The following is a 108142-nucleotide window of genomic DNA, read 5'->3' on the forward strand; positions in this document are numbered from 1 at the left end:
GAGACTTCACTACCACTCAAGGTTGATAAAAGATCCACCAGACTCACCTAACACACTGATGCATGACTGAAGTGTGCCAACCCAGAGCAACCAGATGGCCCAGAACAATCAGCAACATTTCCCAGCAATAATAAAACATATATAACATAAGCAAAAATCAATGTGACTCAGTTATTTTGTGGAATTTGGCTGTTGAAGACTCCTTACATAAGGTTTTTCTTAAATATAGACTTTCTACTGAACTTGTACTTATTCAATGACAAAGTTGAATCTAATCTAAACACTTGCTTGGCTACAGTGGCAACCACTAATTCATGGAAATGACACACCTATTCAATTGAATTGAGAGGGAGACAGAAGCACTGATTACATAATTATTTTAAGAAACAAAATGACAAATAGCAAGTCGGTGTCACATTGAAGTACAATGGTCACACTAAACATTAAATAAAAATAGAACATGTAAATTCTCAGATCAAACACGACTAAACCCAAGACAACCCAGCCAGTCGCACCAAAATTATTTACGTCAGCAATCTCAAATAAAAATGTTGCACAGCAGTAACAGATCATAAAACAAAACTTATTTAAAATGTTCACTTGCTGAGAATGTTTTGCAGTAGCAGTGTAGGAGGACCAACTGGGAATCCCGTCACCCTTTGATTACCAGTGCAGTAAAACACGGGGGCAACAGTTATTATGGTTACCCAGACAACAGACTGAAATCAATCTCAGATTAGCCCAAACTGACATACCAGCTCTACGAGTTAAGGACATTGTAGAACCAATACCCTCTTAGGGTCACATGACTTCTAACACTGTTTAAGTCAGAGTTCTTATTGCGGCACATTCAGTACATAAGATCCAAATTCCCTTGATGTGGGTGAACTGGCCTGGTCAGGGAAAACATGGGCCAACTCTGTGTAAGATGTCCGCTGTCTTAAAACAAGGCATAGTCCCGGGAGTACGGCATTCGCTGGATACCCAAAAAATTTGTCCAGCCTTTAGACAGGACTTCATTGGTTCACCCCCAGCAAAGCTGGACACGATTGGCAGGCTGTTTCAGAGGGATGGCTCTGGTTGCCGTACAACCTCGTCTAGCATGGAAATATAGTGCTTGAGGTCATCAAGGCAACGCTCCCGGATCTCTCCCAGGTTCTCTCTTAGAGGAGTCTGGAGTTGTTTCTCCAAACCAGGGTCCTTAGCCACCAGCATCTTCACCACCATGCCAAATGTCTCACAGTCCTGCCGGTACACCTGAACAAGAACACAACAGACCAGAACCACCAGTGAGCCAAGACAGGAACAACAAATTAACAAATTTTTCAAATGGTACCTCAAAAAAAAAGGAAAGAAAACAGACACAGCTGTTTATTTTATAGGAGATAACCCTCAGTATTTCAGCATCACGAGAAATTGTGCAGTTATCCTAAAAAAGTGTATTGACAACCACACAGTAGTGACCAGGTTTCTGAAGAGAAAACGTGTAATTTTCTTTTGCACAAGAAAAGTAAATGCAAGTTACAGCCTTTCAATGTAGTCGTTGTACAGCCTAGGTTTCGCAATAATTAATTTAAGATTGCCATAGGAGGTAAAAAAGACGACCTTTTAACTTTCATCCATAGCCAAAAAAAGATATTGAACCAGTGCACATGGATTGGAAGTGTCATCAAAACCTGCACAATTGAAGTCTATATTCAGGAGCTTCAAGTTATCAATGTAAGTGTTGTGGACAAAATAGATTTCACAGAAATGGTTTGGCAAACAGACAGAGCATTGACCTGGACATAAAAAAATTAAACACATTAAGCTCAGTGGACAATTACTTTTTTGCCACAACTACTGCGTCCATGAAAGCAGCCCTATGAAATACATTTACACCTAGAGTAAAACCTCCAGGGAGTGCATTCAAAACCTCCATGGGAGTAAGAGACATCACAAGACAATTACATGACCAAAACACCTTAACAGTACAAGTTAAAAAGAAACCACTAAATTAAGGCAGATATTTCAATAATCAGAAGCAGTGCGTTTAAGAGGTAAATTGGGGTCATTTTCAGGGAAAACACATGAGCCTATTAACTTCTGAAACCAAAGACAACATTTTTATACCTTGCCTTATCAGTAAGGGTGATGGAGGTGAAGGAAGAAAATGACAAGTAGCTTCCTGTTATTCGGTTTTACAGGCTACCTTTATGTAAATAATTAAAGAGCTTGAGCTATTGTGTAGTCTTCATGCTGCAGTGTAAAAGGTCCCTGCGGGAGAAGATTGGCGTTAACAACACTTAACACAGTCAGTACTCCACAATAGCCAAGATAATACCTATTGGTAGAGCTGGCTCAACAGAAACACAGTAATGTACAAGAGGGAAAGATCTAGGGCTTGTAACAGAGGTGAAGGGGTGGAGGATTTCAAACCTGGATGGGAACAGAGGTTTCACACCCAGGTCTTTAATGGCGCTAACATAACAAGAAATCGACTGTTAGTGTCATGTACGGTCGAATCTAAAGCATATTCCAGTGGTTTGATCAGATGATGAATCGTTTAGCTTATCTCAAATTAAAATGCAAGAACACTGGACGAAAACATCCCCAGATCATTTTTTATTACAAGAGGAAACTTGCACTGACAAGGTCAACGACAAAATCCCATTGAACTGTCATTTCAAATGATGAAAAACATTCCACTCCATTGCCTCGGGGTGACACCTGGGACATTTAGATTCTCACGACAAAGAAAGACCGGGAAAACATAACCAGAAAAATAGGGAGAAGTGGCCGCTTATGGTAATGAATAACAGGGCGTGCATGCAGCCGGGATCATTAAGGTCTATACTATTCCATACCCGTTGTTGCCACACCCCAGCAGCAGGTCTCTGATGCATACTTCGGCCCCTCCCGCGTTTTCTTTTTAGGTGTGTAGGTCTGTACCATGTCCTTGTCTATGTGGGAAGTACACTGTACTATCAGTAACAGCTCATTAAGCCCAGCAAAGAGGCACTGTGGGGACGGATAGACAAGGCTTCAGCTGAGGTCAAATATAGATCCAGTCCAATTCGCTTTATATTATTAATGATCTGGATTTCAACGGCTCAGTAAACCAGGCGGACACAGGAAGTTAACACACCCGGGGGAGTCAACGTGTAGGGGCGGGGGGGGGGGGAGATAGGATGTGCCCTCAATGGAGTCATACTCTCCATATAGTGTCCTACTTTAAACTGGAGCTCATAGGGCTTTGTTGGGTATAGGGTTACATTTGGGCTAAGTCACCCACCCAACCCAATTAACAGTTGCCACTGTACTGCAGGGCACTTTAACTTCCAGGCTATTTTTAGCCAGTTACAATGTCACTGGGAGGGAACCAGAGCCAGGTGATGGAACAGAGGAGTCATCCTGTTAAGGCTGTGATAATGAAATGACATGAAACCGCTAATGAATTATACATCTGTGAGTCCTAAGTATTTAAACCAATTATGTCAATTACGTGATGAATAAATCATTGTGTTAGAGGGGCTATTGTTGGTTAGCAACAGAAACGGCCACAAACTAGACAGCATCAACACATTTGGGAAGTTGTTGCATACTATAAAAGGAACCGATTAGACCCACGCAGCAAGTGGCACATTGTGATTTCGAAAAATACTAAGAACGCAGGGGAAGGTATTGCCAAGAACCCACTGTCTTTAAGCCACTTCCTACAGGCTCCCTATCCAGTTACCCAAACAAGCAGGAAGTCGTTCTGGGCCTTTTGACCACTGGAGAGACACATAGTGGCTGTGGGTTTGGCACCCACTGTTGGGCCCGCTGCTTTGAGCACTGAGGCGTTGACTGGTGGGAGAGATGGGCCGGGTCGCTGGGCTAAGGATCACAGAGGAACTGGGCCTGTACACAGGAAGGACAGGGAGGGGAACCCCCAAGACACAGAGCAAGGCCTTGATGAGAGCCTGGGGGGGGGGGCGGCTGCAGAGATCTGACGATAACGTTTGAGGAAATATTTCCCCGCAAGTCACCCTGGATAAGAGTGTCTGCTAACTTACCAAAAACATGACTGAAACAGGGGTACGAACACCAAGGCCGCTTTCCAGGTCGCGCAGAGTAACGCTCAACACCGTGGGCGGCCTGAGATGAAGCCTGGTGCCCCATTCCGTACCGTGATGAACACACCCCACGGAGACTGAATGCCACCCACCCCGGCCTGAAGAAACCCTTGGTGGCAGTGGGCTGAGCTTGGAGCGCCGCCAAAGTCAACTCCATTAGCGTGCCCACCGCCTCTTCCACTCACACAGGGAGAAGGGGTCTTTGAGCTGGAACTTGGTCAAAATTGTACTTAGGTACACAAACACAGAGAGACACGGGAGGCATGTCAGCCCAACAGGACACGGTGGGATTTGGTAAAATGGCAGCCAGCTCCGTGTGCAGTGGAAGAGATGGCTAGACCAGATTGTAGAGGGGAATAGAAAAATCAAACGTGTGCGTTTGTAGTCGACATCTGGTTAACACTTGCTGAGCTGCTAAACATTAGCGAGTGCAACAGAGAGCCTTGGTTCACTTCCCCAACCTTTCCGAAGTGATAAATACGGGGGTTGTTCCTCGAGAAGGTTTTCCCATGCGGTGTCACGTCCAAACGCGGGATCTGAGGAGAACCTAAACACACACTTCAATCACTTAATGTGGAAAATAAGCAGAACTTCGGAACCTCAAAGCATATAAAAACAGATGTGCACAAAGCTCACAGGGGTCATTTCTCTAAAGCAACGTTCCACTACTTAGGCAGAAAGAGGATTTTTGAATTTGGTTTGAGATACCGGTTGAGCATAAGCGTGTTGGGTTTTCCCTGGCCAGCTCGGGGCTACGTAACTGCCGGGCCACAGTATAGCACAGCAATTCATGCCGCATACATAGACAAGTCCGGTCAATGGCTGCAAAGACAAATGCGAGTCAGCCTGGTCGACCACATAAAAGGGTTATTTTCCTTCACATCGTCTGTACGAAATGAGTTAACCGACTCCTGATGACAAGAGGCATTGTGCTTTAATAATCAAGGTCATTTTTTTTTTGTGCGTCCCACATACTGGCATGCCTTTCAACATGAGGCTATATCTTCAGACATTAATCCAGATGTGCTCATCGACTATGCCCACAGGAGTGCTGTTTAACAACACAGTTCTAATGCAGGGCCTCACCCTTATCAAACAGTTTTCTCTGAGGAAAGAAAAGTTTCTGCTAGGAAGCTGCAGTGTCAGCAGTGTTATAAGGGCTGTATGTGTGTGTGTGTGTGTGTGTGTGTGTGTGTGTGTGTGTGTGTGTGTGTGTCCTCAGGCAAAAAGCCATTTTAGGCTTAATGAGCTCAGTAGAATGGTAAAGAACGGCCGTCGTTAGCCCACAGGAAGGGCCGTCGTTAGCCCACAGGAAGGGCCGTCGTTAGCCCACAGGAAGGGCCGTCGTTAGCCCACAGGAAGGGCCGTCGTTAGCCCACAGGAAGGGCCGTCGTTAGCCCACAGGAAGGGCCGTCGTTAGCCCAATGCTGAATGTTTACATTTTATTATCCTATGGCGCGTACCTTCTCTATTTCCTGAGCCTTGGCCGTGATGGCCTGCGCTCGGCGCTCCTGGAAGTCCTCCAGGGTCTTGTGGGTGTCGTTCATTGGAGGCGGGCCATCCTCACGCTCCCCCTCCAGAACATGAGCCTCCTCCTGGGGATAGAGAGAGACATCGTGGCCCGGTGAGTCCTTGCTCCACGTAAAGCCTTCAGAACAGCAACTTAACAAGATTTCATTATTTCAAGTGAATGAGTGTTCCCAACAAACAGGTGAACATCCTCTAAAAGCCCACTCTATAGTACACTGGTCAGCGTTGTGTTACCTAGACAGTGTCTACGGGCAACGAGGGACAAGTTTAAACAAGGCAACCGGTCAATATCCCGACTCAAACATAAACACGGTCTGTACGGCATACAGCAGTAAGATCACACAGCAGAGCCCCAGCAAATCCCTGGCAGGCAGAACGACTCCTCCCTATTGGCTGACCGGGAGTCCGCCCCCCCCCCCATGCTGGCTGCGGCCACGTGACTTACAAGGAAAGAGAGAAACCAGGCCATCCTGGATCACTGAGTTTATACTGCTGGATGTCTGCACCTCTTCATCGCCACCTCCTCTCAGGGTTGTCTAATCCTCATTTCCTATTATCCTTGTAAGGGCTAGCTAGAGGACTGGGGGAGCAGAGCTGGCCACGGCTCATTAAATACACTGAAATGAGAAAGCCAAGCTTAAAACGAAAGAATTCAGAATGAGGCTTCCAATTATTTCTTATTTCATTTCCCAAGTAGCAGTGCTTGGAGAACATCCCGTCAGACAGCGGAGCTTTGTGAAGCTGGGGGGCTCGCGGCTGATATTTGGACCATGACTCACAGAGAACAGCCCATATCCTCTCCATCCAGACCCCCCCCCCCCCAATCCCACCTGTATAGGCCTCAGCAGTTAGTCTCTGGGACCTGGGGACTTTGCAAGTTTCTTTGTTCTCCTAAAGATGCCTCCCAAAAGAGAGTGTTTGTTGAACCTGCACGGTCTCCCATTAATTTGTCTTGACTAATGGCAGGAGCCTTTCATCTTGGCTAAGGTTATGGGTTCTGACCAGGAGAGGAAAAAGGGAGGGAGGGGTTGTAGAGGAGCGCACGCCACACCAACTGCCAGGGCTAACGTGACCAGATCAAACGGCAGGGTTGGGAGGGAGGGAGGGAGGGACGAGAGGCGAAACACAGGACTCTAAAAAACGACTTCCATAACAGCATGTTGACAGGAGGGGGCTTTACGGCGCTCCGTGGGCGAGCAGGTACACATCGGCATTAGACACTTAGCATCTGAACTGACCGAAGATGTTCCGTAACAGTTTGAGGTTTGTTTGTAACAGAGAACGATAAAACGGGCCGGGTTTGACGTGGTACGAGTTACATCCCCGGCAGCTTAAAGTATTCAAGACGTATCATGTTCAGATGCATGGCGAGCGATACGTCTGTGAAGTAAGCATGGATATACACGCCAGCGACACTCGTTTTCAAAGGGATTTCAGTCAGGGCATAACGCCCATTACCATGGCTCTGGCCATGCAGAAACACCTCGGTGTTCAATTTCATCAGACCATACAACCTGGTTCCAACCAAAGAACTTACGTTTGAGGTTTAGCGAAATAATGCTTTTTTTCCGGCAACACATTCAAATAACTTGCTGGCATGGAAGGGGCATCTTCCTGTAGTTTTGGCGACACTATCCAAGATGGGAATCGCAAACAATTATTGGCAAAAAAAGCCACAGCGCCAGTTGTTTTACATTCCATCATTATTGCTCAAATAGTGAAGGGAATTCTCAGAATCTATTTATAGCCATTGGCTTTTTTGTTAGGGTCAACCAACCTTTTCCTCATTTAACCGGTGTTCACCGATCTTTCCCCATTGTTGATGGTTGAAAAACCTCATTTATACCCCAGAGACACAGGATGTCATGGATGATCACTTAATACCTCCCAAAATATAAAATGTACATCAATGATGGAGGCAGTCACATACACACGCACGTGTGGAAACAGTCCTCGCTAGCCTGAGTCTGCTAGCCACAGAAACAGCATTGTCAACACACAGAGGGGCAGAAGGTAACACGCTCAACTCCATTAGCATCAGTCAGCCTTGGAACGTTCCAGAGTTCTTTCCCGACCGAGTGAAACTCTTCGGGACTCAAGTCAAGGCCACTTTACTCTCAGAAAGAAAGGCAGAGGAAACAACAAATGCACGTCATGTATCTGGTGTCGCCCACAGGGATCCAGCTCCACTTGGGTCCACCGAGCTTGGAGCCCCTTCTCTTATCTCAAGATCTTATCCTCAAAGCTAATGGCCTCCCCCTCTCGTTCAGCCAGGCCTCGAACGGCATGGGTGGCCAGACAACAATCCTCCCAGCTACAGCCCAGTCCAGAGTCTCTCCCTGTCTGTGGGACTGATTGAAGACTGCTTACACTATAGATAAACAAGCCACGGCCTCGTGGATCTCTTTCGTGATGTGCGCGCGCGCATACACTTCTATGCAAGTTGCAGGATAAACAACTTAAGGTTTGGGATATAGGATGTGATCGTTTCATTGATGAGAGTTCCAGCCTCATTTATTTTCTTGGAGATTCTGAGGTAAATATTTTCTATCAACCTCCCAAATGGCACCCACTTCAGTTCTTCCACCCATATATCACACTAACAGGGTCCCACTTCTTTCTACCTGTGTCACCAGCAAGACTCACCTTAGTGGACGCTGTGCTCTGAGGTGACCCGTCCTGCGAATGACCAGGAGGCCTGTCTTTGTCTGGAGAGAAACAGAAGAACGGAAACAAGTGAGTCAGGGGTAGGAAGTGAGCGGGATAGGAGGGACGGCAGAGGCAGGCGCAAGCCTGCACAACCAAAACGACCAATCAGCGCACAGTCTTATTGGGCGCGATAAAGGTGTTCTGCGCGTTCTGACACAGCAAGGTAGGTTCCTGTGGGAGGGCACGAATAACACCTGGTCCACGCCACCAGATGGTGTCCCCCCCTGGCCTCGCCCCCTATCCAGGCATCATCCTCTTGTTATTCCTGGACGTGGGCCCTCCATCCAGGCTTGACTGCGCCCCCGCCCAGCATTACCGGTACCCTGTGGGGGTAGCCATAACGAGCACAGTGGGAGGGGCACCAGGCGGCCAGTCAGACCACATTTGTCCACAGGCACCCACTGACTCACTTCTCTCTCATCACGGGCGAACTTGGCGCACAGTGGATTCATGTCCCACTAGCCTCCGTCTGTGACATCAGGAGACGACGCTCGGGGGACACGTCTAAACGAGGAAATTCAATAATCTGCCAGGTTTCACGGTCTTTGACATCAAGGCCCTTTTACATTACATCGGGAAAACGTTCTTCGGAGGAAAGACGTGTTTTGAATTAGTATTGCTAGTCGAGGCTAGTGGGCCTCATCTGACTGGCTCACTTTACGTGGGGTTGAACAAATGTATTGTCCATAAGATAGAAAGCCCTTTCGTAACTGAATGAGAAAGTGGGATCAAGAACGAACAAGCTTAAGTGGGCAGAGGTGGTAATTAGTCCAATCTTTACCATAGAAACCCTTGGGACAGGTTTTGAGCGAGTTGTTCTAAAATAACAAGTGGCCAGGCCCGCCGGTACTACTATGATCCACAACAAAGTGGCAGTGAAGAGAAAAGACGGACATCACTAAGATCATAATCATACATGCCAGCGAGCTGAGAAAGGTACCTGATAAAGACATGTGAACACAGACTAGGAGACGTTCCTCTGGGTGAGACAACTAACCCGAATTAAACAGATGAGGAGCCGATGTCATGAAGCTAAGGCCTACTAGGAACGTATGCTGCACACAGCAGGCTAGGATGGAGTCAGCAGACCAGTACGCCCCATCATGACCCAGCAGACCAGTACGCCCCACCATGGGCTCATTCTCAGACACGGACTAAAACACACTTCAGTAGAAGAGTGGAGAATGGGGACACTACCACAGCACACCACTGACCCATGAGTAGGTGTCCGGGGGCCTGTTTGGCGAAGTGGCCCCCACCCCAGAGCTGGTCCCCCCCAGCCACAGGCATACCAGAGAACGCTTCAGGGAAGTCCCCACCTGCAACACGCCATGACATCATCAGAAGGTGACAGCAAGATTCAACAACTAGTAAAGAGACAGGAAAGATAACTGACAATTTTATTTTGCGGGTCAGAAGGGGGAATGAACAGGGCCATCATCTACCTATTGGGGCAATTTCAGGCGACATGCCCATTTATCGAACGCGACAGAACATTACAGGCGGTGAGATACTTACTCTTCTGCTGGGCGGGGTAGGGGAGGCCCTTGGCCCTGTCTGGAGAGTAGCCCCTACTGCTGACGCTGGAACCCGAGCGGCTGTGCGGGGACGGGGGCACCTCTGCTCTACGCAGGGGGGACCTCTCTCTGAGAGGGGGGAACGGACCCTTCCGCCGGTAAGCCTCCCGGTCCTCTGCAGGCCTGTGGGGGGGGGGGGGGTGGTGGGGGTTGATGCAGCGTTAGTAACCTACAGTAAGTACACTAGAGCCAAACAGCCAGAGGAGACGGGCCAGAAGAGACGAGGAGGGACGGGGGCAAACAGTCGTCGTCGTCCCCCGTTAAGGTCGGACCACCGCGACCGGGCCCGGGCGCTGATCTAGCCGACGTACCCTCGGTCCAGGCTGAGGATGGCCTGCATCAGGGTGTCATCTCCACCCTCCGGCACCACGGCAGACAGGGACCTGGGAGCTGGGTACACCCCCGGGGGCCTGGCGCTGGGCGGCGGGGGCACCGCACGGCTACTGTTCCTGGAGTGGGAGAAGGTGGCAGGTCAGAAGGGGGGCAATGTCTGCGCACCGCGCTGAATCGGGTATTACATACAGGTCGTTCAGTTACAAAGGAACTCCGATTAGTTCTGTGTGAACCTTCGCCCAAATTCAGCCAGTGTCCTTTCCAACCTCCAACAGCCATCTCACACACTCCCAAAGAGCAATGGGATAGACGGCTACATGCTTCCTCCTAATCGCACCAAGCATTTCTTTGCCCAACCACGAGGTAAGCCAGAACATTGCTCATAGGTGCCCGACCTGTCTAAAGGGGTTGCCGTAGCACGAGAAAAGGAAATCCTAACAGACAACACCGCACTAAATGCAAATGGCGATATATGAACCAGCCCATAGTGTTTCCAATCACACGTTGGCAAGGGGCACATCAAAGCTTACATTTCTCAAAAGCTTAAAATAGTCCTATTTCTTTTCCCCGGAAAGGTTTGTTGTTGTGCAGATCTTAAGTTTTCCTGTCAGGGGATCAACAATTATTGACGTGACCTTGGAGTGGTTTAGAAACAAAGAACACAGAACTGCAGAAATGTACATCAGGGGACACAGCAACAGATTTTTTGTTTTAACCAAAGCCCAACAACTTTGGATGCTGGCACATAAAAAAAAAAAAAACACTAGGGGAGACAGTGAGTTTCAAAATGTCTCAAAAGGGTCTGCTGCTTTAAATCTGCACCTCAGAGCAACCAGACCTAGTTTTGGAGGGATTGCACAAGGAACCCACTTACATTTTGCCAGAGGCAGCGAGCACAAAAAGTAACCAGTTCTGCCACTCCTGGTTTCTAGATTCTGTGTTAAGGGGCCAAGAGGCCATCACGTGGCAGAGCGATGGTAGACACTAGTGTTAAGACGTTTAAGTGCTTATTTAGAGAACATCTCCCCTGAACAAGGACGGATCAGCACCGGAGCCTATAAGGCTGACAAGACAGACGCCGATAATGTGTCTGTTCACGGGGGGGGGGGGGGGTGCTTGACTCTTTAGGGGTGATGAGGGTTAGGGGATGAGGGCCCCAGACCAATGACAGATTCATGGACGGGACATTCAGGCAGATAAGGTAACAGAGCATTGGTTCTAGCACAACTTGTCAATGTAGCTTCAGACAAACAAATCATTTATTAAAATAATTTTAATTCACAGTTATTGCCGATAACTGTTTGGTTACACGATCGCTGTGCCAACTCTACTGGAAAACCACACCAGTTACAAAGCGGAAGAATTAGCACATCTCCTTTGATGTCTGACATTGTAAACTGAGGGAAAACCTAATGCTACCCACTAGAACTGAAAATGAAAAAAAAGATCACATGACTCAAAGCTTTTTCTCACAACACAATCCTTCAGAATTGTGACAGAAACCTAACCAACTATACACATTTACGCAAATACCCTTGGGCCAAATGGTATTTCTAACCCATTTTAACAGCCCGGTTAAACATCTCTAGCTTTGGAAAGGCTAAGCCAACTAGTTTCACCGACCTAAACACACATCTGTGTAAGCGCCAATAAAACCATTAACATTAGTCTGCCCTCCAGGCCTCTCAGGCTCCTCTCCGGTCGTGACTTCATGCCCTCTGGTTGGACGTGGAGTCTGATTGTGTACCTCTTATATGACAGGTCGTACAACGGGCCAGTCAGCCAGGGGGGAAGAGGGGGCATAAACCAATTAAAGGCACCTGGTCTTGGTGACCCCAGCCTGAACCGTGGACCTCGTCATCCTCTCGTCCTCCTCCGGTCGACCGGCTTTAATGACCCGCGACAAAACGGCCCCCTTTCCCCCGCGACAGTGCAATGTGGGCTCGGGTCAGAAGTGATTTAACCTAGGGATTAGGGAGACATTTGGGCCACAGGCCGGTCGCCGTTTGATGTGTACGTGACCTCGTCTGACCCCATCCGGGGACAAAGCAAATTACCACATGTCTGTCTTTACTGCTGATATTAGCCCTTAATATTAGGCCGCTACTTTTACTGCTCTTGCATTGCTATGTTGATTAAGTAGGTGACTCCAGCGCTTAAAGCTGTGGCCGCGGCAAAGTATTCAGCATCAGGCCAGGGGGATTAGCATTCCTGTGTAAAGCCAGGAGGTACTTGATAATTACAAACCAAAAAGGTACATTACCACACTGATCATTACTGGAGAACCCGGGTAAGTTCAGTGTTGTTGATTTCAGTTCAGGTCAACAGTCGGTCCCATTAATCAACTTAAGGTTGCATCAGACACAGCCATATCTCAGTCCCATCAGGTCGTAACTGATGCTGTCATTACAGGCGATTATGCAAAGACTAAGACAAGCACGCAACCAGACCCAGCCTAACCTGATTGCGGAAGGCTACAGGGCGTGGACAGCCATCATAACGTCTCCACACAAACGTGTTTCAGCGCTGTAATTACGGTTTTCGCTCCACCTGAAGAACTGAGGAAGGTATAATAGCTTACAGTCAAGAACATGTTCAATTGGCAGGCGAATGCTGTACGCATGTACTCCAGGCCACACACTGCTTCCCAAGCCACCCAGCCTACTATAGCCTGTGCCATCACCCCAGGGCTGCCGTGTAGAGACCAGCCACCAGGCAGTCACCGAACCTACCGCGAACACCAACAGTATCTGGGCAGTGGCTTTTTGCTGACCTGTATTCCTAAAGTTTGGACAAAAGTCAAGACAACAGCAGGGTTTAAAGGGCAGAGTGGGATTCATTCGATTGGATTCATCCATACATGCCAAACCATTGAGAAACAACAGTTCTCCCGACATAGCCCCCCCATTTTAGTTTACCAAATGTATTTGGACAGATTAACATTATGTACAATAAAGCAGTCATGCTAAGTACATGATCTGTTGCAAACAGCGCCTTCCGAGTCTATGATTCACATGTCTTCCCAGGTGATGCTCGGACAGGACTGGACGGCAGCCATCTTCAGTCCCTGCTGGCCATCAGTATTGTACTGATGTAAAAGGCGTGTAGAAATTGGATTCAGATTCCACTCAAATCGGCTTTATAAAGCCCTTTTCGAAACATCAGAAGTTGTGCTTTTACACATACCCTGTCAGAAACCGCAAAGGACGAGCAGCAACAAGATTTGACGCGGTCACTAAGGAAATAAAAAAACCAAGTAACTAAAGAACTTCCTACGTTTTGGCCCAGAAACCACCTTGGTAGCTGTGGCAGTGTGTCTGGGCGCACGTTCCTGCTTCATAGTGAGGGCAGTCCGATGAGTTTGGAGGCACTGGGTTGCCTGTACACGCCATCCTTCTGCTGCCATAAGCAGTCACATCAATGAAGAGACCCTTCTAGCCACAACGCAACTCCGCCGAAAATCAAGAACGACGTGGTATAATTTGGGTCACGGCCTTGGTTTTGTGACTTTCTCCATCACTTTTTCTAAAAAGACCACTGACAAAACCTGACGGTGCGCGCCATCAGCCCTGGCACAGTTTAAACAGACCTCAGAAACACATTATATATGCAAAACACATTACAAACAGGCTGCTCTGGGGCCGTGGGCAGACCTTAGGCAGCCTGGCCTACCTCCCAGCACTGTCCAAATTAAAACACTTTAATCTTGACAAGGAACATTAATCCCACATAGGAGTTTGGGGGAACAAAGCAGCTCCGCTCTGCCTCAGCGTTCGTTGCCTATGTGGCGGAAAGGGGCTGGTGTAACCGAGCACGTCACGTAACCACACATTTTTAATCCATTTATGACAGAGTAAACTGGCGCAGATATACCGTTATTGGCCAATTGTGTTATACGAGCATTGGCCAATTTTTTTTATTTATTTTTACTGCAGTCTCGCTAGTTATAAGTTCTCCAGTGGGGGGTTAAATTTCATGGGAGAGACCTCAATTGTATACTACATGTGTCCTCTATCCTTTCCTACAGAGAGTCCACATGCTTGGACATTGAGATGACAAGGAGGATGAAGAACACGCAGGGTATGTAATTGACATCGCCTCTCAGTTCGGACCACGACTGAATTCAAATGAACTCATAACTCCATGTTCTGACGACAGAATTATTTTTAGACAAACGTTCAAAGTAGGGCTGCTGCAGCCACCAATCAGCAGCGTCGATTAGTTGGCAATGGAAATCGTATGGAATACGTTGATCTGTGGGACGCAGCAAAACTATTTCAAATTAAATATGGAAAGAACCGCAGGCTTATGCACTTCCTTTTGAAGACTTGTGGTAAAAAAGTGACAGAGCCCTGACGACAAAGGTTGAAGAAGGCTTTACAGGAGGGCTTAGATGGACGGCTTTTCAGAGAGTTGGAGCTTGTTTGGCTTCATGGCATGAGTTTTGTTCTGAAGGGACACATCGTTGACATCTTTGACACATGACTAAGATGCACATTAACGGAACATACGCGCCCCTGGAGATGAAGTAGCACCTGATATCTAGAAGCAGGGGCATCAGCAGGAGGATTTTGCAGACCTAGCCCGGGACGATTTTGGGTTAGGCCCAAGTGTTTTGTGTGTGGCTATTTACCCAGCTGGGGTGCTGCTAAGAAAAGCACAGGACAAAAGCCAACAAACACCCCCTTTTTCGCAGGACACCGTTCGTATTAAATTGTTCATGGCTAAGAGACATCAATGAAGCATTCCAGAGCACCCGACGGCTAGAAGACGTTTGTTACTACTTCCCATAATTGATCAATTAGCAAAATAGATTTTATTTGCACCCCTATAGCAAATGTAACCTACTTATGAGAGATTTGACAAATGGACAAATGTATTGCATTTTTAAGGTTAAATGACAGCAATAAAAAGAAATATCACAAACAAATGGGCCACGGTACAGATATCAAACATCTGTCCAACTGACTGGTTCTGGCACCAGACTTACAGACATGACATGGGTTTCGGGGAGGACAAAATCTGGCGGTCATCGTGAACACTAAGCGCAATACTGCCATCTGCTGGTCGGTAATTGACAGAACAGATGCCGTATGTGTGACCTAGTTCACATGGACCAAAGGTCACCACAAACAGTGGGAGACGAGACAAATCAGATTTTTGGCTCAGGGAAAACTTAAATAGAGCAGTCTCAGAATCGGGGTTACATTTAAGTTTAGGTGTTATGGGTTAAGCATAAAGGAAAAGACTTCCAGGTCAGCAAACACGAATATTTGAGATTCCAGTACCCAGTGGGAAAGAAAGGTGTGTGTGTGAGTGATACAAAGACAAGGGCCTACCTGAACTCCATCTGACGTGCTGTGTGGGGGTCCTCTCTAGGAGGTCCTCTGGAAGGGAAGGAGAATGGTTCCTCTGGCTGCAAGAAACAATGACGACTTAACTACTACTACTACATACAGGGCATCAGCAGTCCTAAACACACTAACCACCCATCTCCTGGAGTGAAAGACAAATCACAATACTGTGGAATAGAGAGGATCCCATACCAACTTGTGTTTTACACATGGCATGCAGTTGGGCATTTGAACACCAGATGGCATTAGATTGCTGTGATCCAATCATACAGCAAACATCCTTAGCTTTGATACCAAGTAGACCACTTGGATTCTGGTGTACCCATTCTTTGCCTTTTCAGTGCAATACACTGTTGTAACTCTAAGCTGATTGTATTTTTCCTTGAAATCTCTGCTTTTGGTAGATTTTCTTGATTTCAAGACGAAGCAATGGAAACTAATTGTGGCTATGAAGGAGGCCATCAAAACGTGAGAAGTAATCCAAATTAATGGAAACTATCAATATAAAAAAAATTCTATACAATTTTCAAAGGAAACAGGGTTATATGAATGACTACAATTTAGTTAACGTTTTATCGCAGACAATGAAATGCTAGGCCGATGAATGGACTGGTCATCCCACTGAGCCTGGGTCCTCTCTAGGTTTCTTCCTAAAATTCGGCCTTCTTAGGGAGTTTTTCCTAGCCACTGAAATCCAACACTACTGTGCTCCTTTGGGTTTAAGGCCAGGTGTCTCTGTAAAGCACTTTATGACAACTCCTGTTGTAAAAAGGGCTTTATAAATACATGTAATTGATTGATTGATGAATGCTTGATTAGCCTACCACATGGTAAATGCATTTAATTTGGATCACAGCACAATGTTACAGAAAATGCCAATATAAAATTACCCAGCCAAGCCTTATACATTATTTTCAGTCATCTTATGTTGAGAACTAATACCCCACAACACAATTATTTTCAATTAAGCTTCTTTAATACAAGAAACTCATAAGTTCAGTAAAATGTGCCATTTAGACCCAATTACTTCAGCCCTGTATGAAAGTAGGTTTAATATTGGGAGTTATTTGTCATGTCATTCAATAAGTAAATAATCTCCATTCAAACATTTTAAAAGTATTTCTATACTCACTGCAAAATGAGCCTAACAAAAATGAAGGCCAAGAACAGCCCTATTTTGAACAGGCAAGCAGTCCAAAATCATTAACGGATCACAAATCAAAAGCAAAAAAGAAACACCATTATTTCACAACGTGGATTTGTGATGTAAAGTATTTCGTACAGAATGTGTTTCAAATAGTCAGCTAATATTTCCATTGCAATGCAGGCTTATTTAACTGAGATCTGCTGGATTCACAGTGTATTGCTGGCACACAGTGAGATCAGCCGCTCTTAACTTATTGGCCAATCTTTGGCACATCAGGGCCTTTATGAACTGGATTTATTTATTCATTCATTTTAAATGACACACCCTTTTCTTGTTGCACTACTGGTATTACGGACTACAGCCCAAACCTTGTGGGGGTGTGTGCATGTGTAGGAGGTCATTCTGTCACAACAAGCCACTTACTCTCCGAGAAGGTGGACCACTTCTGCGCTCATTGGGAAAGTGAAGGCTGTCGCCATGGTAGCCTCTTTGATCTTCGCCATGGTAACTCCGAGGGCCACCGTTTGGATAAAAGCGAGGGCTATCATATTCAAACCCTCTGCTGTACTCCTCTGGCCTTCCGAAGCCAGCTGGCCGCCTCTCTACAGGCCCCGCTCCAGCTCCTCTGGGAAATGGGGCCTTCAGTGAATTACAATTTTGATGAGTAAGTTAGGTTTGTCTCTAATTACATTTGGATTACAATATTTTCCAAAAAAAACAGCATGTAATAGTGATAGTCAGTGAATCAAAGAAACAGTTTGAGAAAGGACACTAGGAAAATCAGTGAAATGTTACAAAGCTAGTTAATATAATATTAAATATAGAACAATTTCATCCACTGAAACACTCACCGGTCTGTCCTGGAGAAAGCGTTCCTCATACACATCCCTTATGTTTCGGTCTCTCCTGTAAGCCACTGCAAAAACGACAACAGGGAGTAACTACATGGAAAGGTTCTAACTAGAACCCACACGTTTTCCCCCCCAAACAGTTCCCACACAGACACAGCCAAATAACACTTTTGCGAGTTAAGGTGTTAATGAATCAACCTCCACGCGAAAGGTGATGGTTTAGGATGCATTATAAAATAAAACCATACACAAATACGTAGTTTTTCTTACTCGTCTTGTCTGTCCAACTCTATGCAGCAGTCGGGTGGATACAGTGACACTCAAAACTAAGGAAAATAGAAAATGTGATTTAACGTGACAACACCAGCACTAGCAGCGCAACAGTTACAATAGACATTCTATCAAGCCAAGGACTATCCCATACCCTGTACTGTATAAGTGAAGAAATAATGCTAGCTAGCTTCTCTGGTACATGCCGTTACGCGTGACTTGGTAATCCTAAGGAACGCACAATAACGTTCTGAACTTGATCTGGCAGGTAGCTATCAGTATTTCTCAAGCATCTTCAACTGCTTGATTATATTCAAAACGCGAAGTTGGCTAATAAGCCACACAGCTTAAGCGGTCTTTGACTGTTTATGGTAGCTAGCTAGTATGCTAAAGTTAACGCGTTAGCTAGTTAGCTATGGCTACATGCCGAAGGTAGTCCACAGTCCATAATGCGTTCGCGTTAGTTTGATCAACTCAAAAATGTAATTTGGAGAAAACAAATGATTACTAACCCAAACGTAGATAAGCGAAAATAATTTTCGATTAAAAAACAACAACAACGAAACATTTTAAACGATAAGAACACAACCTCACCATTGCTTATTTTTCACCTTCTTCCGCTTGGCGCATGAAATAGCTAGACAGCTCAAATTGATTGGATGGTTAAGTCAGTCACGTGAAACGTAATCTCTCTGCGACGACAAACAGGGCTATATTCATTCCGCTGAACAGTTTTAGTTATGAGATGATTATAAAACAGTATCTATTGGACAAATGCAAGCAAGTCCCTCCCGAATCCGTCAAACAACGAAGTTTGCGAAGCACCAATCAGAAATCTGTTTCACGAAACGTTTCGCAGTTAGGCCTAGGAAAACTTGTTTGGCTGAATGAATACACCCCAGTTTAGATTCGCTTTTGGTAGCTACGTAGCTAGAAAACATACAGAGGTTGCTAAAATAACTAATGAGAAGCAAAATACCTCTTTTGTGCTCACATTACTTAACTGTCACCAATGTTGTCTCTAGGTAAGTATTTGGTTTCGATTCCTCGCAAGGGTATTCCAAGGAATAACATACATTACACCTTTGAATCGAGCAAAAATTAGCATCATAGCTAGCTAATAAAGCAGGTTGAATACATTACGTACCAGTCTGATGATTAATCCCCATTAATCTTCTTTCCAGTGTAATTCTCTCTCTGAAAGTGAAGGCAACATGAGTGGTGGTTTGGCACCCAGTAGAAGCACAGTCTACGTGTCCAATCTGCCATTCTCTCTTACCAACAGTGATCTACACAAGGTAATGTTAACCTTAGTGCTGCTCAATCATGCTGGAGATCCACCATCCTGTAGAGTTTCTCGACAACCCCAGTTGTGACTAACCTGACTAATATGTTCATCCAGGTCATTATTAGAATCAGGTGTGCAAAATTTGATAACAGGGTTGAGCAGACTTGGTCTACCTGAGTTGTACAGTGATGTGATATAGCTAAGTCGCAGCGCCAGTGAGGGCTTTCACCATTTAAGTAGTCAGCTTGGTCGAATTTCCAAGGATCACATAATTCCATCCGGGTCTTGTCATTTTTTATTTATTTATTTAAATTACGGTTGGCAAGCAACCCTGCCATTCGCACCATAAGTAAAAAGAGTGGCTCTGGATCGAACTAAGGGATCCAGATCTTCCTGATGTTTCTGTGCATGGCAGGCCACACAGCTTTCATGATTATGCCCCCTTTTATTGCGGACATTGAAAACAGTTGTGTTGATCGTACTATTCCTTACATCTGAACCGAATATAATAGCCTAATATAAACTTAATCTAGTCAAAACCCAAAATGTTCTTCTGTGTTCCACTACGCAAATAAGCTATGCTGCAGTTCTGCTCTAAAAATGTATTTACTGTAATTAATTCAGAATAATCAACTTGCAGGCTTTGATCTAACTTTAGTAAACAAACAAAATTCACTGGAGTTGCATTCATGTGTTGAGTAGAGCAGAGACAATGTATAGAGACTATGCATATTGTAAACACATGGGCAGAAAATTCTGCCATGTCCGGATTGCTTGGTCCAATGGACTAAAGATCCAGAGAAAGCCAGATTGATACATTTTGTTAAAATTAATAATCTCAACTAGTCAATGTGTAGAGTTTGAACGTGCATCTCAAAAACACCTCATTATTAGCTGATATCATGATGCATTAAACACCTTCAAGGCCACCAATACCAGAAGTGGCAAAGCAGTCTTAACACCATTATCTAATCAGCGTGCTCATTCAGTAAATGTATATTATCTACAGTGGATATGAAGTCTACACACCCCTCATTCTTTTACATCAGGTTTTTATGATGTAAAAGAATGAGACAAAGATAAATCATGTCAGAACTTTTTCCACCTTTAATGTGACCTATAATGTGAATAATTCAATTGAAAAACAAACATCTTTGAGTGGGAAAAATGAAAAATACAAACCTTACAATAACCTGGTTGCATAAGTGTGCACACCCTCTCATAACAGGGGATGTGGCTGTGTTCAGAATTAACCAGTCACATTCAAACTCATGTTAAATAGAAGTCATTACACATTTAAAGTGACTCCAATTAATCACAAATAAAGTTCAGCTGTTCTTGTAGGATTTTCCTGACATTTTCTTAGTTGCATCTCAGAGCAAAATCCATGTTCTACAAAGAGCTTCCAAAGCATCAGAGGGATCTCACTGTTGAAAGATATCAGTCAGGAGAAGGGTACAAAGCTATAGATATACCATGGAACACATTGAAGACCATCATCATCAAGTGAAGAAAATATGGCACAACAGAGACATTACCAAGAACTGGACATCCCCCAAGAGGCCTACTGGCTGTGTGCTACATGTGACAACAATCTCCCGTATTCTTCATATGAATGGGCTATGAGGTAGGGTGGCAAGACTGAAGCTTTTTCTTACAAAGAAAAACAAGTCACCCAAATGCACGTGGGAAAATGTGTTATGGTCTGATGAAACCAAGGTTGAACTTTTTGGGCATAATTCAAAAGGTATGTTTGGCGCAAAAACAACACTGCACATCACCCAAAGAACACCATACCCACAGTGAAGCATGGTGGTGGCAGCATCATGCTTTGGGGCTATTTTTCTTCAGCTGGAACCAGGGCCTTAGTAAGGGTGGAGGGAATTATAAACAGTTCCAAATACCAGGCAATTCTGGCACAAAACCTTCAGGCGTCCGTTAGAAAGCTGAAGAGGAAGTTCACATTTCAGCACGACAACAACCCAAAGCACACATCCACAAAAGCATGGCTTCACCAGAAGAAGATTAACATTTTGGAATGGCCCAGCCAGAGCCCAGACCTGAATCCAATTGAACATCTGTGGGGTGATCTGAAGAGGGCTGTGCACAGGAGATATCTTTGCAATCTTAGAGCGCTTTTGCAAAAAACTGTGGGCAAATATTGCCACGTCAAGATGTGCCATGCTAATAGACTCCTACCCAAAAAGACAGTGCTGTAATAAAATTAAATGGTGCTTCGAAAAAGTATTAGTTTATGGGTGCACACACTTATGCAACCAGGTTATACCTCAAAGATTTGTTTGTTTTTCAATTGAATTGTTCACGTTAAATGTCACATTAAAGGTGGAAAAAGTTCTGACATGATATATATTTCTCATTATTTTACATCACAAGAACCTGGCATTTTAACAGGGGTGTGTAGACTTTTTATATCCACTGTAGCATTGAGACCTTATGTTTACCAATGAACAAGTAACCAATGAATAATGGAAATGTGGTAGCTTTACAGTCTCTGGTTCTGGGGGCTGTTTATATGAGCAAGACACCATGAAATAGGCAGATTGAATTGTTTTTCAAATGCATTGTGTCTGTTGAAGTTTGTTGATCTTCTGATCCACAACCAAAAGTGAAGTGAAGTGCGTAGATCTGAATCACATCCAAAACATATGATTCAAGCTGAAAACCGCAGTTTGTAGCGGGCAAAATTCTGAAAGATAGTGGACTGAATTGCCAGTGGAAAGGCTCAGCAAACTCAAATTTAATTTGACTTCTGATTTTAATAATCTAGCAGACGGTTGAATCCATATAAGATTAACAGCCAGGCAAGACTGCCACCCTGCACTGATGTCTACAATAACCCTTTCCCGTCAGTTACAGTACTTTGGCCAAAGGCTGTGTTCTGGGGTGTCTACACATTTGTCCATGCAATTTCTTTTTTTTTTCTCTATATGAAAATTGTAAACTTCAGTGTATTGAATCAAATAAGCTGTGAAGAACAAACCTTTTATGTCAATTGATTTTAGTAGAAATGGGAAAATATTTAACAAAAGGGCAAGGGTGTCTGTATATTTGACCACAACTGTTCATCGTCAAACATAATGGAGAACAACACAAAGGACTAATAAAACTTCCCTTGGGGATGCCATTCCACCTCATAGCTTTATGAGCAGCCCACCCTCACTTGTATTGATCTCCCACCAAGAAAGTAATTCATCCAATTAAAAGCCTTCCCTCCAACCCCCATGACACAGTTCACTTCCTTCATGCCCCTGCCTTTCCTGAACCCACTTTGATATGGGGACATTAGGAGTCCAGTTTCCACAAAGTAGGTGAGCCTTCCAGTTGTCATCCTTGCCATTGATTTACAGACATGAGATGTCCATGTTATTGGCCTGTAGTTTGATGGATTAGTAGGATTCCTTCCATGGTTTCTCTTCCTTCCACACCTTATTGTGGAAGGCTAAATACTTTTCCCCCAATGTAGTCTCACTGAGTATTGTCATTATGATGACAAGTCATCATTCTGAGGAGGTGGTATTCCAGCTTGAGCTGTTACCCTCTTCATCTCAGCCAACGTGAAAGGAGCATTCACTGTGTCCTCCACCAACTCTCCCTCATCCTCCATATGTTCTTTGATCTATTCCCCTCACTGATCCACGACCCTTGTATGTTCTTTGATCTATTCCCCTCACTGATCCGTGAGCCCAGTATTTTCTCTAATCCTCTGAATCCCCCTGAAACATTCCCCACTCTGCTTCCCTAATTATCAATTTCATCAAACTAGTACCTCACATCTAAATTAGTACAGTACACATGAAATGGTAATGACAACTAACATCTATAGTGTCCTCCCATACCTTCCAAACTACAATGGTAGTCCTTAAGATCAGAGCAAGATCACGAGCAGATTAATTTCCAAGTACCGGGTCAATCGTGGGTCCACTGCCTTCATTAAGGCACTCAGACATTTTCTCAGAGAGAAGTTCCCCCAGAATGTGTCCATTTATATCAGTTGGAGACCGACCCCAGAACACATTGTCTGCACTTTGACAATGATGCCATAGTTTCTCGTAAGGTTCACTATTACCAGAGTCCGTCTTCCAAAAGAAATGTAATAACAGACTCCTGCTACACTCCCTGTTCCACGGGCCAATATGGGATCCCTGCTAAAAAAAAGGCAGCACGCCCTCCCCTTGCCACCCGGTCTCCATGGACTGGAGCGTGACCTTGTATTAAACCATTTAGAGCAGGTTTAAACCATGTCTTCTGGAGACATAGCTTATCAGGTTCAGCTGGTAAATCCTCTAGAAACTGTTTGATCACTTGCCCATTCCCTATCAAACGTTCCGCGTTCCACTGAAAGTTTAACCCCATAATGAAAATTAATGAATACAGGATACCTGGCATTACTGCACATTTTCCCATGTCAGTTCTATGATCTTTATATCCTTCAATGTTTTAGGCTATTAGTCAGATACACATGGTAGCAGATGTTTTTGGGGTGTAACGAAATGCTTGTCTCTCCTCCTTAAACATTGCAGTTGGTTAAAAAAAGTTACTAAAAATACTATTTTGAAAATACAAAGTCAAGCTAACTGGATATAAAATAAACAAAATGGAAAGTGACCAGTTTTTACAGTGAACAGGGAGAGGGTTGCGTGGTTGAGTCTGTGCGCAGATGATGAGTTTGTGTGTGTGTGTGTGTGTGTGAGACTGGTTCTTATTTACTAGCTACTTGCATGTGCCCCAGGCTTCCTTGTGAATTAGCCAGGCCAGAGATTTAGCAAGTAAACATGACAGTTTGGAGCAGTACGTCCGTTTCAGTTCGTTTACAAACCACAGAAGTAGTAGTAGAATACTTCAAAATGGAGATGGTCACAATGGCGCTGTCTGCAATTCCATGTCACAGATATACTACGTGTACTACTCTGACACTGCCTTACAAAGCATGATAATGCAAGTTTTCCAGTTGTTGCAGGTACGCATCTACCTCACGAACCTCACCGCTGCTATCCCTGCATTTCAGTGGCACATGTACCTTGTACCCTCTTTGCACATTTAGAATAGCTATTGTGCTAGTATTTGATTTGTTTTACTATTGTTATAAACACTACCTCCGGGACCTGAGTGCTGCTATCTCATGCTAACCTATTATATTACTCCTTTATTTGCCTCGTTTGCACATCTAGAATGCCATTTAGAAATTGCCATTTGTACCCGAACAACTGTTATCCCACTTGTAACATTAACTATACCTAATACTTGTAAACTTTCTGCCCTCTTCTATTTGCCTTAATTGCACATTTAGCATTGCCATTTGCACTGCATTTGCCTTCATTGCACATCTGCACATTCCACTTGTAATATACTTAATACTCTATTTGCACTTCTGGTTAGATGCTAACTGCATTTCATTGTACTAGTACTGTTCCAATGACAATAAAGTTGAATCTAATCTAATATTAGTTTTCTATCATTTTAGAACAGGAGTGGGCAAACTAAGGCCCGCAGGCCGAATGCGGCCCGCAAGGTTATTCCACCCGGCCCGCGGTAGGTAATAAAACAGTTTTGCGGGGAAGTAACACGTAACTCACCAGCCCATTCTTATACATCTGAATTGAAATTATTTAGATATTATAATGGACGTAATGTAAAAATGTTTTAATCGCTGCCTTTTTCTGGCTGGCAAATAACATAACAAATGTGGCCCTCCATTTATATTCAAAATCATGACATGGCCCCCGAGCCAAAAGGTTTGCCCTCCCCTGTTCTAGAATAATGTGATAGAACTTGTAAACCTACACCGCACACTCAAGTTAATGTTTCTCCTATCTTGCCATTTCAAAATATTGTGTTCTCTTTCCATCTCAGCTTTTCACCAAATACGGAAAAGTTGTGAAGTAAGTTACTTGTATCAAAGTATTAAACATGAGATGAGAACTAAGCCAAGTCATCAATTGTAACATCTTAAATTAAACATGACGTCATTGTGAGATTACTTCTTTCATTTGGTTTCAGGGTTACAATAGTCAAAGATAAAGAAACACGCAAAAGTAAAGGTGTGGCTTTTGTGCTTTTCCTGGACAAAGAGTCTGCCCAGAACTGTTCAAGAGCTCTCAACAACAAACAGGTAGGCCTGTTATTAATGTGATTTATCTGTTACATTGTGTTATTAAAAAAAAAAGTTACATGTCATGTCTGTTATTATTGTAGCTTCTTCAAAGTCTCTTTTATGGCAGTTATTTGGCAGGACGGTGAAAGCCAGCATTGCCATCGATAATGGGAGAGCAACTGAGTTTATCAGGAGGCGAAACTACACAGACAAGTCGAAATGTTATGAATGTGGGGTAAGCAAATACTCGCCAAGAAACCATCACCACTCCATGTTCTCACAATGTTGTCGACACGTTGTTGATATTCATACAGTCTCCTTTCTTCCCCACCATAGGATACAGGTCACCTAAGCTATGCATGCCCCAAAAACATGCTTGGCGAAAGAGAACCCCCTAAAAAGAAAGAAAAGAAAAAGAAAAAAAAGGTTGAAGAGCCTGAGGAAATGTAAGCATATAATCAAGGAAATGACGGCGCTCGCTTGTGTTTACAAACTGCTTGTAACCACTTGCTTGGTATTCATTTCATTTTTAACCAAGCTATTTGCACTGGACTGCTGTTTATTCTCTCTTCAAATATGACGCTACTTTCTTCATTGTAAAGTTGTAGTGTTTATTTATTTTTTACGTTTCTTTCCCCACTACTGTGTCCAGTGAAGAGGAGGAAAGTGAGGAAGAGGGAGAGGACCCAGCTCTTGATAGCTTAAGTCAAGCCATAGCTTTTCAGGTAAGCGCACATTTGTGGGGAGGGCGTTAATAAGCAACTTTATCGCTAGATATCCTCCATTCACTTGGGGTTTGTATTGAAACCATGCATGATGTATCCTATCGAGCCCTCTTCACTAACACCACCCAACGGGGCCATATATTCACAGCAAGCGCGTATCGAGGAGGAGCAGCGCAGACGACAGCAGACGGCTTTCGTGGCTGAAGAGGCCGGTCGAGCGTCCACGTCGGATGACTCCAAGAAACCCAAGATCAAAAAGAGTGCCTATTTCAGTGACGAGGAAGAGCTGAGCGACTGAGGCCGTTTCGCAGATGTAGTTTGGATTCTTGAGCCGCAGTTAATCGAACCGGGATGTTCGTTTCATGACCGGCTGCAGTAGTGTCATTAACCTGAACGTAGACGTGTTTGATGAAAGGGGTTACATTACACATCCCTTTTGGCTGGAGTCCTCAAAGGTGGCTGTTATAGTAATTTAGGGAGTTTTATACATCATTGATCCTTGGAGTACTTATTATGATGCCATAAGCACTGTACTATGTATAATTGTGAATGGAGATAAATTTTTACTTTTGTGTCTGCACCGTTTTCTTTTGAACTTGTACTATATAGTTGTTTTACAGTATTTTTCACCTATCTTACTATGTAAACAGTGGGGAAATAAAGTTATTCCTTTGAAGGTAAATACATTCCTACATCCCTTTCGGTGACTGCACAATGTAAAGTCAGTATTAAAACATCAGGGAATGACTGGAACCACCCCTAATGTGATTTTCCGCGCTTGAAAGATCAACCACACATTGCTGATAGATAGTTGTGAGGAACATTCCAGTCAGGAACATTATTTCCTGCATTTCAATATAAATCATTAAGCCCCCTATTCTCCAGCTGCTGACCAGAGATGGATGTTCAAGTTAGCATGTACTGTAGTGTGGTCCTGCTGGGCACAGCGTTTTGCTCTCATCATATTTGTGCTCTCTCCTGGAGCTATCAGTAGAGGAGCTCCAGGAGATGGAGTGTACTGACAGGGAGCCAGATGCTCAGACCGGACAGGCTGCAGCTGGCCTCGAACTTTGTGATTTATACCTGCAAGCAAGAACCCCGTCTGTTGGTTAAAGGTCATCTTTAAGAGTGACCCACTATTTTCAGCAATGGAATTGGATGAGAGGGGAAGTGGAGAAGGTCCAGCAAAGATATACATATGAAGTCAGGGATGTAGTGGTGAACCAAAAGGTGTGTGAACTATGAATTTCTCCAGATATATTTTGATACGACAAATAATTCATCAATATAATAGAAAACGTATTACATTTTTAAACAGTATATTAATTTCATTTGATGCAAGTCTTCTAAAAAGGAAGGCCAAGTGTTGGTAATTAATCTGGTTATTAATCTAAATAAAAATCTGGAATGATCAAACATTCCAACCCCCACTTCAGTGGATTAGATAAAAATATGTAGGCCTTCATTATCAGCAAAACATTTATTAACACTAGTGAACAACTAACCTCTCTCTCCACCACTGTGCTCTCTCTCTTCCCCGACTGTCTCTTTACTGTCTGTGAAGCAATGTGGCATGGTAATTATATTAACTGAATAAATACACAAGTATATTAGCTGATCTTGGGGCTTTACAAAAACGGGTAATTTTCAGTCTCTCATACGTAGCTAGCCAGTTTACTACTATTTATTTTATTTACCATTTGATACCACCTTATCCAAGACTCAATAGCCTGTTTTTTTTCGGGGAGGTGAAGACAAAGAAGTCGCAGGAGTTAATGCACGTTCTAAAAAATATATATATATCGGATGTCAGACCGATTGTTGCAACCGAGTTTGGGTAGTTCTACATCTTCGTCAGTGTATAGCGTGCACGCAGATGAGTGGAGTTTTCTGTTGGATAAATATGTGTACGCTAGCGCACTCTATGCGCAGGCAAACATAACGAGCAGAATTCGCGTGCCTGAGCAAGAGGTAGTAAGTAGGCAAACGATCATTAATTAAATGAAAATGTGAGTAAACGGCGTTTACCCCTCACTACAACCCTGATATGAAGTCTTAAGATGTTTTCGGAAATGGATACGAGGTGGAAAGATTATACTATGTTAACATTACCGGCGAATGGTAAATATGACCAATTCCCAAGAGTTTAGTTTTTGGTCGACAAAGATTAGCATCTACGTAACTATACCGTTATAAACTATACCGCCAGCAATCTCCATCACAGTAGGCCGCGAGATATGTATTTGTGCTAACATTCAACTCTTGAGTCACGTTTGTCTGATTCTTGTTCGTAGATGGCGCCAATGGCAGATAATCATACATTATTATTAGATCCTATCACTGCACAATTTCTGCTCCATTAGCATGTGTGTTTCATGGATTAGTGTTAATTTGTAGCTTATCAATTCAAAATCGAACCAGGAACGTTCAGTCCGGTCTTCAGGCTCAGGAGGAAATGGCTTCGAATGTGATTGGGCAAACCGCGTCATGTGACTATTTTCCGACTGGAGTTTCCACGACAGCTGGGAGCCGTGCGATACCTCATCGCGAATCGCATTTTAAAATATACATAGGGACAGTCTTTATTTCAACATTGGCAAACAAACTTTTGGCGGCATGGGAGATAAGAGAAGTCCAACCAGGTAATGTGTGACTCGTTGCGCTGGTGACATAGATGCTGAGAACTGCACACCATGCCACATAATTGAAACACTCCACGGGCTCGGTGTGTGTGTGTGTGTGTGTGTGTGTGTGTGTGTGTGTGTGTGTGTGTGTGTGTGTGTGTGTGTGTGTAAGTGTAAGAGTGTGTGTATGTGGTAGCCGCCACAGTGTAGCTACCATGGCGGACTGTTTGTTTTATTGCGGTGTCAAATCATAGCGCGAGCTCGTAAAACAGAACACTTTCGGAACGCTGAATGGATCATCCTCCCAGATGTTTGACAGCGCGAGCATATTATAGCCGATACATGATGCACACACAGCACCGCTAACAGGGGATGTGAAACTGATGTATTTTCTGTCCGTTTTGTTTTGTTCGAAGGCCGAAGCGTCAACCAAAGCCTTCAGAGAACGAGGGATATTGGGATTGTAGCGTTTGCACTTACAAGAACACCGCGGAGGCTTTTAAGTGCATGATGTGCGATGTGAGGAAAGGGACGTCAACACGGTAAGTGGATACGATTAATTTTGTTCGATGATAAAATGCTATTATGGCAGTGCAAATGGGTAGTCTACACGCCGATTTGTTAGCTTAGGTATCAGATTGTGTCCATTCATGTTAGTCTACTAACGATACGTGTAAACATAAGCTATCTAGATGATTTTTCCTGCTGCAGTAGGCTAGCTGCTGTACAACATGTTTTTGTCAAGGAACCACATTCTAGTATTGATTTCCAGAGAACAGATTGATACTGATAATGGAACAGTGCAACTAAGAACATTGTTTTCGTCCATATTTTGTTTTTACTCCTTTGCTTAAAGGTCTAGTGCAGTCAACAAATATTTCCCCTTTTTCGTGGTGATACGACCACACTGAAGAATATTGGATATATTTTGTGTAGGAGTTGTTTGTAAAATAAATAAAAAATCCTTGGAATTTCATCCTTTTCAGGTGGGATGAGACTTTTGGCCTACTTTGTGATGTCATAAAGTTGATCTTGTAATACGCCAATGACTGTTGATCTCGGTAAGAGGGTGGGCTTTATACATCATATCAGCCAATCAGGGATAGATAGATTGATGTAGATAGATAAACATTGATTAATTATATATTCCTTGATGATTTAAACGTGTGTTTTAAGACTGCAACCTACAGTTCATGCAGGTCAATTATAATTAAAAACCATGTTTGGATATAACTTGGGCTGTTTGTACGTAATAACATTTAAAATCTTTGTCTGCAAGATGTAGTACTTGCAAGCTGTTATTCAGTCATTATAAAGTAGCAACAAGTAAGCATGAGTAGTTTCCTACCTAAACATGCCATTCTTGTGTGAACATAGATATTCAGCGCGGCTCACATTATTCATATAAAAAAATTTTTTTGGACTGGTAGTTCAGTTCTCTCTGAAGCATCTGCTTCCTTTGACAATTTGGAGCAGTAACTTCTATGGCATCCTATGCATCAAATGTCGCATACTACTTTAAATCCCGGGTTAATGTCCTGGTTCAGTTGTGGACTAGCACTACAATAAGGACTAGGGTGCCATTTGGGACATAAGTACTCTCATGGGTTTCACCATTCTAATATGACAGACCCCCCCCCCCCCCCAAAAAAAAAAAACATGAGCTGTTTCTTACTTGTTCATCTAATCCTCCATAACTGTGAAGATTATAGGGCATAGATTGATAGGTCATGAACCAGGGCCAGTTGATATGGTCATATGAGAACATTAGTCTCAGAGATCAACATGGACTCAGACACTTTGAGGAGGCTGACAGCGTTGATGACCTCAGTGGAAAAGGGAAGGAGTGGTGGGGGCGGCGGCGGGGGGGGGGGGGGGTATTTAATCATCACTGTTCCCTTGTCATCCATCTTGTGAGTTGATATTGTGGTTCAGGGGACATCTCTCTTTCTCTCTCCTAGCCACCACCGCACCCCTCCCCCATAGCCCCCCCTGCCCCCCCCCCCCACGGTTTTATTACCAGAGGTTGAACATTATCCTTGTCGTTCATGCATAACCAATTATCCCCGTTTTAAAGAGCACTTTTCAAATGAGCCAGTTAACAGTGTGTAGACCGATTCAATTGTCTCCATTGCCTCTGTGACTGGAATGCTCTGTAGTGTGTGTGTGCGTGTGTGTACACGGGTCTGTGATTGCATATTTGTGCGGGCGGGCGTGTGTGTGTGTGTGTCTAGTTGCTGAAAAGAGGCTGCCATAGCAGCTGCCAGACTCCCATTGCAGGGTTCATTAGTATGCTAGGGCTTAATCAGTGTGCTGTCATCAGAGCCACAAAGATTTTCATCAGGACAACGGTCTTAAAGCAGCCGGGGGGGGGGGGGGGGTCACCACCATTAACCAGCTCATCCAACGCTGCACACACAGGAAGATGCGCGAGACATCTCTTATTCGCTCCTCACGCGCAGAAACACAAGAGGCAAAGAGAAAAAGGTTTGGCAAAGTGAACATATGTCTCTTATGCCAATAAAGCCTTTTTGGCATTTGACTGAATGGATCCGCCTCCAGCCAGGACTCCCATTGAGCACAGGTTGAAATAGAGAGACCACTTAACTCCTCTAAGTACATACATGGAAACCCAGGCAGTGTGGAGAAGAGGGGATCAGGAGGAGGAGACGAGAAGAGCGAGGGGACCTCAACAGGGCAGTGCACTTCTGCCCTAACAATGCCACACACTGTGTACACCGCAAGACGAGCAGAACAGAGGGAGAAATGTGTGCGAAAGAGAGGCCGCTACTTTAGCATGCTAAACACCAGCCCTCTGCCCCTCCAACCACACGGCCAGCAGAGGCAATGATGCTGGCAAGATGGCCAACAAAGGAGGTCAAGAAGGTCACGGTGGTTAACGAAGGGCCAATAGCGACATGACTCGACCTGCATCACAGGCCCCTCCACACAAACACGACACCCAGCAGGGAAGCTCGCTCTTCATCTTGTCGAAGGGGGGGGGGGGGGGGTATAAAACGCTCATGCAAACTCTATATTTGTGTCAAATTAGCTTGGAGTTTTCTCCAGGGACATGGTGACAGAATCCACAGTTTGGCTCCAGCCTAAGGTAAAGTGTAATAGCATTGTCAGATTCCATGAGTGGAAACTGCTGAACTGATGTTTGCAAAGCGACAATGCGAACCGAAATGTCGTGGGAAACACAAACTAGGTTTTAGCAGGAATATATCATAAGTATACTGCTAAACCAATTGCTGGAATTTGGTTACTCAGAACTGGGGCCATTTTTGTTACAACAGCACAGAGCACATCACTGCGCTGTTTCACGCTGAAGCTGGGTAGTTGTTGACAGGTCTTTGAAAAAAAATAGGTGTAAGTCACATTGAACTCTAACATTATGAGGACAAAATATAAGAAATATGGGATGTATCCTAAAATGCCCATCTCGCCTGAGCCGTTCAGCCATCCTTTATTGCGCTGCTCGCTAATCCAGGAAGTACGATGGACGGTACACGCTTGGCGGAGGAGGCATCTTCAGCTAACAGCTACACTGGCAAGAAACTTTCCTCCAACAAGGAGGACAATGTGGCAGAGCAGCCCAAAATCCCTCCCACAAATTTGCATTGCCCAATTTTCTCACGTCCTGGGCACAGTGCCACAACCAGAATATTTCCCCCTGTTTTTATACAGCTCACTAGTTGGTAGTCATTGTTCCTCATCAACTGTGTATGAACTCTTATATTTCTGTAGTTTTTTCAATGGTTTTGAGAAGGGAGAGCGGGAAGGAAGAAGAGAGAAAGAGACAGAGAAAGAAGAGAGAAGAGGAAGCGAGAGACACCATCCAAGAGAGGTGATGAGGTTGTGTGTACACACAGTTAAGGGGAGATGAAAATACGTTTTCTTAAGGCGAGGTTTAACAGAGCTGCTCTCTGATGCTGCTAAAAAGATTGAACCATAATTAAAAGCACACTGTGCTAGACAAGGTTGAATTATCTCCTGGACAGGAGGATAGCAACCAACGCAGATGAGGGGGAACAGAAGGAGTCATTACAAGTCGACACATCCAGTGTGAAAACAAGGCAGGGGGAGGGGCAGGTAAAGGAGAAAGATGATAGTATGTTGTGAGGGATGCTGAGTGGAGACAAGACCACAACTAACATTACAAGCTTTGTGACAAGTCCGTTCTGTTGGCTCAAGCATACTAGTTAACACTGCCCCCTGTTGTTTTCAGAGAATTAAAAAGGCACCAATAGCCAAACGAGTTGTCGAATACTTAAAGGCAAAACGCATTTGTTTAATGACTATCAGTTCATGTCCTTCCTCTGTTATTTCAGAGTAAGGGGAGACAAGAAAATACTCTCAAATTACAGTGCTCTCTTCTCTGGCTCAGACATCTAGGCTTTTGCCATCTGAAAAATTTAAATAAAACGCCATATTTTTTCCCCCAAGAGTGGTTTGACTGCGGTTTCTAACAGTTGTCTAAACATTCACCATCTGCCTTGGAGCCAAATTACAGGGTGTGTGAAGACCAATTTTATCTGACCTTCCAATACACCATGTCATCTAAGCTGATTGTGTTTTAATGCTTTCAGCCCCAAGTGGGGAAAAAACATTCTGCTTCATGTCCTATAGTGAGGATTCTACAAGTGTGATAGGATTTGGGGGTTAATCTCGTTCTCAGGCACTTGTCCAAATGCACTAAAGATCTGGTGGAACAAACCGTCAAACTTGACCTTCATTAGCCAATAAGAATGTTGTGAGAAATTCCAGCACAAAAAAAAAAAACATTGACTTAATCGGCTTAGTCCACCAACCAACCATCTCTCACAACTCCTTGCCCCATACCGTATGTCTCCAGTGTGCCCGAGCACCATCCACTGTGTTGTTTCAACAGCTGAGCATACATTGCAGCAAGGTTGACTCAGTGCAATTTGACCGGCTTAAGACAGTTTGAACCATGCTAAGTGCAAACACACCAGAATGCAAACCTTTTAGGTTTTAATATCCTGTGGATTTTTTGAAAACTATTCCCATTGAGAATACTAAACTTACACAAATGTGTAACCTTAGCCTAATCCTTAACCCATCCCAAAATGTTACTTTTACCCTGAGACAGAAATAGCTTCCCCCCTCCCCCTCACGTGTTCTGAGGAAAAGTGCCCACATGTTAGGAATGTCCTCGTTTTACTCCCCTTGCAAGTATAAAGACAACACGCACTCGACACCTTCACTCATGTCTTACCATGTCCTTGTCTACTGTAATTTTCCAGGAAACCCTCAGGAGAAAATCCTGTTTATATTACTGTTGTCAGTGGCACAGAGGCCCATTTTCAGCCTAGGACTGTTTTAGAATGCCTGCAGTGAATGTTATATTATGCTAATTGTACAGTACACCGCATTGGCCACCTTGGCCAATATGTACATGTATTCACACACGCCACAAAACTGTACAGTGTTGTGTGCCAGCGTAAGTGATGCAAAGTGGAAGCTGTCCTGGGAATTCACGCGTGTGATCGTGTGAGTCAGCCAGGGAACCGGGGCTGAAGGGCTGTTGTGCCGTGAACCATGGGAGGTAGAGAGCCATCCGTCACAAACGTACATGTACAAACATACACACACACACACATACACACACACACACACCACAAAACCACACACCTCTCCAGACGAGAGCAGCATGTTCAGGCAGTAAGAGACATTAATCATATTCCTGGATTTGGTCCCAGGAGTAACGCACACGCACCCACACACACACACACACACACACACACACACAAACCTGCTGAAAGACAGAAGGCGTTGAGTATGTAGGCTAGATGGACTGATCTGTGAGAGTACAGTAGACTCCAGCTCTTATCAACACTGCATTATTCAGCTCACACAGATCACAGGCCTGTGGAATGACAATGGCAGTCGGCTGGCCTACGCTCCAACAGATCTGGGACTAGAGATAATCTTGCGTTACCATCTAAATAGACAGATTGTTTTTGGTTACATATTTCTACAGGTTAGCACTGAACTCGGGGGGGTAGCACTTCTTGCAGTGACTTGTCTTGTTTTTGTGTTTTGCTTTAACGCGGTCTCTATGCAGAGCTTCTGTGTTCTCCGAAGTGAAGATCACGTCAGGTTTACATTATCAGGGGCCAACCGCAAACATGTCCAGACATGTTTACGTTACGTCTAGGTTACATGACCTCTAAGGAAAGCAAGGCATGAAGTGCCATTCACTGGATATTCATGCCATTTGATCCTTGTAAATGGTCCTTCAGGGGAAGAATTGTATACGATCCTTGACATAGTTAAAAGCATAATGAAAAATAATAACACGTGATTAACCAGGCTTTTATCAATAGGATATTGCAAAACAATAATTGATGTTGTGATGCTTTCCCATTTGCTCTAAATTGAATAGTATTTGGATTTCAATAACGTTGTGTCATTGTTTTCAGTACTGAAAGATATTGTTCAGAATGTTGTATTTGGCAAATATGGTTGTACAGTCCTGTTTGCGTCCCAGAATCAGATGTCTGCACCTCCCGATTTATTATCTGATGTGAGGAATCCCTCTGTTAGCCCTGGCAGTCACACTGTGGTTAGCATCAGAAAGTTACCTTCTTGTCTTACAACAACCCTGGTAGATTCTGTACCTCTTATGCTTATCATTGAATCACTACGAGTCTTTAATTGACAACAAGACTGACAGAGTGGCGATCCAGCATAGGCTACCAGCATTGATGACACAATTTCACATAATTTGCTTCAGTTCAGCTCTTTTTCTACTAGACTGCTAGAACTAGTTTCAAGGACAACTGAAGAGGAATGTTGTTCAGCAAAAACACATCCACGATTTGATAAGTGCAGCCGGCTGAGGAGTGAGGAATCACTCAGTGGCATTAGACCTGCCTGACTTGACAGATTGAGTGGCTGAGGGAAGGGAATGAGAGCAGGAGGTTGGGGGTGAGACATGAAGTCATCCAAAGAGAGATAGAGAGAGATAGAGGTCAGTTGTGCATTAAAGGACTGTTGTTTTCAGAACCACAATGACATTGCGATGAAAGGGGACCATCATGCTCTGTCAACAAAGGGGTTTCGGAGAGCTGGACTGGAGTGCAACGAGTGGCTGCAAAGCGGATCTTAAGGAAGTAGAATTATCTTGCGAAAGTTTCCTTTCCTGTTTTATTTCCAGGGGGAATACCATTTAAATATTTTGATTGTGTGCAAAGGAAATATGCGATGTCTACTCCCCCCGTAAAGAGAAATCTCAGTCCAACTCCTCTTCTGCAAATGTCACACCTGTTTTATCACAGGCAAAAGATAATTTTGTTTTCATAAATGTTTGATATAGCAAAAAAAAGAAATGGCTCTGGCTGCCGAATCTCATACAAGCTAGATAAGAGTTAAAACGTGGCTTGCTGTTTTAACTTGACCGTAGAGCTGTTTATGGAGAAGGGGAAACAACTGTCATTTAGTAATTTAGGTGAACTGTGCCTTTAAGCCAACTTTTTCCACAGTGCTTATGAGGGTTCACTCATCTGACAACCCCTGAACTGTGTAGTCACTAGAGCGTGATGAGAATATGAAATCCTGACAATATGAAAGCCACAATGTTCCTTGAGCAAAGTGGCAGTCTAGGCTTGATCCTAGACTTTGGTGGCCGACTTGGTGCTAACAAAGAGCTTGTTAGACCGCTGCACCACCAGGGAGGCAGAGTCTCATTTTGTTTTCATTTTTGCAAAGTTCAGCTGAGGGAAACCGTAAGATGCCGGACCACATTCTGTTGCTGCCGATTTAGCACATGGTCATGTTTTATTAGGAGATACGGCTGACATTGAGTGCATTTTTGTGATCTTTTATCAGCTTCATAAAAGCTAGTATTTCAATAAAATTCACATCCAAGTGAAAATCTTAACAGAAACATGACAGTTCCTTTTCACAGTTTTTCATTTCCTTAATAGAGGCCAAATTAATGTAATTTTGATCCGTGTTCTTGAACAGAAATCTGATGGTTCCTTTTCACAGCTTTTAATTTACTTAACTGGCCAAACTCTTTTCATTTTGATCAGTAGCTTTTCTCCCCATAAAGGAGATGAAAGAGCTGTGACAGGTTTGAATGTACCAGTGCATCAAAAAAAAGAAAGAAGAAGAAACTTGAAATAAGGAATATTGTCTTTGAAGGTGACAAAGTACTAAAAGCCAATAAGGAACAAAAAGACAAAACAAGAAAAAAGACAATAACCGGTATAAGACCATGGCCGGTAAACTGAATTAATACAGCCTCTTACCTAACACGGACCAGGCCTATAAAATATAGCTAGGACTCACAATCCAACTATACTGCAGCACTACTCAAACCATGATTGTTTTGTTGGTGAAACAAGAAAAGAACCATTGCTGCTTTCCTCCAGAGCTGCTCCCAAGAGCTCAACAGAGGGTGCCCTCAGGCCAGGCTCCCCCCTGGGTCCACGAGTTCCCAGGATGCCATTCCCTCAGCTTTTCCATGGGAGTATTCACCCGGTCTATTTATGACATTCTGGTGAGCAAGTCCTTCCAAATTAACTGCGTCTCTGGTAAGATACTGTATAACAGCAGTAAATTGATTTCAGGTGGTTGCGTCAACAACATTAGATTTTGTTTTCTTAAGTACTGAAATGCCATACTCAACCTTTCTGAGTAGTGTGATGTTATTGTTTTTGATTATTTCTTTTTTCGGGGGCAAGGGGTCTAATTCCCAATTCAGGGCTTGTGGTGTGGTCAAAGATGGTCAAAGGTTGAAACAAATGGTCAAAGATGTGGGACGGTCAAAGGTTGAAACATGATTTCTTCAAGCAGTTCTCGTGGTGGTCCGATTCTTGTCACACTGCAGTCTCAGCCCAGAACACGTTAGCAGGTACATGCGTGGTGAGGTAACGCATTCCACAAACTACATCCACAATTCAGTTTGCATGCTCCTGAACTTAATGCATGGAGTGGCAAGAACGAGATGCGACAAGGCAGTCCCGCCCAAATATCCACCCGTCTCCCTTGGGCAGCGCTGTGGCAATTTTCCGCCCGCATCGGCTGGACCCCTGGGCATCGTTGCTATGACGCTACTAGGATAGGAACCAATCACCCACAGTGGCACAGTTGGGTTACAAAGCATCAGTTTAGATGACTGCAACATGCAGGAGCCTAAATCTACCATCATTTCAAAATGGTTTAAAAAATATAGATTCAAAATAAAGCAAATTTGTGTTTTGTGTCCTAAGATTCCCTCAGTTTAGGTTTTGGTTGGCACTTTGTGACAACTGATGTAAAAAAGGGCTACATAAAATAAATTTGATCAAACATCTGAAAGTAATCAATGACGCTGAATGTGGTAAATCTGAGAGGACAAATATGTTTTCATAGTACTATAGCTTTTTAAGCCTCAGTCATATCTACACAAAGACAACAAAGAGAAATCCTGAATTTCTTTTCAGGATTATTTCCTTTTCAACTCATCGAAGAGATTAAATCAGAATACCATTTGAAAATATTTTGTTTTTGTTTTATTATTATTAAAACAAAACTACTTTATAATTTGACAACTTTCTTGATGTCCTAGAAGGCGCTCATGTTTCCCCACAGCTTTCTCCCCATTTAAAATGCTTCTCTGTCTGTCTGCTATTTTGTGCATTTATTTAAACCCCCCCGATGTCCTAATTTCATTGTGGCTGACTCCATTAGGTATTCTAGAATGGATGGCGTGAGTGGAATATTGACCGGGATCACATTCGAACTGCAGTTCCAGCATGAGGCAATAATGTCAAAACATACTGTAGGCTAGTCTGCCAGGACATACTGAGAAATTCCTGTTGGAATCAATGCATCAGTTACCCTCCTGTCCAGACCACCCGCCCCTGTGATGAAGCCTAAATGAAAGACCAATACTGGAGGACTCACACACACACACACACACAGGCTGTCTACAGTAAAGTGCTTTCATAATAACCTCTGATTGGGTTAACTGCTCGGCTCTCTTTACCACTCCATCTCTGTTCAACATTACAATATTAGTCATGGCAGCCGGCTCCCCTTTCACCTAGCAGCAATTACCTCTGAAAACAAATCCCTCCCATCATCCATCCCAATGTGTTTGGGGAGTTGGGACACAGATGATTTTAAAACACACACACACACACACACACACACAAAACAATAGGTTATTTTATTACTGAGAGATTCTTCTCCGGCTGTTGGAAGCAAGTCATCAGCAGTTCCACCCATGGTGCTGTGTTTGTGTGTGTGTGAGAGAGAAAAAACCTGCCTTTCTGGCTTCCAGTTATTTTAGCCATTCTTCCTGAATTGTTTCAGCTCATTGATATTCTTGGGACGTCTTGCATGAACAGCTTGCTTCAGGTCATGCCACAGCATTTTAATAGGATTGAGGTCAGAACTCTGACTTGGCCATACCAAAATGTGAATTTCCCCTGTATGAACCAGATTTGCTTGTGTGTTTATAGTCATTGTCATGCTGCAATACCCAAACACTTTTCAGCTTCAGATGTATGATTGTTTTTCCTGATTCATTTTTTAAAATGTAATTCATTGTTTTCTCAATGATTGCAAGCCGTCCAGGCCTGAGGTAGCAAAGCAGCCCCAAACCATTACGCTCCATCCTTGCTTCACGGTAGAGATGAGATGTGTTTGATATGTACTATTTTTCCTCCAAACAACCTTTTTGTGTCCTTTTTGCCAGACTGCATAAGGGGAGCCGGCCAAGAAGAGCGAATGTCTCTTACGGAGTTTGTGGGTGAATGACTGACAACCCACTGTTAAATAGCGGGGTGTTTAGAGACGCGGACTGTCATGCATGTGACTGGTGTTCAATCCTTTCCACAGAAAAAACGAATTAGGCATTGATATTTCTTCAGGATAGACTGAAGCTTCGCTGGATACAAGCTTCAGTAGCTACATCATAGTAAGCCTAAAGTAAAACTATTTATGTTTATATTGCGATGGACCGCACTGCACGGACAAACTCGATTTTGATTTACATAGCGTAGTTCGCATAGTCTAGTGGAACCAGCCATAGAGTGATTGCAGTCATTGTTTTCATTACTGTATAGCTATTAGCTAGCCATCTACAGTCATCGTTTTCTAATTTAAGGCATTGAATGTAGTGTAGAGACCCTGTTATACCCATTATTGTTTTGGATGTTAGCTAATGTAGGGAACTAGTTTCAAGATCCGTCGAGTTTTGACTAATTGGTTTAACAATGCAGACATCACATCTCTACACACGTATCACATGCAACAACACACACTGTTTAAATAGCATAATGGTTAAAGGCACAGTCTGCCACATAAGAAACCGTAGTTCGAATCCAGCCCGGGGTAACAACATTCATCCCTTCTAATCGTGGGCTGGCAGGACTAGGCTTGCCTGGTTCCTTGTATATTTTTTTTTTGGCTCATCTGTCCACAGACAATTGTTCCACTCCCAGGTGGGTAGTAGTGGCTCACCTTTCTCCATTTGTACAAAATCTGTCAGACTGCATATTGATGTAGGCTCGAGTCTTTAGAAATGTTTTTGTAGCTCCTTCTAGCCTCATGAGCATCGACAACTCTTCTACTGAAGTCTTCCGATTTCTCTTTTGACAGGGCCGTGTTCCACTTTTTATGACAGGGCACCTCTAACCCACAGCTGAATTTCACTTTGGAATAAGTCTATCCTAGAGGTTGACATAAGTTTGCAGCTGATGCTGTGTATGTTTGACCAATGTGTTCATTGATGACATTTAAAAGTGTGTGTGTCTGTGTGTGTGTATTTGTTGAATCGCACCATGTTGAGTGTGGTAACTTGTCATGCTTCCTTAGAGTTCATGTGGGTTTTCTTACAACTGTATAAGCCATGAGACCAATGTAAATTATGCATGGCCTTGATGCAGTGGCTATAAAGGTTTCTCTCTTTAACAGTTCTATGAAAGTAGCAGTTTCAAGATGTACACTGGACTGTTAGTGATCTAAACAGCGCTCTTTTCCTTTTGCATTGTGTAACAGGCTACTATCTAGCTCGTCTAGCCATTATCTTTCTATTGGGGAAGTCAAGAAAGGACTTTAGCCAAGTACCTTATTGTCATTTTCAGAGTATTGCGATTTGGATCTTAATATTGAGCCATGATTGCAGTCGGGATTGTAAGTTTCAAGCTAAGCTGATGACAGTTATTCTAACTGGTGGTGAAGAAATGTTTTTGCAAAATTATGCTGTGGATTCCGTGATACCCTGAGGGCTCATCTGTGACATGTTGCCTGGGGTGTGTGTGCGGAGGCCAAATTTGTATGTGTGCATGCTTGTGTGTTTTCATCTACTGAAGGTGGGTGTGTTTTCTTTGTAAAAGGGTACCACTGACTGATCACTACATTCGGTCCAGACAAACTCAGACACACCCACACAGGGCCGGCACACTGTGTTACACCCACTGTGGCAGAACAACAGATGGGTCTTTCAGCACGGAGGACTGGGCCTGGCTGGCATTTCACGCTGGTAATTTGCCATTCCCTAAAGCCAGCATAACGCACAGTACCGGGCACTTGACATGTACAGTGCTACTGGAAAAATTGCATTGTGCGTGTTTGTGTGAAGGATTCACACAAAGAACGAAGAAACAGAAATACATATAGCTGCTTCCACTGAGAACAGGCATCCCCTGTGGATTGAATATTGCATGGTCATTTTAGTCTTTTCCGATGGACAGTGGTCACTGGTTTTGACTTGCAGTTTGAACTTGCCTGTTCAATTATTTTTGTCTTTTTTTGTTCTGTCAAGGTGAACACTCACACAAGACCCCACTATGGCCTCTGGGATAGACTGATAAGTCTATTATTTATTTTTCTATGTTTACTGGGCTATTGTGAATAAACAATATGGTTTACTTGATGCATCTACAGTGGTTATAGTTCGTTCATGACTGCATTATAAACAGTTATTACACCATGTTTTCTGCTTGCTAAATGGTGGCCTGTCTTACTAATCCTGTGGTGTTTTCCTGCAGGAAGCCTCGTCCTGTCTCCCAGCTGGTTGCTCAGCAGGTAACGCCACAGTTCGCCTCGCCCACGCTGCTACCCAAGAAGGAAAAGAAGGACAGGACAGACAAGGAAAAAAATGAGAAAGAACCCACGGTGAAAAAGAACAACCACAAGAAAATGAGGTTAGCATTAACAGCCTGAGAATATGGAGAATAAAGCTCTTAGAGAAAAGTAGAACTGAATGTAAAAACAAAAATATTCACTATACTCTCATTGATCCTCAATTGCTGGCAAATGGCAAAATTGCCATGAAACAACCAGAAGAAACCTCTTATTGCACAATGAGTACAACTACGAAGAGTCATACATAATACTACCAGGACTGCAAAAATTATTCAGCATGTTCCTAGGCACCTCTTCAAATTTTGTGAAAGGTGATCTTTTAACAAAAGTTAAGGCTTTGTCCTTTGCTGGATAAAAATATATTCCGGCGTGACAAGCCATGTCAAAGGGTGTCCCATGACACCCTTCCACATGATTGATGTAAACAAACAGCATTAGGGTCTGTTGTGGAACAGCGTAGCGTGCTACCGCTGTCTCAACACTGGACCAGCTGGGTATTTTGTAAAAGCACTTTATGAAAACTGCTAATGTAAAAAGGGCTTTATGAATGAATTTGATTGATTGATTGACTAGCTGCTCTTGCACCGCTCTCTCGAAATGACGGCAGATACTTTACTGAGTAAGATACTGTACCTTATAGAATAATAGAGTAGTGCTTCCAAACTCCTGTCCTCCAATGCCCCAAATACACATTTTTATTTTAGCACAGCTGATTCGACTTGTCAACTGATTATCAGGCTCTCGTTGACTTGAATTGGGTATTCTTGTTCGGGGCTACCACAAAACTGTGCTGTTGGGGGTACTCGAGGGCTTGATAAAGATGAGCAAAAAAAGGAAATGAAAAAAGTCAAATAATAAGCTTGATCTTACACACAGAAATTGAACATTAAACTGAGTTTAATTTGTTTTGAGAGAAAAAAATGTAATCTAAAATCAAGTAAAAGATAACGTCACAATTATTGGCAACATTAAATTTTTGGAGGTGGGGTCTAATTGTAATTCTTGGTGACCCCAAGATTCAACCAACTTCTGTAATTCTGTAACTATTAACCATGGATATACACCACCATTCAAAAGTTTGGGGTCACTTAGAAATGTCCTTGTTTTCAATTAAAACACGTAATGAATTAATAGGAAATATAGCAAAATGAATAGGAATAATTTAAGGACAAATAATTGTAATTAAATAAGTGTGTCATTGGGCAGCAATTACAGCCTTGCTGACCGTTGGCATCCTAGTTGTCAGTTTGTTGAGGTCATCTGAAGAGATTTCACCCCATGCTTCCTGAAGAACCTCCCACTAGTTGGATTGGCTTGATGGGCACATCTTAGGTACCATTCGGTCAAGCTGCTCCCACAACAGCTCAATAGGGTTGAGATTCGGTGACTGTTCTGGCCACTCCATTAAAGACAGAATACCAGCTGACTTCCTCTTCCCTAAATAGTTCTTGCATAGATTGGAGCTGTGCTTTGGGTCATTGTCCTATTGTAGGAGGAAACTGGCTCTAATCAAGCGCCGTCCACAGGGTATGGCATAGCATTGCAAAATGGAGTGATAGCCTTCCTTCTTCAAGATCTCTTGTCCTCTACATACATCCCACTTTACCACCACCAAAGCACCCCCAGATCATCACATTGTCTCAACCCTGCTTGACAGATGCTGTCAAGCACTCCTCCAGCATCTTTTCATTTGGTCTGCATCTCACGAATGTTCTTCTTTGTGATCCAAACACTTTTTTCCAATCTTCCACTGTCCAGTGTCTGTATTCTTTTGCCCATCTGAATCTTTTCTTTTTATTGACCAGCCTGAGATAGGCTCTCTCTTTGCAATTCTGCCTAAAAGGCCAGCATCTCGGAGTCGCTTCTACACTGTTGATGTTGAGACTGGTGTTTTGCAGGTACTTCTTAATGAAGCTGCCATTTAAGGATCTGTGAGGCGTCGGTTTCTCAAACTAGACAATGAATTTGTCCTTTTGCTCAGTTGTGCACCTGGCCTCCCACTTTCTATTCTGGTTAGAGACAGTTTTGCACTGTTCTGTGAAGTGAGTAGTATGCAGCATTGTAGATGATCTTCAGTTGCTTTGCAATTTCTCACATGGAATAGCCTTCATTTCTGAGAACAAGAATAGACTGATGAGTTTCAGAAGAAAGTTCTTTGTTTCTGGTCAATTTGAGCCTGTAATCAAACCCACAATTGCTGTCTAAAGAAAATAATATGAATTGGAAGGATAGATTTCTGGGGGTGCCAATAATTGTGACCCGTTTGTTTTATATCTTGTTTAATAATCCCTTTCTTTAAAAAAAAAAAACTTTTAATGAAAGTTAGATTTCTCTCATTTTGAGTGTAAGATAAAGCAAATGAATAACGAAATGTATATATAGCCTTTTTGGCCGAGGGGGCCAGTAATTCTGAAGAACGCTGTAGCTCATTTGTTGTTTATTTCATAGACTTTTTTGCTAATCTTTATCAAGATGACTGTCATTTTGTGACTATATATCTATTTTTCTTAATGTGATGAAAAAGAAGCACAATTCAATGAACATGGGCATACACTACCTATTATCTTCAATGACCACAATGAAGTCAGTATATCTCAGAAAGGGTTTTTATAACATTTCTTATTCAGAATGTTGTACTGCCAGGTATAAATTGCTTTTCAGTTTATATTTTCCAGGAGAATCTATGCTGGCTTTTAAGATATACCGAATACATCCTAGAACAAGCTAGAAATGTGATGAATGCTCAAGCTTCTGAAGCTTTGTCACCATTATCATCTTTCACGTTTATGGACGTTATATCACTGTGTTAAGAGGGGATACCTACAATGAGAAGAGAAGCTATGTAACACCATAATGAATGTCAGCTTTTACCAGAGAAACTAATCACATTTGTGATAGCCCGAAGTATCCCACCTGATCAAGATGACATACCAGGCCTCAATTTGAAACTCACAATTTCCTTATAATTTTCCTGATTTCTGATTACCATTTCACCTTCGTTGTGGAAATGCACACATTTATACCTTCTCACAGAGTTGCCCGTTTTCTGTGTTTATAGTTATTAGTATGTAGTTGTATTGTAGTAGTAGTATGGTAGCATAAATGTATATGACTTTCACATGTTCCAGTTTGTGTGGTTTTCAATGGACGTACGCTACCCTCATATTGACGTCTCACATCAATCTGGAAAAGATCGTAACCTCCACCTTTCTTCCCTCCGTCCCTTAGGCCCAGGTTGAAAAACATTGACAGGAGCAGCGCCCAGCACTTAGAGGTCACGGTTGGAGACCTGACTGTCATCATCACAGACTTTAAAGAGAAAACCAGACCTCCGCCCTCGTCCAGTAGCATCACCCCACCCCCCTCTACCTCGACACCCCCAAGCGCTGTAGCCGTCACTGCAGAGCACCAGGGTGGGTCGAACTCCGACAACAACGTTGAGAAGGGGGTCTCGCGGTCATCTTCACCCAGAGGAGATGGCTCATTGGTCGGGGGAGAGTTCCACTAGACCGCCCCCCCGACCCGGATTGTCTGCCCTCAGCTTCTAGAACCTTGACCCCTAAACCTAGACAACATTCAAACCTTCAGCCAAACCTCAGGCTCTTTAACCACCTGACCTCCGACCCCACGCCCTCCGCCACAGTGCTCCACCCCCCCCCGTCTGGAATCCCATCTTATCCCTGGACGTGTACTTTGCTGTAGTAGCTACCAGTTCTAGCTAGAAAAACGGACAAGAAGCAGTCCAAACTGAGATCACTACTAACGCCGAGTAGTGAATAGCTTTCAGAAAAGGTACTGTTATCTGAAGTCTTGTTTCAATGGAATCTCTCTCAGAGTAACTTTAGGTCAATTTAACTGTGACTTAAAAAGAAAATAAATGTTGCATTCTGTGTTCTAAACACAAACTCATCTCACGACATTTACCCAATCGTAGCCTGTTGTACAGCACTGTTTCAGTGTAGTGGTATTATGACATCACTTCAGTGTTATTGTCAACAACTTTACGTTACCCATCATCTGTCCTATGAGATCTGTTGTGGTATGATGACATGGTTCAGAGTCCTTTAGTTTGTGTTGCATTAAGTGAGAGGGAGAAAGAAAAAAATAAAGAAAAGAGGCACCTTGAGAGGATTGTTAAATCTATGGACTTTCTTTCGGTACGTCTCTTGATATTTAGTGTCACACGTTGGGCGCTGCGGCACGGACACGTTAATAACGGTCGAGAAATGGAAACCGTGGTCACATGCCGACTGCAAATTGGCAAAGATTCCGGTGGCTCTGTGGAAATTCAACTCATCTAGACGTTTTGTGTGGGAACGCCAACAGACATTGACTTCATCCAGGTGGTCATCGGGGGAACATTGGAAATCACGATTATGGGTAACGACCGTGTGCTAATCAGGCAGCGCCCTTCCTGATCTCAATTTGATAGACTGAACTGCATTGTCATCGATTCCCTACATCTGCTGGGATGTGATGTGGTTTTTATTTAGAAAATAATGTCAGTTTTTTTTGGGGCGGGGGGGGGGGGTTGTGTTAGTTTTAACACTTGCCAGATATTATTGATCATACTGTATCGCAACACTCACTGTTACATTTCATATGATTTGAGTTGTTTTCCGCCAAGCTTCGCCGTTTTTAAATGTATGGATGACTTGGTTGATTATGGTTCCGTGTCTATGAAGATAAATAATGACATGTATTCCAAAAGGGTCAACTCAGCCTTTTTTTTTTTTTTCTCAGCCACGGCTTGACTGTCTTATATTTCCTTTGTCTGGATTCCACTGGAGGCGACCATGGATGACGATTCTATTTAGTGTTTTACAGTCAAATAGCGCCATCTAATGGATAACCACAAACCTATCCCACTGATTAAAAGGACTACAAACATTTCAGGCAGAGAGATTCAAAGATGGTTTTGAAAGTGTATTTCTCTTGTATATTTTAAATAGCCTAGTGTTCCCAGTCATCAAGAGACAGGGGAATTCCTCCTTCCTCTAATAGCTCCTAGAGAGAGAATAGTGACATGCCCACTCTAGATGGTAATTTTGTTTGCGCTGTTATGACGGCGCTTTGAAAACCATTCTATTAGAATTATATTTGTGGGACTTGAGAGTCACCATATTAAGCCCTCTGATATAAATAGAAACAGATCTAATCGGTGTACCTTCACAGGTGTCAGCGTGCTCCATTCCTTTACATACTACTTTGTTTATTTCAATCTCCATGTTGACACCATGGCAACAGCTGCTTTTCCTGGGGTCAAACATTCTAAAGGCCTCGCATGCAAAATAAATCCTCAATTTACATTCAGTGAAAATGGATGCGCTCACTACTGTAAATTGTTCAGGGTGAAACTTAAATGGTTGTTAAATGACAGGGCTATGAGATCAAAATGCTGACCTGATAAATTGGGCAGGAGAAAGACATGTAAATAAGCTGTTAACTGTGATAATGGCCCTAACCTTGTAGTGGACTGATTTACAAACAGCACCCACTGTTAGGGATTTTATATAGTATATTGGTTAAGAATCAGAAGGTCTGACGCAGATATGAACTCACCACCTCATGAAGAGATTTACACGAACAGAACCCAATGTTCTCTTAAGATCCCAAATGGTCACTAGTCTGACGCTCAAGTAAAAAAAAAACAGGTAAACGGACAGTGCTGTTCAAAAACAGAAGGCTTCAGCCCAGTTCCCCGCAAAACAGTTTGACCACAGTATGTCAAAGGGAGGTGCAGAAATAAGGAATCAAGTGCAATGATCACTTCAGTATCTGATCAGGGTATCGGTGGACTTCCAGGGCTAAGCCCTAGAGAAGTGTAAGTAAATAGACTTATGGCTGTTTTTTTACTGTACTAGCATAAATGACCAGAAGACACCTGATGTAAATGTCCAAATATTTTGTTCTACAGTGTGTAATTGAGACAATCCCAAACTTCCTCTGTGATCCATCTCTCAGTTTCCATTGACATGTAGTCTCCTCACACACTTGCATTAACCCACCCCACACACACACACACACACACACACACACACAGAATAACAGCATTAACTACTTACCGGGGACGGTACTGGCAGACATCGTGGAACTCAAACTTCCTCTTGGGACCGTTTGCTGCAGTACAGCCGATCTGATCAGTTAGCCTACTGTATATTACCTGTGAGGTGATTCCGAAAGACCAGAGGGGCAGATCAGATTGGAAGATGATTATATGGCAAAATGCATGTGGGATAAAACCTCTGATTATTGAACCAACCTGGTTGTAGTGACCACTTCTCCATGAATAATTCCATTGAGTTTATAGCTATTATCATTGGCCTCGTCACAGCAGGATTGGATAGCTTCAGTCCAGGGCCTCACATTGGTGGACATGTACAGGTTTTTCGCTGCATCCAGAGGCTGTGAACACAACCCCATTCTCTTTTTAAGGATTATACAGCAGGGCTAGAAAATCCTGTGGCTGTTGTGGAGTTGTGTTAACTAGGCACTGTACAGCGCTATGGGGTTCAATTAGAAGTTCAGTGACTGCATAAACACTCACTTTAAATGTACTGTTTTTCTACGTTGTATTTAAATGAGAAATTGTGCTGAACTTTATTTCTTAGTGATGTTTCTCATGGTGTATTGACCCATTTCTTCACGCTGCCTCCTTGCCCCAGTTCTATAAATACTTTTTTTTTTGAAAACAGTTATCCATGTAGCCAAATCTACAGCAGGAATCCAATGATCCGTATCATTTAAGGAGAGGTAGTTTGATGTCTGGATTGGGAAACTAGTTGTTTTTCGACAGAATAACTAGAACCTGATCAGATGTTTCCATATTAACTCCATTACGGGTTCAGCCTTCTTACCATCTGTAACATGTTGCTGGAAGGAGGATAAACCCTCACGTCTCAGTTCACTGTTCTTGTCCACAATCTCCTTCTGGACTTCAATGTTGCTGATGATAACATCAGCCAATGAACAGCAAGGATGCGGCAAGGAAAGGAGTCCCTCGACACAAATGGTCTGTGTGGACCCTAGAAATGGGAAAGTACAGTTACCTGGGAGAAAACTGGCACCTACACAGATTCATTAGAAATATTGTGGCAATGACACATCCCAAGTTCTCTACATTTCCACCATATAAACACAAGTCAGTACCTTCACATCCTCAACAAGTGCAAGTGGATACCACCGGTGTGATTAATACCTTTAAATACTGTGCATGCTTCAGCCCATGTGATCCTAATTGAGTGTTTGGTAACTCTGGCTAATTGAGAGATCTGATTAGCTCCCTGGGGTGCATTCAAGAGGACATTTTGATAGGCATTTTATCAGCGAACCAGTCAATGCAAACACATCCCTGGTTTACATTGAAGCGCTGACAGAACACAATCGGGCCAGTCGAAACCTAGGCTCTAAACCCTATACACTTGTAGATCCAAGACAATTGGCATGGTTAAAGCATCAATTATTACCTGTAGTGACAGTGTAGTTCCAAGATGTCCTATAATTAGTGAGCTTACATTTGTCATTATCCACAATCAAGTAGAATCACGGTCATACTTGAGCCATGAAGTTAGTTACATTAGGTACAAAATAAATTGTTTTGATGACCTTGGTCACAGTTCAAGGCACATTCTTGCTCAAACACCACTTTATAACCAGTGGCCAAAAATTACTAGGAGCAAAGCCCTTTCACATTAGCCTGGCAAAGTTACCACACTGTCCTTAAAACACTTGACATCTTGTGTAAAAATATAAATAACATAAACACTACTCCAATAATCTGATTAAATCAGCATTTTATTTGAGAAATTACATTGTGCAGTTACTGTTCAGGCTAATCCCTCAATCCAGTCACCCAGGACATCAGTTGAAAAGGAAATTTGTAAAGAGGATGGACAGCCTCAATAATATACAGCTACAGCACATTGAAGTGACATGACCATGATTCAGTTGCCAGGAGTGTATCTCCGGATCTGGTTGTGGCAGGGCAAAGCTGTATGGATTAAATAAAGACATTGCAGTCAATTGTTACTGGGAATAGCCTAAAAAAAAAACTCTACATTAAGCTCAGCCATAAAGTTTAAATTACTAATATTTGTTTAATTCAACAATGTCACACTAACTAAGGGTTAGGTTCCATTGCATATATAAGATGGAACTGTATACATAGTCCATGGTGAAGTTACTACATACCTTAACTCATAGAACATCTCCTGTGAAGAATCACTTGGCCTGATAGGGCTTTCTTCCAAAGAGGTTGCCACTTCAAAAGGAATACAAACATGAGTTGCTGTGGGACGCTTCAGGAGAACATCTACCTCAGAACCAGTGAATCAACAAAAAGCACTGGCTTGTACTAGTTCTTGCCAGAGGAAACAGAAGACCGTAATAGCACCGAGGCCTTACCGGGGACAGTAGTGACAAACGTAGTAATATTTGAACTTGCTGTTGGGGCAGTGGGCAGCACCACAGCCGATCTGATTGGAGTTGGCCCATACCAACTGAAACACAGAGAGATCGGAGACGTGACACATTCCGTTTAACATTTACACCCAAAAATACCGGCTAGCTGAACTTACTCTGATGTAGTGACCAACATAGCGGCCGATGTGTTTCGGTCTGTTGAATTTATAGCTGTACTCTTCACCCTCATTGTACCATGTTTGGATGGTTTCACTCCAGGACATGGCTTTTGAGGACACGTAAAGGTTCTCGCCACATTCAGAAGCTGTGAACACAGGACAACTCTCTACTGTAAAGGTACTACATATAGCAAGTTTTAGAGCAGCAGTAGGAGCCCTAAGATATATAAAATATAAAATATAACTATAATTGCTGTAGAGTTGAAACTGCTTTATACAGTACAGTCCACATTTTGAGCAAATCTGCAAATCTATAATCAAAATGCAGACCAGAGACCAGGACAGAAGGACAGGCATTGCAAAGAGGAACATAAAGGGATCATACTGCCAACAGTTCTTTGTTTTCTGGGGCTGTGGTCCTTGGTGCATCGGTTGGCCCATTTCTGGGCATTGGCCGCTGCCTCCCGGTTCCAGTTCTGGGGGGAGAACGTTTAAGGTTTGAAAACGTCAGTTCCAATCTGCATCATTTAGAGTATTGTAAGTAATGTTCAACCATCCATGGAAGTTCTACTCAAGAATAGACTAGACACAAAAGCATTGCTGTGTCAAATCATCATTAGAACAATATTGAAGAACAAGGCCATAAAACATCTTACAATCTGCAGCATGTTTCTGGCAGGAGGACGAACCAGACGTCTTAGATCATTGTGCTTTTTAACGATCTCTATCACAACCATATCATGGCTGGTGTCGATATCTACCAACAAACAGCAAGGAGCCAGCAGCACAAGGACTCCCACAACACAAATGAACACAGACATTGTTTGACCTGGGAAAAGAATGAGCAAATACACCCTAGAGTCAGTCAAAACTCTGCGGACATTTCCAAGTGCCTGTACATTTTCATGGTCAGTTCACATTCATGTCATTTACCTTCACCTCAAACATGCAAGTAACAAGCACCATCTGCTGTATTTATAGCACAATCTTAGGTTACAGGTGTGACAAACACTCATAATCACTAGCCAATGGGCTTTTAATTGAGTGTGGAACTCCACTAATTGAAAGTAGCTGATTGGCTGTGAAATACAATGTAGACAATGTATTAGCTAGATATACTATGTACAAATTGGATTGGATTTTAACATCTGTATTTTGGAATTTCTATCTGCAACATTTTAGAATATTTTGAAACTGTGAACTTCTTCTGGTTTATAATCCTTGGAATGCTGTTTCTTATCCTCACATCCCCTCTCCTCATCTCCTTTTTTGTGGCCTAGTTTCCATCTTGGAATTTAAAGTAGCATGAACACAAAAAATTATTTCGCCCATTCAGAACTTTCCCCCCAACAATGGTCTTGAAAGCACTAGTCAGCAGGGATGTAGCTAATGCATTGAAGGGTGGTTGTGATACACACGGACCTGCCTTGGCTGGGTCCACAGATTTTATTACCATGAATGTCATCTATAAATGAGGGGGCCCAGGCAATATATCTTTGCAGGGTGCCCAGGATTCCTGACGATGGCTCTGCTGGTGAGAGATTAAAAATGTCCAAGTTCCCAGTTGATCTGAACACTAGCTTAATCTGTCTCATCAGCAACTGGCCCTCATCACAACCTGACCATTTGCTTCTGTTAAGGGCGCTTTGCTTTGATTAGAAAGTGTTGTAACAAGTCCAAGTCCTACATCAATATTTGTTATTGGTTCATGCAGGATTTCAGCATCAGGCTAATTATGACTGGTTATCTGATGGGAGCAGTATCACATGCATGACTTTAGGAAATTCTATTGGTTGGGATGGATTTTAGGACAAATAACCTGTCCCAAATGTAAAGTATACCATTGTAACAACTAGAGTATGTTCCTACCATGCAAGATAATGTCCTTGGTAACTAGCATTAGTAGCTTTGGTCTTGAAGCTATAAAAAAATGAATGTACTTTTGTGGTTCACAATAATATTCTTGGCCATAGTATATAAAGACCTTATAGTATATTAAGATGAGTCACACCCATGGTATATGGTCTCTTGGTATATGACGTTTGACTGCTCAAAAGAAAGTCAATGTATTCGGTACATAGCATTCTCTTGTCTTCATGTTGTAAGAAAATAAATGTACTTGTAGTTTGATGCTTAAGACAACATTTATTTGCAATTAACCCCAATCCAGCGACCCAACTAGTTTAAAAACAGTCCAAATCAATCAAATGTATTTATAAAGCCCTTTTTACATCAGCAGATGTCACAAAGTGCTTTTACAAAACACCTGGGCTTAATGTCAATGGGAATTTGATGTTGTGTAGACATGACAACTTCAATAACAGTTCAGTTGAGCCTCTCGGATGATCCAGTCGCTGGTGAACTTGCAGGTCTAAGCTGTGGTGGGGTAATGAAATGTACAGTGCATTTTAATTGGCATGGCAAAGGCCATCTTGGCAGTTATTGGGACAATCAGCACAACGGGGTCCTTCTTTGTAGGGATGATACCCGATATAGTTCCCACTTCAAGGACACACAAATATCCATTCATTTCATTGGACATCTTCAGATTGAGTGTGTGTTTTTCTTGTGTTCATTGTCTTTGAGCATTCACTATCCATTTGTATGTATACAGCTTTTATCAGTACTGTTTTTGCCGGGCTGCGAAGCCGTCCAAGAAGAGCAAATGTGACCGACCGTTGTAAAATAGCTAAGACATTAGTGATGCACACTGCCAGATAGGAGATCATGTCCTGAATCTCACCAGGGACAAGAAAGATTAGTTAAAGATAAGGTCAGGAGCATCAGTTGCTACAAACAGTAAACTAAGCAAACAAACCAAAGGAAAATAAAGCCAGATCGGCTGAACCTTCCACGGATGCTGGTATTTCACCACAAATGCTGTCCTGTGAACAGGGCCCTTGATATGCATAACAAACGTCAACCACTATGGAACGCCGTTTTGGTCCTTAATATTGATGTTTTAAATAACTATTTCACTTGCTGAATAAGCCTACTGACCAATCAGTGCTTGAACTACCATGACAACCATGAACTAGTGTGACAGTTATTTACATAATTACACAATTGTCTGTAATGCATATGTCAGTGATTCATTAGTACATGTTACCCCGGGAAAGACGTTGAGATGTCATTATTTTCAATACTCATAATTTGTAATTCTGTTTTCGTTGGTCATGTTTGGGCCCAGTCCATTCAACTAACGCACTGGCTATAGATGTGCAAGACAAGCAAATGTGACAGACTGCAGTGTTTCCCCAGATTTTCCCCAACAGTGTTGGTGTGGGGTTGCGGGCTGACACGCCAGCACCAAAGACAGAAAAGGTTCAATGCGTGAAATGCTAAAACATCCCTGTACACCAGTCTCCCTTGCTTGTCAACTTTATTTTCTTAACATTCTTTGACAATACTGTCTTAACCATTCTCTAAAGATAACCTAAGTAATCCCCCTCAATTAACCATTCTCTTTAACTGTACATGAATCTCCTCCCAGACTCCTAATATATGACCTCATGACCAAGATGGCGGCTTGTGTGCATCACACGGCTCAGCGTCAACCCAGTTTTTGCAAATTAGCAGTAATTTACTTAACAGTTCTTAGCTCATTCACTCAGTACAGCCTAGCATACAGTCGATATGGCCGATAGGAACTCCTAGACACCAGAGCACAATGTACATGAAGAGTTTTTGACAACTTTCACCCTCCACCGGAGATTGTAAGAACGACCTGGGAGACGCTATTCGCATTGCCGACTAGTGGTGCCTGGAGGCGGCGTTGGAATCGTATACAAAGGCGTGGGAAGCGTGGAGATAATCCCCCATTGGCCTTCACTACCTAGCCTTTGGTATACAAACACTAGCTTAACCCAGAGTCTACATCTATTGTTGTTATGGCAGTCTACATACCCCCGGATGCTAATGCTAAGTTAGCAATGAAAGACTGCAGGCTGCCATTAGCAAACAGCAGACAAAACCCTCCATGACCTGGGGATCAGCCCCGCTCGCTGCTGGGGACTTCAATCATTCAAATCTAAAATCTGTTTTCCCCAAATTCCATCAAAATATCTCCTGCCCCACCAGAGGAGACGATACATCTTGTGTACATGTGTACACAAACATTCCAGAGGCCTACAAAGCCATCCCCTTCCCCACCTGGGTCAATCTGGCCTACTCCCCAGGTATTTACCCCTCATTAAACATGTGAAACCATCAGTGAGGACATCAGTGAGCCATGGATGAACAGACAGGTCCGACAACTGCTAAAGGCACACAAAGCAGCTTTTATATTCGGTCTACAGCTCATCCAGGGCCAACCTGAAAAGGGGGCATCAAGATGGCTCAAAAAGACCACAAACTGCGGATTGAAGAGCATTTCTACAACAACTCCGAACCCCAACGCACTGGCAGGGCATCCAAGCCATCACTGACTAACGGCCAAATAACCCCACCCCCACAGCCAGCAACGCCTCCTTCACCGACGAGTTCAACAAGTTTACGCACGCCTCAACAGGGACAACAAAGAGCCTGGCATTAAAACTGACCTCCCCCTCAGACTGTCCACAGCAGAAGTGTCGTCCGCACTGAGCAGGGTGAATGCATGCAAGGCTGCTGGTCCTGACGGCGTCCCCCCGGCGTGTGCTCAAAGCATGTTCCGGGCACCTGGCCGAGGTCTTAAACCGACATATTCAACATGTCACTGGCCCAGGCGGGTTGTCCCAAAAGTCTGCAACCACTCTGCCAGTGCTGAAGTAGTCAACCGCGTCTGGCCTGAAAGTCTTCCAAGCGGTTACAATCATGTACTGCTTCAAAAGATTAGTTCTGGCACACCTTAAGTCCTGCCTCCCCCCAACACTGGATACCTACCAGATTTCCTACTGGCCGAACAGGTCTACAGAGGACGCCATCTCCATGGCTCTACACTCCGCCCTGACCCACCTGGACAAAACCAACACCTATGTGAGAATGTTATTCACAGACTTCAGCTCAGCTTTCAACACTGTCATCCCGTCTAGGCTGGTCAACAAACTCCATGACCTGGGGATCAGCCCCTCTCTCTGCAACTGGACTCTGTACTTCCTTACCAACAGACCCTGGTCTGTCAGGTTAGACAACTTCACCTCCTCCACCCTGATCCACAAGGCTGTGTGCTGAGCCCCCTCCTGTACTCCCTCTTCACCCACGACTGTGTTCCTGTACACAGTTCCAACACCATCGCCAAGTTCGCAGACGACACCACGTTGGTAGGCCTGATTAGTGACAATCACGAGTCAGCCTACAGGGAGGAGGTCATGCGCCTGGCGGCCGGGTGCACTGACAACAACCTGGCCCTCAACGCTAAGAAAACCAAGGAGCTCATTGTGGATTACAGGAAGTATAAAAGCTTCAGTCACACCCCAGTTCAAATCGATGGCACTGAGGTGGAGCGTGTGCCCAGCTTCAAATTCCTGGGTGTCCACATCTCCGAGGACCTCTCCTGGACCCTCAACACCTCAACCCTGGTCAAAAAGGCACAGCAGAGCCAGTACTTTTTGCAGAGGCTGAAGAAAGACAACCTGTCCTCCAGGATCCTTGTGAACTTTTACCGCTGCACAATCAAGAGCATTCTGACAAACTGCGCCACAGTGTGGTTTAGGAGCTGCTCTATAGCCGACCAGAAGATCCTGCAAAGGGTGGTGAAAACTGCACAGCGCAAACTGGATCATGGTAATATCATGGTAGTATGTAAAAACATACTATCTAGAATTGGCCCATGAATAACAGATCAAGGCCCTTCCCCAGCTCACCAAAGTCAGTTCTACCTGCGGGCCGGCTGAACTAGGCTGGCCTTGTATATTCGTAATTTAAGGTAGAGATCAGAATTTTACATGATGAGAAACGGAGGGAAATGGGGAATGGTCATGCTTTAAAAATTTCAGTCTTGGGTAGGGTTTACATTTTCTTTTTTAGAAAGTTCAAGGGAGGGACATTTAATTGTATATTCAGTAAACGCAACAATAAATAATAATGGAAACTATTGCTCCCTCAGTTAGCCACAAGGAGGGAATGCAGTTAGTGCAACATTATGAATATTAGGCTGAGTATCAGCTGGTGCCGTAGTTGTGTTACAATATTAATAATTAATATGGAAAAGTAAAAACAACCCTATAATAATTATGGCCTCGAATTTTCAGGCATGATGAATTCTTTAAGTTAGAATATGTTCTGCGTTTTAAATATATAGCTAAGCTGGGCTATATAAGTTTTAATATTTCCACTTTTATTAGGTCAGGTGTTCGTACAGTGGGTCAGCCATTTTTATATTTTCAGGGGCTTTATCATCTGGATACCCATGTCCTGAATAACGATCAGTCCCTAAATATAGGGAGGGGATGTACTGTAGCCCAGTGGTGTTTAGTGCATTTTGTTGTACTGTATTCGTACTGTTCAATGACAATAAAGTGTAATCTAATCTAAAAAATAGGTAGTAAATTGTTTTTTTGCTGATCAATGATTTAACCGACAAGAACATTAAGCACTAGGCTCGCACAAAGAGAACTTACGGGGGACAATATTGGCATACCAAGATGTATTTCCACTTGGGGTTGTTTGGGCAGTGGTTTGCACCACAGCCAATCTCCTTAGAAGTGGCCCATACCACCTGAAAGGGCAGAGAAAGAAAGAGCAGGGCATCCTAGTGGTCAAGATCATTGGGCCAGTACACAAAAGGTTGCTGGTTCAAATCCCAAAGCTGACAAGCTGAAAAATCCTGCAGTTTGGTAACTGATCAAGACAATTAAACATATTTGCTCCCAGGTTGTTGCAGTGAATACAAATTAGCATACTTCACCGGTAAAATAAAGAGGCAAATGGGTAACTTATTGAAAGCAACTGACATATTTAAATACTTTTTCTAACTACATACAGTGGAAATAAAAAGTAAACACACCCCTGTTACAATTCCAGGTTCTTGTGATGTAAAAGAATGAGATAAATCATGTCAGAACTTTTCCACCTTTAATGTCACCTATAACGTGAACAATTCAATTGAAAAACAAACTGAAATCTTTGAGGGGGGGGAAATAAAGAATAAAAAACTCACAATTACCTGGTTGCATAAGTACGCACAAATACTTTGTTGAAGCACCTTTTGATTTTATTACAGCATTCAGTCTTTTTGGGTAGCAGTCTGTTAGCATGGCACATCTTGACGTGGCAATATTTGCCCACTCTTCTTCTTTTGGTATTATGGCCAAAAAGTTAAACCTTGGTTTCATCAGACCATAACACATTTTCCCACAGGCTTTTAGGGACTTGATGTTTGGTTTTGCAAACTTCAGTCGGGCTTGGATGTTTTTCTTTGTAAGAAAAGGCTTTCCGTCTTGCCACCCCACCCACAGCCCATTCATATGAAGAATACGGGAGATTGTTGTCACATGTAGCACACAGCCAGTACTTGCCATAAATTCCTGCAGTTCCTTTAATGTTGCTGTTGGCCTCTTGGAAGCCTCCCTGATCAGTTTTCTTTTCGTCTTTTCATCAATTTTGGAGGGATGTCCAGTTCTTGGTGATGTATCTGTTGTGCCATATTTTCTCAATTTGATGATGACTGTCGTCACTGTGTTCCATGGCATATCTAATGCTTTGGAAATGATTTTGTACCCTTCTCCTGACTGATATCTTTCAACAATGAGATCCCTCTGATGCTTTGGAAGCTCTCTGCGGACCATGCCTTTTGCTCTGCGATGCAACTAAGAAAATGTCAGGAATATCCTACTAGAACAGCTGAACTTTGTGATTAATCCGAGTCACTTTAAATGATGGCAGGTGTGTAATTACTTCTATTTAACATGAATTTGGATGTGATTGGTTAATTCTGAACACAGCCACATCCTCAGTTATAAGAGGGTGTGCACACTTATGCAACTAGGTTATTGTAAGGTTTTTATTCAAAAAAGTTCCCCCTTGAAGATTTCAGTTTGTTTTTCAATTGAATTGTCCACGTTATAGGTCACATTAAAAATGGAAAAAGTTCTGACATGATTTATCTTTGTCTCATTCTTTTCATTACAAAAACCTGGCATTTTCACAGGGGCATATAGACTTTTTATATCCACTGTACATCACTATCTCAGTTACCCCAAACATTGGATGACAGTGTGAGAAATTCAACTGACCTGAGTGTAGTGACCAACCTTTTCCCAATCAATTATTTCATTGGAAAAGTTAAACAATTTGACCTCGCTTTGCCAAGATTTGAAGGCTTTCTTCCAGGTTGACTCAAAGGGGTACGCAGACAAGTTCTCTCCACCTCCAGAGGCTATGAACACAATAACATTATTTTCTTCAAAAACAATATTACACAGCACATTTTACAGCAGGGCTAGACATTCCTGGAGCCTGTGGTAGAATTGTTTTAACTAGGCTATGCAATGAGCTACTAAAAAGTTCAGTGATTGCTTAAATTCAACATACCTAGTCTCTGTGAGGGACTGTGGTCACACACAAACCCAAATACATAGAGAGTACTGTTTTTTATAGCTTGTGAACAGTAAATATTGTCTAATTCACGCTATGCTACATTTACAGGAGGTAGGAAGGTTAAAGTAGCATACTGCTGGTTCTTCTCTGGTCGGCGGGGCTGTGGGCTGGGATGCATTGATTGGCCCATTTCTGGGCATTGGCAGCTGCCTCATTGTTCCAGGTCTGTGGGTAGAACCATATAGGTTAGGTTTTAATCAGCTGACAGTTTCTTAACTGCAGCAATCAGCATGTTGTCAGATCTAAGGTAGATGAAATGCAATCAAATGTTTCAGGCTGTGTCTTTCTTACCATCTGCAACATGTCTCTAGCTGGGGGCTGAACCCCACGCCTCACGTCATTATGCAGGTCAACAATCTCCTTCTGGAAGGCGGGGTTCTGGGTGTTGGTATCTATTGAAAAACAGTACGATTGCAGCAAAGCAAGTCCCACAACAGAAATAAAGAGAGTCATCGTGGCCATCCTAAAAAGAGAATGTTCAAACATGGGACAGAATTTATCACAGATTAATTCAAGTTAACAGATTCCAGTAAGTTCATGTTGACATTAGTTAAAGTTATTGGAATTTACCTTCACGTCCTGAATGAGAGCGAGTGATAAGGTGTATTAGGTAGTGATTTATCAGTATTTATAACACTAGTCACATGTCCATGGCTTTCTTAACTGTCATTGCACACCCTTAAAGAAGAGTTTTGTGCTTTTACACACTAGCGTGACTAGCTTGGAGACGGGTCTGGTGAAATTCATAGCGGAACTGATGCAAGGAAAGCTTTGACCGCAGAAAAGTACCTAGATATTAGTCAATCTTTAGTTGTGAGGTACCATATCTGTCTCATTGGTGGACATCTACAGAGTCCTTCCACAAATGCATAATGCTGTGGCGTAGTTAAAGACAGTGCCCCTCACTTGGAAGGCTCAAGTTCAAATCTATTGTGAATCGTGTATTTCCACGATTCTCTCGTCATTTCACTTGATGAAAATGTTAGTTAGTTAGTCACCTTTCTTGATAGTTATCATTGTATCATTGTCATTCAAAATGAAAGAAAAAAGTATTTTGTTATGCCACGAAAGAAGAAAATACGTTCTTATGCCATGAAATGAAATAGAATCTCAAAAGGACAATACCTTCTATTGCGGTCCGGCTGAACTAGGCTTGCCTGGTTTCTTATTGCTTCATATATTTCTTATTCTTACTGCGTAGATGTCGTGTCCCAAACACAGAGAGATAGAGAGCGAGGCAGAGAGGCCGACCAATAGAGCAAGTGTCAAATGTCAAAATAATATCATTGTTCAGAATGACGCTGTGTTATTCAGTGAATTTGACTGATTTTGAAGTCTGTAGAAAACTGGATGGGATTTCCTACTTTTGTTAGATCTCGTTGAATGAGCTGGTTCCAAACAGTTCATTATTAATGGTGGGAATCATTTAGGGCCTTGTCTATGCCAATAATGGACATATGTACTGTGGGGAGAACAAGTATTTGATACACTGCCGATTTTGCAGGTTTTCCTTGCAGGTCTGTAATTTTTATCATTGGTACACGTCAACTGTGAGAGACAGAATCTAAAACAAAAATCCAGAAAATCACATTGTATGATTTTTTAATAATAGCATTTTATTGCATGACATAAGTATTTGATCACCTACCAACCAGTAAGAATTCCGGCTCTTACAGACCTGTTAGTTTTTCTTTAAGAAGCCCTCCTGTTCTCCACTCATTACCTGTATTAACTGCACCTTTTTGAACTTGTTACCTGTATAAAAGACACCTGTCCACAATCTCAAACAGACTCCAACCTCTGCATAATGGCCAAGACCAGAGAGCTGTGTAAGGACATCAGGGATAAAATTGTAGACCTGCACAACACTGGGATGGGCTACAGGAAAATAGGCAAGCAGCTTAGTGAGAAGGCAACAACTGTTGACTCAATTATTAGAAAATGGAAGAAGTTCAAGATGACGGTCAATCTCCATCAGTCTGGGGCTCCATGGAAGATCTCACCTCGTGGGGCATCAATGATCATGAGGAAGGTGAGGGATCAGCCCAGAACTACACAGCAGGACCTGGTCAATGACCTGAAGAGAGCTGGGCACATAGTCTCAAATGAAACCATTAGTAACACACTACGCCGTCATAAATTTAAATCCTGCAGCGCACGCAAGGTCCCCCTGCTCAAGCCAGCGCATGTCCAGGCCTGTCTGAAGTTTGCCAATGACCATCTGGATGATCCAGAGGAGGAATGGGAGAAGGTCATGTGGTCTGATGAGACAAAAATAGAGCTTTTTGGTCTAAACTCCACTCGCCGTGTTTGGAGGAAGAAGAAGGATGAGTACAACCCCAAGAACACCATCCCAACCGTGAAGCATGGAGGTGGAAACATCATTCTTTGGGGATGCTTTTCTGCAAAGGGGACAGGATGACTGCATCGTATTGAGGGGAGGATGTTTGGGGCCATGTATCGCGAGATCTCAGCCAACAACCTCCTTCCCTCAGAAAGAGCATTGAAGATGGGTCGTGGCTGGGTCTTCCAGCATGACAACGACCCGAAACACACAGCCAGGGCAACTAAGGAGTGGCTCCATAAGAAGCATCTCAGGGTCCTGGACTGACCTAGCCAGTCTCCAGACCTGAACCCAATAGAAAATATTTGGAGGGAGCTGAAAGTCCGTATTGCCCAGCAACAGCCCCAAAACCTGAAGGATCTGGAGAAGGTCTATATGGAGAAGTGGGCCAAAATCCCTGCTGCAGTGTGTGCAAACCTGGTCAAGAACTAAAGGAAGCATATATGATCTCTCTAATTACAAACAAAGGTTTCTGTACCAAATAAAGTTCTGCTTTTCTGATGTATCAAATACGTATGTCATGTAATAAAATGCAAATTAATTACTTAAAAATCATACAATGTGATTTTCTGGATTTTGATTTTAGATTCCGTCACTCACAGTTAAAGAGTACCTTTGATAAAAATTGCTTCTACATGCTTTGTAAGTGGTAAAACCTGCAAAATTGGCAGTGTATCAAATACTTGTTCTCCCCACTGTACTTCTCCATGGACCAAAGAACATTCAGAATGTTGCCCCAAAGCTTTGAAATAACAGTTGCGAAAAACGATTGGTAATAGACCGCAGCAGACAGGAACAATATAATGTTTAATCACAGAGCACACACAAAATTAGGGAACCCAATTCAGTTTACATTGTGGGGAAATTGGTCATAAGTTTGAGTTTCTCCATTGTGGGCTTACTGCACACTTTCACTAAATTGTTATTTCATGATATGACTTAATTGTTCTTTCACAAGCTAAATAAAAACATTATTTCACAAAATTGTTATTTCAGCAGCTGATTCACACTGAAGTATAATCACTGTCACACTTCAGCCATGAAGTTAGATTAAGTACAAAAGCAAATGGTTCTAAGGACCTTTGTACCATACTTTTCAAGGCCCCTTCTTGCTCAAACGCACCTCTTCAAAAAAATAACTAGGAGCAAACCCCTTTCACAGTAGCCTGGGAAAGTTACTGCATTACAAACTGTGTCCTTAAGACACTCTTGACATCTTGTGTAAAAAATCTAAAACCACCCAAGTGATCTGATTAAATCAGCGTTTTCACATGTACAGTAGTGTTCAAGCTAATACCTCAACCCAGTCACCCAGCACACAAGTTCAGCAGGAGATGTGTACAGAGGATGCACACCCTCAATTACATACAGCTAATGCACACTGAAGTGAAATTATCATGACTCAGTTGAAAGCTAAGTATCTCAAGGTGTTTCAGTATCTGGTTGTAGATGTATAGATTAAATGAAGACATTGCAGTCAATTATTACTGGGAAGTGGGAACTGTCTAGAAATAGACTCACTATTTAATATTTCTCTGGATGAAAGCATCCACTAAATTACTGAAATTAATTTGTTTTATTCCAGAATGTTACATTAAACAAAATGTCCATTGCATATATAAGATGGAACTGTATGAATGAAGTCCATGGCAGAGTTACTACATACCTTTGCTCGTAGAACAATACACTCTTGTGAAGAATCAATTGGTTTTATAGACAGGTTCTTTTCACCTCCAGAGGCTGTGAACACAACCCCATTCTCTTTGTAAAGATTTTACAGCAGGCCTAGATACTCCTGTGGCTGTTGTAGAGTTGTGTTAACTAGGCACTGCACAGAGTTATGGAATATCAGTGACTGCTTAAATTCAACAGTCTCAGTTTAACTGACCTGTTTTCTATGTTGTATATAAATATGAAGAAACATACTGCTGAACTTTGTCTGCTTCTTAGTGACGTTCCTCCTTGGTGCATCGTTTGACCCATTTCGAGTCATTGGCCACTGGCTTCCTGTCCCATGTAGAGAAAACATTTATAAAAACTCAGGTCACAGTTGATATCCATGGTGCCAAACCTACAGTAGGTGGAATTCAATTATCCATATAATTTAAGAAAAATTTACAAGAATATGTATATACAAGTGGAATGAATGAGTGTGCAGTTAATGAAGAAACATTACAAATGGCAATTCTACATGTGCAGTGGAAAATTCACAAATTCACTGAAAATGTACAGGTATTAAGTATAATGTATGTACAAGTAAGACAATTAGTTGTGGCAATTCTCAATGGCATTCTGAATTTGCAATTGAGGCAAATTGAAGGAGTAAGGAAGCATGTGCAACTGAAATGCAGGGATAGCAGCAATGAGGTTCCTCCTCGCACAAAGGAGCAGATATCGGTCCTACTGCTGGGTTGATGCCTTTCTACGGCCCTGTCCAGCTCTACTCGGGTAACGGCCCGTCTCCTGGTGTCTCCTCCATGCTCTTGAGACTGTACTGGGAGACACAGCAAACGGAAGGTACGGATGGCCATCCAAGAAGAGCTGGACTACCAGTGCAACCTGAATGGGCTGCAGGTACCATCTCATGCTACCGGTAGTGACAAACGCAAAACTAGAGAAGAATCCGTTAGGAAGGCTAAGGAGGGAGCCACCACCTGCAGAACCATTCCCTTTTTCGGGGTTGTCATACTTTTGCCTCTCCAGTGCACCTGCTGCAAACCTGGCAACTACCAGACAATTTTCTCATCCTGAATCTAGCTACTCCCCCCTGGTTATAGCTACCTGTGCCATCCCCGCATCACGGCCATAGTTGTTGCCTTGATGTTCTGCACAAACCCATTTATAAAACAACCAAACTTCCCTCATTCCTCTCATTTGAATACATCGCTTATAAATCATCCCATTTGCTCACCACTACTCTACTCTAACATCCTCTAAAACTAATGAATAATTTCTTTCTGAACTAGCAGAACTACTCACCGTTGCAGTATCGCTTTCTGCTGCTCGGTGACATGAATATCAACATCGACTCTCCAAAGCTACCTCTGATTTCACTGCTGCCCTGTACTGCTTTAAAGGGATAGTTCGTCCAAAAATCATATTTGTGAAAAAGTCCACTTACCCCGAGTTGTTCCCGAAGGCACAGTCATTTTTTCTCCCACAACATGGTAATTTATGGCAATAAGCCATAGTTTACACAACTGTGTATTAAGATATTGCAACGAGTTAAACCCTGAATCAAACATGTGGATTGATTAAATTGGGGATAAAACTGACTAGTAAACAGGAAATAACAGTTTATTTGAAATAAGATTTATATCGCGAAAATCACGACTTTATTTTGAGCAATACTACATCGTCATGTTCTTTGAGGTGAACAACACCACTAGTCTTAGTTTCGAGTGTTTTAGAGTAGTTGTACGTGTGAAAATATGCATATGCATGCTCAGAATGTTAGTGTGATCAATGTAGATCACACAAATTGAATGTTAAGTGGGGCTGACAGCCGGTAGCCCCACTACAGCGTAATTTCTTATTTCAGACCTGATTGGCTGTCTGTCTGTCTGGGTCCAACATTAGTCGGCAAGAAGAGCGAGGAGGGTAGATTGTCTAATGTAGAGTGGTTTTTGAAGAAAAAGTGGCTAACGGTTAGCATACAAAAGAAGGCACCCTTCTGTTTTCAAATAAATGTCTGCTATTTGGTGGAGATGGAACTTTGTCGAGGACGGGTTAAAAATATTTAAAACATCTTTCTGAGAGGATTGCAAAACATAGCTAACAAATCGTGACCAGTTATTCAGTGCAGTGAAAATGAATAAACTATATAAAATGCATACAACGGGGAACGTAACTTCTAGAAAGTTTTTGCAATGGTTTTGATCTGTAGTAGTCGCTAATATAATTCGTTTTTGTGCATTAGTGTTGGCTGTCTGTTGGTACGTAAGTAACGCTTCTTGTCCCGATTTGAATGCTTTCTACCTGGCTAATATCACAGTATGGTCTTGAAACAATTACAATCAGGAAATAAAGTTATAAACACTGTTTGAGCTAAATGTGAGTAAATAATTGCGCGGTTTTACCAGCCATTGTTACGTTACTTGTAGCTAGGTATGCTAATGGTGCGTTCTAAACATGACGTTCTAATCACACCAGTGTGATCGTACGCTCCAGGGACCACTCTAGATTGATCACACCGGTGTGATCGTACGCGCCAAAGGGTTAAACTGTGTGGAAAATGTGAAACCGCACTGCGGGGGCATGAGTCGGTGGACTCCCTGAATCCTGGAATATTCAGATGCATTTTTGAGACTGTGTGTGAGGGCAATTCAAGACATCAGAGGCACTATGACACTCAGCCCATCTTCAAAGGGATATCCAGCACTGTACAAAAAGAACTGTTAGATTGTATGTAGGAAGTGTACAGGGAGGAGATAGCCAAGCAAGTGGACGAGACATCATTTGTTGCCATACAGGCAGATGAGACAACTGATGTCTGCTGTAAATCACAAATGGTGGTTGTGTTGCGATACATGTTGCCTGACAATACAATGACAGAGAGGATTTTGGAGTTTGTGGACTCGGCCTCTCTAATAGCATTAAGGGTGTGCTGGAACTACTGCTATGCTCACCAGCTGATCCTGACCTTGCAGAAACTTTGTTTCCTTTGCATCCTGAAGGTGTTTATTGCAGATTTTGCCACCTTTTTCTCTGGCGGTCCAAAGTTTGTTGCGGCACTAGCTGAGGCAACACAGAGATGCCACCCGTAAAAACCTTCACTCGCAATACCATGGGACAGCTGCGACTCAATGCATTGGCCATGTTGTCCATCGAAAGCCAGCTGATTCAGCAGCTACATGACTTCATTCCTAAAGTCATCGAAAAGATTGCCCAGAGGAAGAACCGCCGTGCCACCTTTCTCTTCAAGTGAGCCCTCAGCCTTGGTGAGTGAAAGCATATTTTATCATCCTGCCTTTGTGGTGCTGGTCCGTGCATTGGTCATCATTTTGTGCTGGATCGATAGATATAGATGGTGACGAGTGTCACTGTGTCCATGCTTATCTATTAAGGTTGTTGTCATAGAATGGATCTGTATCCCTAAAAAGTTGTCTTTCCACTTCGTTGTGGCCTTCAGTGGTGTTGAGCTCATTGCTGTTTGCGTATGGCCCTGTAGGCACATTGGCTCTGAGCTTGGTTGCATTCCTAATTTAGGTTTGTAAATGTGACAGTGGTAATTTTACATGTGTGTGAGAGAGAAGGAGAGCAATTACACAAGAAGGGCTCTCTCTCACTCACACACTCACACACTGTTATTTCTCAATGGAGGTTACCTCTTGTATCCTACTCATAAAGCATTATTCCTATGTGTCTGGAATAAGTCTTACTTTTGAACACAAGACCCTGCGCCTGGTTTCTCCTACACAACATTTCCCCATAAGGAAACAAATGTAATTTTGACATTCTAGATAACATTTTTGGTTGTGGTTTAGAAAATACTGTATAGTACATTAAAAGTTATAAGATGTCACATGTGGTACTGTATGTTGTCGGTTATGAAATTTTACTACTCTAAGGAAAGTCAATGTCCTCGCTACATGGCATTCTCTTGTCTTGTTGTGGTAAGAAAATATTTTTATTTTGATGCTTAAGACATTTACTTGACAAAAAACCCCAATCCAGAGACCCAACTACTATGAAAACAGACCAAGATGTCAATGGGAATTAGACATGACAGACAACTTCAATAACATACAGCATATATTGGTAATGATGATTCATTAAGTTCAGTCGACCTTCTCAGATGATCCAGTCGCTGGTGAACTTGCAGGGCTAAGCTGTAGAGGGATAATGAAATGTACAGTGCATAATGAATTTACATCCAAGATTGTAATATTTAAAAAAATCTGATTGGTATCTTTTGTTTTTAAACCAGAGGCACAACTTTCCCGACTCTATACTGTAAACCATATTACCATAGCATTAGAAGACAATAACAGAAAGAGAATTGCTAATGGTCAAAAATAAATAAATCAATTACAATATACCTGTACCTCCTGTAGAACTCTGGCAAAGGCCACCTTGGCAGTTATTGGGACAATCAGCACAACGGCTTCCTGCTTTGTAGGGCTTTTCCCCTATGTAGTTCCCACTTCAAGGAAACACAAATATACAATAATTGAATTGAACGGGTTCAGATTGAGTATGTTTTTTCAAATATTCATTGTCTTTGAGCTTTCACTATTTATTTACATGGATACAGCTTTTATTTGTAGTTCTTGCCAGATTGCCAAGACGGCCAAGAAGAGCGAATGTGACCAACCAACAGACCATTGTAAAATAGCATAGAGGTTATTGACACAGACTGCCACACAGGAAACCAGGTATTGACTCTCACCAGGAACAAGAAACCTTAATTCAGGATAAGCTCACAAGCATCAGTAGCTACATACAATAAACTAAGCAAACAAACCAAAAGGAAGATAAATCTGCATCGGCTGAACCACAAATGTGGTCCTGTTAACAGGCCTTTGATATCTGAACTAAAGTCAACCATTATGGAATACCGATTTGTAGCTATCATAAATTAACATTTTAAGTGAAAATGTAACATGTTAAATATGCAAACTGACCAATTTGCACTGTAAAATGAACTGGCATGACAATCATTGCAATATCATGCGAATGCTTGTCATGGTAATTATCAAAAACATATGTCTACTGGCTACTATCTATGAATAACAGCTCAAGGCCCTTCACCAGCTCACCACAGACACTTCTACCTGCAGGCCGACTGAACTAAGTTTGCTTAGCTTTTCCTAGCTAAATATATAGAGTAAAATAGAAAATGTTAAATGTTTTTTGCTGATCAATGATTTAACCTATAAATGAGGAACGTTAGCACTAAGCACAAAGGGGACTTACGGAGGACAGTACTGGCATACGTAGATGTACTTCCACACGCTGTTGGGACAGTGGGCTACACCACAGCCAATCTCCTTGGACGTGGCCCATACCACCTGAGAGAGCAGAGAAAGAAAGAGCAGGGTATCCTAGTGGTCAAGAACATTGGGCCAGTACACAAAAGGTTGCTGGATCTAATTCTCGAAGCCGACAAGGTGGAAAACCCTGCAGTTTTGCAACTGATCAAGACAATTAAATTAATATGCAGTAAATAATAATCTGCTCTTAGCATACTTCGCTGGTAAAATAAAAAGGCAGGAAGGTGACTTATTGAAAGCAAGTGACAGTAAGGCTGTGTTTTTTTGTTATACCTATCTACATCTCTACCTCAGTTACAGCCAACATTTGATGAGAGTGATAAATTCAACTGACCTGAGTGTAATGACCAACCACCTTTCCATTAAGGGACCTGTTGGAATCATAATTGTAATCCTTGACCTCACTGTGCCAGGATTGGATGGCCGAAGTCCAGGGTCTCTCATTGGTGGACATGAACAAGTTCTCTCCACATCCAGAGGCTGTGAACACAACACCATTCATTTCTTCGTGAAGAATATTACACAGCACATTTTACAGCAGGGCTAGACATTCCTGGAGGCTTTGGTAGAGTTGTTTTGACTAGGCTATGCACTGAGCTTCTTAGTAAAAAAAAATAAAAATAAAAAATAAAAAACAGAAAGTACTGTTCTTATAATTTGTGAGCAGTAAACATTGTCCAATCCATGCTATGCCACATTTACAGGAGGTTGGAAAGTTAGTTAGCATACTGCGGATTCTTCTTTGGTCGGGGGGGCTGTGGCCTGGGATGCATCGATTGGCCCATTTCTGGGCATTGGCAGCTGCCTCCCTGTTCCAGCTCTGTGGGGAGAACCATATAGGTTAGGTTATAATCAGCTGACAGTTCTAAACTGCAGCAATCAAATGTTTCAGGCTGTGTGATTCTTACCATCTGCAACATGTCTCTAGCTGGGGGCTGAACCGCACGTCTCAGGTCATTATGCAGGTCAACAATCTCCTTCTGGACTGCAGGGTTCCTGGTGTTGGTATCTGCTAATGAACAATAAGGTTTTAGCAAGGCAAGGAGTCCCACAACGGAAATGAAGAGGGTAATTGTGGCCATCCTATAAAAGAGAAAGAGAACGGTTAAACATGGGAGAATATTGATCACAGATCAATATGTTAATCGTTAATGTTGCCATTAGTTTAGGTAACTGGAATTTACCTTCACGCCCTGAATGAAAGCGATTGATGAGATGTATTTGGTGGTGAGTTATCAGTATTTATAGCACTAGTCACATGTCCATGGGTTTCTTAACTGTTATTGCAAACTCTTAAAAAAAAAGTTGGGTGTTTGCACAAACTAACAACAACAGCTTACAGACGGGTCTGGAGAAATTCATGGAGGAACTGATGCAAGGAAAGCTTCAGCCACATTGGTGGACAGAGGCTGTGAACAACACCATTGTCTCTGTAAAGATTAAATACAGCAGGGCTAGAAAATCCTGCAGCTGTTGTGGAGTTGTTTTAACTAGGCACTGCACAGAGCTATGGAGTTAAATTAGAATATCAGTGATGACTTAAATTCAACAGTCTCCATTTAACTGACTGGTTTCCTACGGTGTATTTAAATTATGAAACATACTGCTGAACTTTCTCAGCAGTATGTTTCTCACGGTGTACCGTTTGACCCATTTCTTTTCACCGCCGTCCCAGTTCTGTAGAGAAAATGACTATTTAGAAAACTCAGGTCAGAGTTGCGATCAGTGTTGCCAAACCTGAAATTCAATGATCCTTGATCCTGATCAGATGTTTCCATATTAACTCCATTACGGGTTCAGCCTTCTTACCATCTGTAACATGTTGCTGGAAGGTGGATAAACCCTCACGTCTCAGTTCACTGTTCTTGTCCACAATCTCCTTCTGGACTTCAATGTTGCTGATGATAACATCAGCCAATGAACAGCAAGGATGCGGCAAGGAAATGAGTCCCTCGACACAAATGGTCTGTGTGGACCCTAGAAATGGGAAAGTACAGTTACCTGGGAGAATACTGACACCTACACAGATTCATTAGAAATATTGTGCCAATGACACATCCCAAGTTCTCTACATTTCCACCATATAAACACAAGTCAGTACCTTCACATCCTGAACAAGTGCAAGGTTTGAGGAGTATCAGTCAGTCCAATGCATACATTGTGTCTATATATCATTAGTTGGAGCCCATGCAGGTGTGATTAATACCTTTAATTCCTCAGTCTGGGAGCCCATGTGCAGTGCGACTGAGGGCTTCTGTTTTAAAAATCTGTCACATCTTCCTATTTGGGGTCTGTAGAAAACTGGACGGGACTTTCAACTTTTATTAGATCTCTTCTGAATGGGCTGGTTCACTATAAATGGTGTCCATGTCCATGCCAATAATGGACCTCTGTACTTCGCTATGGGCCAGAGACCATTCAGAATGTTGCCCCAGAGCTTTGAAATAACAGTGGTAAAAAACTATTGGTTAGAGTCCGGGTGGTTAGAGAGTCCACCTTACCCATTTATTGGAGGATTTTTATTTTTGTTGCTTGTTACTGCTTCAGGGAATGCAAGTCCTTCTGCTATCAGGGGAATAACCTCTGTGTAAATGTAACAATTTGCTGCTGTATTGTTTTGATCTGTGATCATTTTGTTTTGTCCGTTTTGTGCAATTTCTTAATTATTGTACCTAAACAATTTCCCAAACTCCTGTACTCCCTCTTCACTCACGACTGTGTTCCTGTATACCGTTCTAACACCATCGCCAAGTTCGCAGACGACACCACGTTTGTAGGCCTGATTAGTGACAATCACGAGTCAGCCTACAGGGAGGAGGTCATGCGCCTGGCGGCCGGGTGCACTGACAACAACCTGACCCTCAACGCTAAGAAAACCAAGGAGCTCATTGTAGATTACAGGAAGTATAAAAGCTGCAGTCACACCCCAGTTCTCATCGATGGCACTGAGGTGGAGCGTGTGCCCAGCTTCAAATTCCTGGGTGTCCACATCTCCAAGGACCTCTCCTGGACCCTCAACACCTCAACCCTGGTCAAAAAGGCACAGCAGCGCCTGTTCTTTTTGAGGAGGCTGAAGAAGGCCTGTCTGTCCTCCAGGATCCTTGTGAACGTTTATCATTGCACAATCGAGGGCATTCTGACTTACTGCACAACAGTGTGGTTTAGTGGTTGCTCTCTAGCCAACCAGAAGGCCCTGCAACGGGTGGTGAAAACCACCCAGCACATCACTGGTGCCAAGCTCCCATCCATCATAGACCTCCAGCGCAAACGGTGTCTATGTAGGGCGCGGGGCATCATCAGGGACCCTCCACATCCACGCCACAAGTTTCCCCTCCTACCATCAGGCAGGCGGTACTGATCTCTTCGTTCCCGCACCAGCAGGCTCAGGAACAGTGTCATTCCATCTGCTGTAACCCTGTTGAACTCTGCGACCCACCACTAATCATACCCCCCCGCCTCTCAGGGACCTTGTTGCACTACTCCCTTTGTACAACTCTGACACTGCCTTGCAAAGCCTGATAATGGAAGTTTTCAGTTGTTGCAGGTACGTGTCTACCCCAGGTGCTTACTGCTCTGCTATTGTCCCTGCACTTCAGTTGCACATGCACCTTGCGTATTCAATTTGCCTCTTTCAACATTTCGAAATGCCTTCCTACATTTTTACAGTTGTTATATGCACGTCTACCTCGGAGACCTGCAGCCCGGTTGCACGTTATCTTACTCCTTCAATTTGCCTCGATTGCACATCTAGAATGCCTTTTAGAATGCCATTTGTACCACATAACTATTTATCCCACTTGTAACATACACTATACTTGATTCTTGTACATTTTCTGCCCTCTATTAGCCTTAATTACATATTTAGTATTGCCATTTGTACTGCATTGGCCTTCACTGCACATCCACACATTCCACTTGTAATATACATATACTTAATGCTTGTACATTTTCTGCTTTCTTCTATTTGCACTCCTGGTTTGACATTAATTGCATTTTATTGGACTGTATTTGTACTTGTTCAATGACGATAAAGTTGAAAATAATCAAATCTGAACTGTATGTGTAAACATGTATATGCAAAGCCCAGATGTAAAAGAGACCTTGATCTCAGTCTGTTCCTTTATGTAATAAAGTTAGAATAATAATGTTCTATCATGGGGGGCAGTGCCCCCCCCCCACAGAATGTTTTTGCCCCTGTTGAGATCATGATTTTGGGGTGTCTCATACCACCTCATTCTTACAAAAGCCTAATCAAGGAGTATGTCATTTCAACATTGTATACCTTGATTGTTGTCATCATGTATTGCCCAATTTCTGTATCCTGATCAAAGTTATTTCCTATCCTGGTAATGAATTATCATAACCTACATTGAATGAAATGATCAAGGGTGCAATCTTGAGTGTACTGTAACTGATATACTGTTACCAGTATATGTTCTTCTGGATTTCAAGATATAGTTGAGAAGTTGACCAATAATAGGTCAGGTGTATCACTCAATCACTAGCCAACAGGCTGAAAGATGTGACCGGCTGTGAAATATTATGTTGAAAATTGATTAGATGGATATACTATGTATACAAATTTCAATGAGGACCTACATTGGATGTATTCATGGAATGTCTATCTGCACCCCCCGCCTGACGTTTTTAGCCTTTTCAAAACCCCACAGCTTGTCTTCGGGGGGCCACCCCTCTGATATTCAACACATTTTGCAAAGGATTCAAGGGAAAGACATGTATAACATTGACAAAAGAACACTGGATGAGAAAACACAAGTGCCCTCCCATCTGACCTTGGCCTCAAATTGATTTTGAAAGGCTATAAGGCAACTCATGCCAAAGTGAAAGCAATGATCGCATTGTTTAAGAGCTCCGGATATATTTGACAGGTACATTTTAGCATAAGCATTTTCCTATCGGAAACATCCTGGAACCTGTAATTTGAAGGGTGTGTGGATATTCACTGTATCAGAAGCACATCATGTTACATTACATAATTTGTTAATTTCAACATTGTACACATCTATTGGCTGTCACATCCATCTGAGCTGGGGAACACAGCCCCCCCAAAACTAAACTTGCAAATGTAATTATGCCTCTTTAAAATCACTGGTCACACTGAAGCCTTGGAGTTACATTATGTTGAAAATCAAATGGGGAGCACTCAAGGCCCCTTTTTGCTTAAACACCAATTTGAAACTAGTTGCCAAAAATCCCAGAATGGGTCTCAACCTGCTTCCAGAGTAGCCTGGTAAAGTTACTGCATTACCTTAGAAGGATAGTGGTCTAAAAATCATATTTATCTAAAAATTCACTGACCAAACATTAGTCCAGAATGGACATCCAACCATGCATTGAGCTCTGTCCCTGGCTGTAATTGCGTTCTTAACTTCATCCAGATTCATGAATGGAAACTAATTGTCCCACTACAACAAAGCTGCATTGCAAGCGGAAGACTACTTCAAAACACACATTGTGAAAAACAACTTGTGATCTGATTAAGTCAACATTTATTTCAGAAGTTATCCACAGCACTCAGGTTAATAGCTCAAGCCAGTGACCCAGCACAATAGTTCAACAAAAAATAAGATGTCAATGTGAAGTGTTATGTAGTTTCTAGAGGATAGACAGATTTAATATACAGCTACAGCATATTGAAGTGCAATGACCATGATCCAGTTGACAGGAGTGTATCTCATGGTCTCGGGATCTGGTTGTTGCAGGGCTAAGCTGTAGATTAAATGGCATTCAATTGTTACTGGAAATGGGCTAGAAAAATACAACTCACTACTATCAATGGATAACAAAATAAATGTTTAAACTCAAGAACATCACATTGAACATGCTGTCCATTGCATATATAAGATGGAACCGTATACAAAAAGTCCATGGTGAAGTTACTACATACCTTAACTAGTAGAACATCTGTGAAGAATCACTTTGCCTGATAAGGCTTACTTCCAAAGAGGTTGCCACTTCAAAAGGAATACAATCATGAGTTGCAGTGGGACGCTTCAGGAGAACATCTACCTCAGAACCAGTGAATCAACAAAAAGCACTGGCTTGTACTAGTTCTTGCCAGAGGAAACAGAAGACTGTAATAGCACAGAGGCCTTACCGGGGACAGTAGTGACAAACGTAGTAATATTTGAACTTGCTGTTGGGGCAGTGGGCAGCACCACAGCCGATCTGATTGGAGTTGGCCCATACCAACTGAAACACAGAGATTGGAGACGTGACACATTCCGTTTAACATTTATACCCAAAAATACCGGCTAGCTGAACTTACTCTGATGTAGTGACCAACATAGCGGCCGATGTGTTTCGGTCTGTTGAATTTATAGCTGTACTCTTCACCCTCATTGTACCATGTTTGGATGGTTTCACTCCAGGACATCGCTTTTGAGGACACATAAAGGTTCGCCACATTCAGAAGCTGTGAACACAGGACAACTCTACTGTAAAGGTACTACATACAGCAAGTTTTAGAGTTTTAGAGCAGCAGCACTAGAAGACATTTGACTTCACAGACTGGGCAACTGTGTTTCAGCAAAGTAAAATAATTAAAGTTGAACTCCATAATTGTTGCCACCTTTGGCCATTTTCTGGAGAGGTCTTGTAACAAAGAAACACTATAACCTACCAGTTGCAGTTAAACACTTAAGGCTGTAGACTCCATAATCTATGGAACACAAGGGGAGGTGGGTGGTCTTCGTGTATGATGCCCACAAGCTTTATTAATATAATTGGTACACCAAGTATCATTGCTGTTACATTTCTCGAAACACATTACTGCCAAAAAGCTCACCAGTGTTAAGACAAACCGACCAACAATACCTCTTTTTTAAAGTTATGCATAATGCAGTGAAAGTGACTCACAACAAGTTATATTTGAAAACACCAAAAAAAAACATGGGTTAAGTTCTGTAAACAGTAGTTGAAATTGCTCAGTACGGTACATACGAGTCCCATGTTTCTACAGTCCACTTTGTGAACAAGGAGTCATCTGAATCATCATAATGGGGGACTAGAAACCAGGACAGAAGGACAGGCATTACAAATAGGAATATAAAGGAATCATACGGCCAACAGTTCTTTGTTTTCTGGGGCTGTGGTCCTTGGTGCATCGGTTGGCCCATTTCTGGGCATTGGCCGCTGCATCGCGGTTCCAGTTCTAGTGGGAGATCATTTAAAGCTTCAAAATGTCAGTTCCAATGTGCATCATTTAGTGTATTATCATTTATAGTAAGTAATGTTCAACCATCCATGGAAGTTCTACTCAAGAATAGACTAGACACAAAAGCATTGCTGTATCAAATCATCATAAGAACGATATTGAAGAACAAGTTCATAAAACATCTTACCATCTGCAGCATGTTTCTGGCAGGAGGACGAACCAGACGTCTTAGATCATTGTGCTTTTTAACGATCTCCATCACAACCATATCATGGCTGGTGTCAATATCTACCAACAAACAGCAAGGAGCCAGCAGCACAAGGACTCCCACAACACAAATGAACACAGACATTGTTTGACCTGGGAAAAGAATGCGCAAATAAACCCTAGAGTCAGTCAAAACTCTGTGGACATTTCCAAGTGCCTGTACATTTTCATGGTCAATTCCCATCCATGTCACTTACCTTCACCTCAAACATGCAAGTAACAAGCACCATCTGCTGTATTTATAGCACAATCTTAGGTTACAGGTGTGACAATCACTCATAATCACTAGCCAATGGGCTTTTAATTAAGTGTGGGTTAACTCTACTAATTGAAAGATGTGATTGGCTGTGAAATACAATGTAGAAAATGTATTGGTTGTGATATACTATGTAGAAATTGAATAGGCTACAATGCACAGTGTAAATTAGTAAAATCTGGTGTATTTGTGGAATTTCTATCTGCAACGTTATAGAATGTTTTGAAACTTGGAGCCTTTTCCTTCTGGTTTATATACCTTGGAATGCTCTACATTTCATATCCTCAGATCCTGTCTTCCTTCTCAAAACTCATTGGATGAGAAAGCCAGAGGTCCCGCCCCCCTGATTTTCTCCATTTCATTTTGAGAATTATGTGAGGAAATATTCCGTGAGGTGCATTTCATTGAGAAAAGAACACTGGATGAGAACCCGTGGACCCTCCCATCTGACATCCAGCTGATTCTGAGGAGCAGGGAGTACAACAGAAAGGCTGAAAGTGGACCCTGCCAGAGTGTAAGAAATAACTATGGATTTGCGGGTGAATTATTAAACATGTTCACTTCACAGTGCAAGTGTTTCCAATTAGAAACATGCAGGAAGTGCAATTTTATGTTGGGCAAATTTGTGTTTTGGGGATTAAATTTGACTGTTGTCTTGTTTATTATTGCCTTCCGTGTTGCCAATTTTGGGGGGGAAATTTAAGTGTAAATATAAACTGATTTTAAAGTTATTTGTTTTTAGCCTCCAGCAGATACAAAGTCATTCATTCTTGGTTTAAGAGGATTAGCACAACTGAAGCGTCCAGAGGGCTTTGTCTACTTTGATGGACTACAGACAGTTACGTTGTTGTTTGGACACCTGGGAACTCTATTAACAACAAGATCACATTATGAGTCTTCAGGTCGGAATTCAAGGATGCCGCTCAGTTTCCAATCAAGTGGTCTTGATTATTATTTATCATTTGTGAAGGCTGTGTTCATCAGCATCAGGCTAACATACATTTGGTGATCAGCCGTGATCGAGCAGACAGTATCTATCTGTAAACCACTAACTGTATATCAGCATTTCAACTCCAATTTTGTTTTCTTTCAAGTGCGTGCACACCTACACCCCCTCCCAAACCCTCCTCACACAGACACACACCTGCAATCAAACCAAAAACATGGATCGACCAGAGCACTGCGACCCACAGTAGGTGGCGGACCCCACAACCTGGGACAAAGACATTGGCAAATTCTAAGGTTTGAGGACGGATAGGCCTTCCCATATTTGCACCGTTGCTACACAACTACAGTATGTCCCTACCATGCAATACAATGGCCTCAAAACTTTAAGAAATGTACTTTTGACGTTCAAGAAAACATTTTTGGTCATGGTTTATAAAACACTGTAAAGTACATTAAAAGTGATGTGATGTCACACCCGTGGTATGCGGTCTCTCAATACGTTTTAGTACTGTCGTGGGTAAAAACTACAATCATTTCTACCACAGTACACTAATGAATGCCAATGCCCTCTGTACATATCATTCTCTTGTCCTGATGTTCTAAGAAAATAAACTTGCAGTTTGATGTTCATGATAAACGTTTATTTGCAAATGACGTCAGTCCCGCCACCCAACTGGTTTGAAAACAGACAGAATTTGATGTTGTGTAGACAGAAGAAACAGCTTCAATTACATACAGTATACAGTACATTGGTTATGGTGATTCATTAAGTTCTCAGATGATCCAGTTGCTGGTGAACTTGCAGGTCTAAGCTGTACAGGGGTAAGGAAACGTACAGTGCATATTAATTTATATCCAGCATTGTAATATTACAACTTTTCTGATTTGTATTCTGTGTTTTTACACCAGAGGCACAACTTTCCTGACTATGCTGTACACCATATTTTCATAGCATTAACATATTGAGAATTGCTAATGACAAAAAATAATCAGTTACTTTTCTAGCAGTTACGGTTTACCTGTTCCTTAGGTAGAACTCTGGCAAAGGCCATTTTGACAGTTGTTGGGGCAATCTGCACAACGGCTTCCTGTGTTGTAGGGCTTTCTCCCTACATAGTTCCCACTTCAAGGACAAACACAATCACATGCAAATATCCATGAATTTCATTGGACGGGTTCAGATGGAGTATGTTTTTTCAAATACTCAATGAATTTGAGCTTCCACTGTAAATTCTTATGTTCACGTCTTGGGTTTGGCTTTTATTTATTTGCCAAATGCATTAAGCAAAATGGAAAATGTTGTAAGTATTCAGATGTTTTTCTAAACAAGGATTCAACCTACAAACAAGGAACATTAGCACTAAGCTAGCACAAAGGGGACTTACGGAGGACAGTACTGGCATACGTAGTAGAACTTCCACACGCTGTTGGGGCATTTGGCTACAGCACAGCCAATCTCCTTGGACGTGGCCCATACCACCTGGGAGAGCAGAGAAAGAAAGAGAAGGGTATCCTAGTGGTCAAGAACATTGGGCCAGTACACAAGGTTGCTGGATCTAAGCCCCAAGCTGAAAACCATACAGTTCTGTAGCTGAGCGAGATATTTATCCCTAATTGCACCCAAGTCATGGCAGTAAATAAGAATATTTTCTTAGCGTACTTACCTGATAAAATAATGGCAAAAAAAGAATGAAGCAAATGGGTAATGTAAAAAGAGCAATTAACAGAGCGGCAGAACGGCAGTGTTTTATTTATATACGGTGAAGCACAAAAGTATTCATACCCATGCCAAATTTTTAGCTATATGGAATTTTTATTTGACCAATAGGTTTCTTCTGGCTGGAAATGATATAAACAAGTGACAAAACATGGTAAGACATTGTGCTGGAGATACAAATGAATAATGTAACTATTTCTGTTTTTTCACATTTTTACATAAAATGCCATGTCCAACATTATTCATACCCCATGAAATTGTTGCCAATCTTTGAGAAAATGCAAGTTTCTATACCATTTACAATGGTCTTATAATTTCCACCATCAAAAAGCATTCTAATCACATAGAAACTGAGAACAGCTGAACAGCAGTAGTTCTCTAGTCAGTTACTAGTCAACTGCAAGTCATGGCTAAGAACAGAAATAGTTACGTTATTCATTTGTGTCTCCAGCACAATGTCTTACTGTGTTTTGTCACTAGTTTGTCATTTCAAAACTTTTGGCTTAACTGTATATCAGTTACACCTAATTTATGATAGTGTGATAAATTCAACTGACCTGAGTGTAATGACCGACCACCTTTCCATTAATGGATCCATTGGAATCATAGTTATAATTGTTGACCTCACTGTACCAGGATTGGATGGCCGAAGTCCAGGGTCTCTCATTGGTGGACATGAACAAGTTCTCTCCGCATCCAGAGGCTGTGAACACAACACCATTCATTTCTTCGTAAACATTTTTACACAATACATTTTACAGCAAGGCTAGACGTCCCTGGTGGCTGTGGTAGATTTGTTTTAACTAGGCTATGCGCTGAGCTACTTAGTAAAATAGAAAATAATTAATTGATTGTTTAAATTCTGTGAGAGACTGATCACACACAGAAACACAAAGACATGAGACAGTACTGTTTTCTTATAACTTATAACTTTCTTATAACTTTAGTCCAGTGGTTCCCAAACTTTTTCAGTAACTGTACCACCGATAGAATTTTGCTCTCCTTGGATCATCTCTGAAGGACCCCCCCATGTACATTTCACTAGTAAGCCTATGGTGTCATGAGTTTTTTCAAGTACCCCCTGTGGAGAGGCCAAGTACCCCCAGGGGTCCTAATATCGCTGGTTGGGAACCACTGATTTAAGCAACATGTACAGGAGATAAGAAAGTTAAAGTTAGCATACTGCTGGTTCTTCTCTGGTCAGCAGGGCTGTGGCTCATGGTGCATTGATTAGCCCATTTCTGGGCATTGATAGCTGCCTCATTGTTCCAGCTCTGTGGGGAGAACCATATAGGTTAGGTTATAATCAGCTGACAGTTTCTTAACTGCAGCAATCAGCATGTTGTCAGATCTAAGGTAGATGAAGTGCAATCAAATGTTTCAGGCTGTGTCTTTCTTACCATCTGCAACATGTTTCTGGCTGGGGGCTGAACCCCACGTCTCAGGTCATTATGCAGGTCAACAATCTCCTTCTGGACTGCAGGGTTTTGGGTGTTGGTATCTGCTAATAAACAATAAGGTTGCAGCAAGGCAAGGAGTCCCACAACGGAAATAAAGAGGGTCATCGTGGCCATCCTATAAAAGAGAAAGAGAACGGTTAAACATGGGAGAATATTGATCACAGATGAATTCAAAACTACTATTATGTTAACATATTCCCATTTGCTAACGTTGCCATTAGTTGAAGTAATTGGAATTTACCTTCACGTCCTGAATTACAGCGAGTGATGAGTTGTATTAGGTAGTCAGTAATCAGTATTTATAGCATTAGTCACATGTCCATTGCTTACCTAACTGTCACTGCACACCCTTATCAAAGGCTTTAAGTTGGGTGTTTTCATGCACTAACATGAAAAGCTTAGAGACAGTGGGGAGAAATTCATAGAGAAACTGATGCAAGGAAACCTTTGGCCACAACTAAAGTACCTAGACATTAGTTAATCTTTAGTTGTGACAGGTACCATGGCCTAACAGAAAAGTTAATTACATCGAAACTCATTCGGGCTTGGCAAAAACATGTTTTTGTCAACAAAGGCATGTGTACAGTGGCGTTTTTATATATAGAAACATTTGTGGGGCACAAATCATTTCAAAATATAGGATACATACCAGTAAAGCTACAAAACTCCCCTCTTGTTACTGATGTGTTTATTTAACACATCAACAAACAGCGTGGCTCCACAAAACACTTTTAACGACAGAGCGGCTTGCTTCTACCAGGTGTTGTAGTACACATACTGGAGAGAGAGAGAGACCTTCTTGGGTAATTCCTCTCCTTCTCTCTCACACATGTAAAATTACCACTGTCACATTTACAAACCTAAATTAGGAATGCAACCAAGCTCAGAACCAATGTGCCTACAGGGCCATAAGCGAACAGCAATGAGCTCAACACCACTGAAGGCCACAACGAAGTGGAAAGAAAACTTTTTAGGGATACAGGTCCATTCTATGACAACAACCTTAATAGATAAGCATGGACACAGTGACACTCGTCACCATCTATATCTATCGATCCAGCACAAAAATATGACCAATGCACGGACCAGCACCACAAAGGCAGGATGATAAAATATGCTTTCACTCACCAAGGCTGAGGGCTCACTTGAAGAGAAAGGTGGCACGGCGGTTCTTCTTCTGGGCAAACATTTCGATGACTTTGGGAATGAAGTCATGTAGCTGCTGAATTAGCTGGCTTTCGATGGACAACATGGCCAATGCGTTGAGTCGAGGTTGTCCCATGGTATTGCAAGTGAAGGTTTTTGATGTCGTTATAGGTGTTATGATAATTTTCAGCAGAGTGACAGTCTCAGCAAAAGCCTCCTCTAGGTTGTTCTCATGGATGGATCGTAACAGAGACACGGCCGTCTTACCAATCAATCAATCAATCAAATGTATTTATAAAGCCCTTTTTACAACAGCAGTTGTCACAAAGTGCTTTACAGAGACACCCGGCCTTAAACCCCAAGGAGCAAACAACAGTAGTGTTGCATTTCAGTGGATAGGAAAAACTCCCTAAGAAGGCCGAATTTTAGGAAGAAACCTAGAGAGGACCCAGGCTCAGAGGGGTGACCAGTCCTCTTCTGGCTGTGCCGGGTGAGATATTAAGAGTCCAATTGGAATAATTAATACATTTCTCTGGGCTAAATCCAGTCTATTTGATTTTAGACTAGGTCAAAAGTATGACCAGGTGGACAAGGACAGGGACAGCAACAGGCCCCCCAAACCAGGTACTCCGCAGGTGTGGACCAGGACCTCATCTCCTTCTAAAATTTAAAACTGGAGGAGACTGAGAAAAGTTAGAAAGTGCATTCCTCATATACCAGTGTGAAGCTCAGTGTGGCAGTACAGAGTGGTCAGCTCAGACTTCAACTTTTCCTTGTTTCCTTGAGGCCATAGTTTCACCGCTCAGTCAAGCTCAGATGTAGGGAATGACAGGACAAATTGTGGGAAGAGCAAGCTGTCAATCAGATTGGCAGCGATCAGTTGGTCACTTTGTGAAAACCTCTGCTCCACCTGGGAGATGATTGTGTCGCATGCCTCCTTCATCACCTGCGCTGTGTGGGTTACTCGTCGGCCTGGCTCGTCTGTTCCATTGTGAACGGTGGCAGCCCATTCATCAGTTTGCTTCTGAATATTCTGGACATTCTCTTTGAAACGGGTGAGCGCACTGCTAATCCCAGATGCATCGATGCTTCGTTTTTGTAGAGTGTTGTATAAAACATCAACTTCTCACATTTTCCACCCAGTTTAATACATGTTATGATCTGACTGAGAACGTACCTGTTTTCCTCCACCTGTTTGTTATGCTGCTCAATGGAGAGCCTGTATGCACTGTCAACTTGGGTTGCGACCTTCCAAGTAAGCCCAATTTCACATCATTGTCCAGATGACTCCAGCTGCTCTCATATTTTGCAATCCTCTCAGAAAGATGTTTTAAATCTTTGTAACCCGTCCTCGACCAAGTACCATCTCCACCAAATAGCAGACATGGAAAACAGAAGAGTGCCTTCTTTTATATGCTAACCGTTAGCCACTTTTTCTTCAAAAACCACTCCATGTTAAACCCGCTGTTACTTTTACCAGCAGATTGAGTGATAACATTATCCCGTGGCTGATGGGCACCAAGTCGCTTTACTTCAAGTTTCTCCTCCAAATTAAGGGTTTCAAACTGATGCTCGAGTACGAAATCTACTTTATTAATTTTCTCAAGTTATCTGGCTTTTGTGAAGCTAACAAGCTAGCTAAGACAATCTACCCTCCTCGCTCTTCTTGACAACTAATGTCGGACCCAGACAGAGAGACAGACAATCAGGTCTGAAATAAGAAATGACGCTGTAGTGGGGCTACCGGCTGTCAGCCCCACTTGGCATCAAATGTGTGTGATCTACATTGATCACACTAACATTCTGAGCATGCGTTTTAATATTTTCATTAGTGCAATTCATGGGAAATCTTTAGGAACAGCTAACATGCTAGCTGTTCCTGTTTTCAATAAATTGTAGATAGCATTGGTTTGCAAATAAACCCCTATAAATTGCAGCTCATACATGGACTTAAAAGAAATAGTTAAATAAATGGGTGTGGCTAATAAAGGAGTGACATTCTTTATGACCGTCTCCACTGTCGACCTTTCTCCCGGATGATTCCTGGATGACGTAGAGGTCTCAGAAACCCATGTAGCGAATATGATACAATTGGCGTTACAGGGTTTTCAAAAACATACATTATTCTTCAACAAGTTAATTTTGGTAGTGCCCTATGACAGAAGTTGAATAATAATGTACAATGTATGCGCGAGTCATAACTCACCCGGGCAAATGCGGTCTATATATCTGTGCGATTAACACTCAAAGTTATAAAATTAATGGTGTGGTTTATACACGATGCGGGTTATAAACGCGGAATTACGGTAGATGAAAAGTGTATCTAGATGAAAACGGTAGCTAATTATGAGGAAGAAGGTAAGGTATAATTGCCCTGAATTTATTCAAGATGGTATTGACTTGATGTACATAAACTGAACATATGGCATTGCTTAGATTAATTTGGGAGTGATATGTTATTTGTGTGGTATAATCCCTTGTCTTTAGTGTGGATTTAATTGCTGTGTTATCTGTGGGTGTGGTGGTATCTCTTCTTTTTATCTGTTAACTAAAACTCTGCTGTGTTGACTTTTGTGGCGTTGCATCACCAGTGTTCCACATAATCTTCCTATTAGCAATTCGTTATCTACCTTTACAAGGGAAAAGGAGGAGTATGTATTTACTTTTAACAGATGTTTGTCCATTTGCACAAACATATCCCTGGCCGGAAGATATTATCATTAACCGGTTGACAAAGTGAGCTCATGTGCAGTACACACACATTTTGTTCTGTTTGATCTTTCATTTTAAAACACTGTCATTCAAAATACTTACTGTATGGTGACACTGGTTTATGTTGGGAAATATCCGTAACAAAATTGCAAAACTGAAAGATGTTGCTTGCGTAAACATTCAACCAGTGTGCTAAGGAAGCGCCCAGATTACACAGATGAAATACATTTCCATAACAAGGACATAATTACCTCAGCATTGGCCTCCACCTGTAAATCTTTACGCTGTTATCCTGATTTAAATTAAAAACCTCTCTGTTGAAGAATCGCTGGTCTGGCTGCGAATCTAAGAAAAAACAAAGACCCAAGAGCATTCTACAGAAGTTAGATAAAGTAATAAAAAGTAATAGATTAGAATACCATATAATATCAACGTTGTTTGGGAAGGGTTAGGGATAGGATCAGTGGCTGGGAGTGGCATAAACGTACACAGATCCTGTTAAAATTCAAGGAAGAATGGATGGAGCAAAATACAGGGTCATAATGCAAAAGAACGAGCTTCGGTCCATATAAAATGGAAGCTTGGAATGATATTCACCTTTACAGCACAAGGCCAAAGGAACGTCAGAGTGTCTCAGTAACATCACAATGGAAGTTCTACCATGGCTCTGTCAAAGCCGGGTCTAAAACACATTGAGAATCTGCGGCACTATTTGAAAACTGTCGTCCAGAAAAAAACTTCACCCAACCAACCCGTACAACCTGGGGCAAGATCACACCAACACTGTGCAAAGCTGATACATATTTAACAGAAGACTAAAAGTCATACTGCAGTGAAAGCTGGGTCTACTAAACAGTATTGTGTGGGTCAAGCAACATATTTCATGGAAGCAAATATATTAGAAATATTTCCCAATAAAACCAACATCAACATGCAATAACTGATTCTGACTGTCAGTGTCTTAAAATGTAATAACAAACAGAAGTACATTTCAATATACCACTTGCAATTCAATAATATGAGAGAATTGGTCAAGGGTTGGAGGGTAGATTATGAAAGTGAGGCACTTTCTTGGGAAAGTTCAAATGGAAAAGAGTAAAGATGGATGAGAGTGGGACAAGGAAAAGGATGAAAGGGATGAAAAGATCAAGAGTTGCAGGCTGTAAATTCTCAGCTGGGTCTCCCAGGACCTGGCCGATCACACATCCACTTGATAGAGGCTGTGACGTCCACGCGGTTCACACGGAAGGATGAATAGAAGCAGAGGAGGGGATGAGAAGGGATGGCAGAGGATGAAGAACAGAGGGTGAGGGGGATAAGAGGGGCAGGATCCAGCAGGGGGACAGAATGTTTAATTATATTCCATGAATCACTTCCAATCCCATCAGTCATATCTCTCACAGACTGACAGGGAGGAAATGCAAAATCCAATGTAGCTGCAGGCACATTTGGCATTCTGTGTGTTTGGGAAAATGATAATTCACTCTCTGTTCCTTTAAGTTAGACAAGTGGATGACAGATCTTGGTGTTGTATTGAGTTACCTCAATGCAGTGACAAAAGCAGTGTAAAGGATGTAATATGCTCTTTCTCCACCAGAGGGCACACAGGTAATGTCAGTGGGAAAATTCTGCAGAAACGTGTTGCCAGTGTTGGAACAAGAGAAGGACAAAATAAATGCTGCGAAATAACTGTCAAGTAAATACATCATGTGCTTTTAAATGATAGTTATTAAAAATGTAGTTTTCAATTGTGTGTGTGCGCACAAAGGGCTATGTTATTAAATTGCCACACATCATGTCTAACAAAACCTGTGATGTTTGTGTGTGTGTGTCTGCATTTGTTTTGTATTTAAGTTAATGGAGTATGCTTTAAGGTGGCTGACCTGAGTTATCCATGCCTGAAAGACACTTTACAATTGTATGCACTTTTCTCACTATTATTTTTCTGAAAAAGATTACTCTTTATTCCTTTTCTGAAACAGATTATGCCCAACTTCCACATTATTTCTGTTAATATGGTCAAGTCGATCTGCTTGTTCCAAGTGAAAAACATTAACATTATTCCATGCAATGTAATTTACAAAGTGATAAGACCTATGTATAAGAGATAAGTAAATTAGTCATCTCATCTTCATCTGCTGATCCGGTATCAGGTCACGGGGGCAGCAGCACCAGCAGGGGACCCCAAACTTCCCTTTCCCGAGCCACATTTACCAGCTCTGACTGGGGGATCCCGAGGCGTTCTGTGATGGAAATTCCATGATCAGTAACTGAGAACGAGCCCCCAAATTGTGATGGAAATGCCATGTATCGACACTCGGAGTAAGGGACACAGAGACAAAGTTCTTTTCTACATTCTAACAGTTTTATTAACTATTATGCACATATGAGAGACGCGTCAACCGCTTACACACACATAATCGTCTGAGGAGTCTCTGACTCAAAACATGCACAATCCGTATTTATTACAGTGAAAAGGGGTGTGGTAAGATGCTGTCCTATGTCAATAAAACACATTCCCTTTGTTATGTTACTACCTAAGCTTCACACAAAGGACAAGCTCTCCTTCCCCCCATAGGTAACTTCTTCAATTATAAGAGTTCTTACAGTATCCGGACAGACAATAGATGCCCTGATGAGTTATACAGATGAGGAGATAAAGAGTAACCATTTCATCAGCTGATACCAGTCAATGATACCCCCTTGGCAAATACCAGATCCCCCACATTCCTCTACCTATCTAAACAAAGGGACTCAAGTCCTTTAATCAGTAAGAATGCATCAGGCTTCAGAAACTTCCCCAACAGTTCCCAGGCCAGTGTCGAAATATAATCTCTCCACCTAGTCCTGGGCCTACCCCGAGGTCTCCTCCCAGCTGGACGTGCCTGGAACACCTCCCTAGGGAGACGTCCTGGGGGCATCCTTACCAGAGGCCCGAACCACCTCAACTGGCTCCTTTCGATGCAAAGGAGCAGCGGCTCTACTCCGAGTTCCTCACGGATGGCTGAGCTTCTCACCCTATCCCTAAGGGAGAAGCCAGCCACACTTCTGAGAAAACACATTTCAACCGCTTGTACTCAGGATCTAGTTCTTCCGGTCATGACCCAGCCTTCATGACCATAGGTGAGGGTAGGAACGAAAATTCACTGGTATATTGAGAGCTTTGCCTTCCGGCTCAGCTCTCTTTTCGTCACAACGGTGCGGTAAAGCGAATGCAATACCGCCCCCGCTGCTCCAATTCTCCGGCCAATCTCCCACTCCATTGTCCCCTCACTCGTGAACAACACCCCGAGATACTTTTACTTGGGATAACGCCTCATTCCCTACCCGAGGAGGCACTCCATCGGTTTCCTGCTGAGAACCATGGCCATAGATTTAGAGGTGTTAATCCTCATCCCAACCACTTCGCACTCGGCTGCGAACCAGTCCAGTGAGTGCTGAAGGTCACAGACCGATGATGCCATCAGGACCACATCATCCGCAAAAAGCAGCGATGACATCCCCAGCCCACCGAACTGCAACCCCTCCCCACCCCGACTACGCCTCGATATCCTGTCCATAAAAGTTACAAACAGGATTGGTGACAAAGCGCAGCCCTGGCGGAGGCCAACCCCCACCTGGAACGAGTCCGACTTACTACCGAGAACCCGAACACAGCTCTCCCTTTGGACGTACAGGGATTGGATAGCCCTCAGAAGGGACCTCTTCACCCCATACTCCCGCAGCACCTCCCACAGTATCTCCCGGCGGACCCGGTCATACGCCTTCTCCAGATCCACAGAACACATGTAGGATCCTTGCAAGAGTAAAGAGCTGGTCGGTTGTTCCGAGAGCAGGACGGAATCCGCATTGTTCCACTTCAATCTGAGGTTCGACTACCTGCCAAACCCTCCTTTCCAGGACCTTTGAGTACTGGAAAGGAGATACTGGAAAGTCCCCCTTTTTGAACAGGGGAACCACCACCCCGGTCCCCCACTCCTTAGGCACTTTCCCCGACTGCCACGCAATGTTGAAGAGGCGTGTCCTCCAAGACATCCCCTCCACACCCAAAGCTTTCAACATTTCTGGAAATTAGTTGACAATTGGTTTATATTCCCCCGATGACTGAATATGGCAGCAAACAGAAGCATATGACCATATCAACATTCCCTTTGTCGCGTTTATGAAATACTGTGCTGTTACGCGGAGTTAACTTGTATGGCCGTTTCCATTGAATGTAGAAAACCAGCTAAATGGGTTCATGTCAATGGGCTGACTGAGCAAACACCAAATGTGCCTTTGAGCTCTCCAGTGTTTTAATCCTACGCTATTCCCCAACTTTTGTCTATTTCTGCCTTAAAGGTTCATTTCAGCCACTCCGTACTGACCGTCAACAGACCTAATAACCACTCATGTTATCCTGCCAACGCACTGTGATATTTTGACCCACAGTTTACATTCCGTTGGGGGACCAATCGCCGCCTCGGGCCTCACATCAAACAGGGCCTTTGAACTGGGCATAACACGTTTTTTAATAATAATAATAATAATTAAAATAAACGATCCACCCCCCCAACCTTATCTCTGCTCATCAGCATGCTGCGTGCGAGACATTATATATTATCTTTCAGTTACTGTTTTGACCTGTTGGCCGTAATGATTTCCACAGCCGGATTTAAAAGCAACTGTCCATCATGTCCGCAAAAAAAAAAGAAAAACTACTACAGACTAATGCTGTTGCCAGCTCAGAAAATAAAGACACATTTACAGCTGATGACTCTGTGCAATGTTTAAAACAATTACTTTTCCCGAAAGACAGACCGAGATGGATTAGGCCCACACTATTAAAGTAATAACTTCTTTCTCACGGCGAAGGAAAGATGTTTTAATCTTAATTATTAAATAAACAATGTGTATTTAGGGAACTGGAATACAGTTCCTCAACCACCAGATCTTGTGTGTCCGCACGGTGGGTGGTTTCCACACATGCGCCAGGAGCGCACACGGACCTCGAGGGGTGATGGGCCGAAATGACCATCCCCTCCTCAGGTGTCTGGCCAAGTTCCCGACCCTGCCAGGAGGTTTTCCCTAACTGTCGTCCAAGCCAAAGACCAAGCAATCTTGTTATTGCTTGGTCTTTTATGTTATCGTCTCATTCTCCTTATAAGCACTTTGTAACAATTACTGAAAAGGGGCTTTATAAAATCGATTAGATTTTTTAGATAGGGAATCATTTTCCTGGTAGCCAAAGACAAAAAAAAAAAAAAAAGTGTGTGTGATTCAGGTCTATGGATACATATCTATAGAAAAACATGACAGAGTTCCCCGCTAGGACTATTTAGATTTCCTGCTTAGGAGTAAAATGTACAAAAGGCTAGAAAAACAAACGCGTGTGCTTGTTAGTTTCTGTAAGGGGTTTAATACACATGTCAACCACCAGAGGGCACTCAGATCAAGTCAATGGGAAGATTTTAAGTTACCTGAAACAACAGAATAGCAAAAAAAAATGCTGAAATTAACTGTTTGCTGTAGTTTTCATGAATATGTTCATAGAAAGGGTAAAGTGTCTGTGTTTTTCTTTCTATACTTGTGGGAACACAAGGACAGTAAACCAAGGGTAGGTTTGTGTGTGTGTGTGTGACAAACATACCTGTGTTATACAGAAGATCTAGATGCTCTGACTAGGTTTTGACTTGCTGCTGAGCCAAAACCACACCCAAGAAATGGTGTACTGTATCATGTGTATCCATATGGGCCCCATGCCATCAAAACCATTTGCTTTCAAACTTGGAATATTGTGGCTAACAGGTACATTTGCGATAAAAGGTTGTAAGTTCTTCTGAATTACCTGCATAACTGACTAAAATGCATCCTGATTTACATCCAAGTCATAATAATACATTATCACTGTTATTTAAAAAATACCACACAGAAATGTGTAGTTTTATTGAACACATTGGTCAAACATAAACAGCTTAGCCTGGAAAAAGTATGTGTATCTCTGTGATAACGATGACTTCCAAAGTGGGTAATTGATGTCAGGTGGTCCAATCAATGACACTACAACCAGGTGTAGGTAAGAGGTGCCCTGTCAAATAAAAACACAACAAAGTTTGGTTACCAACAAAGTCTGCCCTTCAAAAGATTGAAAATGAAAATGGCCAAGTTGAAAAGAAAATTCTCAAGCCCTCAGGAGAAGAGTTGTTGAGGATTATACGGCCAGAAAAAGCTAAACAAGCATTTTCAAACACTTGGTCCTCCATAAGTGTACAGTCAGGCCGACTGTGATCAAATGGAGGAAAGTCAGAGGAGTGGGCGTTCAACAAATATCGCAGCAAGGGCATATTTTATAATGGTCAGGGAGGATACAAAGAATCCAAATGTAACAGTTAAGTATCTGCATGCATCTCTTACCCATTTTAATAGCTATCAGCTGGTCTACATTAACGAAGACACTAAACGTGAGTGTGATTCATCGGAGGATACCACAGAGAATATCACTGTTCTTCAAAAAATAAAACATTGCTGCTGTCTTTGCTTTGCCAAAAACAAGCTGGACAGACGCAACAAAAATTGTACTTTGCGGCAGAAAGACCCAATGCTGTTTGGAGGAGAAAAGATACTGCATACAAACACGAAAACCCATCTCAACCGTGAAGCATTGTTGAGGGAGTGTAATGGTTTGGGGCTGCTTTGCTGCATCAGGCCCGGTTGGCTCGCAACCATTGAGGGAACAATGAATACAGAATTATACCTCCCAAAAATATCAGTGACTCGAAAGTGTTCTGTGAGGAGGAATGGTCCGAAATACCTCCTAACTGTTGGGTACATTTGAGCAGCAACTACAGACTACGTTTTTTTTTTTCTAGTCATTGCAGTGCCAGTGCAGTGCCATTCTTGCAAGTACAGAATGATGAACCTACTTCTGGTCTGAAGGCGTGGCGCGGGCATTTGCAGCACAAGCACGTGGCGCTCTTATCACTGAGCTCCGTTAGCACGACATGTTCCAGTTCATCAATGCTTTATTTATATTTAATTTACATTTAAAATGTCGCCCTGGTAGCTCTGGTTACTGTGGATGGACCCTCAAGCTCAGGGAGGGGGGGCCTCCATGATGTAACCCTCCTGTCATCTAATCCACAGCTCACCATGAAAGGAGCGGGAGGTGGACTGCTTGTCTCTGTGTGCGTCTGTCCGCGTGCCTGCTTGCGTCTGCATTTGTGCGTCTGCTTGTCTGTTCGTGTGCGTGTCTGTGCATCTTTCGTTGTCGGTCTTTGCCTCTGTTGGTGCGTGTCTGTTCATTTAAAGGTGGATATAGATCACACTGAACATCCGCTTCATCTCAGGCTCCAGAGTTCCTTTTCACCCGCTAATTTGGTCAGACAGGAAACACCACATCTTGGTTTAACAATTAATCAGAGGAACAATGCACGACAACACACATGCGATGTCTTGATACTGGGCTCTGTACCTATGGGGTAAGTTACCGTCCTCACGTGATCCGATATATACAATACTACTAACAATAACAGTGAGGTCAAGCTACATCCACTGGTTCTGTCCCAAATGACACCCGATTTCCCACATACAGAGGTTCATGACTTGTAACTAAAGTCATGTCCAAAAGTAGTTCAATAAACCTTATATAATATATATATATATATAATCCTCCACTATTATATCTAGAAAATGACCCAAGAGCACTTCAGGACAACAGCCAGGTTCCAGATACAGAATGTATGTTTATTTTGTCATGTCCTATTGTCATCATTCGTAAGCTTTCTGGGAGACACTGCTGATCTGATCTCAGGACTGTCCTGCTGATTTTTTTAATTGACTGCCTCAGGAAAAGGAAACAGTGTTCAGTCTTTAAATAATAATGGCATTATCTCATCCGACTGGATCTGGCATGAGGATGAATGCAGGGGGGGACGCTTATGGATGTTTAATAGCGCACCAAATAGGGGACAGGGGGGCAGCTGGGGACCCAAATTAGTGTGTGACATCAATCAGCCTCCCTCTACCAACCAGAGGAGTTAGCCACCATCCAGTATGCCGTAATGAAGAGTCGGCAGTCCTACTGGAATTATCTTCTGTCTCACTGGTAATTATCACTTAAAACCATTATAATTACATTTTTATGCTGGCAGAGTGTTTCTGGTCCCAAGGGACTGTGGAGTTTAGAGTTGAGCTGGAAGTGAAAGTGATTGCCCGGAAAATGAAATAACACACCACGAAAGATGAATACGAGCAGTGAATCATTCTGTCCCAGGAATATTAATATGACTATGAGAAAAGTTGTCCAACGTTTCGGCAACGTGTGTTCAATGAGGTGGCATTTGTTGATGGTGTTTCAGAACAACGACGTCCTCCCTAAAGCAGTGTGGTTAAGTGTTATCCATAGCAGAGTGTCTATTTTTTCTGGAAAAAAGCAGGCTTGTAGAGGGGAAGGGGGGGTAAACTCCAGACAAACTCTTGTTAATGAGTCCTAGGAGACTGTATCCATCCTATCCTCTGGGAGGAGAGGTGAGGGGGGGGGTTCTAAAAATATACCTAGGAGACTGTGAGCGTGTGTGTCTCTATTGTCACTTTCCTGGCTATAATAGAATGGAGAGCACCTGAACTTGTGTTAGAAAGACTAATTCCTGAGGTAAGCTTTTATCATAGCCCAGAGATAACAGCCCTTAGAGGAACATATCCTCGACTCAAGGTCACCCTAATACCTGACATGATCAGCCTCCATAGGATGTGTACATTTACATCTCAATACTCTGTAGTGCCTCTCTCTCTCTTGCTTGCTCATCTTCTAAACTCATCATTAATCCAAGATTGCTTGGGATTGTTGGGTGGCAGATTAACGGCTAGAATATCTAAATGCTAACCAAAGGGTTGCAACCAAGAGGTTGACATATCAAAACCCTGAGCCAGCAAAGTGGAAGATCTGTTTGTGTGTTTTAAACAAGAATATTGGGTTATTGTGTGTAGTTTAATGGCAAAACAAAATAAATGTAATCAGTTATAAATTAAGTCTATACAACAACAAAATGTAGTAGAAATCAAGGGGTCTAAATACTTGATGAAGGCTCATACATAGACATAAATACACCACCGTTCAAGTTTTAGGTCACTTAGAAATGTCCTTGCTTTCGAAAGAAAAGTCATATTTTTGTCCATTAAAATAACAAAAAATGTATCAGAAATACAGTAGAAATTGTTAATGTTGTAAATGAATATCTACATAAGTGTATAGAGGCTCATTATCAGCTAAAATGACCTCTGTGTTCCAATGGCACGTTGTGTTTGCTAATTCAAGTTAACAATTTTAAAAGATTAATTAATAATTAGAAAACCCTTCTGCAATTATGTTAACACAGCAGAAAATTGATGTGCTGATTGAAGAAGCAATAAAACTGGCGTTCTAGACTAATTGAGTACCTGGAGCATCAGCAATTGTGGGTTTGATAACAGGCTCAAAATGGCCTAAAACAGAACTTTCGTCGGAAACTCATCAGTCTATTCTTGTTCTGAGAAATCAAGGCTATTTCATGCAAGAAATTGCCAAGAACTGAAGATCTCATACAATGCTGTGTACTACTCCCTTCACAGAACAGCGCATACTGTCTCTAACCAGAATAAAAAGAGGAGTGGGGGGGCCCGGTCCACAACTGAACAAGAGGACACATACATTAGAGTGTCTAGTTTGAGAAATAGACGACACACAGTACCTCAACTGGCAGCTTCATTAAATAATACCTGCAAAACACCAGTATCAACATCAACAGTGAAGAGGCGACTCTGGGATGCTGGCCTTCTAGGCAGAGTTGCAAAGAAAAAGCCTTATCTCAGACTGGCCGATAAAAAGAAAAGAACACAGACACAGGACTGAGGAAGATTGGAAAAAAGTGTTTGAATCACAAAGAAGAACATTCGTGAGACACAGACCAAATGAAAAGATGCCTGACACCATCTGTCCAGCATAGTGGAGGTAATGTGATGGTCTGGGGGTGCTTTGGTGGTGGTGAAGTGGGAGATTTGTACAGGGTAAAAGGGATCTTAAAGAAGGAAGGCAATCACTCCATTTTGCAACGCCATGCCATTTCCTGTGGATGGCACTTCATTGGAGCCAATTTCCTCCTACAACAGGACAATGACCCAAAGCACAGCTCCAAATTATGCAATAACTATTTAGGGAAGAAGCAGTCAGCTGGTATTCTGTCTATAATGGAGTGGCCAGCACAGTCACCGGCTCTCAACGCAATTGAGCAGTTGTGGGAGCATCTTGACCGAATGGTACCTAAGAAGTGCCTATAATGCCATTTCCTCTTGTGGGAGGGGCTTCAGGAAACATGGTGAAAGAATGGTGAAGGTCTGCATGGCTGTCTTTGCTGCAAGTAGAGGATTCTTCGACAAAAGTTATTTCAATAAAAATCATCATTTATAACCTTGTCAATGACTATATTTCTTTTATAAATATATATGAAATATTATATATTTAAACTCATTTCATGCATGTTTTCATGCAAAACAAGGACATTTCTCAGTAACCCCAAACTTTTGAACAGTAATGTATACAGACGGGTCTCAGTAAGTAAGGTGTTGGGCCACAAGCTGCCAGAACAGCTTCAATGTGCCTTGTCATATATTCTACGAGTCCCTGGACCTTCCTGGAGGGCTGGAACACCATTCTTCCAAAAGATATTCCCTCATTTGGTCTTATGGTGGTGGTGGAGAGTGTTGTCTAACACCTAGATCCTTTCCTCCTGCCATGTTGATCCAAAATCAATGTCAACTGGGCCTGCTCAGCATTTTTATACGTGCCACAGCACATGATAGGATGTTAATTGCTTAATTGCATACAGTACCCCTGTCTGGAAGCATCTGCATTCAGTATGTTCCTCCAGTCATTTATTCAGGTATGTCCTCTAAGTGGTCACCTGTCTGGCAAAAGCATTCAATCCCTTACAGGTGAACGTGAATGTGACTGCAGACACCAGTGCTGCCCATTCTTGAGACAGCGCTTGGCTCTTCCTCTTCCCAGCCACTGGCACCTCCCAAACCACCCCGCCCTCTCAGCTGCTGGCTTCGGGCTCCAGATGAGAAACGCCCTAGGTCCAGCTGGACAGGTACGCCCCCCAGCCTCTCAGGCCCTGATGAAGACGTGATGAGCCAATCCTCAGGACTGTGGGGCAGCAAGGGGGAGCCAAGCAATCTTCCTTCTCCTCCACCCCTCCCTTCATCCCATTGCTATTGATCTCCCAGCTGTCTGATGATTCAATAGTCTGCATGGATCTGGCTGTCGATTCTCCATCTCTAATGTTCGTTCTATTCCATCTCTTCCTTTCCCCCTCACTCTCTTTCTCCCTCCATGAAAGTATGGCCTTTAATTCTCTTTAACTCTCTCTGCGACTCTCACTAGAGAGTTTCTGTCTCTCTAGAGCTTTCTCTTCGTTTCATGCGTCGATTCTGGTAACGTAGCTGAGAGCCCATCCAGAGCCATCTCACTGATTCTCTCCCTCACAATTTCTCTTTTTCACCCTTCTCCCCCTGTCTGTCACTCTCCCTCACACCCTGTTCCTCTCCCTCGCTCCCACTTTCCCCCTCCCTCTGTCTGTTTCTGAGGCTCTTCCTCCCCCTCTCTTCCTCTCTATGGCTCTTCCTCACACTGTCTTCCTCCCTCACCCACTCTCTCTCTCTGTTTATGTGGCTCTTCCTCACACTGTCTTCCTCCCTCACCCACTCTCTCTGTTTATGTGGCTCTTCCTCACACTGTCTTCCTCCCTCGCCCACTCTCTCTCTCTCTCTCTCTGTCAATTCTGGGCATAGGTAGCTGAGGGCTCAGCCATGAAAATAAAATGACTCCTCATGTCATCGTCTTCTGGAAGTAGCTGAGGGAGAAAACAACTGTGGGGCCTCGTTGTTCCCTCTCTCTGTAACGCAACTATCCCCAAAAACACAAAGACAGAGTGTGAGAAGCCAGCGATGCACTCCAAGCACCATGTCTGTTCTAAGCTCCGGCTGAGCTTCTCTGTTCTATACATGGATTGTGAACTAATGTGGGATCTTAATTTGATCACTCTTACGTTGCTGTGAATTCTCCGGCTTCGCCTGAAACTCAAATGAACACCACAATTTAGCTTCACATTTTTTATCAAAATCTGAACTACCAATACTTGTATATTAATCGCTTAGCACTTTTAATGTAACCCAACATACACCAACTTCTGATTGATGAACATTATCAACTAAATGTTCCAATCCTTTAGCCAGAGGATTTTTTCCTTCCAGCAGAAATACTGGTCAATTTAATGGAGTAGAATGGGATACTGTTGAAGGATGAGAAATGCTCTACTATTTAGGTCTAATAACTTCTCTGACTACCTAAAAGGGTCTGTTGTTACTATACGGGAGAGTAAATCAAAAACCCCTCATACATTCTGTGAAATCTCCACAGTCTTTGGTTCGTTTTTGTTTTCGACAGAGAGACATTTGCATTCCATATAGCCCCAGTCTACAGTATATTCTCTATGTAGGGGAATGTGTTGCCAGTTGGAGCAAGTCCACCCTGTTGAAAAGCTGGTGTATTTCCGTCATATGAATGTAAAACTGAATTCTATTCTCTGACACCACCTCCACACACAGCATGTTACTAACCAGTAACAGCAGTTAATAAGATTCCAGCTAAACAGATGGATTTGTTTCAGTTGATAGCATGGTTGCTCTGAATGCATCCTGGTGGTGTTCTAAATCTCATGATCAATCGTTTCAGTAAACATCTAAAGCTACCCAACATACAACACCTTTCTTTCTCCCAACACACAGTCTGATCCAAAGTACCCATGCTCCTCTCTAGAACAAGCTAGCTAAATACCACACAACACATTGTGACCTTTTGTTCAGTGTGGAGGTTCACTTAGTGAGAGTGTTACATCATTTCATTTTTTTTCTCTAACAGAACTCCAGTTCTTATTTTTGTGTTAGATTTTCTTAAGATTGACTTGTCACTGTCTCCCGCTGTAGGCCTGTGGCATGACTGTCAGTTACGTCTTCCTTACTTTCTTACTTTCTTGAATGCCATGTATTGACTGATAGGCGAATTCTCTAAATATCCTGTCTGTGGATAATGTGAGAGGAGAGAGAAGATGGACAGAGCAGGAAGAGAGAGGGGGGAGAGAATGAGGTGGTTATGGGAGAGGGGGGAGACAGGGCAGTGGGGAGATGGGGGAGACATGGAGATGGTTAAGGAGGGAGGAGAAGAGAGGGACAGAAAGAGTGCTAGAAAAAAGGTGGCAAGAGACAGAAAGATGCAAAGAAATAGAGCAACATAAAATGAGAGAAGAGTGTGATTACAAAACAGAACAAGATGTCTGTCTGTCTGTGTGTCTGTCTGCCGCTTGTCGCTCCAGGTGTCAATAATGATGCTAATCTTGCCCCATCACCATTTTTCTTGATTGCTAAGATACATTTAATGAAACTTGGGTCCATCTTTACTCCATTATAACCTAATGAGTGCATAAGTAATGTTTTTTTGCAAAACGTCAATGCCGAGCACATTCCTGCAAAACAGTAGACAACTCTCAACCAAAGATACCTTTCTGAAATTGCTTTGTTTATGGGGTGTTTTATTTTTATTCTCTGTATGCATTTACTGCCTCATAGAAATGGTGAAGTACACAATGGAAAAAGGTCAATTAAGCATTTTGGGTCTATTAACACTCTACAATGACATTCTTTCTGTATTGGTCATATTTGGTAATCTCATTTCAAGGAAGAATACAGCCCTTATGGTATGTTGACTTGCCTGTAATTGTACTTGATACTTACATTTTTTTATCAACAACAAGCACAGACATATAAAAGAAACACATTATATGATATAATAGGACAAATAATAATAATTAGCCATCTCTGAAAAAAACATCCCTAGGTGACATTCTTCTGTGATATCAGGTTGTACAGTCTTCTGTTTGCCAAACTGGTCCCTGTTTGATGGTTAGCAGGTAGCTTGGAGAGACACTGTGTGAGTGAGCGTGTGGCTGTGTGTCTTTCTGTGTCTGTGTGTGTGGGTGTGTGTGTGTGTATGTGGTTTTCTGTATTTGACAAACAAAACAAAGACAGCAGGGAGCAGACAATCTTCCTCGGTACACGTCAGAACACACAGGAAGAAAGACTGACACACACACTCTCTTAAAGAATAAACACAGCGGGGATGGAAGATTTTCGGCCAACGTAATGATTATTCTGAGATTCGCCGGGGCGTGGGGGTCTTTGGGAAGGAGCTAGAGCCAACGCCTGACTGGGTAATCTTTCCACTTCCACCGCCAAACTCTCACTTAACCGAGGTTGGACAGAGGTGTTCACACGGGCACAGGGAATCACCCGCCCAGACACACACACAAACACACTCTCATGCTTATGCATTTGTGGCACAAATTCCATCCATGTTCTGTATATTAGCATTTTAGATATTTAGATATTTTAGATATTGTGGATACCCGAGAGTCGGGTATCCACGGGTGATGTGATGCATCTATGTCAAAGTTCACAGAAATGTTATTCCAATATTGACGAGGCCATTGCACATGCATTTCTACTGGGCCAGATTCAGTCCATTTGATGCCGATGCACCCTCAATGACAAGCTACAGGACATTTTTATCGATATAATCATCAGGCTAATATATTACATATTATGGTCAGACTTCTAGGAATCTTTTGCTGGATCCTGAAAGATTGTTCTGTTTGATGGTTTGTTTCAGACTCTGGCATGACAAAGACAAAAAATACAGTAACTTTTAAACCAGTTATGGTCATAAGAATATTAGGCTATACAATAATTTGACAACAAGTGAAAATCCTAAATACACTGGTTGGCCACTTCTGTCATTGTATGGTCCAGATTATTTGTCCTCTGTAGAAAATAAAACACATTGGATTCCACATTCACCCCCTCTGACATCAGACAATGTCTTTGACAATACAAGATTGGTTATGGTATTGGTTTTTACAAGGCCTGTACCTTTTGCCTGCCTTATTTAGTCTGCATATAGCTTTTCTTGTATACAAAACAAACAAGAAACAATTTAAACAAACAACAATGTTCTATAAATGTATTTAAACATATATGTTACCCATGTAGTACACTTTCAGGAAATGGGTTTCAGCTGTTGTAAAAAACTGTAACCAAATGTTATGGTCTGTCGGTCTGTCGGAACCCTGCGGTCTGTTGGATTCCTGTAACCGATGGTTACAAGTCAAATTTTGATGCAAAACGAAGCATAAACAATCAATCATCAAGATGGCAATCGTCTCTTACAGATTTTGACAACCGCTAACACAAATATGACAAACAGAAAGTGACACACATACACACACAGCACTGACCATAAGCAGAAATATAGCCAGCATGCCTAAGGCATGGATCACTGGTTCTCTCTGGTGCTGCTCTCTGTCTCTGACTTTACCCTACTCATGACTCTCTCAATCCCAACACACACACACACACACACAAACACTCACACAGCTCCTTAATGTTCTGTTAAAAATAAAAAGCAGGCAGCAGACATCACCCAGGGAGAAGTGTCAAGGGCTTAGGACCCGACAGCCAATGGGGGGAGAGTGGGGGGAGAGTGAGGGGCGAGGGAAAGAGCGTGAGGCTGCATGACTAAATGATAGTCCATTTTCCTCACTCACTCGAAGCAGCATCCCAGGCAGAAACGTAAAAGCACCTCGCTCCAGTCGGCTCAGTTTGTAATTCCTCTGCAGTCCAAGCCTCACTGGGTCTGTACGCCACCGCAAACGGACCCTGGTTCTGTTGAATTAGATGTACTGGCTGAGTGGATTTTGAATCTTTATATTCATATGGCTTGTGTGTGTGTGTGTGTGTGTGCGCGCGTGTGCATTACAAGTCGGAACAGATTGTCACAGTTCAAATTAGCAATAGTGTTCCTGTATGTGCATACTGTCTTCCTTACCTGTAACAACACAACTCTGACACACTAATTCCCTTGTCTGAGTCACCAGTGACAACACACGCACACAACTACCGCACATACACACACACACACACCCCACACGTACCGTGGTCCTTTCTCCCTAGAGCGTAAGAGCAGTGTGTGCATAAATCACCCGGGCCTGGAGAGGGCTAGGTTCTCCACACACACAGCAATTATGAAGGCAGACAGTGGGGCTGGAGGCACAATGTGTCTGTGTGTTATGGGGTCGGGGACGAGGTATTAATGCCTAATGGCCTCTTTCACCAACTCTGTCTGCGGTGTGATTAAAATGTCTCTATCCTGGGACATACAAATGAACTCTTCGGCTCTTTTCAGATGCCCCCTCCATTTCTGTCCCTCTCCTTTTCACAATCCCTCTGGTTTCACCCACTTCACGTTCATCCTGGGAGTCATCCTGGGAGGATGTTGCCAGAGAGAGAACCCCGTACATAAAACACAGACCCCGGATCATGCCACCATCAGCGAAAACCTAAACTACTAAGGGTGGTTAACATCAGGCTAACCCTGGACTGGTGTTATGTTGTTACAGGACAACCCCATTTCACTCGGCGCGGAGAAGCTTTCCTCTTGGAGTGCTTGTGCTTCCACACACACATGCAGCGAGCCACACCTTTGACCCTGATGTCTGCCGGGGCAGCTAATGCCAGGCACGGCACAAACACGAGCAGCTATGAAACGATGACAACAAACAGGCCCCCTCAACCTGACAGCCTTGGGGAGACCCTGAAGTTGTGGCCATCAAGTTAAACATTCGCTTCTCCTTTCTTCCTCTCTCTTCGTCTTCCTATGTCTCCCCTATTCCCTCTCCTCTCCTTTCCTCCTCTGCTATCCCTCCCCGTACCGTACCTCCTTCTCTTCTCCCTCCTTGACCTTCCTGCCTCTTTCCACAGTGTATATGCTCGCTCCCTCCCTCCCTCCCTCCCTCCCTCCCTCCCTCCCTCCTCGTTGACATTTAGGTGACACAGTTGTACTGAAATCCCTCATTAAAAAGTACAACTGAATTATCAGAAAAGAAAATGTTGGTGCAGAATTGCCTAGGAGTTGTGTAGTGCATAGTTTATGCAGTCAGAACACAATGTTGTTTCGAGTACTAATCAGTTAGAGGTATAAAAAACTTGAAGATGATAGTGAATAAGTAGCCAAAGACTACAGCTTTAATACAGAGTGTATCAGCAATGAGTAGAGTGTTGCATGTCTTGTACAACTCCATTTCCAGAAAAGTTGGGACACTGCGCAAAATGCAAATTAAAAACAGAGTGCAATGATGTGCAAATCATGTATCCCTGTATTTAATAGAAAATACAATTTAGAATCTGAGAAATGTGAATCTTTTTGGAAAAACATGTTTGGGACAGAGGCATGTTTACCAGTATGTTGCATCACCTCTTTTAACAATACTCTGTAAGCATTTGGGAACTGAGGAGACAAATTGCTGTAGTTTTGAAAGTGAAATGGTTTTCCCATTCTTGCATGATATAGGATGTCAGCTGCTCTACAGTTTACGGTCTCCTTTGTCATATGTTTCGCTTCATAATGTGCCAAATGTTTTCAATGGGTGACAGGTCTGGACTGCAGGCCGGCCAGTTTAGCACCAGGACTCATTTACTACGGAGCCATGCTGTTGGTATACATGCAGAATGCAGTTTGGGATTGTCTTAAATAAGCAAGTCCCACACTGAAAAAGACGTTGTCTAGATGTCAGCATATGTTGCTCTAAAACCTGTATGTATTGTTCAGGATTAATGGTGTCTTCACAGATGTGCAAGTCACCCTTGCAATGTGCACAAATTAACATCACGGATGCTGTCTTTTGAACTGTGCGCTGATGAGATGAATGGTCCCTCTCCTCTTTAGTCCGGAGGACGTGACTTCCATGACTGCCAAAAATCATTTCAAAATTTGATTTGTCAGCCCACAGGACAGTTTTGCACTTTGCCTCAGTCCATATTAAATGAGCTTCGGCCCAGAGAAGGCGACAGCGTTTCTAGATCTAGTTTATATCTGGTTTCTTTACATTGTAGAGTTCTAAAGCAGTGGTGCCTGAGGGCCCGAAGATCACTCTATTTTATATTGGTTTTCAGGCTTGTCCTTTGCAAACAGAGATTCCTCCAGATTCTCTGAATCATTTAATATTATGTACCGTAGATGACGAGACCCCATTTTTTAACATTACATAACTTTTCAAGCCTTTTCTGAAACGTGTTGCTGGTAACACATTCAAGTGGGCATATCATTTAAGAAAAAAATCGAATTTCTCAGTTTCAATATTTGCTATTTTATGTTATATAATAGTATGCCAATTATTAAATATATATATATATATATATATATATATATATATATATATATATATAAATAAATTGATGATCTATTGTTATATGTAGTAATTATGTAGGTTTTTCTTTGTCGGGACTCAAAAGCTCAGTGGTAATTCAGTAGTACTTTTTCAGGAAGGATGTTTGCGTCCCTGAGTGTAAAGCCCTGCTCCTGCAGAAGAACAGAGCAACCCCTTCTGAAATGTCTCCTTGCATTCCAAGACTCCCAATAAGAATTGCTGATTTTTTGTGGCAGTGTTGTCTAAATCTGTGGTCGTTATGGGTCTCTAGTTATTTATATTCTCTCATATGCTGTAATTTCCTCTCAGGTCCTCTCTAATCTCTCCACTTCTTCCTCTTTGTAGTGTCCTCTTTGTCTCTCCTCTCATTTTCTATCTTTCTTGCTCTTTTCAATCAAATTTTCTATCAAATGTATTTATAAAGCCCTTTTTACAACAGCAGTTGTCACAAAGTGCTTTACAGAGACACCCGGCCTTAAACCCCAAGGAGCAAACAACAGTAGTGTTGGATTTCAGTGGCTAGGAAAAACTCCCTAAGAAGGCCGAATTTTAGGAAGAAACCTAGAGAGGACCCAGGCTCAGAGGGGTGACCAGTCCTCTTCTGGCTGTGCCGGGTGAGATATAAAGAGTTCAATTAGAATAATAAATACATTTATCTGGGCTAAATCCAGTCTATTTGATTCTAGACTAGGTCAAAAGTATGACCAGGTGGACAAGGACAGCAACGGGCCCCCCAAACCAGGTACTCCGCAGGTGTGGACCAGGACCTTATCTCTTCCTAAAATGTAAAACTGGAGGAGACTGAGAAAAGTTAGAAAGTGCATTCCTCATATCCCCCAGCACAATAATATAGCAGCGTAACACCTTGGAACTGAGACGGGGGGGTCCGGCGACACTGTGGCCCTACCCGGGGGAGGCCCCGGACAGGGCCCAACAGGCAGGAAATCAATCCACCCACATTGCCAGGCATCAACCAAAGGGACACCCACCAACCGCAACCCCCTGAAGGAGGGCTGAGTATTGCCAGCAGCGTACAGCCCAATTGCACAAGTGCGCAACAGAGAGTCAACAACAAGCCAGTGACTCTTCCCCCGAAAGGCATTGGAGGGAGGGCATCCCAGTGGCGACGAGAGCCCACCTGGCAAGACAGCAAGGGTGAACAGTATCAAGCCTACTGGTCACCTTCACCCCCCTGGGCCAGGCTACACCTAATCATAAACCGTGCTGTAGAGATGAGTTTTTAGTAGACACTTGAAAGTTTGCACTGAGTTTGCATTTCTAACCTTAATTGGCAGATCATTCCACAGTAGTGGAGCTCTATGAGCTCTATGTGGAGCTCTTTTCAGTTTCACTTAAAAGGAGCATTACTGGAAGGGGAAACGGAAATGTGGACATTGCCAAAGACATAGTGAGAAAGTCTATATTTACGGATCTGTACTCTTAAAATAATCAATGAATTCTGCCTATGGTGGACACTCTGTCAATAGCTAGACCATGTATGTACATAGTTAATGCTTTCCTAATCTGTTTCTCTTTCTCCACCATCTCTCTGTCTAGATCCATCCTACTCTCTCCCTGTTGCCCTGTCTTGCATAGAGATAAGCAGCTTCTGCAGTTGTGTGGTGTCAACCAGAGTTTTTTGGGGTGAGAGTCAACTGGGTTTTTTGGGTGCTACACAGGCAACGAGCGGAGATGAACAGCCACACATCAGTGAAGCCCTTTGTAGCTCTGTTGGCAGAGAATGGTGCTCGCAACGCCAGCAGATGTGGGTTCAATTCCCATGGGGGACCAGGTCGGAAATGTATGCACCCGCTGCTTTAAGTCGGTCAGGAAAAGACAGGAAGAAACCTGGTTCTACTTGTACACAAATCGCTTTTCGACAACTGCACTTCACAGCAATAAAGTTGGGTGCTCCATTGGTAGGCTGAAAAAAGTATGGTAATAATACTCATTATTACGCTAATCTATTTAAAACCAACACGTCCTGAAGCTGTGCATTTGTGATGATCATTTATTACTAGAAGCTGCAGGCATACAGCCGATTATATATATATAAATAGAGAAAGGGAGTGAGAGAGAGAGAACAGCTCTAAACACAGCAGGTGGTACGATATGGAACAGCTCACCGAAGACAGACTGGTGTGGAAAACGTTAGATGTTCTGTTACAGGTCAAACTACCGTTACCATAATTCCCTTGACTGCAGCCATTACTAAACCGCTTCGATTCACCAGAGGCAGAGATGAAACAAAACAAAGCATTCATTCTATCTATTCATGGCAATATTCAGGTGAACAAGGAAATATTTAGTCTTTCCCCATGTCTGTGACAATGGCTAATCAAATGTTCTTGTTTTATTAGAAGCTTCAAACACAATAACAAAATATTTTGGGTTTTATGATTATTGAGAATGTTTGGGAATTTATAATGTCCTTCTTGTCTCAGGAACGCTTGTGCAGATGAGAAAAAGAGACTTGAAGTGAGCCTTGCTTAGCGTGACATGCTATTTTGCTTGCGGTGTAGCATGTCTAAATTGATGACAGCGAGTTCCCAAACTACGACTAAAATTTCAGGGTTGTGTCCGGGACGTTGGGGTGAAGTAACGTCTCTGGTCTAGTTAAGCCATTAGTCCCAAGAACTTAATTGCTTTGAAACATCATCACAGGAGGCAACATTGTTTGCTGGAACAATCAACTTCGTCTGCAGCCTGCTAGGGCGTTGTTGATGGAGGGTGATTGGATGTAAAATGCGTGCTCTGGCTCTGAAGATCAATTCCAGCGAGGTTTCCAGCCAGGGAGAGCAATTTCACTGACAGTGTCTCATTCACGTTTGGTTTTAGTTTTGCACTGAAAAAGCCTGGAGCCAAGTTTAAAAAAACAAAAACTTTTATATCACTCGAACTATCCAACTTGGAAAACTGGGTCCTACAAGTTATTTAAACTTTTCCCGTTAGTCTGCAACAATCACATAACACAGTGAGTCTTCAGGATAGATATGGTGTTGGCCATACAGACCTTGAGGGAAAAACAGACAATCTCCTCTACTGTCTAAGTCCTAACCAGTCAACACCAAATCACTATATTTCTCAGAGTCTATATGACTCCCATAAAGCTGCCCTGGCTGTAAGGGTTGTTTACTGGGCTATACTGATAGCTTAGTTCCATCAGACTGGATGAGTTCCAAATAGCGACTGAACCACTTGGACGCGCTGAGTCCTCAGGCCCCTTGTGTTGACCACCTGTCGGATTGCGACACAGATTTGAGTAGAAAGCAGTAAACCCACTGAGAGAGAAAGAATGTGTGTGTGGTGTGTGTGTACCTTTTTATTTGTGGTATGGTCAGTGGTGTTTTTATATGTAGAGAATTGGTGGGGCACAAACCATTTCAAAATATAGGATACATACCAGTAAAGCTACAAAACTCCCTCTTGCTACTGATGTGTTTATTTAACACATCAACAAACAGCGCGGCTCCACAAAACACTTTTAACGACAGAGCGGCTTGCTTCGACCAGGTGTTGTAGTACACATACTGGAGAGAGAGAGAGAGAGATTAGAATTCTTATGAAAATCTCCATACACTTGACCTTTTGTGACTGCACTAAACATGCAACCATACCAAAATAACAATAGGTAACATTTTGGGAGGATTAAATCTAGCAACTCCACACTGTTATCTGTAGGTTGGAGCCAGATCAGACAATTCTACTGTGGAATTATTTAGTTATAGATCCTGAAAATTAACCCGCAAAGCATTCAATTAATCCTTTTGGAACAACTCCTTCATAAGGATTTCTGGCCTTATCTTGGGTTTGGATAAAGATACAGACAAGCCACTTCAGCAACTCCTTCAAGACTAGTTTCCAGGTGACATATTCTAAGTAATAGTCTCAACTCCCAAGCTTTCATATTTTACACAGGGGTCAAAGGCCGTGAAGCAGAATTCAAAATAATATAATAACATTTTAGCTTAGCCACTTCACCCATTTCTTCAGACATAGCCCACTGTTGACATATCCACAGCACCAGTCTCAACTGTTAAGCTTTCATATTTTTCAGAGGTCAGGGGTTGTTCAATATGAATGAATTGAACAATTTCAAGGGTCATTTGCAGGATCAATAACATCAAAATTCCACAGTAATATTGACTCATACTGTACTATCTTGTAGATACAAGTGTCTAGTAAATAGGTTACCAGGTTGGAAATGTTACCTGTTTTTGCTACATTGTCTGCTTTGTGCATTTAGGGACATTTATGGTGTGGGTTAAGAGAGGTCTCCTAGAGGCCCTATTGGGTTGTAAAGGTTTGATTATCTGAGAACATTAAAATGATGTTGTTTACATTTACACTTCTCATGCTATGTCATAGCATGTTCTACATCATCTATCAATATACAGCTGGAAAAATAGAGTTAAGATATTGTTTTAGATCATTTTGTGAAATAGAGTTAGGGTTAGAATTTAGAGAGGTCTTAAAGAGGCCCTATTGGGATGTAAACAGATGATTATCGGACAAAAAACCCAAAAAGGTACCTTTCATTTACACTTTACATTGTGTATAATATATTCTACACTAAACATTAAACCTCATTTATAGAGAACACTGTTCAGACATCAGTTAATTTTATAAAACAGTGTTTGGGTTATGGTCTCCAAGATGCCCTATTTTAATAAATGTAGTTATTTTCACTATATTTCTCATAATATAACAAATATCTACAGTTGTTTGTAATGAATATGGATTGTATCTATTCATTTCCTATAATAAGTTAACCAATTCCCACAACATGAAGTGTTATAATAAAATTCTGTATTTTTGGTCCATCTGAACATATAGTTTGAAATGATCATAAATCCCAAAATAAATGACATAACACTGTAAAACTGCATGCAACTCACAGGAGAGTTCTAAGGAACATGCTGGCAAAGTTAGAAATGTCTGAGAGCATCAGGTCATGAACATTTCTTATCCACCTTTGCAAATTGTCTTCGAACATCAGATGGATGTACAATCATGCAATCTACCGAGATTATTTCCCTCCGTTTGAGACAAAAACAAATTACCATGGAGAGAATGAGAGTGAACAATCTTATTACTAGCTACCTAGTTATGATCCCTCAAAGACTGAAAAAAAACTATAATTCTCTCTTATTTAGGTATTGCTAGAAGATAGGTTACCTATCTCCAGTGTTTTCGTAATTAAATGTAACATTTTACAGATTATAACAAAAAATACTGTTTGTGTCAGTGAAAATGGAAGAGGACAGTGATAGCCATGTGTTAATTTATGAAAATAATATAACATTGAAATATTTATTCAAGAAGAGAGAGATGGTAACCTAGAAGCCCTACAATACTTCTAAAGAGAGAGAGAGAGAGAGAGAGAGAGAGAGAGAGACACACACACCTTGTGTATTTGCTCTCATGGTATTGCGAGTGAAGGTTTTCACCCTCTTTGAGGTGGAAAAGTTCCTCTCTGACAGTCTTCCTCTGAGTGACAGTCTCAGCAAAAGCCTCCTCTGGGTTGTTCTCATGGATGGATCTTAACAGAGACAGCGGCGTCTTACCAGTGTGAAGCTCAGTGTGGCGGTACAGAGTGGTCAGCTCAGACTTCAACTTTTCCTTGTTTCCTAGAGGCCATACTTTCACCGCACAGTAGAGCTCAGATGTAGGGAATGACAGGATAAATTGTTGGTCACTTTGTGAAAACCTCTGCTCCACCTGGGAGATGACTATGTCGCATGCCTCCTTCAACGGTGCTGTGTGGGTTTCTTGTCGGCCTGCCTCATCTGTTCCATCCTGAATGGTGGCAGCCCATTCATCTGTTTGCTTCTGCATATTCTGGACAGTCTCCTTGAAACGGGTGAGCGCACTGCTAATCCCAGATGCATCGATGCTCAGTTTTTGCAGAGAGTTGTATAAAACATCTGGCATAAGGAAGAAAAAAAAGGCAATTTTTTTGACACCCGTG

General features: G+C 42.5%; 7 protein-coding genes and 1 long non-coding RNA gene across 19 annotated transcripts; 2 read left to right on the forward strand and 6 right to left on the reverse strand.

Annotated features, from left to right (window-relative positions):
- Positions 1-360: 360 nt before the first annotated feature.
- Positions 361-19377, reverse strand: pphln1 (periphilin 1). Of its 5 annotated transcripts, none has more exons than XM_010887460.5 (11): positions 19178-19377; positions 19016-19065; positions 17869-17924; positions 17599-17663; positions 17171-17386; positions 15586-15662; positions 10225-10362; positions 9855-10036; positions 8274-8335; positions 5561-5692; positions 361-1257 (listed from the first exon to the last, which is right to left on the reverse strand). In XM_010887460.5, coding segments are annotated over exons 3-11 (1068 nt in total). In that variant the 5' UTR covers positions 17870-17924; positions 19016-19065; positions 19178-19377; the 3' UTR covers positions 361-1062. The 5 variants fall into 5 exon arrangements, with proteins under 5 accessions (XP_010885762.1, XP_010885761.1, XP_034145995.1 ...); XM_010887459.5 differs by having other exon boundaries at positions 19148-19377; XM_034290104.1 differs by lacking the exon at positions 19178-19377 and having other exon boundaries at positions 19016-19123.
- Positions 19058-26679, forward strand: zcrb1 (zinc finger CCHC-type and RNA binding motif 1). The gene is made up of 7 exons (XM_034290105.1): positions 19058-19166; positions 25028-25056; positions 25175-25286; positions 25396-25503; positions 25605-25714; positions 25921-25993; positions 26142-26679. Exons 1-7 carry the CDS (start codon positions 19083-19085, stop codon positions 26289-26291), a joined length of 666 nt encoding a protein of 221 aa, XP_034145996.1. The 5' UTR covers positions 19058-19082; the 3' UTR covers positions 26292-26679.
- Positions 26680-28476: 1797 nt separating this feature from the next.
- On the forward strand, positions 28477-46437 carry yaf2 (YY1 associated factor 2). Its single transcript, XM_010887464.5, has 4 exons — positions 28477-28635; positions 29034-29159; positions 41631-41786; positions 44956-46437. Exons 1-4 carry the CDS (start codon positions 28610-28612, stop codon positions 45233-45235), a joined length of 588 nt encoding a protein of 195 aa, XP_010885766.1. The 5' UTR covers positions 28477-28609; the 3' UTR covers positions 45236-46437.
- A 1368-nt stretch (positions 46438-47805) lies between these two features.
- On the reverse strand, positions 47806-48748 carry LOC117593800. Its single transcript, XR_004575251.1, has 3 exons — positions 48585-48748; positions 47990-48132; positions 47806-47890 (listed from the first exon to the last, which is right to left on the reverse strand). It is a non-coding gene; the product is annotated as an uncharacterized LOC117593800 (long non-coding RNA).
- Positions 48749-49503: 755 nt separating this feature from the next.
- LOC105020438 (serotriflin) lies at positions 49504-75727 on the reverse strand. Its single transcript, XM_034290179.1, has 6 exons — positions 75527-75727; positions 75246-75336; positions 50304-50452; positions 50131-50225; positions 49918-49987; positions 49504-49717 (listed from the first exon to the last, which is right to left on the reverse strand). Exons 1-5 carry the CDS (start codon positions 75689-75691, stop codon positions 49948-49950), a joined length of 540 nt encoding a protein of 179 aa, XP_034146070.1. The 5' UTR covers positions 75692-75727; the 3' UTR covers positions 49504-49717; positions 49918-49947.
- On the reverse strand, positions 51018-62907 carry LOC105020439 (cysteine-rich secretory protein 3). Of its 4 annotated transcripts, none has more exons than XM_010887468.3 (6): positions 62834-62907; positions 59115-59215; positions 58898-58988; positions 58460-58602; positions 56846-56943; positions 51018-52682 (listed from the first exon to the last, which is right to left on the reverse strand). In XM_010887468.3, the coding sequence occupies exons 2-6, from the start codon at positions 59124-59126 to the stop codon at positions 52562-52564; spliced, it is 465 nt and encodes a 154-aa protein (XP_010885770.2). In that variant the 5' UTR covers positions 59127-59215; positions 62834-62907; the 3' UTR covers positions 51018-52561. The 4 variants fall into 4 exon arrangements, with proteins under 4 accessions (XP_010885770.2, XP_034146069.1, XP_010885769.2 ...); XM_034290178.1 differs by lacking the exon at positions 62834-62907 and adding an exon at positions 59394-59571; XM_010887467.3 differs by lacking the exon at positions 62834-62907 and adding an exon at positions 59394-59562 and having other exon boundaries at positions 59115-59286.
- On the reverse strand, positions 66765-69451 carry LOC105020440 (cysteine-rich secretory protein 3). Of its 5 annotated transcripts, none has more exons than XM_010887470.4 (7): positions 69347-69451; positions 69071-69245; positions 68892-68982; positions 68497-68642; positions 68086-68180; positions 67215-67312; positions 66765-66998 (listed from the first exon to the last, which is right to left on the reverse strand). In XM_010887470.4, the coding sequence occupies exons 2-7, from the start codon at positions 69242-69244 to the stop codon at positions 66994-66996; spliced, it is 609 nt and encodes a 202-aa protein (XP_010885772.2). In that variant the 5' UTR covers position 69245; positions 69347-69451; the 3' UTR covers positions 66765-66993. The 5 variants fall into 5 exon arrangements, with proteins under 5 accessions (XP_010885772.2, XP_010885771.2, XP_010885773.2 ...); XM_010887469.4 differs by having other exon boundaries at positions 67209-67312; XM_010887471.4 differs by having other exon boundaries at positions 67209-67312; positions 69071-69174; positions 69347-69412.
- A 1709-nt stretch (positions 75728-77436) lies between the features above and the next one.
- On the reverse strand, positions 77437-80332 carry LOC105020443 (cysteine-rich secretory protein 2-like). The gene is made up of 7 exons (XM_010887476.4): positions 80229-80332; positions 79928-80102; positions 79711-79801; positions 79085-79230; positions 78196-78290; positions 77830-77933; positions 77437-77622 (listed from the first exon to the last, which is right to left on the reverse strand). The coding sequence occupies exons 2-6, from the start codon at positions 80099-80101 to the stop codon at positions 77837-77839; spliced, it is 603 nt and encodes a 200-aa protein (XP_010885778.1). The 5' UTR covers position 80102; positions 80229-80332; the 3' UTR covers positions 77437-77622; positions 77830-77836.
- Between the last annotated feature and the right edge of the window lie 27810 nt (positions 80333-108142).

Source organism: Esox lucius, chromosome 23, assembly GCF_011004845.1.
Source record: "Esox lucius isolate fEsoLuc1 chromosome 23, fEsoLuc1.pri, whole genome shotgun sequence".
NCBI lineage: Eukaryota > Metazoa > Chordata > Actinopteri > Esociformes > Esocidae > Esox > Esox lucius.

Coding starts and splice junctions, on each gene's coding strand:
- zcrb1 (XM_034290105.1), top strand. CDS start 19,083: ATGAGTGGTGGTTTGGCACCCAGTAGAAGCACAGTCTACGTGTCCAAT. Junction 19,167..25,027: donor CCAACAGTGATCTACACAAG/GTAATGTTAACC, acceptor TTTCCATCTCAG/CTTTTCACCAAATACGGAAA. Junction 25,057..25,174: donor AAATACGGAAAAGTTGTGAA/GTAAGTTACTTG, acceptor ATTTGGTTTCAG/GGTTACAATAGTCAAAGATA.
- yaf2 (XM_010887464.5), top strand. CDS start 28,610: ATGGGAGATAAGAGAAGTCCAACCAG. Junction 28,636..29,033: donor GATAAGAGAAGTCCAACCAG/GTAATGTGTGAC, acceptor TTTTGTTCGAAG/GCCGAAGCGTCAACCAAAGC. Junction 29,160..41,630: donor AGGAAAGGGACGTCAACACG/GTAAGTGGATAC, acceptor GTTTTCCTGCAG/GAAGCCTCGTCCTGTCTCCC.
- LOC105020439 (XM_010887467.3), bottom strand. CDS start 59,285: ATGGCCACGATGACTCTCTTTATTTCTGTTGTGGGACTTGCTTTGCTG. Junction 58,603..58,897: donor CGACCAGAGAAGAACCAGCA/GTATGCTACTTT, acceptor TTGTGTTCATAG/CCTCTGGAGGTGGAGAGAAC. Junction 52,683..56,845: donor GTATGCCAATATTGTCCCCC/GTAAGTTCTCTT, acceptor ACCCCACCACAG/CTTAGACCTGCAAGTTCACC.
- LOC105020443 (XM_010887476.4), bottom strand. CDS start 80,101: ATGGCCACGATGACCCTCTTTATTTCCGTTGTGGGACTCCTTGCCTTG. Junction 79,802..79,927: donor CCAGAAACATGTTGCAGATG/GTAAGAAAGACA, acceptor TTCTCCCCACAG/AGCTGGAACAATGAGGCAGC. Junction 78,291..79,084: donor TGGTCGGTCATTACACTCAG/GTCAGTTGAATT, acceptor CTGCTCTCCCAG/GTGGTATGGGCCACGTCCAA.
- pphln1 (XM_010887460.5), bottom strand. Junction 5,693..8,273: donor AGAGCACAGCGTCCACTAAG/GTGAGTCTTGCT, acceptor CTCTATCCCCAG/GAGGAGGCTCATGTTCTGGA. Junction 1,258..5,560: donor AGGCTCAGGAAATAGAGAAG/GTACGCGCCATA, acceptor GTTCTTGTTCAG/GTGTACCGGCAGGACTGTGA.
- LOC105020438 (XM_034290179.1), bottom strand. CDS start 75,691: ATGTCTGTGTTCATTTGTGTTGTGGGAGTCCTTGTGCTGCTGGCTCCT. Junction 75,337..75,526: donor CCAGAAACATGCTGCAGATG/GTAAGATGTTTT, acceptor ATCTCCCACTAG/AACTGGAACCGCGATGCAGC. Junction 50,453..75,245: donor AAAACAAAGAACTGTTGGCC/GTATGATTCCTT, acceptor CTGTGTTCACAG/CTTCTGAATGTGGCGAGAAC.
- LOC105020440 (XM_010887469.4), bottom strand. CDS start 69,244: ATGGCCACAATTACCCTCTTCATTTCCGTTGTGGGACTCCTTGCCTTG. Junction 68,181..68,496: donor TGGTTGGTCATTACACTCAG/GTCAGTTGAATT, acceptor CTGCTCTCTCAG/GTGGTATGGGCCACGTCCAA. Junction 67,313..68,085: donor GTATGCCAGTACTGTCCTCC/GTAAGTCCCCTT, acceptor GTTTCCTTGAAG/TGGGAACTACATAGGGGAAA.